The following is a 144,179-nucleotide window of genomic DNA, read 5'->3' on the forward strand; positions in this document are numbered from 1 at the left end:
ATGTTTACATTTTATGGAAACTCTTCAATTGTAGAAAAATGTCTGCAATGACTGCAGTGCCAAGTTGGAGTTACAAGGAAAAAGGCTCTCAGTGAAAGACTGATTCCTAAAGTCATTTCAGGTGTCATCTAAAAACATGCAGAATAAGAACTTCAGAAAACTTGAAAATGGGTTGCCTACTTCTAAGTATTATTCAAGACTCAGTTCAAGTATTATTTTTATTCAAGACTCAGAATGTTCATTTAAAAAAAAAAATAAATCTATTTATTATTTCCATTGCTAACATTATTTTAATGTTATTATCTTGATAGCAGAGCATCTGCCAGTTGCAGAAGTTATTCTTCCTTTCTGTAGCTGATGTCTTCCCAATGAGCACCTTTTCAACTGCAATTTTTAATAACGTCAGAAGTACATGTTCAAGGCAATGTTTTCGTTGACCAGTATCTCAGACATCTGAAAAGCAATATAATTCATATTCTCAATCAAAAAAACAAACAAACAAACAAACAAACAAACAAACAAACAAAAAACTTTCTACGTCCCAGGAAAGGGCATGCATCTACTTTTTTCATTGACAAAAACATTTCCGGTATCATAGTCATATTCTTCCTAAATCCAGAAAGCATGAGATAGGCTACATGAGTTTCATTCTCACTTGATTACCTTGAACTAAGGTTGAAGGATTACCTTGAACTAACTTTGGCTAAGACACAAATTAAAAATAAAAATAAATAAATAAATAAATAAAATGAAACGAAGTAACATTTTATTTCTCAGTTTTAAAAATTATGTTACAGAGTCCTTTAGAGACTATTATAAATATAATTTAATCTACATAATAACTTTAGTCCATATTAGTTAATCTAAGTATTAAAGTAAAATTATGTGATTTCCCTCATGTCTGCTCAGAAAACACATCATGTTCTTTGAGCATTCCTATTTATTTATTTATTTATTTATTTAATCTAAGGAATCCTTGAGTTAAGGACTTAATTAAAAATAAAATAATTTTAAATTTAAATAAAGGATAAACTAAATTCTCTACTACTTACTAGTGGGGAACACAGAGATAACTGGACCATAAGCATGAGATCCTTTAGGACCAGTGACCTTAACTCAAAATCTCAAAACCAAGAGTAGGACACTCTTGGCTCACAGCCACCTTCAATATGACACATAGCATATCCTCTAAAAAGAAAAGAAATTCTCATATGATCATCCAAATATTCCAAACATTTCAGCACATAGTAAGAGATCAGAAAGGTTTCTACAGTGTTTTCAAAATATATGCATTATTCTTCAAAATCAAATGTCCTCAAGTTCTGCATCACCGCACCCATACTGAGGCATCTGTCAAATGTAGGCACCAACATATAATCTATATTGGAACATAATGATTTTTTTTCATTAGAAGCTAACTCATAAATTAAGACCAGAATACAAACAGTATAATCATTGCTGCTTCAGTTTAGAGTGGGGTATTTTCAGTTTTGCTCACGTCCCTAATAAAAGGTTTCATCTGAGGAGGCAGAAGCCATTCTTGCACTATAGTGGCAACTATGCTGCAATTGCTATACTGATACAAATTTTAAAACCATCCCATGTAGGAAAAAAAACTAATTTGTACATAACTTTGCCTGTGTAATGGCTATTTTTTTGTGAAAAAAAAAAAAAATGCAGATAGAGACATGAAAAGACATTTGTGCATATGAATACCTCTGTACATTTAGTTAAAGAAGTATTTTAATATTATATGTCTTTGGAAATCACCAAAGAAGAACAATATGTTTTAATTTACAGATCATCTACAAACATGAACCATAAAATACTTCCAAAATGTGTGAGTGAAGAGCAGGTTTACAAATTCAAAGTGAAATATTAATCATACTTTTAACAAAATACTTAAGTCCAACAAACTACACCTGCTATTTAACAAAACTGCTTCGTTGAAAGATCTGTGTTTATTAGAAATTATTTTTAAATTTATATATTATTAAATGCTGGATTTAGTCAAAGCAGTGTTTATGGACTACAAAGAAGCCAAGTGGACACATCATAAAAAATGCTGGTACTAATACAGTCTAATTCTGCCACCTAGTGACAAACTTCCCTACATAAATTTTCTAAAGCCATTACTATACGTGTGGGAGTAAAACACCTTCGTGTCGAGCAAATGGAACAGTGTGCAGGCATGCAGCCATGCAACACCAAAAGCTTTGGTTCAGAAGCAAGCAGTCTCCAGGAGGTTCCAGCCAGGAAAGCCAGGCTGCAACCACCATGCTCCCACCTGCCCCTCCACCGGGCCAGCAAGAAGCTGCCCAGGTGCAGGTAAAGCACACAAAAATTAGAGAGCAAAAAGGGAAGGGAGAAGAGGAAATATTAAAGCACTGATATCTAAATCTCTCATCCTGAATCAGCGATTTTCTTTTTTGTCTTTACGACCGAATGAGCAAAATCTGAACTTTACTGACACTACCATTTCACAAGTTCACAAGGAAAGGAAACAGAAGCTGTTTTCTTCAAAATTAGCCTAAACATGAACAGCTATTTTTGTATACAATAATATATTATACCTATGTCTACTGCATTCTTGTTAAAGGTCATACACACCTTTACCTTTTCCATTTTGTGGTTTGCTCTCACTTCTCTAAGTGGAGAGAAAACACTTTGGCAATATCTAGCTAAATCTTCATCCACTGGATATGTTTCAGCAATAGCAAATACTGTCCTGTAACTAGTGCTAGATATAAGAAAATTTTAATACTAATCATGAAATAAAATTTACATGCCATTAATATTATATCTGTAAAGAATTAGAAGCATTCTTGCAATTTTGACCAAGGAAATCACATTTTCCATGGACAATGAAAGTCGTCCAAGAATTTTCTGTACTTTAAATTTACTGAATAATAATAAGTGCAGGAGGAAAAAGACAATTTTAATAGCTGTTACTCAGATAACTCTTCTCTTTCAAACCCTTATCCCCCATTCTGGGCATTCTCCTTCCCAGCCTGTGCAAGCACAATTGGATTTCAAATCCAGGTTGAGAGCCAAAGCAGGCTGGACACAGTGCCACAGCTCCAGATCCAGATATCCGAGTTCATACATTAGGGAGGTCTAAGGATGAGTGTGCAATTTTATCTCAAATTAGAACATAATCTGGTCACTGTTTTCCCCACCTAAGAAACCAAAGCCTACCTGGAAAAAAAAAAAAAAAAAAAGCCTACCCACATGCAAATGTCAATGAGATTGGTTTGGCTGCTTTAAGCATTATTTCTGAAAAGCTTTCCCCAGCACCACTTGACTTGAATTACATTTGTCTCGCTTTATTCTCATTTCATCAAACATGCATTGTTCCTCATTAAGTAGGAAAGTGTATACAACAAGGTGCTTTGTATTACGTACATTTTAAGTATAGGAGAAAGAAACCAAAAAAAGCTACATTATATTTTGCCAGCATGATTGTCTTCTCCTTTGCAAAGAATTTCTACATCAACAGTGAGGTAAACAACAGCAAATACCAAAGTCTATCTAAAAGAATTCTTACAAGTACTTTTATTTTATTTTATTTTATTTTATTTTATTTTATTTTATTTTATTTTATTTTATTTTATTTTATAGAAACTGTGGAAAGATTATGGTTTGCCCTTATCTTAGCGACCTGAGATGGCCTGCAGCATGATTCACTATGGGTGATCCCCCCACATCTGGACAGACTGCAACAGACCTTCATCATCCGTTATGTATCGCCAGGGTTAGGGCTGTTCTTAATGATTTATTCAGTAGAGGACATGACCGAAAGTAACTGAAAAGAAAGAGTGCAAAAATAGGTGAATCTGAATATTCAATAGTTTATTGAATGTGTGAAATTCTTAAAAATAAACAATAGTTTAGTCCATCCAATTATATTCTGATCTGTAAAACAAGATACTACATTTAGGCACCTACAACAGGCAGAGATATTATGTTCACGTCTCATTTCAGAGGTTCTAAAAAGTTTAATTAAAGTAATTATTATTATAATAGATACTGGATTTCATTACCACAGCCATATAGCACTTCCTAACACATTGCAGAGCAGTTCCAAGGGCTGCAATATGCTTTAGCACTATCAAAGGAAAGAGTCTAAGTCATCTTTCTGGAAACTTTAAAGGTGAAATAAAAGATGTGAAATTATCTCAGTAAGAGCAACACAGTTAATGAGAATGCAGGAAAAATAATAGAGCAGCTATTTCTCTTAATCAAGGTGTAAAATTATATTTGCTTTCTTCCACAGAGGTAAACAGAAATTCAAGATCAAGAGATCACTCATTATCTAGCATTTACTTTTCTGCTTGCCTCTGAAAACTGTAACCAGGTTTGACCCCACATAAAGGGTGATGCTACCTTCAGAAAATAAACCACATTTCCATAATTCTTTTAACCACAGATGTCTCACAGATATATTAGTAACATTTTCTGGAAGAAAATTTGGCTGGATTTATATCAATGGCAAAACTCCCATTAAATTTGAAGGCCAAACATTTAGTTCTGCATCTGTAATGAAGCAGACGTTTGCACTAAATATTATCTGTATATATAATAACAAGGACTTGATTTGGCATGCTATAGCCATGCCAATTCACATGGACTTCCCTAACATTTTGGCTTGGATAACAGCTGTGGGGTAAATGCCAAAGAATGTAGACTGACTCCATTTAAGTATATAACAAAACTCCTATTGACCTGATTAGGGTAAGGATTTCAAAACATCTTGGGCAAAATCAATGCAAAATGGAGGCCAAAGCACTGAAATGGGATTTTCAGGGTCTCAGTAGACAACCACAGCATCACAACAGCCCTGTAATGAAGCACAACCATGACAGTGGCCAAATGCAGCTGAGACAGAGCCATGTCACATGATGGCAGTCTCCTAAAGTCAAAACAAAACAAATTTTTCTTTTCGGAGCACATTGACCATTGCCAGCTCCCCGTGACAGTGACTGTCTGAGCAGAGTGAAACAGCTACATCAACTCTGGCCCAGTTCAAATGGCACTGGGAAAAAAAGCTCAGCCTCAGCATGTGAATTCCGTCCTTTCTAAAAGGCACGTTTTCATCACTCACTTCTTATTTGCTGCACTGTGTTTTGCAATAATGCTGCATATATTTACCAGAAAACATCTGTAACAAGCAACAATCATGTTTTCACACGTCATGCTTCATTAATAAGTTATTAAGTTATAAGCTTCTTAAAACTTTCTAAGTGTAAGCAAGTACAAATTAAAGAAAATTTATTCTAGAGTTCACATGAAACAAATCAATAAAATCTGTGCTTACAAAGAAGCCAATAAATGTTTTTTTTCTTTTCTTATTTAGAAGTAAACTAACTTCATATGTAATGAACTTTAACTTTATATGTACTTATATGTTACTTTATATGTAACTAACTTTAACTTTATATGTACTGTTTCCATTCTGCGTATTCTAAAATGTTAGTAATATAAAATATCGCAAATATGAAATATAAAAAATATTTTTTTTAAAGTGGCAAATATAAAAACTAGCCACTTCAATTACATCCTAAAGAGGATGCTGGAATATCTTTAGAATACAGAAAATTAATTCTAAAGAGACTTTATTGTCCACCACAGCAACAATGACCGCTCTAAAAGTTTCATGGCTGCTGCCAAAAGTTGTAAAGAAAACTGAAGCCATGAATCTGCAGAACAGCTGCTCAGCCACACTGCTGCCACAGCAGGTCTGCTGGTCCCTGCTGCACCCTCTTCTGCAGTTTGAAACAGCTCTTGGTTTGGGATTAGGTAACTTGAAGAATCTCTGTAACTCCTCCTCAGACTCTTTGGCTCCTCAGCAACAAAAGCCTGCTGCTAAACACCAAGGTCTGAAGTCTTTCTGTCTACTTGGTCCCTTCTGCTCTGCCTGTAAATCCCTCACTGCCACTATTTACCCCAGTTTGTAAATGCAGGCACTTCACCTAGTTCGTTTCACTGCACTGCACACCTTACCCTTTCACTGCTCTACATCCCCTCCATATGTTGCACTTTACCTCCCACAAATCCAGAAATTCATATTCCAGCCCATAAAAATATTTCAGCATTCTCATTCAAAGAAAAGATATAACCATGCCACTAATACTTTCACATAGTTCCCAACTTATTCCAAGATACTTTCCAGGGAATATTTTTCATTGGTTTACAAAGCAAAAGCACTCCCTGACAAACAGCCTAATGTTTCTCTCTCTTGCATTGCTGCAGCACCAGTTTTTGTCACCGCCCCATCAGACATCCTGGCCCCTACCCAAACATCTTGTCTGTAGTTCCTGTCATCTGGAAAAAAACTGTACTAACACTGTCTAGCTGACTCTTTATCTCATTTCAAAAGTTCAAAATACCCTTTATTCTCTTCGTGATGAATTATCTCTATTTCTTCCTCCTCCTCCTGCTGTTCCAGCTCTGGGAAGCATGAAGTCTACAGTACGCATGGATGTTACACTAACAGCTTGAAAAGAAAATGCTGGTCTAGCTTTTTCTAAACATCATAAAGTGAATAGAAAGCAGATGAAGATATCCCATTACATAGAAGAACACTGATAAATTAGAGTAAAATTCCATTTAGGCCTCCTATCATTTGTCTTCTTTAGAAGTCCTGGTGTTTAAGTAACACTTAAAGCCATTCTCTAAAACAGCTCAGGAAAAAAAAATACTCACAAATGATTAATATAGCTACTAGTTTACTTTTTATATCAACATTCAAATGAAGAGTAAACAAACAGATCTGATGCCTGGTTGACAGGTTTGGGGATAAAATCGTAACACAGCTATACTACAGAAAATGAGATATCCAATGGTTTTATTAAGCAAATGCTGGTGATAAATATGGTAATATGTAAGAAAACATGTTCTGAGCTTTCATTTCAATTATGCAAGTTAGAGGCATTTTGTCTGTGCCTCATGCCAAGCCAGTCCACCTTGTGGTCCTTCTCTGGAGGTGACCCAAGGACACAGGGTTCAAACCTCTTCACCACCTTCTTCTCTTCCTGCCTCCCAGTCATGGGAAGAAGCCTATTTAATTTAGTTTTTCTCTGTTTAAAAATAAAATTTACTTAAATTTCATCTCAAGATAACCTGTATTGAGTCCTGAACTCACTGCGACCCTTTGGTAGAAGTAATACTCAGGCAGTTTGCATTCATTGCCATTGCTGAACTGAGCAAAGTCATGGCCTGCTGGAATGATAAAACAACTTCTGACCAATACAGACTGCACTGCACATGAAAAGAGAATATTTTCATGATAAGAATCTAATTCAGATCAATAATTAGCTCATTTGAAGGTGAGTGGAGGAGGGAAATAATGAGTCACTTGTTGAAGGAGAGGGAAAGCAAGCAAAGGAAGAAAACACGGGCAGAATTAAATTACAACACATTTAAAAACTTGTAGGATTGTGCTAATCTGAAGCCATCCTCTCAAGGCACTAGCTATATGACCACACTTCCTTATCTTAATAAATCTGATTGGAATTTTTAAATATATTTTTGTTATTATTTACAATATTACTTAATATGTAAAACGACCATGCTCTGTATTTTCAATTTATAGTAATTCAACAATTCGATTTATTGAATTCCAATTTCAATCTACAATTAGCAAACAAGAGAAAAGAATAATAAGAAGTGTCTTTCAAAGTTTTACACTAATTTATGCACAAATTAATAATCTCAAAACCAAGCAAGTATATTGCTTACACAAGCAAATGGCAAAATTTCAGCTCAAAAAAACATAATGTTCTTATTCAGTGCTGGGCAATCAGTAAGTTAAAACTAGACTTTTTAGTCTAGTTTTTAGACTGCTTTCAGACTTGAAACTAGTTTTAGACTTGAAACACTTTGTTCTAAACCAATCTGTCAGTACTTTTAAGAGCAGTAATGCAAAACTAATAATATTTTACCAGCCAACAAAACCATAAGTGGAAATTAAAACACAACAGAAGTGTGACTCATCTGTACCACTACGGTCTATTGGATATGAAAGAAATTCTCTATTTCAGTTTTATGGTTTACTCAATAAACAGTCATATAGTTACAGTATAAGCAAGGTTAAATGTTGCTGCCAGGAGGCCAACGGGGAAGTTAACACACTCTTCAAAGAAGAAGGAAATTTTTTTCCACATTTGTTTGCTGTCTGTTGGCCAAGCACCAAGCTTTCATATTCATATGAGTATAAAAAGCAACAGAAAGAAATTCCTGCAGAGTATTAAAGTGTCATTTTTAGCAATAGGACTTCATAAATCAGGGAGATGTTCTCACTTCTAGGATCTAACAGTGCTTGGTGCCGCCTCCCCCTGCAATCAGGTCCAGAGGGCTTATGTATACACATTACTGGTTCCACTTTTATTATACACAAGGCTATCTATCCCATCCTGTCCCCTTCTCACAATGGAAAATCTCTGCAGTGGGAATTTAATACTGGCCAAAATCTAGTTATCACCTGACCCTCTAACTTAAAACATCTGCCTTGTCACCCCTTGGGAACTGCAGCACCAGTGCATCATGTATGGTGATCTGCAGGTCCAAGAGATGTCCTGAGCTTCTCCTTGTCCTGGATAAGTTCAAGGCCCTGGACCTAATTCAATCACAGGGAATAAACTAAGCTATCTGTGCAGGGAAAACAGAAAGATGCTTACTTCTGGAGGCCATCTGTCTTGTGAAGTACGCTGACTACATAACCCTCCTTTGGTCTCATTAGAAAAAATAAAAAGTAAAAAATAAATCAAAGAGATGACAAGTCCTGGTCCAAAGCACAGTGGAGCAAGTGGATATAATAGCAGGCACGTTAATAGAAATATGTTACTACCATACCTCTTTTTATGTTAAAAGAGAAAAATAGCAAGCCTTCAGGACAAATATAACTCAGGATTAGGAATATTTCCTTCACTTTTTACTGCAAAGATACAGTTCCACATCCCAGTGGTTGCACACCCAGGAGTGTTGGTGGGGATTGGCATCAAAAGATTTTGTTCTGGAAAATAGGATGAAAAGAGGATCTGTTCTCGATAGCATCTGCTGGTTCTCATTGAACAAGAATAAGTTAAAATTTTGCCTTTTAAAATGTGATTCACTTCACATTTGTATTTCATAGGCTTCATTTGCTTCACTGTAAAGAAAATTTTATTTGAAACTTTGTATTTAAAATGACATTCCTGAGAAAGAAGTGACACTCTTAAATGTCCATTGCTATTGCAAACTATTGCTGCCAAAACGGGGGAAGAAAAATGGAACAGAGAAGAAAGACCATTGTATTACCATTGATACTACAATTCCAAATTCTATATAATATATGCAGAGAAAATCCTCAAAGATTTAATAGCAAAACTCCAAACAGTACCTATAGATTAGCAAGGCTTTAGTAAAGATACAGAATATGTTATGGGGTAGTTACTGCTTTGCTACAACACATTATCATAAGCACTTAACACAACAACACATAATTTAAATCAATAGGAAAGCTCTCATTGATATCTTTGAAAGCAGCTTATGCCCTAATTTACCAAAAGCACTCATCTGCATTGGGTGTTACTGTTATTTATTAAAATTAATAAAATCCTACCGTATTATGCTAAAAAGTACATCTTGTAAATCCTTAAGGGCCTGCTATAATAGCAGCAATCAAGAAGAGATGATCAAGAAGCCTTATCAGAAAGGGTTTGCAACATTCTGGGGGGAAGAGCTCTCTCTAAACAGCAAAGCTGAAGCCAAGAACAAGTGTGGTGGGACCGAAGGAGACATTCAGTAGGCTGGCAAAAAGGAGGTACCATGGTGGAGTGACAGAGCAGGACAGACAGAACGACATCCAAAGGTCAAGGTCAAGGATTGGAGAGAAAAGATTAGAAGCCAATACTCTGGAAGAAAAGGGCAGAGTTGCAGCAATGGGGCATATTGAGCAGCAACAAGAATTGCTTGGATGTCTTAATTTGCAAAGGCAATACTCAATCATGCTCCTAGCCCAGCCCTTGGCTGCATTCATTAGTCTCCTCGTTTGCCAGGGAAGCTGGCTGCAGAGAGCTGTTGGGCTGGTGTGCCCAGGAGAGGCTCAAAGTGCTCCATTGGATACCTGGCTGCAGATCAGGACAAAACTTGTACATGGCCCATTTCTGCACAGATAAATAATTTAGAATGGTTAGAAACTTGTCCTGTTATAACATTCAATATCATGAAAGAAATGTTTGTTTCATATTACTTGGTTTTCAAATAGTAAAAGTTCTTCTTGATTTGGTAACTTGCTTAAATTTGTTTTTTTCTATCATAGGTACAAAAAAAGTAAGAACAAAAAAAAATGTTGAGCTATGATCAGAAATAGAGATTTGTTCAGTGAACCAGAAAATATTGCTTATGTTTTGAAGACAATAAGTCTATACTGTAGCTGAAGAAATTAGAGAGCATATACTACTGCTATTGCATATGAAAAACAAGCAAAATGCAGGAAAATAGCAATAGCAATCTTTACTTCATGTCATTTTATGCTGGCTTTTGAGGAAACACAACCTTTGTAGGATTGTGCTCTGTTAGTGCCCTCAGGCATTATTGACTTATTTCAACCACATTTGAGAGAGGTAGTGATAACAAGTTTGCAACAACTTTGTGAAATTAAACAAAGAAGGATGTAATAGAAAGCCAGATACATCATCAGGTAGCAAGGGATCCACTAAGGTCACAACAGGAAAAGTGGCTTCCAGCCTCAGCTGAACGTGACCTAATTCAGTGTCACTGAGCATGAAAACCAGATTCCTGTCACCTTCACAGACATCATGATCAATCAGGTGTGTCCCCACGGATGGTTTGTCCAAAGCCTGTTTTGTAGCACTGATCAATCACCTGGTCCTTCTGCTTTTCAGAGATGCTCCCGCAGATCACATTTGGTTTTGGCCCTCAAACTGGGCAGTCTTTGCTGCCAGGCACACTAAGTGCCAATAATCAGCCTGTTTTGTGAGCAGCATATAATTAAACTTATCTCGTTTGGATTGAGATATTCAGGCTGCTGAACAAAAGATTTTCTCCTACTTCTCTGTGTTGGTTTTCTATGCTGCTGTCGTCAAAGAATGCATTAGCGGCCTTGCAGCCCATATGGTCCAAGCTTATGAAACAAGAAAAATCTGTAAGAGGCAATAACTTTTATTATATTACTTAATACAGAAAAACCTTGACACAGAAAAAGCACATCAGCATTGTGCTCATGGTCTGTTTGTCAAGACATTATCAGTATCATTGTTCAACAAAAGACTTGCCTCTGGAACTGAAATAAAAAATGTTATTTAATATTTGTGTTACAGTACAGATCAGTCAAGATTAGGAGGCTCTATTTTGCTACTTATGAGCCCTAACAGTTGGAGTTACTTTACATCAGTGCTTCCCTCCTCTTTGAAGACCACTTCTGGTGCTCTTGAAGGATTAGAATTGGCATCGCTCTGCTTTTTTTTTAATGTATTGAGACTATTCTAGATTTTTAATTACAGCAAAGATTGATAAAGGACTTCCAAGAAGAGTTAATACACAGACTACATAAAAAGACATGTTACTACTCTCTAAAACTCTGCGTATAACATCAAACCGCTGGCTGCTCCTGGCAGATGCTTTCCAGCACCAGTTTCCATGCGTCAGCCCGCTCCCGGCCCCTGCGCCCAGGGGTGAGGCCCATTGTGCTGGGATTAGCTGCACACATGACTGTCCCACGGGGACAATAACCACCCCGCGGCTCCTATTCACAGCCACTGGGCACAGGCAGGAGCCACAGAGGTCAGGCTCAGCGCTCTCTGTCCCATTTATTCTCCAGTCCAGCCAAGCAGCAGCAGGCAGGAGCACCAGCAAACACGCTGGCTGTTACTTGTCGTCTGGCTTTTTTTTTTTTTAAGTGCAAAAACTGCTACTGCTAGACGTCTTTTGGTGCAGTCACCGGTATTTTGAAACTTGGACCAACTTTAAAATGTATTATCTTGAGGCTCATTTGGGTTATTAAGTGAGTTGGAGTGGGACGATCTGAGAACAAAGCAGGCAGCTGCACCCCACGACTGAACGTCAGCCCAACTTTTCAGCAGAAATACTAATCCTGAAGCAAGCAGGAATGGATTTCCTCAGGCTTACAGGGCCTGTGTGACCTACCGGTACAAAGGGCTCCCTCCATCATCCTTAATGTGCTTTTGCTGGATGTAGTATATGTAAGAAAAATGGAGTTTTTAACATTTTCTCCAGAGATCCACAGCTTTTCAGAACTGCTTGACTGCAGTGATGCTGATGAAGAGGAAATACTAGAGTTTGGAGATGATTTACAGCTTAATCCTTTTGATGGCTTGCCTTACTCTTCCCGTTATTATAAGCTTATGAAAGAAAGACAAGAACTTCCAGTATGGAAAGTGAAATATACTTTTATGGAAAGTTTGCTTCATAATCAAATTGTGATTGTGTCAGGAGATGCTAAGACTGGCAAGAGCTCACAGGTGAGTATTAGAAAATACTTTGTTGAGCTTTTCTTATTTTTAGAACACTTATTATTGTACACTTCTCAGAGATACTATTCATATGTTACTACTTGCACAAGTTTTTAAAATAGAAAAAAAAAAATGTTCACTTTACTGTTCACCTATACTAGATGCATCAATATCCAGATTTATGTTATCCTGGTGTCTGGTTTTGGTTAGTAGTGGGCTGTTGCTACACTGAGTGCTGTATGGCATTGTAATATAAAATAAAACAGCATCCAGTTTGGAAGAGTTCAGCTGCAGTGCAGGCACACAGCTGTGCTGGTGTCCAGCAATTCTGTGTGTAAAACAGATGTGCAGCCATCTATCATAATCTGAGGTGTTAAGGCCAGAGAGAGTAAAGTAAAAAAGGTGACAGAAAAATCAGGCAAATACAGATGTAAAATGTATATAAAAATACACATTTGAATAAGTTTCTGCAAATACTTAGAGGCAATTGACACTTACTTTATGTTTCTCCATAAAAGCCATTTTTACATAGTTGATGGTGTTTTTGAGGCTTCGGGGTAAGCTGTGCACTGAGTAATAGTAATTTTCAGCCTGTGATTGTCTACCACAGTGTCATAAAACAACTAGCAACAATCTCAAGCTACAACTTTTTACATTCTAAATACTAAATTTTAAAATTTCAAACCCTTTCTAAATACTGGCTGAGAAACATGTGCATTAACTACTGTATCTTAAAATTCAGAACCAAATATAGAGAGAGGGAGAAAAATGTTGTATAAAATATTCTTGTATCTATCAGTACATGTACTGCAAATTTTTGTTTTTTTCCTATATGATAACATCACATCTCAACTTGAAAACCTACCAACTATATACTTTAAAACCCGTTACAAAACATGTCAGACACAATCCTTCCATACTGATGTTACAGGTGCATTTCCACTGTCTTCAGAGAGTCCAAGGCAAAGTCTAAAATAGTCTAGGACTTATTTCAAGTTGCTTTAGTATTTTATCAGTAAATCATTCCTTTGGCATTTTGCTGGCTGCTATTTTGCTCAGCTGGAAAATTTTATCATCTCCTCCCTTGTATTGACTAAACTTGTCATTTTATCCTTTTTGTCCATCATCACATCGAACAGCAAGTGGAAATGGTAAACTCTGCAGTACCTCTGTTGGATTCAGCTCATATCCTTACTTGGAAAGCATGGTTTTGATCTGATTAATGTTATATCAGGAAAGAAATACAGTGGATTTGCAGGCAGGTCATAAAAGAAGGTGGAGAAGTTCTCAGGGAATGAAGGACTGAAATCAGTGGGGCTGTTTCTCAGGGAGAAGCCATAGTCTTTCTCTCACTCCAGCTAAGAGCAAATGGTTTTTCAAGAACACATGATTTACAGAATTAATGGGAAATGCATCACTGAAACCAAGATCTCAGTTGATTCCAAGCATATACATATCTAATAGGGCTATTAAATTCTACTGTTATAATAATGTATATAACAACCTAAGTCTGTTACTCCAATAAGCAGAGAATTGTCAAGCAGATATTATCAGCCACAGTATGAGTGTTTATGACTGGGAATTAGGAGGAAACTTTCCTGCATGTAAAGCTATAGGATAGCTTACTGTTACAGGGCTTCTCATACTTGTCAGAGACTGATGCTGGACACTGCTAGAGATCACATATGGAACTAGAAACATTATCCTTCAACTAAGAATTCCCATCTTTCCATAAAAAATGCAAACAGCACCTGGGGCCTGGAATATTTCTTGGAGTGGGAAGTCTTCACCCCCTGTAATTGACTGTGATTTATATAAAAGAAATTTTGTATAATAATAAACTACTTATTAACAACCTTCAGCTCTTTCAATTGTCCTAAAACAGGTTTAACAAGATGTAATACATTACTGGCTGTTTAACCATTTTTATAAACACAAATAACTATACAGAAATAAATTATATCTGGCTGATGTTGTCACACCTAGTTTACATATATTAAGTAAAGCAAGGGATTTGAGAACTAATATTTTCACTGAAATAATATTTACAATGGAATTGTACATTCTTATAGCAATAACACACTGATTTAGTATTTTCCAGTATTGATTTTCTACAGTAAATATATAAGCTAGAGAGCTACTGCATAACTTTCTGGAACAGTTCAGCTTCAGGTACCTTGTTTGCAGAGCAATTAATCTGCAGTTGTATTTATTTATTTATTCAGGCATTTATCAGTTTGAAATCCTCTTTCTCCTGGGACACATTCCTCACACCAAGCACCTGAATACAGCATTCAGTGGCTGGGTTGCTGCTAAGCCAGCTAGAAGCCCCTGCCAGCAGATGCTCACAGTGACACTGTCCATGCTACCTGCTCCCAGATGCAATATATTTTCTCCTCAGCAATATATTCAAACTATTCCAAGTCCAGTTGAGAAACTCCCAGATGGACCTTTCAGCCCATGTCACTCCAACTCTTGACCATTTAAGAGATTCAGGCTCTTGACATTTAACTGGTGGATATTTTCTGTGCTCATCTGCCCTTAGTTGGGCAGAGAGTAAGCACTGGGTGCTCAGGTCGATTCAGTTCTTCCACAGTCTTCTCAGAGTACTTCAGGCCTCACCTGGAGTACTGTGTCCAGTTCTGGGCTCCTCGGTACAAAAAAGACAGGGATCTCCTGAAAAGAGTCCAGTGGAGGGCCACAAACTTAATACAGGGCCTGGAGCAGCTTCCTTATGAGGAAAGGCTGAGAGACCTGGCTTTGTTCAGCCTTGAGAAGGAGGACTGAGAGGGGATCTCATCAATGTGTATAAATATCTGAAGTGTGGGAGACAGAGGGATTTGGCCAACCTCTTTTCAGTGGTTTGTGGGGACAGGACAAGGGGCAATGGCCACAAAATGGAGCCCAGGCAGTTCCGCACCAACATGCGAAAGAAATTCTTCACAGTGAGGGTGATGGAGCACTGGGACAGGCTGCCCAGAGAGGTTGTGGAGTCTCCTTCTCTGGAGATATTCAAGGCCTGTCTGGATGCCTACCTGGGCAACCTGTTCTAAGGAACCTGCTTTGGCAGGGGATAAGACTCGATGATCTCTGGAGGTCCCTTCCAACCCCTACAATTCTGTGATTCTCCTTTTGCATGACAGCCTCTGTTAAACATGTTAGGCACTGAAGATGCCCATTTTCTTGTTCGCTCACAGATCCCCCAGTGGTGTGCTGAGTACTGCCTGTCCGCCAGCTACCGGCATGGCGTGGTGGTGTGTACCCAGGTGCACAAGCAGACAGCCGTCTGGCTGGCCCTGCGTGCAGCTGATGAGATGGATGTCAGCCTCGGCCATGAAGTGGGGTACTTCATCCCATTTGAAAGCTGCTGTTCAACAGAAACCATCCTGAGGTTTGTGCATTTGGTGTTTTATCCCTTCAGGCTAGTGCGTGCCTTACAGTTCTTTGCGAGGATGCTGCAAAGGCTCGCAGAGGGCAGCAGCCCAGTCCTTAGCTCTTCACAGCCCCGTTGCACTAACACAACAGGATGGACAACCAACAACTGCATGTGAACAGTGATTTTGTGGCAAAAGGATTTTGTATCCAGCTTGGGGAAAATCAAAACAAAAAACACTGCTTTGTAAAGTTGCTTCTAGTATTTTAAAATGTAACTGCTGGAGATTTTGCGATTAGCCAGCAAACTGTAAAATGCCTGAAAGAGGTATTTTGTATTTAATTGCAGTAGGGATTTAAATGATGTAATGTTAGCATCTGCACAAAAATTCATTAACCATCTCAGTAAACTCCGTATCCTTCTACTGTTTCTTTCTCTGTGTTCCAGTACAGGAGTGTTTGTAGCCATAAAAGAAAGCAAAGCCAGAATTTAAAAGCAATCAAAATTCTCTCTAATTGAAAAGGAAAATTCAGTAATGAGAAAAGCACTGTGGAAGATTTTTAAGGGATAAGAAATGTACATAAAATGTCAGATACAGATAAATAACAGCAGCAACACAAGGATCCAGATTATGAGCCACTATGAAAGCTCAATTTGTTTTCTCAGGTTATTTAATATGGCATATTAATAAATGACTATAAACTTTGAGCCTTTTACCCAGCCACATGAGCTCCCCCTGATTTCCAATGCAGGCGAGGGTACTCACCACTTCTAAAAATCAAGTTCAACTGCTTTTCCTTTTGTGTGTCCTTTCTCTTTCATGAAGAGATGCTTACCCCTCACCCTGCAGTATGCTGTGTATCATCTGCACCTGATGTGAAAGGGAGATGAGTCCTATCCTTACACATATTGAAACCTGGTTCAAGAAAATTTAAAGTCCTACTGAGCAACACAGCACAAAATAATATGCTTTGTAAAAATTTTGAGTAGCAGGAATAATAGGAAAAAAGTGGGAAAGGCCTTACAATATGAATTAATCTCTCGTCTTGGTTCTAGCAGTGCCTCAAGTGTGTCTGTACGCCTTCATTTCCTTATCTGAAAACATTAGTTCATAGCTCAAGGATTAGTTATTGCATGCAATATGCTTAGATAGTTTGGAAGGTGAAAAGCAATATAAGTTATGATTTTAGGGCAGAATTATTTCTTCTTTTGCCTAGAGCATCTTTTCAACTGTAGTTTCATTTAGCATTATTGACTTTCATTGAGTTTTTAGCCACTTAGAAGGGATTTAAAGAGGAAGCTGAGACAGTGATACCATCTACAAAATAGGCAGTATTCATTCTTATCAAATCTTAGTAGAACAGAAAGAACAAAGCTGTCCCCAAGACCTTGAATTAATTTCTTAGAGTAAAACCTGAATATTCCAAGAAACTTTGTGCAGTTTTCTGTTTGCATGATGCAGATACTGTACAGATGATATGCTACAAAGGGAAATGATGTCTGCTCCTCTTCTGAACTCCTATGGAGTCATCATCCTGGATGACATGCATGAGAGAACTGTTCCAACTGATGTGTTACTTGGCATTCTCAAAGATGTCTTGATATCAAGACCAGAACTGAGGCTAGTAATACTCACTGCACCTCACATGTCCATCAAACTGCAGAATTACTGTGGCAGCGTCCCCTTCATAAGAGTGGAAAGCAAACACCACGCAGAGGTTGTATATTCCTGCAGCATTCAGGAAAACCATTTTCTGTCTGCACTGAGACTGCTCTTTGAGATACACCACTCAAAAGAGAAGGGTGACATTGTGATCTTCCTGGCATGTGAACAAGTAAGTTATTAATTCATTCTAGGATTTCTGATTTTAACTAAGAAAAAAATTACATCTGTGTTTTTATATGACCTATAAATATCTTGGTGCCAAAATTTAAGATGTTGGACATTGCCAACAGCTTCATTTCAGTTTTGTTGTTGTTGTTGTTGTTGTTGTTTTCTGCAAAGGTGTTTTTGTATATATAATGCTGCATTATCTGCCCAAGGAAGTGGTAGAGTCCCCATCCCTGGAGGTATTTAAGAGACATGTGGCCATGGTTTAGTGGTGGATTTGGTAGGATTAGGTAGTGGTTGGATGTGATCTTACGGGTCTTAACTCAAATGGCCCTATGGTTCCATTATTATGCATATAGTGCAAACTAAGAATCTATCAATTTTTTGTAGGTTTGAAGAAAAGCCATCCTGTGTGATGTAAAAAATAGCAAAGGTGGCATATAGGGACAGGAGTCACAGATGTAGGGAGTTAAGCCCTACATCTAGGTTACAATGCGTTATCACACTTTATTTTATCTCTTTTTGGCAGGAATGGACACGTCCAATTCGCATAAACATCCTCCTTCACATGAATGTTTTTACCATAAACGTGCCTACAAGGTCTTTCCATTTGCATTCTCTTTTACAGTTGCAAACTTCCCAACCATTTGTGTACACAGCAGCAGGAGGCAAATGTCACTCCAGAGGTGCTGCAGATAATTCAGGAATCCGTATGGATTTAGCTGTTCTAAACAGTGACATCTCTGAATCCCTGAAGTGATATTCTAAATTCATTGCTGTCAGGATTGCATAATTAGGTCCTTCTCAGAAAAAAAAAAAAAAAAAAAAAAAATCGTAAAACTTTATACCCATCAAACCAATGTGCCTATCAATGTGCCTGTATTCAAATAAATATTTTTAAACTTAATTATTAATTATGAATTTATTTTAAAATATTATTATTTTTAATTTCCTGATAGTGGTCTTCATCCTTCTACTTTGTACGATCAAATCTGCTTTAGAACAACAAATTAACTTTCATAGCTCCAGATTTGTGAAATAATGACTTTTCACAGGCAAAGATAAATCACTTTGAACTACCCAAGGGTTTTTGGTTTTCTATTTTTCTTTTGATTGTATTGTTATTCATTGTAAAAAAAAAGGGGGATGGATATGTAACATTTTTAATGGTGCTAATAATCTGTTATAAGCTTCTTAGACACAAATTTTGCAAACATTAATGAATTCCCTGTATCAGTTCCTATGATTACAATACATAATGTTAGAGAGAAAACACAGTCTTTCTGTTTGGAAGTTCTGGGAACAAAGTTTTATTTCTGTTAAAAACACTTCTGATAGGCAAGCCCCACACAATACTAAAATAATAATTCACTTATTGCTGAGAAGAGATGACTTAGTTTTCTCTCTCATGATGAACAAAATTCTTGTTATGAATCGCTACCCCACAATTCACATCCCATGTGTTCTTGCTTAACTGTGATTTAAAGTTTCAGCTTGCTAATGGCTCGCTGTTTGCTAGCACTCAACTATCTTTTCTACTGAACAAAAACATGAATGAACCAAGAGCATTAACATTTTTGATGTTGTCTTGGTGCCAGTCTTGCTATTAGATGTCATTGCCATACTTTTATAAGATTTTTTTTTTATGGGATATTGTAACTGTCACTGCTTCGAATGTAGTAGCACTCTCAAAGAGGAGCTCAATGTGTTTTTTCAATTTTGAAAAATATAATAAATTAATAATTTTTTTAATAAAAAAAAAAAAAAGCAAGCAACACTTCAAAACTGAGTGAGTCTATGCCTTTTAAAAGTCATGCACAAAGTAAACTCTATTTTTAGAAAAGACAAAACCAAAACCAAAAAAAAAAATTTAAATTTGTTTTTGACCTCTGAATTTGTGACTGTTTTTAAAGGTGGTGCTCCGTTAATGTACCTTAGGCGCATTTTATCGACTTTATTAGTCTTCACAAAATTTATTATTAACTAAGAAAACACAATAAAAACTTATATAAGTTTTATATAATAAACCTCACCAACAGCTCACCTGAGTATCTGTTACAGCATTCCCAGGCCTGCACACATGACAAATTTGCAGCAAAATAACCTTTTTTCAGAACTAAATCACAGATGTGGATGCATCCTACATGTTCTATATACATAAAGGTTAGAGGCCATTTCATAATTTCTCATTCTTGATGTTCCTGTACTATATTTATGCACATCTGTCTTCCCCTGGAGGTGGGTTTGGATAAGATTAAAGCTGGAGAGAACTGTTTAGGAAATTGCACAGGAGAAAAAGACATTTCAAAAAACAGCCCAGATTTTCCATGGTCTACATTTAGTGGAGACATTTGTTAAATTCTCATATATACTTCTATTCCATTTTGTTTTTGTCTCATAATGATCATTCAGTCAGTTTTAAATGTTGTTATAGTTTGATACATGGTTAAAGTTCATTTTAGATTAAAAATGTTTTAAATATTGATATTTGTTTTTCATATTGATGATAAGAAAATAATCTTTCTCCTGATTACAGGAAATTGAAAAAGCCTACCAAATTATCAGACAGGAACAGGCTAATTTAAATCCTGACCTTGGAGAACTCATCCCAGTTCCCTTATATCCCACAAAAAGAGACTTAATTCACAAACCAAATCAAGACAAGCAGAAATGCTACAAAAAATACAGAAGAAAAGTGTTGCTCACCACAAGCTTTGGAGAATCTTTGATTTGGATTAAAAATGTAACCTTTGTCATTGATGTTGGTGTTGAAAGAAGAAAGGTTAGTAAAGATAACCAAAATCAGGATGCCAAAAATGAAAAATGCATAGATATTTTTTTTTTTTTTTCAGAGTGCAGAAAAAGGAAAGGTATAATTGGTACAAATGGTTTCTAGATATATGTATATTTCAATTCTTTCATAAATCAGATTGTATAACATTTTTAACATTCCAATTACCAACATGTAAATAACTTTCAAAGACATTGATATGTCTTCAGTTTCTTAAAGACAGAGCAATATACAATTTGTTCTTGGCTACCTGCTGGCATTTTACCTGGTTTAGTAGATTAACCTCATTCCTTGTTTCCTTAATTCCTGTGTAAGCAGTGTAGTGCCACAAATCAGGTAACACAGAAGGGGTCTCAGACAGGAAACCACTTCTTTTTGGAGCTGCTTCTGCATATGTACTTCCATCCAAGTAGCTCAAAACATTGCAATTTATTTAATTAAGACCTTTTACAGTTCATTCTATGTCCTTGGTTCTTGTTTTGCATGCCATCCTTGGAAGAACTACTGCAGCTGCAAAACTAGATCTTATTTCGTTTATTAAATTTATTTAAAAAATGATGTGAAGTCCTAATGAATGAGTGACTGTAGGAACAAGTCACTGCATGAGCTGGAAAGCTGCACTACTACAGGTTTTATAGCTGCCCTATATGTTCTGCTAGACAAAATAGTCAAAAGGAACAATATCAGAGGTTCTGTACATAATCTGCTATTGAATCACCCAAATTGAAATTAAGTGTTCCTAAACTTTTCAAACAGAGATGACTAATGCTTATTAGCCTTATGGGTTAGTTCAGGCAAAAGGCTGAGAACTAACACTACCTCTCATTTTCATTACAATAAAAAGTGTCTAAAACTGGCATTTTTAAGGGTTCTCATTTGGGGGTTATAAAATAACTCAGCCTCAAGTCAAGGAAAAAAATGTTCATACTTTTGTGTGGGAGGAACAAAAGTCTAAATACAGTTTTCAATTAGACTATGCATAACCCAGTTATTTCTGAACTACAGTTGTTGTTTCAGGTGGATGACTGAAATGAATTTCACTTCCATTTTCAGTTGGATGGAGATGAATCTCAATTCCACTTTAATTTGAAGCCTAAAGTAGAAGTCAGTGCTTCCAGATTTCTGTGAATCTAAAATATGAAGTGATGGGAACAAATCAGTTTCAACGCAGTCCTGATGGCTGTCAAATCACCTTTATCAATTACACAGTTTCTACCCTTTAATTCAATTACTTTGTCATAACAGCTGAAGCTCAGTCCTCTAGTATTCATTCCTCAGCAAATCAAACTTACATTCAATCCATATGGCTGGAAGTCAGTTCAATGTAGGCAAAAGTTTGTGCAGAAGGAAATCCCACATAAGTCTTGCAGTTGGGATATATAATGAATTTACTCAGTGGAAAATAAATTTGTCTCTTGCACTGAAGCACATTTTATCTTTTGATTGAAATCTTGCTTAAAGTAGACAAGGTTGAATCAGATGACTTGACTAGAAAAATGCCTTACCCAGCTCTTGCTGTATTGTACAGAAACTTATGGACATCACCTGGTGGTTGGAAAAGTGAGTAAATCAGCTCCTTATTCTAACAAAATAAATGTAAAATTAAGGAAAAATAAATACAAGGGGACCTTGTAAATCCTCATTACAGTCCTTGTGTCCTGTGCTGAACTGACAGATTTCAGAATTAAGACAAAAATCTGGAGTTATGGAACAGAATTTTATCAGGCAGTGTTGGGATTCTGTCATTGAAAGAAATAAACTTTTTTCATGCTTTTATTAGTGATACCATAGTTGCATTTTTTTGTGCTTTAGTATGTTACATTTCTTCAGAAAAAGACATCCATCTTAGAGAATACTTACAGAGCTATTGCAAAACTTAAGCATCTGCCAATTTATCAAAGTGTTGACTGTTTTCATTCCCTAGCTGGTGAAATATACGGTATAAAAAGAAATGAAACTGTTAGTACACACTGGATTCGATAACCTAGACAAAAATGCAGTACAGAGCAATATTTTTGTAGTCTTCACTTACTTATCTGATGTTTAATATCTCTTTTATTTAAAGGTGTACAATCCTAGAATCAGAGCAGACTCTGTTATAACGCAGCCAATCAGCAAAAGCCAAGAAGAGATGCATAAACAAATTCTGGGCATGTCTTCATCAGGTAGAATTATTAGCTCAAAATGCAAACCCATCAGCTTAAATTATTAATAGGATCAATGTGACAATGCAAACAAAGTAATTTTCCTGAAAACTCTTCCAGGAAAACTCTTCTGCTTGTATCCTGAAGAATTTACACACAAAGAAATGAAACCAGATTTACCAGCCAAAATACAGGAATCAAATCTGACTAGCATGGTTCTCTTCCTGAAGAGGATGGATATAGCAGGCTTAGGACACTGCGACTTCTTAAGTAGGCCAGGTAATGATCATGCACCAATTTTCCATATAGTTTATATTACTTTTGTGGTTATTTAAAGATTAATTTTGCCCTGTTATTCACAGTACTCTTTTTACTGAAGTACTTGTAATCTCATTGCCACTGTTTTTAGCACTTACCTACTAGAACAACAGTTCATAGTGCAATAGTTGCACTTAGAAAAATGGTACCCGATATGAACCATTTGCTCTGAAAAAGACCATCAAGCATCTGAATGGAATTGGAATTAAAAAATAAAAAATAAAATAAAAAAATCAATATTTCAGATATCTTCTCATCTAGGTTTCATATTATTTTCCTGGAGCTCACAAAGAAAATTTGTGTCCCATTGTACAAGGCATCGTACAGATACCTAACAAAATATATTCCTTTAATCAAAAGTTTACAACCCAAATAAACTACTATTGTTACCTTGGAGATACATTTAGAGGAATTCAGCTCTCTTCTTATCCTCCAGCGTCTCCAACCTCAAATTTACCATAAGCTGTTGCTTAAGGACAATATTATTTATAAAATAAACCCAAATAAACTTTCAATATTAGGCAGGAAATACTCTGAATTTTGAGTTAAGAGAAAGTGGTTGTTTTATATTACTACTATTATTTTTTATTTTGCTGACTTCATATTTGGGGGCTTTTTCTACAAAAGAATATTCTCTTCTGTTCTGACCTACCTCAAAATGCTGTTGATTTGAAGCTAATTACAGTGAGGGAAATACCACGGATATAATTGTTTTGGAGATCATGTTGCTAGTTTCATTTATGATCATTTTCCAGTGCAAATAAGAAGACCTTTCATTATTGTCCTCCTTTTCCCTCTACACATGCATGGAATTAGAACAAACACTTGTCCTTCACATCCTGTGCACCGTAACAATCAGTGACAAAGTTTAATTCCCACTGTTGGGTGTTGTGCTACATTCCAAGTGGAATTTTAAGTGAAATTTATTCTGCTTTTCCCTTGTCTATCTGCTTTGCAAAAGCATACCTAACTGAAATGTTGAAAACAAACAACCAAACAAAAAACACCATTGCCCTCCTGAGCAGTAACTAGTTGAAGATTGATGAGAATCAGCAAGTATTTTGGCCTTGTGAGTGTCACCTCCTGTGCTGAATCCAGGAAACCTTCATGGAGAATGGTTATGGAACAGAGTTGGTTTCCACTAAAGTTTAGAAAGAATTTTACTAAAAATAAAATAGAAATAAAAATCTAAAATATATTAGTGCCTTTACTGCATATGAAGAAAGCTGTTCTTGAACTGTAGAATGAATTAGTAATGTTACACTAGAAAAAGCATTCAGCATTTTTGGATTTAAAAGCACAATGGAGATAGAGTTGGTATTCAGTAAGAACAAAATGCTAGAGGCATTTAAGGATTTCACAGATGTACGAATTCTAAGTTTTGTCTGTATTTTGAGATAATGCAGCTGAAGAAAGGGTCTTGCTGATGTGTACAAAATCGTAAAGGCATTTGATGAATGCATCAGCTTTATTTGGATGGGCATTAAATATGAAAAAGTTTTTGCTAACTAGATGAAAAGTGTGAGCTCAAGGTATTGAGAAATTTGAGGAATTACTGAAACAGCGTGAGGAATGTTAGATACATTGCTTGACCAAAGAAAAAATCCCACAAACACTGTAGGGAGTTAACTGAAATGGGATGAGAAAGTCTGCAGAAACTTCTGGTTTTCCTGTCTCATGGCCCCACAAAATTAAACATTTGAAAAACTGCTTTAATTGTGTAATAAAACTCTTCCCAGTTTATCCTAGGAAAGACCACACAATGACTTTATTTGCCTTGGGGCTTTCTGCTTCTTAGTGGGCAAACAACCGCTTTCCTACTAAAACTTGAGCTGTATTCCTACTGCAGCTCTCCAGAGATGGCTATAGAAGCCACCCTGCCAGAACACAGACAGCTTCAAATACCTGGTGCTAAATACGTTTGTCTGAAAGAAACAGGACTACTGATGTAAGGGTATTTGTAAGGGGATTTAGTTATTTCACTGCACCTGCCAACAAACGCAAAACATGTCAAGCTTTCAAGCACTGAAGACCTCCTTTTGGGCCCTGCACCCTCCCGAGAGCTTTGGGTCAACAATCCCCACCTGTGGAAGCCCGAGTTCCCTCACCTGAGCTCAGAACCCCTGACCTGCACACTCAGTGCCATGGTGGCTAAAGCAGCAGGACAGCACCCAGGTGAACCTGAGACTGATTAAAGCCACATCCTGGAATTAAACTGGTACCCAGTTAAACTGGTGCCCACTTCATTTACAGACCTGTAGCTTTTTCATCAGTAGTCATAAGGTCAAGTTAAACCTTTGTGGATTGCAAATTGCAGGGGAGTGTTGCAAAAGAGGTGAAGAGAAAGCTACCAGAGATGGAAAGCATCCTCTCCTGTGCAAGAGATCCCAGCTTCCCAAGAAAGCTTCGTTATCTTTGCAGCAGTTCAGTTTAGTTGCATAAGCCTTCTGTAACATGCAGTGATGAGGAAGGCTGAAGAAGACAAGGAGGGATCTCCAAGATGGTATACAAGCCTAGAGTGGAGATGATAAGCAACAAAGCTCTCAAAATGAAAGCCGTTTTGCCCATCCTCAGCCAAAGTTGGTACAAGACCAACTGGAAAACAAAACAAAAAGACACTGCAATATTTCAGTATGCTCTCATTTGACCTAGTCAAATCAGTTGCTGTTCAGAGGATATAGGTATTAAAACCAGAAATAGCCTATTTTTTCCTCTGCATAGTTTGTCCTGAACCTGACTACTTAATGGCTCTTTACCTCCTTGATTTCCCTTTGAGCAGAGGGAGCAAACATATTGCAGTTCCCCTGCACCGTTCACTCCCAGAAACAATGTGCTACAGGAGTACCCAGGCACCATTTCTGTTTAGCTAACATTCTTAAGTTTTCTTTACAATGGAAGGAGGAGGGTTGTGTTTGTTTATTTATTTATTTATTTATTTATTCAAAGGTGAATTTCTCCTAAACAAAATGACTTCACTGAAGTGTCAGAGAAATGTATGAGCATGATCTGGTGAACAGAAAATAAATTAAATGTACACAGAAATTCATTTATAGATGCATAATATGGAAAGAATTTCTTCTGATTGTGTAAAGTACTCTTTCACAGCCCATTCCCTGCACACAGATTAGTGAACATATAGTAGATAAGCAAAGAAACAGAAATTACATCAGTAAAATATTTTATTTCTGTTCAACAACATAATGCACAAGGTTTTTTTTTTTCTGCTGCTCTTCCAGAAAAAAATAAAAGCCTGGATTAACTCTGACTCATTACTGCATTATGAGAGCAACAAACATGTCAGGCTTACAGCTGCTGCATTTAATTCATGCTATAATCAAGATGAGCAAATGCAGCAGACTTGTTACCCTTTTTAGAATTCATGAGCCATATGAAAATGTATTTGGCACTGCAGTTCTGAAGTGCATTATTTGAATTCCTGTGCCACTATAATAGTGATGTCCTTACATGTTTATCAGTTAATCAGCTAGATCTTTATTGTGTTATATAACAGGAGAAAAGAACTCTTTCCACGTAGATTGCCGCAACATTATGCATCTCTGCAAATCACTGGAAAATCCTTATTTAAACTATGCAAATCAGTATAAAGACTAAGCCATGTAACATTTCCATAAGAAATCAAGGTGAAAGCGGTTTGCAGATTCTGCATTTGTACAGAATTATCATAAGCAATTTTCAGATTAAAATGTTTGTTGATGGCCATGGATCCCATGACATTTAAGAGCTATGCTATTGTAGCTCCACTGAGCAGGTATTTCTAGAATATCCATAGTAACAGGAGTTGTATAAATGTGTATCATTTCAAATCATTTCAGAGACAAAATTTGTTTGTGTGTTCTTTCATTAGAAACAGAGTGTGTCAAAGACAGAAGCCACATAAGGTCTGCTCAACGGAGCATTTCATGGCAGATTTGTTACTCTAAGCTCAGTTGTCGATATTTTTACGTTTTAATTTCTGAATTTGATTGATTAAATAGCATTGCATAGCACATAACGGAAAGCTTTCTGATAGTGTAGATATGGCCACACACTTTGCATTCTGTACTGCAGTCTGGGCACCCTACAATGGAGCACATAGCATGCTGCATGTAGCCAACTGCTTCCAACAGGGAGCTGCTATCACTGCCCCACAGAGGGTACCCCAAAATGGGGAGGGGTGTCCCAGTACTGTTAAAGCTAGACTAAGCTCATGTCATTCATTAAAAAGTAACAAAATAAAGCATATAAATTATTAAATATTATTTATATTAAATATTTTTTCACACCAATACAACGTTCTTTAAATTATACTCTGTGGATAACTGCATGTTGCACAGTCATCTACGTGCCTTGAGGATGACACAAAGCAGAGACAAACCTGACTGGCAGTCACTGCTACCCCTGCAGTGTGGTTATAACTCAGGGTGTTTATGTCAGGAAAACACAGGTCAGCCCCCGTATCCTGCTGTCCCCGCTGGCAGAACAGCACAGTAGGGTCCATTACCAGCCAGCTTGGAGGCGTGAAGCAGCAGCAGAAGCAGGAATAGAAAGGCTACAAAGTATGAGTTTGGCAAAGGAATTTTAATGATCAATTATAGCTATAATTTCAAAATAATAGCTATAGAATTGGTAGCATCAGAGCGTAACAGACTCATAAAAAATGCAGCCTCAGAAGTTACAGGGGAAAAGAAAAGAGATGCAAGATGAAATCTGCACACAGAAGCTTTTCCTAAGAAACAAATACCAAGAAAAAAAATAAATCTTTGCATAATTTAAAGAAAACCTGGCACTAGATTTCTCCATATCTTCAGTTTGTTATCCAAACAGTAATGTTAAAAACAAACAAACAAACATACAAAAATACAATAACAGAAAACTCCATTCCCCAGAGCTGGTCTCCCTGCAGTAATTATTTTGGCAGCTCTTCATGCTGTTAAGTCTAACAGAAACTGGAAAAAACTTGTGGTTTGCCAGGCAGTGAATCAGCTCCTTAAAGACAATGTCCCTTCACCTGACATCTGTTTCAGCTCCAACTTTCTAAGAGTTACCCTGACATCCACTTCAGCTCTAACTTTCCTGCAGTTATTTCTGTGGAAAGAGAAGATCTATCAAGAAATTGGTATTTTAGACACTCAAAATTTTCACTGAGTAGGAGACGAGAACACAGGACCTGTCAAGTTAGATCCTCCAGATAAGCATGATATGCCAGTTAAATGGACTATTAATAATCATGAAATGTACCTTTCATTCCTATCTCTAATACTCATTCTTTGTAGAACTTTGGGCAAATCACTAAATCATTTGCGTCCTTATGCAACAAGAGTAACACTTTCATATTTATTTTATCACCTGGTAAGGGCTTCAATTTCTGGCGTGTAGGATGTGATACAGAAAAGATTAAAGGTGCAGCTACCTTTAGAAACAGCTTACTCTGTTCATGTCAAAGCTGCAAAAAGCTGTGAAACTAAGAATATCATTTTAAGTTAGCTTGAAACCCTCAATAAACAATTTCAATGCTAACAATGACATTTAGCTACACATTTGCTTTACAAAGCCCACGTGTGATCATCACCAGTAGGATGTTTAATTAATAAAACTGGTCCAGCTTCCCTGAGACAAGTCTAGAGCAATCCAGCCTTAAGTAGCCAAAGAACACAGGCAAGGGAAAGAAAATATCGGATAAGGAAACAACTTTCAAACTTCCAGGGATGTGACAGCTTCTTGTTGAAAGTACAGGATATGTCTTGAGAGCTTCTCTTTGACTTTGCTCCTGTGAAAGCAGTAGCTGAGTCACCAAGCCTCACGGTTTGCCTCCATGGCAGCAGCGGCCCTAAAAATAATGATGCTAGCATCATTATAAGATGATGCAGGTGGTTCTTTAAAGAAAAGCTTTCCATATTTAAGCATTTATACTAATTTTACTTATCATGCATTACATTAAATGACTTTACTACATATAATTACATTCTATTAAAATAAGAATAAAATCTAAAAGAACCCTTAAATGAGCATTTGCTGCCTTTATGATGGCTTTATATTGATTGAGTTTGTGCCTCAAAATGAAGACTAATATATGAAAACCCTATTCCAATTTTCATTTTCTTACTGTTCCTTCACCTGCTTAATCAACTTTTACCATCTTTTCTAACACTACACAACTTTAGGAGTCAACTTTTTTTTTTTTAAAAAACTTTTTTTTTTTTTTTTTTATAACACTGATAGCAAAATTGGGAAGTAATTTGTGCTTATAAATCTCAAGGCAACTAACTCTAGTGCATAAAAATGCAAATTACTGATGCTATCAGGGAATTGAAATTGACTGCCACATAACCATATATTTTGTAACTTATGGCACAAACTACTTTGTTGATTTCTGGAAATTAGTTTTCCTTGATTTCCTAGTAATTACTATATGTCTGAATGACAACTCTAATTTCCCTGTATTTTCAGTCACTGATAACTCTTTCCTATCAGTGACTCTCATTCTTCATCAGATGTTACTTTTCATTTCCTTGAATGCCTTAAGTATTTTCTTTTCAAATGCTTCAGCTTTTGCAAGGGTTCACCTCTTACCCTGTTGAACTTTGTATGTCTGATAATAAATGTTCTCTCTAGGCAGAAACCCACCATGTTGTACAAGCATATCACAGATGTGCACTCTAATATTAAATTAAACAGGTTAAAACTGTAGAGTTTTGACAGAAATTTATAGACTCCTGAGAGAATTTCTCTGAAAATGAAGAGTAACAGTTTTAAGAATAAATCCTAACACTAACAGATTTACACTCTGGAGAAGTTCTGCAAAAGCAGAAAAAAAAATGTAAATGGAATTATTATTTTCCCTTCGTACATTATTAACTGAAAAAAAAAAAACAAAAAAAAAAAACAAAAAAAACCAAACAAACAAAAAAAAAAACAGGTGTTTGCTTGCTTCTCATTTCATGTTTCTTTAATTCATTATACCCAGTTAATTACAGAACAGACTGATGACATAGACAAACAGTTCATTACCAAAGAAGAAAAAACCCAAACCCAAGACTTTGCTGCGGGAAGGCCGGGCACCCGGGGGGTGGTGTCATGGCTAAAGGTCACCTACCAGTTCTCTACTGGCTTTCTTTGCTTTTAATCTTCATGATTCAGAAGCAAGCAAGAAATGATTTCTAGTCATCTATTAACAAATATACAAGAGAAAACACATGCCCTGCCTACACTTTTTTTTTAATATTTTTTTTTAATTTAGAGATTTGGGGGCAATTATATGCAAACTGGCAGCAGCCCACAGAAATTTGAAAAAATTTGACAGTGCAGTCATCAGTTTTCCAGTGCATTCTTGGCTGAGGAAGGGGCAAGTCCTGCTGTAATGCAATTTTTTGCCACAAACTTCAGAGGGACTGGGTTTTGTTATCTACAACACAGAGGGAAAATATCAAAGAGCTCTTAAACTGGAGTAAGGGGAAAGCAGTCAATAATAACAAGGCCAAGATATACAGATTCTGCCTTCCACAGCCTCAGATGCAGACAAATTAGTGGAAAAAAAGTAAAGGAGAAATTCAGCAGGGTACTTGATGAAAAAGGAGAACCTTTGTCAAACCCCTTTGCTATTTATTCCCATGCAGCTGAGAGGTTCAGAAGAGCTACTGCAAATACCATCTTTTTTCTCTTGAGACGTAACTGATGAAATGTAGATAACTGATGAGAAGGGGATATTTGTATCTATGCATACGAGCCATTTTCTGCATCTTCAAATCTTGTGGGTTGTTGTTTTCATTCACCCCCTTCTGTATGAGGAATGCACACCTATGACTTGTAGAAGTACTCTCATCCTCACAGAATAAGCTTAATAAGCCACTGATCAAAACTGGTTAAGTTGTGTCCATACTCCAGCAGTCTTCAGAAAAAGAGCACTTCAGCCTGAAAGCTCGGTGTTCAATGTATGCAGAAGCAACACCCTTTGCTGAACACTCCTGGCAGATCTCCACTTGCCTTCATCTGACATTGAAGATATGAAAACCATCACTTTGGTCCTTGTTCTCCTGCTGTCACTGTTCAGACTTCCACCTTAAATATTCAATTCTAGCTCATGATCTCCCTCATGTTAGACTCAAACAGAGGCAATCTCATACATGTGCTCCCTTCTCACCCTATGCGGCCCAAATTCACCCATTTATTTGCTACATTTTTCTCTTTTTCTCCCCCAAATAGTCTCTCAGCCTACCTAATTATTTTCCTATACTCATCATTTTTTTCTGCCTCACTGCTCTCGCTTCTCATACAGGTTATAAGCAAGTTATAACCTACAGTAAGGCAAAATTGAACATTTCATTTTGTGTGAACAGTGAGAAAGTACAGCCATTTGCTAGGGAGACATTTTCTTTTACTATATTCCCATTTTTCTTTCGATATCGTAAGAAACTCTGTAAAGAGAAAAAAAAAAAAAAAGAGAAAATACTCCAAATACCTGCAAGAATGGTAAGACATCTACAACTCCTGTAAATGCTTGTCTTCTCCCCTGACCCTGGTTTCATGGTTATCATCACCCTTCTTAGAGCTGTTGTTACTTAACCACCAGTCATTAAAGAGTATACACGCAAAAGAAATAAGTACTCTGAGTAATTTTTTAGCTTTTAATACTGTAGTCAGCAGTGTCTTGACTTTTAACAAAAACTGTTCTTATGGAATGTGGGTCTTATGGAATATGTGGTCAACACTTATTTTCAGCCTTGCAATTGTTACCCTTTATTTTCCTCCTTAAATTTCCTCCTGAATGTTCTCAGCCTTCAGATCATCTCATTTACTACTACTGCTTCTTACTTGTCGTCAAATAATGGAAGCTGACTTACATCATTTTCACATAGCAAAAAAAAACACAGAAATATTGCAATTAGAATTCAGACATTCATTTATATGCAGCCATTCTCAGGAATTTGAAGTATTTTTCCTTTTTGTTAGCTCCTGAAAGCCTGATGCAGGCTTTGGAAGACCTCGATTACCTAGCGGCCCTGGATAACGACGGAAACCTTTCTGAATTTGGAATCATTATGTCAGAATTTCCCCTGGATCCACAGCTGTCAAAGTCAATTCTGGCTTCCTGTGAATTCGACTGCGTTGATGAAATGCTCACCATTGCAGCCATGGTAACAGGTACTCCTAATTCGGGTCTTACTGCATGGCTTGGGCCACCTGCCAGAAACACATCAACTTTTTCAAAGTCTCTTCACAGGGACAATCCAAAGGCAAAACTTGTATTGTTCACATCCTGCTTTTCCAAGTAAATGAGTGTCTTTGGCTGCTTAAGTCCTGATTTTGAGCATGCAATGAAAGACAAGTACCAAATTTGTAAGTAGCACTCCAATTCCGTGCTTCAGATGCCCCGTTAGCTTCCAGCCTTTTGTCAGAGCATGCACAGAACATTCCTTCCAAATGCACCTTCTTATCTCGTTACGTTCATGCACATTTGTTACAGAGTGGAGAGAAGTAAATTAGGGGACATTTCTAATTATGAACAATATTGAACTGTTGACCTACAAATAATTACTTTGTGATCTTGTTTCTCCACTTCTAATGTAATAATTTATGAAATAAACATAACTTAAAGTGCTCATACCATCCTGTCCTGGTGGATCCCTCTGCTCCTACGCAGCATTATGGCACAAACCAGCTGGCCCCAAGCATTGGACATGTGAAATCTGTAGCCAGAACATTTAGATTATGGAAGGTTGTTAACAGTTGTTTTTTTTTTTTTTTTCATGGATGTGCCCTGTTTGTGCATGTACCTGAGCATCTTAATAACTACAAACTTGATTTATTTATTTATTTATTTTTTCCTAAGCTCCTAATTGCTTCTTACATGCGCCTCCTGGAACAGAAGAGATTGCTCTTACTTGCTGGCGAAAATTCTCACACCCTGCAGGAGACCACTTCACTCTTATCAATGTCTTCAATGCCTTCAGGGAAGCGGCTGCAGACTCCACAAGCCAATGTAAGTGCACCCGTGTCAGGCAAAATAAACCCAGTAACTTTTTTATTTTTTAAGGAAAAGTCATTGTTGGTATTAGGTTCATGAACCCTTTTTGAATTCTTCCTAGAATTGCTAATTTGCAGGGAGAGGAGAAACCTAAGATAGCAGCCTTTGCTAACAAACTTTTGTTCATTAAGTAATTAGAAGTGACCTAGGACAGCACAACTCACCCAACATTAGCACTTTTACAATTGTCATTTGAATTGACATTGTACAAAAACACACACACAAAAAAAGATGTTTCCTTCTATAAGAGGACACAACCCAGGTTTCAGACATGAAATGACATGAGGGACTTGATTCCCCAGCAGCCCAGCAATTGTTAAGGTTTACCAGGTGGTTGTCAGAGTAAAAGGAAGGTTTAAGGGAAGAAATTGAAAGTTGTAACTTTTATGCCGTTTACATGAAGCCAAATGAAAGCCAGGGGACTGTACAGCAGACAAAAGGACTTTGAGGGACTCTTCAGGTGAAAGAAGCTTCTCTGCTGACAGGAGGCATGCCAAAGCACCAGTTCCACTTCCTAATACAGCACAGCAGAATTGTTTCATGTTCAGTAATGTTGAATTTTGGAGAGGTCCAAGAGAAAATGTCCTTAAACAGCTTATGACAATCACCAGCTCTACAAACTTATGTCCCAGCCTGAATCTAGAAAGTCAGGAACTACAGTTGCCAGTCATTCTGTTTGAAGCTATTACCTTTTACATGCCAAGTAAGGGATTTCTAATATTTTGATTAAAAAATAGCTAAAATTTGATAAAATTATGTGAAGATATCAGGTATTGTCCACTCACTTTATGGACAAGATCCATGAGCCTAAGCTGTCCATGTGGCTCTTGATAGCAGAATTTTGGACAGCTCTGACACAGCTACTTGCTCTAAATTGTGTTTAATTTATTGTACCAGTCAAAGAGCATTTTACAGAGCAGTATCTCTGCGAATAGTACCTATCAGTAAGACTGTGCTTTAAGCCAAAATACTGTTTTTCCCTCCACAGACTACAGTAATGAAAAATGGTGTCGTGATTATTTTCTAAGCTGTTCTGCACTGAGGATGGCAGAAATTATCAGAGCCGAACTAGTAGAGATTATGAAGCGTATTGAACTTCCCATTTCAGAGCCGGACTTTGGATCACAAGAAAATGTACTAAACATTAAGAAAGCTCTCTTATCTGGTTACTTTATGCATGTAAGGAAAAATACCGTGGTTTTATCTTACTGTGTTGTTAGCTTACATAGAATTCTTTCAGAGAACTTCAGTTCCGTAATAAAATCTTTTGATCATCAGAAAGGGTAAAAGCCCCCCTTCCTACGCCGCATCAGAGAAACACTTTAGCTGATTCCAATCTTCTCTCTGGTGTTCAGCTATCACAGCGTGAAGTCCACATACTTCGCTGCAAGAAGAACGCTGTCAATATGCCTTTCACTCAGAAGAACTTTTTCACCTCAAAAAACTCTTAACTTGTAGTGTTCTCTCAAATATTATTTCCTTTTTGAAGATTTTTGTGTGGAAATACACTGAATACGCTTGTCTTGTCGAATGTTTAGGTATAAATAATACACAGCTTTCTTCATCTCAAGCAAATGAGGTATTCTAACTATAATTGTGCACATAAATAAGAAAGATTAACGGTTTATTTCTGCTTGAAAGCATGCTTTCCTGTACATCACTGTGCTCTACCTAAAAATACAAGAATGACTCCTGCAGATAAGTTATTACTTCAAGTGCCTCATACACATCGTTTTTTAAAGTCTTCTAATTTTTTAAGAATATCTCTGTTTATACACAGACCCTCCAAAGCCCACCACCCAGTTCATACATTTACTGTATAAGCCTGTCCATATTTGTTGCAGATGGTTTCTTTTTAAATACACAGGTAATACTCTCCTTAACAGTAAACCCCATTTCACAGTACCCAGTCCCTAGCTTTCCCACAGAAATTTGGGAGTAGGTTTATGTGCTCCCCATGCAAATATCTGAAAACAAGTTTAATGTCTGGATTGAATATAATAGGGAAACATGGGTCTTTGTGTTTTGTACATTCTATTAAGTAACAGATAACACTTTGGTTTTTTTTAGGTTGCTCGTGACGTAGATGGCTCAGGTAACTACTTAATGTTAGCACACAGACAAGTAGCCCAGCTTGATCCTTTCTCATCATATTATAACTCCAGAAGAATTCCTGAGTGGGTTTTGTTCCACGAGTTCAGTATATCGGAAGACAATTCCATCAGAGTCGTCTCTGAGATATCCCCCGATCTGTAAGTTAACAATGGTGACACCACTTCTTCACTCAGGTCTCTAGCACAAAAACAAAACTTAAGTCATAAACAGGGTAAGGATGCACGTGCATATTGAGAGCAATGCTTGCAGAACAAATCAGCTAGTGTCTTTTCCTTTTCTGATGTCATAAAAGTAGCTATCTTCTAGTTCAGCCGAGAAATCCTTTCTTGCATAACTGATTCAGGCACAGAGTGAGCCTCAATGTCTGCCACTGTAACCATTATCAGTTCATCCACTGAAAAAACACCTTACAAGATGCAAAAGCTTCTTACAAGGTAAAATATACGGGAAAAAAAAAAAAAAAAAGAAAAAAAAAAAAGGAAAAGTTAACACTGCTGTGTACTTACAGATTAATCTAGCTGGAAAATTCTTTGTTTCCAGAAAAGCTATTTTCCAGCAAATCTTTTTCTCAACATGTTTTATGTACCCAGCCAACTAAATCATTCCATACCAACTGTTTATGAATTCAAGAAAAGACTACAGCCTCTTCTCTGCAAAAAGCTCTTTGTACTGGAGAATAAGCGTTTCATTGTCCTCTCTTTTTTATTTCCAATGGTTATAAGAAAGCCTTCTCCTACTCTTATTGAACAAGAAATATGTTCAAATCCAGAGAAATTACTATTTAATGCAATCTGCAGTACTGGGAACTGAACCACAATGAACCAAAATTACCTGATGCACAGACAGAGTCCAGCAAGCCTACTGAAAGCACAAACCACTACTACATCTTTCAGACAGCTTTGTTTTTGAGTTTAAACACCAGTTTTGCGACTGTATGCATCAGCGTATTGATGTTCTCTTTTGTATAAGCCTGAAAATAGCTATCCAAACACTTCAAAATTCAATTAAAAAAATACTCCTGTTTTGTTTTACTTCCTCAACAGGTTCGTGAAGCTGACACCTCAGTACTATTTTAGCAATCTTCCTCCTAGTGAAAGTAAGGATATTCTGCAGGAAGCGATCAATCACTTGTCACCTGTTTCAGCCATGAAGGAGGAACAGAAAACTAACAGTGACAACACAGAAAATGAAAAATATCACCAACCTCCCACAGAACAAAGATGTATTATTCAATGATTTTAGACTATCATATATTAGATCAACATAAATAAAACCATATATGCACTATACATCCCCATCTCAACTCATGTTTGAACTTCATGTTGTTCATTTTGAACTTCTAACATAAACATGTTTACTAGAAGAAAACATATAGAAGCACTTTTGTTAACAAAAGGAGTTGCAGACATTGTTTTGTAACATTGTAATATATTACAGATCTGGTTAAAAACATTTTAAGCAGTTCTTCAGTTGTTTTTTTGTACCACTGGAATTTTATTGACCATTTAATGATACAGTCTTTTGAAATATTAATTTGATGGGTATTTTTAGTTGTACCAACTACTTGTCTTTTAAGCGTACAGAGGAAGCATTTCAGCAGTACAAAACCGTTAACTCCATAGTAGTCTTCTGAAAATATAAAGTTTTGTATTGCTGCTTTATAAAAAAACTTTATAGGAAAGTTCATGGAGAGAGATAGTCTTTGAGTTTATCCATAATTGCATTAATTCCATCGGCTGGAACTATCATAACAGTCCGCAAAGGTTTCATTGGTACATCATCGAAGGACCATCGGCCGCCCAAACAGGTGTCACTTTCCTCTTGCACAGAATAGTTGAACTTCAGAAGAGCTTTCTAAGCAACAGAAATAAATGCATTAGGATTAAGTGTGTTGATTAGCCTGAAGATAATACATCACCTAAACAAAGTAAAAATAATGATCCTATCATGCACATGCTTGCTAAGAAGAAAAAGTTATTTTCTTCCCTTTTCAAAGTCCACCAAAACAACCTACAACAGAATCCCCTATTAAGTGCATTAAACTATTTGCTTTTCACCTTTATTTTATAATTCATATTAAACTCTAAAATAACTGACATCATTACATTTTGGTAGCATCAGAATAAAAAACAAAAAGGAAAAACTAATGCCCCTTTTTATTTGCTTACGGTGACTCATTGTTCACGGTTTTAAAAAGACCATTGTTCATGGTTTTAAAAGAGCACCTTTAGTGGACCCTTAGAAGTCATAATAGTAAAATGTTATAGTAAATGCAACAGAAATGGTTAATAATTTTATCAATCGATAATACTAGACCTAGAGAATTAGCAGATCAGCCAAAACCCAGGGAAGAACAGTCAGAGACTGCAGGCAGATTGGAGCCTGCATGGAAGGGGATAGTTTGGTGCAGGCAACATGTGGAAGGCCTGATGGATAGGAAAAATTTACTTAACAAGCGTTTCTAGTAGTCACATGAGCCAGTTTATGAAGTATAAACTGAACTCCTAAGGAGAAAAACTAATCTAACATCTACCCTTTGCAGGGAAAGTTAAGTTCCAGTCTCCCTGTAGTTTGGCTATTTACTAACTGTACCTCAAGGCTGTAAATTGAATTTGGGAAGATTGGAAGAGCCATCAAATTAATTGAGTGGCTTTGCTAAAGAACAAACAATTTGAGCAATGGAGGCCCTAAACTTTTAATCAACTCCAAGTCTGTTTGTAATAGAGTTTTTCTTCTGCTCCCTCAATAACATTTTAAGGACCAGAATAAAGCACAGCCAAGGAACTGACAAGTGCAAGAAGGCATCTCTCTCTTTTATTCAGCTCTAAGTATCTGCCTCACTGCATTTAATACCATTTTATGGAAATCTAATTAAGATTGTGTGACTGAGGAGGATATACACTCCAACTCTAATTTATTTAGCACATATATATTCTTAAATTCAGAGACTAATCTAGAAGGATTAGAAAGGAATTCTAATATTAGGAGGACTCCAATATCCTTCAGAATGTGTTAAATTATTTTGTTAAAAATGCCAGAAAGACTTACAAAGAAAAGCATGTTCAGTTAGAGTCTACCCACTTGAGTTGGAAATTATTACAATTTAGACAAAAACGTACAATTAGTCTTTAAAACGCTTCTCAAAATAACATAAAAACAAACGTAAAACAGGTCTTCTAGAATGTAACACCTGTGGACGCATGAGCACCAAAGGCTTCTCCCCTTCATGTTTTTAATAACATGTTTACACAGAGTTCATTTTCGGTTGGTAAAACTGCTGTGACAAACACAAAAAGGAAACCCTAAACTTGTTGCTGCATAGAGGCTACAGTGGTACTCCCTATAATTATCCAAGAATGCGCCCAGCTACATTTTTCTTCTTCCCAAGGAATATAATCATAGCCGTATCATAGCCTCTACAGAGAGGGACGTCATGAATGATTACACACGGAACTTGTGCCATTAACCATGATGCATGTGCAAGGACTTTATCCTGTAGGCACTGCCAGAAATGAAGAAACAGTGGGCTCTTCACAAAACAATAACATTATAGAATAATATTTTTAAAGCTTTGGAAAAAGAAAAAAGAAAAAAAGAAGAAAAAAAAACAAACACAAAGTTTCTATGCGTTTCAAATTACGTTTTTAATTTAATGTCCTGCATCCTTGCCTTTCTTGATTTCGCTTGTGACCAGAATTGTGTAGGCAGCCTGCCTTGGGAAATTGGAAGCAATATTTTCATCTCAGTATTTTTACACTTAATATTAATATACTTGTTCTGAGTATAATAGAAATAGAAAAGGGAAGCGATTTCTACTTGTGTTGATCTTCAAAGGGCATACTCTGAGCAGTCTTTGGAAATAACAAGCATCCAAAAGGAAATCGACACATCAGCTTTGCACACAATACCAACAACACAACTGCAGAGCTTTGCATCTGTTAAGTTTCTTGGGAAGAATTCTGAGAGAAATACGTTTAATTGCATTACTAAATCTAAACAAAGCCTCAACAGCTGTTTTTCGGACATTGCTCTAACTGCATTAGAAGAAAAGGAAATGAGATCTGTGTTTTTAAGTATTGCCATGTACTGAAGGTTCTGATTGAAAGTCCAACAACAGATCCCTCTGCATCTTTTTTTGGAAACTTTATTCTTTTAAGTGTTTAAAGCTGTGACACATGATTAAGTTAGAGCACCCTGCAAGCTACTACCTGTTGTGTGAGCTGCTGCTCTCAAATGCCATTTGTTACGTAGATCATGCTAGCTTAAATCCCTCTGACAAAGCTAACCTGCTCAACCAGCAATTCACAAGCTCACAGCCAGTCTTCTTTAGTCAGCAGTTTAGCAAGTCTTCTGCATTTGCTATTATTCAGATTAAAGACAAGAACTCCACCATTCCCCAAACTAAAAATGAGTATCAAATTGTTGCAAGGGAACACTAATAAGTCCTGGGGCACGCAGTTAAATTCAATGCCCAGATTCATTACCATTTATTCATCCTCAAAATGTGGACATTTCATTTACGAAATTTCAACAAGTCTGACAATTATTACATTCAATTAAGGCTCTTCAACATCGCTACATAAGTAAATCGAGAGATGGAGTTAATTCTCTGAGGCCAGGACACACAGAAAATAACACTCGCTACTTCTCCTTAAGTCTCTGCCTGTTGCAGGCATCCTTCACATTTTTTCATCCTCCTCATAGCACTGGTATCAGTTGCAATGCTGCCACAGGCAGAGCCTAGGCAATACCATTCTTACCATCATGCTAATTGTGACCACATTGAGATCACATTAGTAAATTTATGCCAGTGCAGAGGGTTAATCAATAGTTTGGACTTATGGGTGCTTGTCAACAGCCAGCTGAACATGAGCCAGCAGACTGCCCAGGTAGCCAAGAAGGCCAACAGCAACCTGGCCTGCATCGGAAATACTGTGCCCAGGTATTTAATTAAAAGCTGTATTTAATTAAGAGATATGTAACCATATCGTTGTAAAAATACCTCTCAAAGTGGGTACACCTTTTTGTAGATGTTGTAAAGAAAAACATTTTGAACTAATCAAATCAACTACGTTACCTCATAAAAGAATTCTTCCTCTGCATTTGCAAACATCAATTCCTCCTTTTGCTGATTTTTCTTCCCTTCTCTCTTCTTAGAACTGCTCTTTGTGGCTTCTGTAAAGGTCTTGCTGATAAGAAGGTAATAGTGGCACTTTCCGCACGGTTTGTTTGTTCTCTGTGCTTCCATCAACTCTTTCCTAAAGATAAATGAATGTTTACAGGTACAATTTAAAAATAAATGTTTACACACACAATTTAAACCTTCAGCAGTGTAGAAGTAAAACTTGTGATGTATTAGTACAGAAAGCATATTTGTACTGCATTCTATTATTTTAGTGGTGCCTCAGAAAAAAATTTGTATACGCATTCCTAGTACTTAACACACTATTTGCACTTCAAATCAATAAAATAAGGATGTCTTTTCACCTCCCTCTGCCAACATCTCTTTTTTCCAGAATATTGTTCACAGCAAAGAAAGAATTTAAAAGGATTTGAAGTGCAGCTCTCCTTCAAATACATCACTTTATCGCTTCCATGAGGAGCTCTAACAGCCAGAAGATACTCTTGCCCACCCTTGTGTTACACATTATCACTGCAATGCTCCAAAACCACTAAAGACGAAGAGATGGAACTGAATTTGAGTTGTGGCAAGTGCAGTCCTAGTAGTAAACCTCAAGATCAAGTCCTTAAGTACCTCATTTTTTAATTTAAAAACTTTACTGACTAACCCTATCTATGTGTTTTTTTCCATACCAAAGTAGTAATTCCTTGAAGGTCTACATGTATGTTATTGTTTGAACGATCCATAACAGCAGCCAACCTAATCTGATTTCTCATCTCACTGAAAGGGGAAAAAAAAACAAATACACGCATCTTCATTCAATTACTAGAGTTCCTTAACCAACGTAATTTCCTGGTTCTCAATGTGGCATTAAAACAATATAACATCGTATCACAGCTGATTTATTTACTTGCTGTCACCCAATCTATGATGTAAATAGAATTCAGAAGAGAGCAACCATCACCTAACCTGCTTCACTCATTTATCCCAAACTAATCAAAATATTGCATATGGTTTTCATGAGCCAGAACTTATCCACCTGATAAGACTGTCCCTCAATCCAAAACTTCAGTTCCAGAGCCAGATGATAACAAACGATCAGAAATATCCAAGTTGATCAACATTAGCCAAGTTACAATTTTTAAATTTTCCTAGATCAATATGAAAATAATCTGCAATACAAAGAGAAACTATAATATACACATAGCTATTTCTTTAGAGGAAATCACTTAAAAAAATATGTGCTGTGATAGTATCTTAAATGTATTGAAAAGTTTGAAAAGCCTGAGGATAGAAAAAATATTACAAAAACACAGAGGAAATTTCATCTCATATGAGACAAAAATTGTTTTTTCAGTTCATGTCTTACTTATACCTATGGTATCAGTTCTCTTAACACAGTTCCATATAAATAAGAATTCTGAAGAGATATGAAGGAAAAGTACTGTTCAACATCACATTAAGGAAAAAAAAACACACAACTTACTGAAGCTGCTGGTGCATGGGCAAAGCAATCTGTGGTGGTACATTAATGAATCTTTCACTTAGTAGTAAACCCACAGGCTTAGTATCATCTTTTAGGAGCTTATCCAGTTGTTCAACTACATGCTGTTCACAATTTTTCTCACACCGACTTAGAATCAGCTCTTTGATTTGTTCAGCACATTGTGTACCCTAGAATCAAAGTGTACATTTTCTTTACATTCACACAAGAAAATCTTGATATTGAACTTCAAGAGAATATTCAACAGATCTATCAACTTCCTTAAGTGGTTCCTAAAGCACTGTACAATGTCCCTGAAATTATTTACCAACCCTGAAGCTGAGGGCAAGCAACAGTTCTTAACTGGTAAGAATGCAAGTAGGAGGTACAACATCAGTACATTCAGCAGCAAAATCTGAAATCTGCAAAAGATGAAAGTGAAGAAATACAAGAGGATGACAGTCCAGTTGCCCTGGAACTACTTCTAACACCTACTTTTAATTATCTACTCCAATATTAGCTTAATGTTTGACCTTCAGCAAGTTATGCTGGACTAGATCCAAAAGAAAAAAAAAAACAGAATACTGAACCAACTGTCTAGGCTTGTTATACAAGGCAGAAAAGCAGAACAAAGCCTCACTTACGACAGCCTAGAAGTTAATCAGGAATACCAACCTTCCTTTCAGTTAAGTTTAAGAAGCTTATAAAACCAAAGACTTCATCGTCGTCATCATCATCATCACTGCTGTCTTCTTGGACTTCTGCTTGCTGTTTAATAAAGAAAAAGCAACAATTCATATTGACATTCTATTTCCACTCCCAGCAGCAAAAAGTGTTCTTCTTTCTAGAAGATGCTCTGCAGCTGACAACCATGTAGGTAATCTGTACCAACACACAACCTACAAATTCTGGTTATGGTTATGAAAGTGCCACATCATGGAATGGCTCTGTGTATTTAGAGCCAGCTATTGAGAGCAAGGTCATGCATCTCCTACAGCAGGATCTTTTGAAAGGCACTAAAATTTGATAGCTCATATTTAATATGCAGCTTACTGGCATAAGGGATAGCACTACCTTAAGCAAAACATATTTTTTTTTGGTTTCTAATGCAGAGGAATAAACCTACAAAGCCTTAAAAAAAGAATGTAGAATAGAGATTTAATAAGAAAGGTAAGAAAAAGCTCAACAACACTCCACATTAAGAAACTTGGCCAAGGAATAGGGGATCATGCAGTTGTAACATAAGGATTATGTTAACCTTGGGCAGAAAAACTGGTGGCACGAGAAAAGGGAAAGAATAGCAATGACACAATGCAACCAGGTACCATGGCATAACTGTGCCCTGCAGCCACAGCTTGTCTGGGTTTGAAAGGAACAGCACCACGAGATCCTGAGCACTATACAGTACAGTACTGAACAGCTTCCTTGGCCAGCAATAACTCAAGAGTCTCTGCAGAGCGCTCTACTGCCATAGGAAAAGGAATTCAGGGTTTGCTTCAGGGTCCTTTCCTACACCCAAAGAATTCTGCAGACTACTGAGGAAACCACAAGAAGAAATTGCACAGGGGGTATTTTTTGTGTATACTTCTGTATATCCTGAGAACGCAGGAAAATTTTAAGATCCTATTTCTTACTGTAACAGAGATACTTGACCATTATGACTCTACCACACCAAAACTCATTAAGAAAACTGAAGAGACTTCTGTATGTGAGAAGAAAGCAATCAAAAGAGTAAATCAAATTCCTTGCTTGGTTGAAACTAGACACGGAAAATCTCACCTCCCATAGAACAATTACTCTCAAAGCAAGAAAGCAAGCAAATTGCAAACAACATTAAAGATGGGAGCCACTTCTGGAAATGTGTTATTTTATTTCAAAAGTAAAAGGTATTGTGCCTAATTTACAAAAGTGATTTCTATCTTACCTTGATAATACTTCCGATATGATTCTGTTGTATTAATATATCTGTTAACTCAGCAGTGTTAACAGGAGCTTTGAGAAACAACTGGAAAATAAGAAACAAGTATTAAGATGATTTAGACCTGGTATTATATCATGGGCCACTCAGCAGAAAATAAAGTCAGAAATTTCTCTAAGTTGTTATGCAATGGTGTGCACCTTCTTTTAATTTCCATTTAGCGGGGTTTGTTTATTCCTACAATGTGATACCATAAAGACCAAAAAGCAGCTTCTTAAAAGCGCTTGCTCCTTGACTCTTCACAAGCTGGCATTTTGTGTCTTCAGTATGGTACGATCTGAATAGTTGCTGAGCTTAAATTTAAGAACAAGAAGAGCCAACAGAAGACTGGATGCTGCCACACTGAACACACACATTTAGAGCCTGTAATTTATAAAAGGCACTCCAAAAAGATGATTAACACTGAGTGAGGTTTTCCAGGCGGCAACTAACATAATGAAGAAGATTGTACACACTGTGGCCTACGGTTCATTGGGTAAAGTTCTTGAAACTGTGGTTTACTACACATTTAGTAAAATGGGGGTGTATTTAATTTCACTAGCACGGTATAACTATGAACCCATACAAGTAATGTGAACCAACACCTCTGTGCAACTCTGCTATTGAAACCAAAGTACCTGTTGAAGTAACTTCTTTATCCCGCTGTAGTCATTGTCGGATATTGAATGCGCTTCAAATTCAATATTCACTTCCTACAAAGAAGCAAAATGCAGAAAATCAAACATACTTGGCAGGAACTCTACCAAAACAAAGCTAGATCATAGGAACTTGAAAAAACTTGAAGTAGTCAACATCAGAAATTGATCTTATTTCCATCTTTCGGTAACATCAACCATTTTACACTTTATCATTTTTTCTGTATTCTTCAGAGCGCACCTGTGAAAGAAACTTTTTAAAATTAACTTTAAACTGCATTGTAAACAAACCTGTAATGCTTTGTTCCTGCAATCCGGTTCCCATAATTATGCTTATTATAACCACGTAGACTCTTAGTGTCAAGAAGTTTGACCCAGTCATTTAACCTCTTAAAACTGCAGGATTGGAGTACAATGCCTTGGCTAAAGAGGAACTTTTCTGCAGACATTTAGACTATTACAACCAAAACTATGCTTCTGTTATTTCCTCTAATACCAATGGAATCGTTATCCGTCTCTGGAAGGCTGTTTAATAGGCACACAATGAGATTCAGTCAGGGCAAAACACGAACCCAAACTGTACCTTCTTCCAGAAGGAACGTGGTGCATCCACCAAACGTTCTCCTGGTATTCCATATTACTAGTACTACCCGTCAAATCTGTATTGCCTACTTGTATTTCTGTGAATCACTGTTCAAGATCATCCAAACTGACTTTGCTATTTAACTGTGGGGTTTCATTCCATTTTCTGAATGATTTAAACAACCAAGCCTTACTTTTTCACCCATTAAGACTCATAACTCTCTCTGATCCCAAATCAAGGTCATGGACTAGACTGCCTGCTGGGAGAACAACCTTAATAGCATACTTATAATGCAGAAAGCAGGTATAAAACTAATTTTGAAATGAAAATCAGGAGACTCACTGTCACATATATTCTGCTATGGTCTAGCACAGGTACATGACACTGAAAATATCCTCAAAGGCCCACTCAAACAGCACTCTGAGGCTCAAGACACTTCATCCACAAACACCACCGTATAAAACACTGTTCTATCAACATTTTGAAGGAAAGCTATGTAACACACTTAAAAAATATGTAAGGTCAAACTAAGCCAATACCCATTTTATGTGGCATGTGTCTCTAGCAAGTGGTAAATGTGTTTTTCTGTCCTATTAATATGACTAACAATAATTTTCTATTGTGATAGTTTAAAAAAAGTATTTTTTTATTTGGTAACAAGCCAACTTAGGCCTTATCTAACAAAACAAGCCAAAAAAAAGTTAATTAACTCAAAGTAAAATCCTAGTGCGTAAAATAAAGTTAATGAAATATTTGTTTTGAAATATACCAGGTTGAAAAAAAAAAAAAAAAAAAAAAGGATACTTCTACTCTTCTGATCCATTTAAACCCTATGAAAATGAGAAATTGCCTGATCACCCTAAGCCTGTAATAATGTTCAAAGCTGGGACCCAATCTCCCAGACAGGAGCCCCCTGCCCAGTGCTGCGTTCCCTGTTTGTGCAGGTACAAAACCAGAGAGCTCAGGGAAGAAATCAACATTGCTATTGGTGCCTGGTGCGGGTCTTTTTTCTCTAAACACACCGAAATTAACGCAAATCGGCGCACACGTGTGCTGAAGGCACTCCGTGTAAGCAGCGGGCAGGGGCTTCGTGGAGGAGCTCGTTTGGTGGCTGCACCATTCGCTGCAGCCCCAGTGAGCACAGGGGTGTCCTCAGCGGTATCCTACAGCCTCCTTCTATCGCGACAGACCCCCCCCTGCGACGACAATCGCCGACCTGGAAGCGCAAACCAAACACTCCCGGAGGGAGGCAAGGCTTACGCGCTAACCACGAACCGGGGGGCGGGCGAGGCGCTGCCCCCGTCCCCTCCCGAGGTACCCGGGCGCCACTCACCTCCTCCACCTGCTCCTCCTCCGACCCCGATCCCCCCGAGGACTCGGTCTCGGAGCCCGATTCGGATTCGGAGCCCGGCTCCGGGGCTGGCGGCTGGGCCCGGGCCCGGCGCTTGGGCGGCGTGGCCATGGCGGGGCGGCGCAGGCGCTGCGGGGCCGGAAGGCGGCGGGCGGTGCTCGGGATGGGGCTGGCTGAGGTGGGACGGGGACGGGGTGATGGTGGGGAGGGGGTGTGGGGGGAGATTAAGGGGGTTTGGCTCGGTTTGGGAGGGATTTGGGGCTCCTCCGCGTGCTATTGGGGCGGTGTGAGCACAGGGGAGCACTCAGGAAGCCCTGGGGTGTGTTTAGGAGGAGCCCGAGCTCTGCTGAGGCGCCTAAAATTGTCCTGTAAATGTGTCCTTGTCACCCCTCTGCTCCAGCCACCTCCATGCTAGCCTGCTCCTGGCAAGTGCAGGGGGTGTGGGAAGGGGTCTGGGGCCAGAAAGCAGGCCTTGGTACTTGTAGTAAAGAAATTTCAAAAGAAATTTAATGCCTGAACGCAGAATTGGAGGAAGCAAGTGCTTCCTGCTTGCGTAAAGAGGTTAATTCCTGGGCTAGCTAGGGGTAATGCTGGGCAAACGAACAGCAAAGGTAATAAATTGAGGTGTGAACACCATGGAAATACGGTCTTCCTAAACAAAAATTGAAAATGCAGTGAAATCCTTAGCACTAAAAGTATAAAAGTAGCTGTTAATGTTTGAACCACTTTAATGCAGCTGATGTTCTGCCGTAGGACTTTGGGTCTAGTTGATGGAAGTGGATGAAGCCGTCTGAAGAGGACGGGGCTGCTGCTGACCAGAAGCACAAGGCCTGAGGTACAATTGTGGCTTTGTATGCACAATCCGGGCAGGTCAGAATTTGTGTGACCCTTTGAGGTGTCTGTGGTGGGCACTTCTGGTTGTTTGGTTGTTGTTTTGATGTGGTGGGGGTGTTGAGAGCTGTATTTGCTCTGGAGCGCTGTCAAAATATAAATGATGATCCATAGGGAGAGAATTCAGTGTGGGGAAAGACATTGACAAAACCCTCTACTGCTGCAGTACCCCAGCCTCGGTGGGGCTACATGCAATATATACCTGCATACAGTTCTCTGTTGTATGTTTGAAACTGTATCAGTCAAGAATTACACCAATTATCACCACTGCTCCTGGTAAAAATCCATGATGTAGTGGGAAGTCTGAGTTTTTTGCAGCTCCCCTGGACTGGCATGTCAGGGAACCAGTTTTGTGGGTGGGTTTTGTGATATAGACACCTATATAGCAGAAATTATTCTTTTTTTGTTTGCATTTAATGATATGTGTATATTACCTTAACTAGGACTTAGTAGATTTTGGAAACATGATTCATAGTAGCCTCACAAGTAATCCTTTTTCCTTCTCTGATTATTAAACCCAGCTAACTTCTGTAGAAGAATATTGGTAATAAATATGTAGTATCAAAAATCCTAACTCAAGGTTTTTCAGAGTTTGGTTTTTTGTTTTTTTTTTTTTTAACATGTCAAGGGTGTCTCCAAATTCATCTCCATTTAAGCTTATGATGGAACAGACAATTCCTTCTACACTTGGCAATCAAGCCTTATTGTGTGGCCCATACAGTTTCTTACAATCAAAGCAGGGTTAGAGAGTTCAAGATACTTTGCAGCACTGGGTGTCACCCAGAAGCAGAAACAAAAGGACCCATTTATTTCTTTTTACAGGCTGTCCTCTGTCCTAAAGCTAGTTCAGTTAATTTGGGGAGAGCTTTTCAAGTGAAAATAACCTGCAGAGTTCTACTCTGTAGCATGGCTTTACATTTTAAGAAATGGCAAAACTGTTCTAATAGGACAGAATACTTTTCTAAGGGAGCAGGGACCTGGAGATACACAGCTAATAATCAGCTCTGTATTTTAACTGAAGGCACAGTGATGTTGAATTTCTGTTCAATGCTGTGAATGGGAAGCATTTCAATGATGTCTGTAAGCATTAATAGTGCTCTGAATGCACAATGTGACCCAAAAGTACCCTTCTAAATTAAGTAATGTGGACTAAGAGAAATAGCACCAAACTACTTTGAGCCTTCAGTCACAAAGAAATGCCTCAGAAGTTCTGATCACTCTTCTGGTTTCTTATCAGAGCTAACTGAGTGGTTCCCTAACTTCAGACTGGCCAATACAAGTGTTTTTTGTCTTTTGTGTGTGTATTTGCTCAAGACAGAAAATCTGTTGTCCTTTTATTAGCTGTTTGCAAGCCTAATGGGTTTTAAATGGTATTTTCTTAACATTTGAAAAGCAATCATTGCAGGGTTGTTATTGGCACACAAGCAAACACTGTGCTTGTTTCCTGAGCCAAAAGTGGGAGGCCAGCATCATCCTATAACCTTGGCAGTGTAAAACTTACTAAGGTTATTCATACACATTCTCATTTCCAGATGTAAACTGGGCACCCTTTGACTCTGCAAAGTCCATGCTTTGCTCTAAGTAGAAACTTTTTATGGTTGTTTAGAAGTTTATGCATTCCTCTCAATATACCCATTTCATTTCATATATTATTATATTTCTTCAAAATAGAATATCTCTAAAATATATTTTCAGCAATTCATAAAAACCTGCATGTAATTTTTTCCTCATAAAATCATCCAGCTTGTGATGCTCCCTAGAGCAGTTTTAACCTCACCCTAGAAATGTATATTGACGTATTTTGGTTTGGAACTGACCAGGTGCGTTTGTCCCTCTTAGATATCTGTTCAGCCTTCTTTCCTGCCTGCCTGTTAAGACATCACTTTACCTGGATTCACAGCGATGTGAGCAGTGTTGGGACACAGCTGGTAAGAAAATGGGTGTGGGTGGGTTGTGGCTCTAGTGCTGGGTGTGCCAGCCCTGCTTTTTGGGGATGGGTGTGTTCCACTGTTTTCTGCGTGGTCGCACCTGCTACCAAATGTGTGTAACCTGTCTGAACTGCTTGGGCAAGAAGAACAGAATGGCCTGAGAGGCTTATGGCTGCTGAAAAGGACACTGATTTTTCAGCAGTAATACCAGAAGCTCTCAGGGGGTACTTGCTGATCAAAACAAATGTTATTCATGACTGTACAAACTTATAAATTCCCTAGTTCTGATTCAGTTTTCTATTGGGCACTTGCAGCCCCTTTTTGGTGTCAATAAACAAGCTGCCTTCTGGCAGAATTGAAAATAAGCCAGTGGCTTCTAGCAGCCTTCTTGTGGTTGTGCAGTCTTGCTCCTTTTATAAATAAGCCAGATGGCTGAGTCTAAAAGGCAGTTGTATGGTTTCTTTGTAGAGCAGACAGCTAGGTAATTGCACCTTGCAGCAGTAGTTCATGATATTTTGTAATTATTCTTTGGTTTCAGTATATGTTTTCTATCTGGGGTCTAAGTGAAATAATTCATTTGATTATTGTAACTCACCTTGTTAAGCATGGATGTTTACTGTGGTAAGTAATGAATAATAAGAAATGGGTAATAAGGCATAGATGGGAAGTTAATTCATTTCTAACTAACTAAAGGAATAATCAGAGCTCTGCTTTCCCCAGGTGTACCTGAATAGACTCTCATGTCATCTGGGGTTTTTATTATAATATCTTCGGAAATCATTCTTTCCAAAAAGACTTACTATCTTATCCTTCCAAAGTGCACAATATTTTTATTTTTTTCTGTACACCTACATTTTGATGACTTCATAACATTGCTAAACACTAAATATTTAGCAATGTATACTTTGGAAATAGGAAGGTTGGGCTGGAGTAAAAACTTTGAATGTAGAAACAGAATTCCATGGTGCTGTTAGACTTTAATAGTACTTGTAGGTGTATGGTGCTTAGAGCCTAAGCACTGCAGCTGGAGTTGTAGTGAAGATTGTTAGTAACTTCAGTATCACAACAATCAGGGCTACAAAAAACTGCCTGCAAACTCTGTTTACAAGCATGTTGGATTTTTTTTTTTTTTAAATACAGGCTATTACAATCTTAGTGACTGAGGAAAAGTCACTTAGGGCTACTTAGTTAGGCTTAGTAGCAACTGGATACTCAGAAGTATTTGGGAATCTAAATCTTGAAAGCCATGGGATCTATTTTAGCATTTGCTATAGGTTGAAATCGGTGAGAATTGTACTTTTTAAGAATATGACACCCCCCCGAGTCCTTGTTTCTTTTTCTGTGTGTATTTCTAATTGCTGCCACTGACTTCACTGGGTATTTCAGAACTGCAGAGCTCAAATGGTTCCCATCATGCCAGTTTTGAGTACTGGAAGTCTTATAGAAGTGGGCACTTCCATGTCATTTCATAATTGAAGAGTTTAATTCCATGCACCTTATTATTAGACATTAACCTAGGTTTAAAAAAAAAAAAAGTTAAAATCCACAACATGACCATACTGTGACAGTCAGGTACTGAGTTGCTGGAGGTGGTTTGCTTTAGATGCCCTTTCACAACCTGCATTTTGCAGTGCTTCTGGCTGTAGAGGGATGTGTGATGCCAGGCTTGTTACTTGTACCCAATCTGTCTTAAGCTGCCTTTTCAGAGAAAAGTGTTTAAATATTCTTTCAGAGACAAAAATTTGTCGAAACAGGTCTTCTTGGTCTTCGAAGTCCTGAGGATTTCAATGCATCTCATGCACATGAACCAAATTTAAGACGTTCTTTACGTCTGAATACTTGTACTTGCTCTTCTTAAAGAGAATTAGCAGCAACATAACGTAAGTAATTAAGGTAAATGTGCAATTAGAGAATAGATTTGTTTGTTTCTATTAGTCTATTTGTTTACTTAGATGCTTGTTGGATTTGCCTAAGGGTTGTAAACCATCACTGAATTCAGCACCAGAGTCAAATTTTAAACTGAGAACCTTCTTGCATTTTTCCTATCGTCCATTTTAATGGTAGAACATATTTTTTTTTAGTCTTGCTTTGTTTACTACAGATGTATCAAAAAAGGCATATGAATAATATGTGCATTATATTCAGATATGTAAATGTGTATATATATGCCTGTTTGCATTAAAAAAATTGAAATGCTGTCCTGCACATGCTTGCCCCTATGAAAAGGGTGAGAGACCAAGTCATCCAGTTATATCACTTGAACATGCAAACTCCCTACAAGGAGCATAGGGTTGAAACTGGCACAGAAAAGGATAAAATAGAACAGAATATAATAGGATAATGTTGTTACAGATAGGAGCATATTATATTGCTGAATGTGACTGTATTGTAAGGATTGTTTCTTCCTTTACAAAATATTTTCTTTCAAAATTGATTTTCCTTGATGACTTTCATTGTAGTTTCTCCCTTAAGCGGTGTTATCTAAAGCCAGCATGTTATTTTCTGGTCTTATCAGGGTGGATATTCATTCCCAGAGAATGTACATTAACTGCTTACTCATTGTATAGACAGCAGTGCAAGTGTTAGCAGCCCAGTTTCTTCTGAAGCTGAGCTATTAAAGTTGCTCTAGATCTAATTTAGATTTTTTTTTTTATTGTATTTCAGCGTTCTTTTGCAATAATTTGGTAAACAATGAAGGTTCTGTTACTGAAGGACCCCAAAGACAAAGATTCAGGACCAGATCCGTATGTTAAAGTGAGTAAGCTTAATAAAAGTAAACAGTTGTGTCACTTCACTATTGTATAGTACTATTTTATATATATATATATATATATAAATAAATATATATACTAGTTAGTTAAGATGAACGAATCTAATTGTTTCAAGTGAAAAAGCTGCTTAAGGAAAACAAGGAGTGCATGTCTGTAATTACAGTATATTCTAAGAAAAAACATGCTAGAAAATTGGCTGTTAGGGGAAAAAAAACTACTTCAGTTATGGGAAACTGGTACTGAATTCAGCAATAAAATTCACAGCACAATACTGATATTAAGACAACTTTATTTAAATTAATATTGGTTACGTTGATGTGATAGTTCTATGATATAAAAAAAATAAAAAGGTGAACTTAACCAGAAATGTAATGGGCAATGGAGGCTATGTGTTGCTGTGGCACTTTCTGCTGTAGACTTCATTGATGGAGTCGTTTTTGCTTGTGAAAGCAGTTCTGTTGACTTCAAGGAATTATGGAGATGTTCAAGAATATTGGCAGGGTTAGCTGATTATTCCTCACTTAGGGAGTTCAGGGCTATGTGCTGATTCCTACTGTAACTACACAGTAGGAGACCTCAGTTTCACAGCTGTTTGTTCAGAATCATGCTCTAATACTAAATCTACCAATGTAGATTCACTAATAAAAACAAATCAGATGCCATTGTATTTTATTTAGGAAAAAATACTTGTGCTGACCTAATCAATTTTTTGAAAAATTATTTTAAATGTAGAAACTTCAAGAACTGTACATCCTTTTTCCATAGGAATTAGGATTATATGGACTTGAAGCAACTTTGATTCCAGTTCTGTCATTTGAATTTGTATCTCTTGAAAGCTTATTTGAAAAGGTAAGTTTTGAGTTATTTGGGTTGTCTTATTTTCGACAGTTTAGGGCATAATTGCCAAGGTGCAGTATTTTACTTGATTTAATACTACTGCTGCCTGTTTTAGCACTGCTTTATTTTTCTACAAAATACTGTACCCAATAACAAGTATGTTGCTGATATTTGATAAAGAAATAAGTTAGATAGAATAGCAAGGGATAGATTTTCACAGGTGGTGTAGCATTTTGTCACAATGAAAAAGTAGACTTGTGACAACTGCTGGCTGGGCAGTACCGCAGTATTACTGCTTGGGAAAGTAGCTGACTCTTCCTGTGTAAATTTGGAACACTTCCCATGTCATTCACCTATCCCTAAGCTCATTTCAGTGACAGGGAGCCTTATCTGTTCCTACTGACTTTTCAGTGTTAATATCACACAGGAAATACTCAATGTTTGTATACATTTATCTTGTAAATGTCCTGCTACTGGTAGTAATCAAATATTTGCCTATTTCAGTTTCAGATATTTATTGAAGCTGCTGTGTTGTTCACAAGATTATAAAGAATTGATCAACTTATATTTTTAAAATGTATTTATTCATTTTTACTTCTTGTATCTGCTGTTTATAAATAGCTCTCTCATCCAGAATCTTATGGGGGCCTAGTTTTCACTAGTCCAAGAGCATTAGAAGCCATCAAGATATGTTTGAGAGAAAATAGTAAAAGTGAAGGTAAGTGCTTATTTATATTCCTTGTTCTTTCTGTTTCAGTATTTTGTGAAGTTTGTCATTTTATTTCACCCATCAGAAACTGTTTGGAGTACTCCTTTAAAGAAAAAAAACGTCTTATAGCTCTTTTGACATCATAAAGGCCTCATACTAAATAGAGCTTTTAAGGGATTGAATGTTGGGTTTTCTGCACTTACACTGCTGTTAGAAATGAAAGGATAAAGCTTTTGGTGTAAATTACTAATTAGCGTGGCTTTTTCCTCAATCTGTTGTGGTTATCTTTGTTGAAGCTACAAAGAGTTATAAACAAACTCATGGATGAGCAGTATTTTGCTGCAGTGCCTGGTTTTGCTTACTAAACACTGTCCTTCCTTTAAGGGAGGTGCTTGTTAAGAAACTGACCACTACTGCTACTCGTGTAATTCATTTGAAATCTTACAGAAAAAGCTATTTCTGTGTTGCATATAAAATTTCTAAATCAATTTAAACATCAGCTAAAAAGTAGTAAAGAAACGGTAGTATGTAGAAACCAACATATCAGTTGTGAGGAAGAATCCTGCAGAGTGCTAAATACAAATTGGCATACCAATGAGAATACATTAAAAGTTCATTTTGTACATCCCCAGATTTGCTGGAACATGTAGTGATGTATTAGTATTCTGCTGTACTTGTATTTGGGCTTCTGTTTAAATCTATACATTACACATGTGCTTAAACTTTGTTTTACAGCCTGGTCAAAATCTCTTAAACAAAGATGGAATACCAAACCAGCATATGTGGTAGGAAAAGCTACAGCTTCTCTAGGTAAGCTGGGGGTTGAATTAAGAAGTCAAATCTGTTTTGTAAGTGCAATTTTTGGAGTATTGGCAGCTATTCAAGGGTGTTCAGAAAAATATAGGTAAGTTTTACAAATTGATAGTTTGAAAAACAGATAATGTGTCTACAAGTATCTGAAGTAAGCATGTACAGATCACCATCTGGTCTCCCAGTACCTTTCTTGTAATTTGATGGTAACTACTCCAAAAATTTGGTCAAAAAAACTGTTCTTAATTCCCAGATTATTTTTATTATTTTCAGAAACAAAATTGGGTGACAGGAATTACAGCATAATTGTCTGAGATAGTAGGAAATTTTTGATACCTATCTTTACTTCTGTTTCATTTGCCAAACAGAAGTCACCAGTATGCAATCCACTGACTTCAGTGGGCTGGCTGCTTTATTTGCCTTCACGCTGGTTTTAATCTGATGCAATATAAACACAAATAAAAATTCAGTGTAGGTCTTAGTTTGTGTGAGACTTTCTTGTTGTAAAATTGCATTGAAGCTGTACCTTCCTGCTGAGCCACACAGGAAACATCACAAAAAACTATCATTTGAGAATTTTAAGTCTTTGTTTTTCTGCCTCTAGCCCAAAAATAATTTGGGTAAGTACAGGCTACTTTCATAAGAAGAGTTCTTGCAGGCAGGATGCTGACAACACTGGATCGTACAATGGTGACTCCTAGCAACCACTGCGAATCAATTGAGTCTAACCCATATCAGTTAACTTGTCAGGGATTCATATCATGCCTATTAACTTGCTTAAATAACAGCAGTGTTAAACTCTGTAGCAAAGGCAGAAATCCCACCGGAAAATCTCAAAAAACAGCAATAGCCTCACTGGGAAGCAAGCTGCAACCAAACCATGTCAGGAACTGAAGTCCATTCAGCATGGGCAGGCAGTGCTTTTTTTTTTTTTTTTTTTTTTTTTTTTTTTTTTTTTTTTTTTACCACTTCAGGTATGAGTGTTAAACTTTCCAAAACAGCCTTGCTATCCCCAGAATTCTTCTGTATTCTTCACATATGTGTCTCTAGAGATAAAATTGAATCTTTCATAGCACATTACTTGTTCAAATGCTCAGATTTTTTGTTTTCAAAGTATTTGTGTGCTTAGATCAAATTGTGTCTCCCTTTCCAACCCGCATGTTTCTGTGACTGTGAGTCTGAATTACTCTTATTGAATTGTGTTGCTGTTGTTTTTGCTGCTTTTGGTTATAGTGGAAGAAATTGGTCTTTCCCCACAAGGAGAAAAGACTGGAAATGCTGAGAAATTAGCTGAATATATTTGCTCAAGTAAGTATCTAAAATGTTCTACTTAAATTAAGCTCACATGTATAGTTTATTACATATAAAGTCAGGTGTACCTTAAAGCAGAGACATATATACTAATGTAATTCATCATATGTAGAGTCCTTGAATTCAGCTTCTGAGGAATACTAGTGTTAACTCTAAAAGATAATAAACAATATTTTGAAATCCCTATTAAATATACTAATTTACATGAAATCTTGGACTCTGTAATTGAATACTATAAGACCCAGTAGACAAAGTGCTTTTTTTAAACTAATGGTCAGAGCTGTAATGATTTGAAGGTGCTGTTTAATCATGATTTAAATGATTCTGACTGTAGCTGTGCTGATTCTCTGAACTTTGAATGACCTGACTTTCTTTGCTTCAAACCAGCTGATGCTGGGCATTTTTCACCAAGCCATAATTCAAAGTAGACAAGGGGAACTCCTTTCCTCAGAATGAACATGCAGGTTCAGAGACAGCTATTTTTTAGCACCAAAGGAGAGGGGTTCTGGAGTGGTTTTTGAAGAAGCAGCAGCTTTTGATAGCTGCTAGTGGGAAAGCAAATTATATGGTTTACAGCCTTTCACATAGAATATCTTGAGCAGAGGACAGTTTCTTACAAGAACACTGGCAAACTATAGAAATTAACATGCTGCTTTAGCATTTTCATTATCCTTACAAAAATGCCTTAAAAAAAATCCTTAAATCTTATACTATAAATCCTTAAAAATCCTAGAATACTGCAACATTTAATTAAACTGTGTTAGAGTTGAGTGTCTTCACTCAACCACTTTTCTCATGTAGAAATGTCATCTTACTAGGCTATTTTATTTCATCTGAATTTTCCCTAGATTCAAAATGTTCTTTGTTGGCTTGCAGAGCCCTAATATTCATTTTTGTTAGATAAAATGTAGTACTGAAAAACTTTCCAAAATAATTAACTCATGTGAGAGCCCTAAAATCACCAAATTACTGAGAATCTCATATAGTGGTGCTATTTCATTCTTCCCAAGCCTGGTGTTGCCATTCCCCATTGTGTTTTCCCTTTCCTGTGAGTGCACTCAGGGTGTACAGATTTAGGATGGCTGCAGGAATAGAGGTGTAACCCAAGAGACGCATGTGAATAGCATTATCTGGTAGGATGTTTTTTGAGCAGAATTTTTCTCCTCTTCTAACTTACTAGAAACATAGAAGTCCTATGAAAACTGCATCCCAGGTGTCATACTCTACAAGACAGAAGTTATAAACAGGACCAGAAAAGTCCTCCTTCCAAAATAACCAGGGGGATTTCATGTGTAGGCAGTGCAACAATAATTAAATCTGTTCTAATCTTAAGAAGTAAAGGATAAGAGGACATGAGGATACCCACTTCCACTCTAGCATTGGAAGTAGAACCATTCTTCCTTGGGGAAGTAAGAAAATACTTTCAGATAGACTGAAACTTTCCAGCAAAGTATTTCTGTCCTCTTCTTTGACTGCCTGAATATTCTTTTTATAGAGAGAGTGCTGTCATGTACAAAGTGGGACTGAAGTTTTAAGTATAAGAATTGGGGAAGATTGCTTCTCTGAGGGAAAAGAGATAAATTGTGCAGTACTTGTTTTTCTTTGTAGAATTTCAAGGGGAATAGAAATGTACTTTATCTTTAAGATCTTTTTAGTCAATGTATTCATATTATAGTTATGGAATATTTTTTAATTTACATGCTAAGTAGCTCTGTCCTCTGAATTGTGGATGCAGTTGCACTGCAAATGTTTTCAGCTATTTTAGGGCTGTGTCTGGTGAAACATACAGCATTTGCAGCAGTGTTCAATATTTGATACCTTTTAAAATGTATTAAATCTATCATGTTTGTCCTCTATTAAAAATGTTAGTTAACTGTTTTTGTTCCTATATTTATAGGAGAGAAGGGTAATTCATCATGCCTGCTTTTTCCTTGCGGAGCCCTGAAAAGAGAAGTACTTCCTACAGCACTTAAAGAAAAAGGTTTAACACCCATTAAAGGCTCATTAAATTAGTCAGTTACAAGAGAATTTGTATATAGAGATTTTGAACCAAATTTGAATAAGTAAAAACTAAGTTTTCTGTTATGTTGTATAGAGGATGGGAGTAAAACCTGAGGTTGGAGTGCTGTCCACAGTGCTGGGACTGAGCTGTAGTATGGCTTGAGCAAGGTTCTTTGCCTTAGTTCACCTTCCTTCTGTGAGAAGGAAAAAGACTTATTCACAGAAATGTTGCAGGACTTGCCACTTTTTCCTAACATGCATCAAGGTCCTCAGGTTACTAAAGTTTTGTGTCTGCTATAATTGATAGCAGAAATAATTAGGAATCCTTCACACAATTTTTTCTGTACCTTTTTAATCTTTTTAGCCTGAAATTTAAGTGCAATTAGCATATTAAAGTCTTTTACTGAAATAATAGAAATTAATGAAATACTACTTAGTTATGCACATCTATTCTGATTGCAGGCATACCTCTGGAAAGCCTTACTGTATATCAAACAACGGAACACACCAATCTCCAGGAATCATTGAGCAGTTATTTCTCACAACAGGTATTGGATGCTGATGTATCCTTTCACATATTGTCTAACTTCCAGAAGATGAGTAAACTTCAGAATCACTGAGAAATAATGGCATAAAAAATTATGTATCCACTTTCATCCTTTGAGCTGGATGACTGCTTTTTAGATAATAAAATGTCAGAAATTACATTTAGTGAAGTTGCTTTTTGAACAGGATTTTTAAATTATTATTGTTACCCTGATATTTCTGGACAGCTTTGTAACTTTGTAGGGTAGAAAACTACTGTTGGTTTTTGGTTCATAAGATAAAGCTCTGTTCCTTCTCTGATTATCCAGTTTATTAACATGGATCTAATTGAAGTGTTAGAATTCCAAGCTGTTGACAAACATTGAGTTATATTTGCTAGAATTCTCATTATTTTTCTCCTTTGAAAACTGTCAAATGTCACTAAGCAAGGATCATTACATAGTAAAAGATTTGAAGCTAGTAATAATTGGCTTTATTTTGCCAGATTGGCTTTCTGAATTTTCTATTTGTAAGAGTCTACGTTATATTTAGGATTAATTTTATTCAAAATGCAGCCTTTCCTTCTTGGAGAAACTTGGCCTGCCTGAGCATGTTGCACCTCTTTTTAAAATCTATGCATTAATGTCTTGTTAAATTACATATTGATTTTAAAGTCCTTTTTCAAGAGGTCCTAAGAGGCCATGGCATGGGCTGTCTAGCTGATACATTGCAATATCCTGCTATTCCTAGGTGGATATTACACTTCTAATCCCCATGGAACTTAGTTTATACCAGTTATAAAGTGAGTCAGTAGCAAATACATATTCTGTAGCTTCCTGAATTCTTCTTATGGAACTCCTTACTTGCTGCAATTAGTATGTTAGTTTCAGTGTGAAGCTATTAAAATGTGTTTCTCATGAGCTTTTTGGTTGTCGTTAACTGACGACATTGTTAATATTGTGGTTATATAGTGCCTGGATAGCTGATACAATATGACAAGTATTTAGCACTTTGACACAATGAACAGGGCTGTGTTGAACTATCATTCTCTTCTCTATGAGCTAAGGCGAGCTTCCAAGTCATGCACCGTAAAATAACAGCAGATGTAGAGCTAGCATATCCTTCTAGCCAAACAGAAAATCATGATAAAGAAGGTGTCTGCTTCGGGTCTGCAGGTTGGGAGCTTCCAACCTTCACGCCAGACAGAATTTTGCAGAATTTTCTCTTGGCTACAGAATGTTTCTGCTATCTTAAGGCAGCCTTGTTCTGGGAGAGAAAGCCCTCCCAGTGCTGTGCAGTCCTAAGCCAGCACCTCATCTTTGTCACAGCATCTCTGGGTGGGCAGAATTTAGGATAAACAACATGAGCTGGGAAACAGGGAAAATATGCAGAAGTGAGACTGTGAATGGATTTAGGGAAATAAATTGTCAAGCTTATTTTTCTAAACAGGAAAATGAGTATGGCTGCAGAAAAAAATCAGTACTTTTATCACCAGTTTGTGTGACAAAGTATTTAATTAAAGATGCACCTGGATTTCAGCTGACTATCTGCACCACAGGAAACCCTCTTTGTTGGTTTAACATCTGTTTCTCATCAACAACAAAAATTCATCTCTGTATAGAGACAGAGCCTTTTGTGGAAGTATACTGATATTATGCTGGAAATGTGAGAAATCTGTGCTAACCTGTGGTTAATTTTACTCAGGGAATCCCAGCAAGTATTGTGTTCTTCAGTCCATCTGGTGTTAAGTTTTGCCTCCAGCACATTCAGAAGCTGTCTGGGGATTTTATCAACCATGTGAAGGTACTTTTTATTTTCAAATGGTGGTGAAATACAGTAGGGTATAAGCTTAGGTTGGGAGACTGAAGGAGAGGGAAGCTGTTACACCCTTTACAAACCTCTGTTATCTACCAAGAGTGCCTTGGACCAAAAAAAAGAGAAAAACACAAAGTCTGGAATGGGTAGGACTGTAAGTGTAGTCTCTAGCAATCTATGCAAGCTAAATAGAGGTTAAGAGTGCAAATTGTCTGTAGAGAAGCAGCAGTTTACCTAGGTGAAGATTGCAGAACACAAAATTTGGGAATTGTTTGAAAACTGTTTTGAGTTGAGAGTGCAGAGGACAATGCTCTGTGTTTGTTCACAATACAAAACCAGCCATCATAAAATAAGCACATGGAATATATGAATGCATTATTTCTTGAAAGTGATCAGGTATCTGTGTTAAATGTGAAGTAACGATCTGAAAACTCACAGAATAATTCACTTCAAAAAAAAAAAAAAAAAAATTGTCAGTTAAGCCTAACAGAGCAATACCCTGAGAAATTGAAATATGAATTTCTAGCTTATGTTTTTAAGACAATAAGTCTGTGCATGTTCTGTCACAGTATTACATAAAATGAGAGAAAGCTACTGCTTTTGTTAGTTAAGAGTCAGAAGAAGCATGTATTCTTGAATTAGGAACTGCTTTAGGCTCCAAGGAGAAGAGTTTGCATCAATATTACTTGACACATCTTAGTGATCCTACGAATTAGTACAGAAATTCTAGGAAAGAAGGAAGCAAATCATTCTGTAATAGGCTTTCTTAATAGCAATTAGAGATGGAAAATAAATAATTCAAGTTGTAATGTCCTTTAGAGTTATGAATATATAACCATGTGTCTCATTGCAACATAAAGAGGAAGAAAAACATCTTATTGTACAGGATTTTTGAACTTTCTATTTACATAAAGCGTAATCCCCTTGGGATAGCAGATAAGAAGAATGCTCGTTTGTAACTTGTGCCACTGAATTCCAATAAACTCACTAAGCTGGTACTGGCACCTACAAATCACGTACCTTACATGTTTGTTGGTAGATTTCGGTGTGGGGGAAGTAAGGCCAATGGCTGTATCTCAAGGAAGCACACAATACTTCTGTCTTCAGCAGCACAAGGTAGCTTGTACTGTGATTGTCCTTGTTTGTGTGTTCAGCCTAACTGCAGACAGGCTATCACCTGCACCCATCGAGCTGTTCACACAGTATTCCTTGTAACTTCTACTTGTTCTGCTTTCTTATTGGCACACTATCTTATCATGAGAACTCTTTTTAAAAAAAAAAAAAAAAGTTATTTTTTCACCTAGATTTATTTTTACCCAATAAGTTGCCCAGTCTCCACTGGGTAAAGGCTTTGTCTTCTCCTAGTGAAGGTGTGATTAGTTTTTGCTTGAGTCAGCAACTACAGGCTTACACATATTAAAATTCCTCTCACATTTCCTGTTTCTTTTTTTTTTTTTGAAGTAACAACTTTAAATGTTTGTAATGGTGGAAGAAATAATATTTCCTAAGTAATTTCCAAGTAGCTCAACTTGTAGGTAGTTTTTTGTACTGAGAATCTTCAACCAGATGGGTTAGTACAGTTCAGTAAGCTCAGGCATGCAAGCTGATATACTGACAAGGTCAGCAAATAAAGCAGGATGTGTACCTAAGTCACTGTTAAGAGCTTGTATCGTACCTGCCTACACTAATTGTAACTGCAACCAATGTCATTTCAGTTTGCAGCTATCGGTCCAACAACTGCTGAAGCCATGGAAGCAGCAGGAATCCCAGTAAGCTGTACTGCAGAGAGTCCAACTCCCCAAGACCTTGCTGCTGGGATCCAAAAAGCACTTCGCCTACAAAACTGTGTTTGTTCTAAGAACACAGCACATATTTCAAGCTGAGTGTGGTTCCCTAGAAGGCTCTTGATTTTGTAGACCTGTTATCCTACAAGAAATTGTTTGGGAATATGCAATGCTGTCCTTGTCAGCAGCTTGTGAGAGCAGCTCACATCTAAATATCTAAGAAATCTAGAATTTGTTCAGCATGTTTTAAAGCCTCTGGCTATTCCCCGTCATCGTATGTGTGCAGTGTAAATATTTTGTGTGGGCATTCCTGGAAAACTAGCTGCAAGAGGCTAATCTGCATCAGTGTTATGTTGGCATTTCAGGTTGAGTGCGTTACCTCAGGTATCTTCCCCGAGTACACAGGTTCTCATTCCTGTGCATAGTCAGTTTTACATGACTATGTAAATAGTTTTACACCTATTTCTTTTGTAAAAGAAAATCATGCTTACAATGAAGTATTTTCTGTTTTAAAGCTTACTTGTTTGTTGTGCTTTCAAATATTTATATTAAAATGATTGCAGATCCTCACTGGAATAGGACAATTCCTGGAGTAAAGTTGCACTGTGTGGAGCTGATAGCGGGTCAGTTATTGACACTTAATATCCCTACAGTACAGCGTCTTAAAAATTAGGTTTTGATTTCTGTTTCTGTAAAGAAGGAGGATTTATTAACAGAGAAATAAACTGGCTTGTCATTGTTAATAATGGTGTTAGAGTTGTCTGATTTGGTTGCAGCTTATGCTTTAATTGTTTATCTGTGAAAGGAGAAAAAGTAATCCTATTTAGCATAGATGCTACCTTCAGCCAATGCTATGAAATTCATAGAAGATTTAAATCATAATGCATTCAATTATAATCCTCATGAAAGTCACTTTTGTTGTTAGTGTAGTGCTAAGGTTCATAAAATAACAGAAATCCTTATTTGCTCTAAGTTTTTATTAGCTTAATTCTGAGTATATGACCTGAATTTCCAATTAGGTAAGAAGCTTTGTACCTAGGATAAGAGTTAATCTGAACCTATTATGTTAATATAAACAGAAATAATTTCAAATTGTATTTGTGGGTTCATCAGTCAGACCGGGCACAATAACACAACCATTTTGAAGCTTTATGAAGCAGTTTGGTTTTTTGAGATGAAATAGGATCTCAGAAGTATAGTAATTGCTGGAAGATAATGTTGAGCAGTGGGAGGAATATTTCATCATTAAAGAACATCCTGTAGGATCTGGGGATCACTATGGTAACTGGATGGAGCTACAGGACTCTGTGCAGACATGCCCCCAAGGAGAGAAGGAAGAGAATGAACAAGAAGAAATTGACTTTCTCTGCCACTTCTTTAAGGACAATTGAAGTTAAGCTGTTTAACATTCAGATGCAGCTGGGTAGTGTCATTACAGCATGGAGTGTGCAGAGCTGTTCATCTCTGCATTCAAAAATAAATCTGCAGCAGACTGGGGAGTTGGAAGTCAGTTCAAGTCCCCTGCAGTACTGCTCACATCTGTGGTGTTGAAACAGAAGACAGCTGGAAAAGACTTGTGTGAGCTAGTGCTTAGGGGCAGAAGAAGGAGAGGTAGGGTCAGTCAGAGAAGAGCGAGAACTGGAAACAGAAGGTGTTCACTTGGGCTTGTGCTTCCTTGTATTATATGGTGAATATGTCTGGTATCTAAGTCATATCTAATTATTTGCCTTGTTCATCAGCTCAGGCCCTTTCTACAGGTCTCTCCAAGAGACACGATCTGTTCTCATCATTTCCAAGTAAGACATACTTACCACATTTAATATAACACCATAAAAGAACAGCAAAGGCCTCTGACAGGAAAGGGGGTTGCCTTACATCTGCCTTGACCTACAGTGGCAAACAAGATAACTTGGAAGACTTGATCTGAACTAGAGGAGGTTGATCTAAGGGGGGAGGCAGAGCTGGCATTTGCTGTGACTCAGCTGACATTGCTTTGCTACCCTCAGCTCTGATTGTCATGAACATGCTGCTCCTACCCCTCCCCACTGCCAGGCTGCCTGAGGATACCAATTTCAAGCACAGTGCTTTTAGACATCTTGCCTCAGAAACCTGTTTACATGTAAACTATACATTTAAGTGACAAATACATTTCTACCATCCAAAATGAGCTCTACTTCTCATTTGCAAGAGAAAAAGATTAAGTAAACGCACCCATAGAAAACCAAGAAGCAAGCCCCCCTTCCTTGTTTCAAAGTAGCAGCTGCCCTCCCTGCACTGGACCTTCCTCCCTCACCAAGTCTTACCTGGAACTGACCCTCTGTCGAACAGTTTGCTTCTGACAAAAGCAAGAAGGTCACAAGCAATGAAAACAAGGCACAAGGTTGCATAAATTTATTTAATAAATAAGAATTTATTTAAAAATAAGCTTTTATTTATTCACAGTTTCAAGTCTGAAAAACATAATACTATTCTCCATCAAATCAAAACACAGCTAAAACCATTCATTCCTGTTGTAAATGAAATACCAGTGATGGCTAATATTTGCAAGGACCTTGCAAAGGTAGAAAGGCACCCATTTTTGTGCAGGACAGTCACTGCAATAAGAGAAACATGTCCACATATTCAACAGGAATCTCCTGGTACAACTTCAGCTCATGTTACTGGTTAAAGTGTTCCAATAAAGCTTTGCTCACAAAGTATATTTCATTAAATATCAAACCAGAGCAACTGTGAGATTACATTTTTATGCAAAATATTTGCCTCACTGCAAAGCCCATTACCTTTAAGAGAAAAATGTGCATTTCTCCAAGATAAGAAATTAAATTTAAAGTTACCCAGAACTCCAACTTTGCATTTCAAACAACGAAATGCTAGTAACCAAACCATTGTGGAACTACCACAGGATAATAAGGATCTCCTGTTCTTTCCCAGGTGTACTGTGTAACAACATAAGCAATATTCTTATCACCTTTGATAAATCCAAATCCCACATGGGAAAAATTACCACTGATCCCACGTAGATGCAAGGCACTATTTCTGCTCATTTGCAGCACTTCAGTCACTGAACTCCTCCAGCAGCAGCTTCACTACTTTGTGTCAGCTGCTCCAGTAGATTTAGGATTACCTCTATCCGCTCCAGCAGAGTCATGCTTTTGTTAGCAGTTGCACGCAACAGAAGAGAGTAAACTTGCTTGTTTGTTTTAAGAGTTATTTCTTCTTCACTAATGGCCCTGAAAAGGAAACAGATAAAAAGCTATTAATCTGACCACAATATTTAATTCTACAAATTAGCAAGGCAATTATTACACAATAACCTTGATGATCATCTCTTTGAAACCCCATGGTTGGTGCTTGGGTTTGGGGCTCCTATTTCCTTAGTTCTTCCTTCCTGCCATTTCACAGCATTGCAGGCAGAACCTCTGCTTACACTGCAGGAGGGATAAGGAGTTCCAGTTTTTCTTCAGCTCCAGTCTGGCCATTTTATTAAGTTACAATCCCAAAGCATGTTGTAAACCCTCCAGTCAATGTCTCTGTGCCAAACCTCTGTATTTTGTCAGAGTTTGGCTAATCTGATCAGGCCAAATGCAAAGAGACACCTGAGCATTCAGATGCTATTTGCTCCTGTGCAGTTGCCTCCCATTTGCTCAGCCCTACAAACCACTACGGACATCAGCTTCCTGTTGAAGTCTGAAGCCCGTGATCTGGCCTGATTCTCTCAAGTTCCATACACCTAAATTACTTCCATGCGACAGAGACTTTTCCATGGCCAAAACCTTTACACAGAAGAGCTTTTCCCCTTTTCCCAGTCTGCAGTCAGAGCTCCCATTAATGTTTGTCAAAAGGAGAAAACTGATCTAAGTCACTTATCACACAAGTGCCAGCTTCTGCTTCAGCAGCGTCACCCCACGTTTAACATCCAAGACTAATAACAACCCAAACAAGAAAAAAATGCTACTACTGGTATTGCAATTAAATCAAGAGTGCATGCATGCAAGTAGCAGTCAGTTTAATTATAAATGCTTCCGGAATTAAAAATTTAATTTGCTTTATCTTTTTTGTAACACTTGGCAGAAATCAGATTCATTTATTAAACAGAACAGGTAGTCAAAAACAATAAAAGCCACTGAAATGCAAAGTATTTCCAGGATAAGCTACAAGAATTCCCAGAACAAAGTATTAATTTCAATTACTTCTTTCCTCCAATTTACACAGCCAAGTTCAGTTATGCTTATGCATTTAACTTCTAGAAGGTAAGACTGATTTCATTCAGTTTTATTGCTAGTCTGCAAGTTTCACTATCAAACAGCTTTACCACATGTTCTGCTCTCTGCCAGAATGCATCCAAGACTCTGCAATAGCATTCGTGAGCTCTAATTTCCTCCCTTTTCAGCTTGCCCATTATTAAAACCCAAGACAGACATCATTTTCTCCTTCTGTAAAGCTGAACTAAGGAAGCATATGGAAAGCCTATACAAGGCACTAGAAAGGTTAAATAAAAAGGTAGTTTTAAGCTGAGCCTCAATCCACTGCTGTTCCAAGAAGTTTAAGACATTACACCAACATCCCATTTCATGATGCTCGAGTTCAAACTGCAACCTGCTCCCTAGGTGAAACCTTCAGTACAAAGCCTCATTCAAGAGAGATTCAGTGGTAAGAAGTAAATGGAGATGAGTTTACACAACACTTGGCCAGGTCGTGAAACCACAGAAGCAAACAGTTTATTCAGTTACCTGGGACATCTACTTGGTTACGTGCAGGTTATACTTCAATCCTCTGCTTTTCACATATTCAGATTGCCACCTTGTGGAAACTTTTCTCTGAGTGAATGCACCTCAGCCATCACTAAAAGAGCATGCAGGCTTTCTTCTAGTCTGGGGTTTTTCTATTTGTCTCCTATCAGCAAACAACTTACTGTGCAAGATGAATTCATCTCACAATTTACTGCATCAGAGTAACACTTAACATCAGCAGCATTTCAACGTGATGAATGATTAACAACTTCAAACTTCATCTAGTAGAAGAAATAACAACTGCAGATTGCAGAAGCTACAGCAACATAACACATTTGCTGCTGAGGGGATGAAAGGTGTTCTCAGGATCCCCAAAGCAGAAACACACACATTCAAACCTAACCAACTGAAGCAATAATGATACAACAAATTACACTGCCACACCTGATCACAGCAACACTTCAAGGTCAACACAAAGAAGATAAGCCACATGTGGCCGTGTGTGCTCTGAACTCCAGCAGCCAGACTGAAGATTGTTTCTTCTTGCACTCCATTAGGCATTAGAAAGATAACGACGAGCATTTTCCCCACGTACATCCTTCTGCTTACAGCACTACTGATGCACCTACGTTTATTCTGAAGCGTTCAGAATGTTCAGCATGTGCCCAGCAATGTTGTCACTGGTACATTTTATTATCAAAATCTACCTAAAGGTAAGTAGTACACAGCAGCTTCTCCCCTCACTACCCTTGAGGTATCCTGCCACAGATGAACACCATATCAGTAAGACAAAGGACCCATTATAGATGTACCCAATGCACTGAGCAAACACTTCTATTTACAATAAATAGAGTCAAGACAGTGAGAAGTATGCCAGCAGCTTACAGCAGTACAAGTTAAACTGCTTTTTTTCTCCATTTACACCTATGAACAGCAAGAGATTTATATCCTATGAAGGATAAGCTAGGTGCTTTATGCTCTCTGATACCTGCGATTTGTAACTGTATTGAGCTTTTTTATACAAAGAAAAAAATTACAACTTATTTTCTTGAATAGAGGCCATTCAGGCTAATGTTTTTTTTAATCTGCTCTCAGTCCTGGACTCCTATCAGGAAAGGAGGGAAAACTGCTGAGCCTAGGCACACACAGTGAAGGTGTTTCTTGGTCATACCCTCAGTTACACACAAACAAGAAACGTTCAAGCTTTAGGTGATCAATGAACACACCAAGTCTCCCCCAGAAAAGAATCACATCCTTTTGCATACCTAGGAATGTGCAGTTTGTACACATTTATGTGCCCAAAGCACATCTACACAACACATATCAAGGTTCAACTTACCCACTCTTCTTTTTGGTTGAAGTTAACAGCTTAATGGATTGCAGGAGAAGGAATGACATTCTAGACTCAAAAATACTAAGTAGCTTCAATACTTCTTCCTTGTTAAGGCCAGTGGAGGAATCGTTAGTGGAGGTATTTTCAGTATTGCTCTCATCTTTACTTATCTACAGAAAGAGAAAAGCAAAAAACTTTGTATCATTTAAGCAGCTAAGTCAACCGAGAAGTAGACAAGCAACACCTTAATCACCAATTGACTGATTTTATGTGAATGCACCACACACAGAAGTAGACAATCAGATAACTTGTCTTCTGTTTACCTGTTCACTCTCTGCTGCAAGCTCTTTTCTGATGAGCTGGAATGCACACTTCGTCTTAACCATAATATCGAGAGCCCCAAACAAAGTCTTTAGTTTTCCAGCACTGCTGTTCTGACCTGAAAATCAAGAATACTATTAATGGCTTATATTCTGGTTTGTGCTTTTTCTTGCATCCAAAAAGACTGAGAGTTCTCATTAAAAAAGCACATACCATTTTAGTTGAACGAGAAACAGTAAAATAAAAGCCTCTCCTCTTCCAAAGAGGACTATTCTGAGAAGCAGATTACTCCTGCTTTCATGTACAGTTATTTAGAAGTGAAATAAGTCAACAGGATTTTAGAGGACTACTGCAGAAAGACAGTTAGACTTACTTGCCATCTGGAATTCTGCAAACGCCACTCTTTCCAGCTGCACACGAAGAAACTCACAGGGTGCATCCTTCAAGAGTTGAAAGAGTCTCACTGCTTTACTGTAATGGAGATCAGCAAGTACACGATGTTGTTTCCTCAAATGCTCATCACCAACCTGCACTCCGAATAGGGTACATAGTAAACGTCAGACAATTTGTATGTTCATGAAGCATCCATTAGAAAAAAAGTGTTATGGAAAACATGAGGTACCAACCATTCCTCACCTCAGTTCAAAACTGTTCAAAGTATCTGCACGCTTCTAGAATACATCACTACCCACCACCACTGAAGTTAGTGTATTTTCACAATTAACACTAACAAATCCACATCAAGTAGAACCAAGTTAATCATATAAAAAAAAAAGCTAAAACACCACATGGCAATGTAGACTGGCATATCGCTTCCTAGGGCTTCGATAAGTCATTAGCAGACAGCCTTCTACTGGATCGTTAGCAGACAGATCACAAGAGTGACTTGGAAGCAAAACCAAACGTAAGATAACTCATCAGCAGCAGCCTCTATTATTCTAGATAGCTTTGCACATTCAGGCTGAAACAAAACTCAAACACTCTATAAAGGACAGGATGGCCAAGGGGCAAGCTCACTTCTTGCTGCTTCCTGTAGAGGGGAAATAAAGAGGGAGGTAACAGTCTCTCCTCCCTGGTAACCAATGACAGAACGCATGGGAACAGCACAAAGCTGCACAAGGGGAGGTTCAAACAAGACATTAGGAAGAAATTGTTAATCTTGAGGGTGGACAAACACTGGAACAGGCTTCCTAGCAGGGTGGTTGATGCCCCACACTAGCCAGTATTCAAGAGACATTTGGATAACGCCCTTAATAACGTTTTCACTAGCTCTGGTCAGGCAATTGGACTCAGTGATCTTTATAGGTCCCCTCCAACTGAACTATTCTATCCTAGTCAAAATTAGCAGCTTATTTGCAGACCAGTGTGAAATACATCTTTCTGGTTAAATCATTTAAATGAAGATATTCTAGCTGCAGGTAGACAGATAAATATCGATCTTCACAAACATTACACATTAAGCATGGAACCTGTACAGAAGAAAAGTGAACAGTTTGTACTAATACCTGATTTCTCAGGCAACTGTGGTACATGGAAGCAAGCCTGTGGTGGATGGTTGCAGCCCGATACTGGCAGAGAGGCTGCCGTGGGGACACCGTATCGACATCACAGTATTTCAAGGACTTCATCATGGCTTCACTAACTTCCTTCTCTATCTACAAGAAAAAACAAAGCCACTTTCATGTTCTAGTTTCAAAGTAATCACACTATGTAGAAGTGTAAGGGTTAAATCTATTAAACAAAACCTATAAACTTTATGACTGAAGCTTTATGGTTTGCAAGAACTACTTCATACAAGATTTTAATCTAATAAACGTTTACAAGTTGTTCCAGTATCAGTTGTCTGCTGTTCAGTTTGTCAAGAAAATAGCTTATCGACACCGTATCGACATCACAGTATTTCAAGGACTTCATCATGGCTTCACTAACTTCCTTCTCTATCTACAAGAAAAAACAAAGCCACTTTCATGTTCTAGTTTCAAAGTAATCACACTATGTAGAAGTGTAAGGGTTAAATCTATTAAACAAAACCTATAAACTTTATGACTGAAGCTTTATGGTTTGCAAGAACTACTTCATACAAGATTTTAATCTAATAAACGTTTACAAGTTGTTCCAGTATCAGTTGTCTGCTGTTCAGTTTGTCAAGAAAATAGCTTATTTTATCAGATTTTGTTTCAAATCTTCTTCATTACCTGTTCCTGAGCCTTCCTAGATAAGGGAGCATAATCCTGCTGTAGAGTTGCCATAGTGAAGTACGTCGTAGACAGCTCCCAGTTCACAGAATCCCAAACAGCTGGATGCACGTCTCTCTTGCCGAGTGATCTTAATGCTCTCAGATAGTAGTCAATAGCCTACAGATTGTAAAATAAATGCATTTATAGTTACTGCTAGTAATGGTTATAAATAAAAGCTCATTTCCCTTTACCCATTCTCAAGGAATGATTTCAAAATATGCCTGAGCCTTCTTTAGTATTTTCCTTATGCCCATTTTGGTCATAGTTTCAATCCTGACCAGTGCATTCCTTTCTCCTTTGCATGTACTATTGCCATCTGTTAAATATCAAGATCTGAATGTCACGACACTTCATGTATCAGAGCAATGGAATCAAACCTAAACACTGCCAAACCAATCTATTTCATTTTAAAAACCATTTCTCAGGATAAATACCAAAACATCAGAAGTGCCAGTTACGTTACAGAAAGGGCCAACTTTCAGATCTGTTATTGCAACTGTCCCTCCCAGGTACACTAATTACTTTTTGCACTCTCCTCAGTAATAAGCTATCAAGGGCTATTTAAAATTATTCAAACAGTATTTGAAACAAATCTGTGTCTAAGGAGTTATCTGGTTCCTTCAAGCATAATACAAGTTTAAATGAACCAAAGAGAAATTATGTGGTTTTGTATCCTAGACACATTGTAATAGGGAAGAACGACTAGCCATTAAAAACATGCCACAGGGGACATCCTAGAAAAACAAACTCAGCCTCCTCTAACCAACACTGCAACATAAGAGAGGCAGCTTTAAGGAAAAACACACCCCTACACACCAAACAGCACAAGAAACAAGAAGAGATCAAGCTATTATGTTAAGGCCCATCATAATAAAACAAAGGCACTTCTAAAACATGCCTTTGGTAACTTCCACGTATAATACATTATTCACTACAGCTATTCACTTCATTTTACATATTAAACATGTTGAGGAGACCCCATTATTTTGGGGCAGAAACTCAGTGCTAGCCATTTTGCTCCTTATTTTTACACTTCCAAAGGGAAACATTCAGGAATGCAATTCCCCTCTACATTTAACTAACATGTCAGAAATAACACGTTACCTTATTATAATAAAGGGCCTCTTCTGGGGAAAACTCTCTTTTGAAGTCACCTTCAGTCGCACAGTGTGCTTGAGCACAAATTCGCATGAGTCTTCCCGTGTTGCACAGCAGGAGAGCAGCATTGGTTGCATCATCAATCGACTCAAAATTCTGAATTCCTTTTTCAAAGCAAGAGAAGCTTTTCTTCCAGAGTTGCTGCTCTGTCGTTGATACGTTCTTACTCACTGAGGTTAAAAATACATGGCGTATCAGCAGTTTAAATTCTCAAAAAATACTGAACAAACATTTCTATTGTTTTCTAACAGGTTTATAAAGATGGTCTTCTAGAACTTAAATGTCATAAAAATATTCTGAAAACCCAATTTCATGGAAAAACAGTCAATACCAGAAGTGCACTACACATAGTATATGTTAGAAAAAATTATGTTAACAACAAAAATTGTAAATTAGCGGAATAAAACATATTATAAATGCTTTTTCCCCCACTACAGTAATATTCAGGATATAACAGTTGCTCCTACGATCTTGCTGTATGAAATAAGCAAGAAGTGATTTTTACAGACAAGTGAAATTCAGTATTAAGGTTTTTACTTCACCTAAATAGCAGTTCTGCAAAAACATGGTGGTGATTAAAAAAATCACCATAATCTGCTTCAAATATTACAGATCACAGAACACAGCCAGTATTTAGGAGTATTTACACGGAACCACCAGTGTCTAGTTCATTCCAGTTTAAATAACTAGTACTTCTAGACTTTTTTAATTAAAAAAAGCCAGCCACCAAACAAAAAAAAACAAAACAAAAATTTCTGGAGGGCATTCAACCTATTCTGTAAGAGTCTCTCCAAGGCATCCCATTATTCAGTTTAAGTTCAATTAATAAAGTATACAAGCCACATTGATCTCTGGATCATATAACGGACATTAAATTATGATGTCCATTATAAATTATAACGGATGTTAAATCAATAGCATCATTTTTAGAAAAATACTTACTACAAAGCTCTTTAAATGTCATCTTTATAATCAGGAATGCTCACCATTTCCCACATTACTACTGCACATAATCATTGTTCTAGTTCAGTGAAACAGTGTGCAGTAAGAAGTAGAAAAAGAATGCTTACCCACTCTTTCAGTCTGCACTGCAGCAGCCTGGTTCATGTAAAATACTCCAATTTCATTCCTGATGTTACCCATCCTCTTCAGCACCTGTACGTGCTGCTCAGGATTTTGCTTTTTTAAATTACTGAAGAGTAAAATTTCATAAGCTGCTTCGTAACATTTACAGCTGACTGAAAGTTGGCATTCCAGGTCCGTAGACAAGTCAGTAGCCCAGGCAAACACTAGAAGACAGAAAACAAAGCCTGCCTGTCAAACCGTAATTCCAAATAAATGCAGGTTTATGATAGTCTAGATGAAGATGACCAAAGTATAAAACTGTCAGGATGACTACATGATTTCCACACCCAAGCAGAATCTATCCAATAGATAAACAATTTACATCTTCAGTTGGTTTACAGCTCAGGCATGCCATGCAGGATCTTGATAACCCCTGTCCTTCTGACAGGCATAAGCTTTCTCTGAATAAAGCAATGAAACATAATGAACAGTGAAATTACTTTGTCTGCCATACAGCTGGATCATGACAGCTCTCTTATATTGGTAGCATACCTTGGCAGCTGGATTCTCTGTGAAGACTGTGTAGTATTTCCTGATCTTCCTTTGTCTGGTAGTTATATTCTTCAAGATACGCTGCTCTGTTGTTTGCGTTTTGAGCAAGCATTAACTGGATATCTCCACAAAGTGTTAAACACTGACAAAGAAATACTAATACTTCAGGAAGCATGCTGGCACAGAGACAACAGTAGGTATCTATTAGAAAAAACACACGGGTGAGGGAGGGGGAAAGAGAAGAGAATCACACTTCAGAAGTTTTGACAGTCTGACAGCTCAATTGGTTTTATGTTACTTGTCACGTTTATTCTCCGTATCCAGACAACACATGTCCTCCTAAGAACTAACCTATTTCAAAATCTTGTTCTACACAGCTGACAGCTTCAGAAGAGTGACTGTTTTGTTAAAGATGAGCAGACTGACAATTACAAATACTAATTTCAGATTTCAATCTAAAACCATGGAAAACCAAATTTCTACAGACCAACTCAAGTCAGATACAGCCTGAAAAATTGTTTTTCAAATGGCACAGCTTAAATTTGAGTCTTTGGAAGACTGAAAAGCTGAAGAATGTTTTGAGTTATAAGCATATCGATGCTCTAAGTAAAGATCGTGTTCTTGTTTGCTATGTGTTCTTTCATATACACGCCCACCACCCTACAAATATGGAAGCAAAACAGCAGTACTGCAAGCAGTAAGTTGATGACATTTTCTGATTACTTAATGTCCTGAACAGCCTGATTTCCCCTTTTCCATTTTCCTTGGTAATACATCAGGATGTCATTCGTTTTAGAGGAGCATCCGATTCACAGGTGAACGAGTTTGGTATTTTTGAAAAATCTGGTAAACATTTAGATGAAATGGGAACCAGCAGGCATTGCCAGAGAGTAACCTGCTTGCAGTGGCAGCACTAAGAACACAGAATGCTACCTCTGTCTTGAACCAGGGCTGAATGCTCCCATCTTCAGTGCTCTGAAGTTTAAGATTGGTGCCTTAAGTTTATCACTGCATCAAAATAAGAGTATTTTTCCTCCAAACAGAGATGGATGAGTTATTCTTACTACAGCCTTCTCTCCAGAGCACTGAGCTAGACACTTAAACAGGCGTCAGACTTGTCACTGCATGCCACTAGGCTAAATCACGCCGAGGAGTATTTGATATTGTGAAAGGTATGTACAGTCAGCAGCACTGATGACAAACTAACTTACCGTGGCACTGTAAAGCCAGCTTGATGTATCGTAACGCTCTCCCATACTTCTGTAGAATCATAGCAGCATCAGACAGGACATAATAAGCCTTCGATGATTTCAGAATGAGCTGGAGCTTCATTTTATACTGCCATGATCCGGGAATCATTCCTGACTGACTGGAATGCTTACCCTTCTGAAAGGAGCCCACTGTAACACAAACGGAACCTGATCAGTAAGTCTCATGGCCGTAACAGAAGCCACAGGTGTGGCCCAACTTCACCAGTACACAGGCTGGATGTAAAGTGCCATCATACAGCTCTACACAAGGATACCACCTTGCCTGCTGCTGCATTTTTCTTCTGCAAAACGGGCTCAACACATGGAACTTTTCCATTTATTTCACCTAACAGGATGCTAAAATACAGTGAGTAGAGTGCCAGTGCAGCTAACCTCCCATGTTCTGAACAGCTTTTGAAACACTGGTGCAACAACCAGGACTCTTCCATACTACCATACTAATTCTCTTCTACTGCTACTGTAAGTCACAGGCATAATTTGCTGTGTTTTCTGCCAAATCCCTTTGATATGTTCTGTTTTTTTTTTTTTTTTATTAACATCTTAAACTAAGGAAGTCTCCAACATCAAGGGAGCTGATAACCTAGTCATTCCTACAAGCAAGGCCAATGCCCTTCTCACACTAGCTCCAAGACATCCTCAGCATAAGACGAAGAACATTCCTTCTTTGGTGCTGCAGTAATTATGGAACCAGAAAGAACAAGCCACTGACTTTAAGCACATTAGAGGTCCTGATGCCAAGGGACTGAACTTTGCTGTCCTGACAAGCAAGTCTGAAGCAGAATAAGAGGCTAAGTAAAATTCTGAGAATCTGTGCAATATTTACATCCCACATTACTCAGGAAACACTTGTTTTTAAATAAAAAAGTTATCATGTGGGCACTCTCCTTTCCAGCTGGCAAGCAGCTGCAATGTGTCATCAGCTCCAAACAGCAGAGACAGAAGATAGAGCCTGGCTGCAGCTGAGCTGAAATCAGCACACTGTTCTTACTGAGCTGACCCCAGTCAAATTTTTCCAGTAGATCTTGGTAAAAACTAATCATATATTCCACATTAGCAGTACTGTGCAGAATTCACGCAAGCTCAATGCATCTGAACAACTCTATCAGAAACTTGCATTCTGTGGTCAAATATCTGATATAAACTAAGAAAGCATTAGTACATCTCCAGGTCATTAACATTCATGAAAAAAAATTTGGAATAGAAATAAACAAAGAAGAGAGACTACTGAAACTAAAGCAACACACCACCACCCCCCAAAAAAAATAACACGCACCCTCCAGACAACTTACAGTGCTCCCCACACCAAATCTACTGAGGCCCAAACTACTAAGTCCTTACGGAAATCATCTGGAAGCCACAACTAAAGATCCAACAACATCATGTGTTTAAACAATAAAAGATGCTTTGATATGCAAAGTCTCCTAAATGCACTATTCTCTTTGTATTTAAAGAGAATAGACCACGTCCTCTAATTTTGTTTTTATGCAGTATGTATTTTTTTGCTTATACAACAGTGTAATTAGCAACCTACAAGTCTGTTTTGACAAACAAAATAGAGCAGCAGCAGTTTGTGTTGGTACTTGAAAGGTCTTATTTGCACAACAATACAACTTACTTTTGTCTAAAAATAAGGCCATCTGTTTTTCCAGACACTCAGGACCACCACTGGTGGATTCATCTTCATATTTCAAAGGGATTGGCGTGCTGGGGTCAGCTGCAGGAAGGTCACTCTCTTTTTTAACACTGCTGTCAACAGACTTCAAACCCTACAAGAAGAAATGCTTTAATTCACCTTGAAAGCAATACTGCACAAATACTGAAGACACCAAGAATTGTGTACCAGGTGAAATACCAATAGAAATATGACAGTAAGCTTACCTCCAGGACATAGCTAAGCACCAGCCGGCAGCGTTCCTCAGTGCCATGGCAGACAGGAAATGTACAGCTAGGCTTGATGGAGGGGGGCAACAGGGGAGAAACAGGAAAAGAACAGAAGTTCAAAATACAAAATATCAAAGTTAGCAGCCAGAAAAAACAATTAACAGATTGCAGTAATAGGTTTCTATTACTAAAACTAACAGGTAACTGAATTTTGATAACAAAGCTTGCTGCATCACAGCTTTCAAGAAACCCCTTAAAAATCTACAATTTCACTTACACGTATTCGATGAACAGACTTGTATTTTTCTGGTACTGATAACTCTCCAACAGATTTGATTATAGCCACTGCTTTATTGTCATCTGGTGGATCAGAACTGTTACTGTAAGAACCGTTTTCATCACTGTCTGGCATTTCTTCTTCTTCTTCACTATAACTTTCATCAGAGTTTCCATTTATAGGGAAGTCTGTACTGTCTTCTTTTTTAGGTTCATCCAACTGAAAAAGCTCTGATAACATGTAGTTTGCTGAAGCAATTATCTTTTTAAATAAGGAAAGAAAAATCAGTGATTTGTTTTCAAGTTAAGTTTTTCTGTTGATGGGCAACATCAATATAATTTGTCTTAGGCTGTATTTACAGGTAATCAACCACCTAACTGTACTGTTTGCTCCTTAGAATGTATGTTCTCATGGTGTTTGACCATGTTTCAGTGCTAAATTTTTAAGCAACACTTATGCTGTCTTCACTGATTTATGTCGTCAACAATTTGTATGTGCACACAGACCCTGCAGTCAAGCTTGCCCACATTCGTTTTCACCCACCTTACATATGAAAATGAAAGATGAAATCCCCCAACTTCTAGAGAGCAATAATATTCCTTACAAGAAGTTCTAAGCTGTTTTCTTTCTACCTCAAGTTTACTCACAGCCTAAATTCTTGCTCAGATAGCTCTCACATTCCTATGACAAGAGGAATTTTTGACACTCAGAGATGAGTCACACTGCATCAAGTCTGCTAGAAAATTTGGGTCAGATCTGGTTAAAAAAATACACCACACATACTGCCTTAAAGTGATCACATTTTAGGCACCTGGACCTCAAATTGGCCTGAAAAGTTTAAGTGCCTAGGCTCCACCTCAACTTAAGGACTCCTGCATACCTCAAGGATTATCCAAACATTAAGCAATAGATTTCAGGCTTCAAGTTTTGGATTTAGGCATCCTAACAGGGAGGGATTCGACTGCCAAAAGAGACTTTTCCATTGTATTTACACAAAGATACATGAACACATTGTTCTTACTTGAGGATGTCTGCCGTTGTCCAGTAACTTAAGACAATTAAGAAGCAGTGTTCTGATAGTGCCATAGTGCTTTTTGTTTTGGTTTTTCTTCAGCATCATATTGCAAGCAACTCTAAAAGAAAAAGTTGAACAAATTAGTGATCCCAGGATAATTTCTTTGTGTTAGAAGGAAACAAAATATTTGAAGCAAGTTTAAATCTTTAAAGTTATTTAAAAACTCACTTGTACAGAAGAATTGCCACTGGCATTGTAAAAGGATTTTGGTATTTGTCTTCTGTTTCTTCACAAAGGGTGGTTAGGTCATAGAGCTTTACTATATCACTCCCACTTGCTGAAAGGCAAGACATTTCATTGATCAGCATGACATTAACATATATATATTTTTTTTATTTTAAGTTTATCTAAATTTACTTACCCTTAAATAACCAGTAAGTATGTCCTTCTTTGGTGCAATTTGATTTCAGAAAAGATAAGATATTTTGAGCAATATCTTTTATCACTTTGGTAGAGAAATTAGAGTTTTCTAAATTGGGAATATCTTCAGTCTTGATCATTTCGTATTTCTGCAAGGAACACATTTTAAAAACACGATAAGGAGGCTTTTCTGCTACTACCACACCCAAATCTACAGGTCATTGTCTCTATTAACTGCTTAAAGAAACAGTCTACTATTATGATACAGCGTCAAAGTAATTTTTATGACTTCAGCTTTTATTGAGCAGTGCTATCAAGATATGCTTGCTTTTAAGGAGAGCTCACTGCTATAATAAACTTATGACTACATAGAGACCAAAAGGTGAGAAAGAAGCTGTGCAGTTACAACATCTACCCACTACTTCAGTGAAACTTAGTCAGCAGCTACATGCTACCAGGTGCAACAAATGAACCCTGCTGGTATCTGTAGGCTATCGTAAAACAGTAAATATAATCAAAACTTAAAAAGCATGCAAGTGAAAAATCACAGGTTCTAAGATGCAAGAAAATGGTTTATTTCTGCAGCTAATTTTTTTGATCTTCAAACATCTGTGCAAGTAAGAATCTTACATGCATGGAAGAGAGGAAAAAAGAATAAAATGCAGAATGAGAAGCATTCACACAAAGTTTTTTAATCTTTGTCAGAACAGTGAGATTAGAAAGAAACCTATTACAACTGCAACAATCTCAGAAACTGAAGCAGGCATAAAGCCAAGAGCCAGGCTTACCTGAACAATTCCATTAACATGAAAGCACATCACAAGCTCTGGTACATTGCATATTAAGTTGTCCAACCAATAGTCAATTCCTGTTAACACATTTATTGGCTTGTTGTTATCCCTAGAAGCAAGTATTTCCAGTGTTATTTAAATCCCTGTTTACGCTCCAGAAAACAAGGTATGTTTACTAATGGGATTTAAGTCACCTTAGTGGAAGAATATTAAATCAATTATTTGTGAATTGTTGTAAGATGACAAACAAGGAGTTGCATCAAATAAAACAAATGTAGTGATCTCTCCAATAGAATACATTCACATTCCCTCAGCAGTTTTGAGTTTTTGCCTACACTTAGATTGAAGCTTTAACAAGCTTCACATGTCACACTATTACCAAAATAGTAAGTACTTCTAAAGGAATGGCAGCATTAGCAGCATCTAATTATAGTGCAAGCCTTCTTCCAGACCTTCCAAAATTCCTTTCAAAGCAAGATTGTTAATTTCTAGATGTGTCTTAAAAAGATGACAAATACACCAAGTATGTTTCAAGTTCTTGCTCATTCTCTGCCTATGCACGAGCAGAAACAGAAAGACCAATAACCAAGTAATCATCATACAGCATTTTTGAACAGAAAACAGTCAAAACACACAAGTACTATTGTCACAAGTTTTGAGTACTTATGAAGTGCCTAACTAGCAGTTATTGAAATTCAGAATTCCAGTAAATGGTACTGTCATCTCTTATAAAAACAGCAATAGAAGAAGTTATGGACATAGCGTTTTAACATTCAAATGCACACTAATGTGAGGAAAGATTGCGAACAGCCACTACTTTCAAATAAAGATTTAGACCTAGAAAAAAAGCAGCAGAATATCTCACGTCCCAGTGCAGTAGCACAGCTATGAGACATCCTGTTTACCAGCACTTCATAATGCCATTGCCATTTAAGTCTAAAGCATGAATTTTCTTTAAACTGCGTGTAAGAGTTAAGAAACACAAGACCAGCAGACAGTTAAAGAGGAAAGCAAAGCAAAACTCAGTCAAGGCTGGCACATACAAACTTGTTAACTTCAAAATTCACCTGAGACGCAAGCTCACAGCAGGGTATCTCCCACCTCCAAATATAGGCATGTTTGATCCTACTAACATGTGGATGTCTTCGAAGGTCCACAAGATGTTACGGACAAAGTCATTTTTAAGTCCCTTCATTAAGAGAAAAAACGGTCTATAAATCACTGGTATAAACACACGTTCTCTGTGACAATCTGCAGAATTACAAGAAAGCAAGATGCAAAAGCAGCAAATAAAAGACAGCACAAAATGAACTATGCTATGCAGTCACGTTAACTTAAAAGACTGAGATCACAGATGCCACAAAAGCTACTTCTACAGGGGACTTAGCTTTTCTCTTGGCTCCAATTTAGACCAAATTTTTTGAAGTGTTGAATTAAATTGGGACGGTTGTGTTTGAGCTCAAATTTCACATATAGCATACCTGACTGTTTTCCCCGTCATTGAACAAAGTAGTCAGGTTTTGTTCTTTGGGGGCTGAGGCCACATGCCCCACTATATATGAGGGTTCAAGAGGCACACTTCCCTGTGAAGAGCACAAGGATAAGGAGTGATTCTGCTGCTGACGTAAAGCTAGGCCATAGAAAAAGATTATATATTCTGAACAACAAAAGCACAGGAAGCAGAAACCTTCACCTCCACCGTCTTTAAATAACACATTCAACTATAAAAAGCCTTTAGTCAGTGACTAGAACACTTCTTTAGCTATGGCTAGTACCAAAACTTTTTTTTTTTGTATTCTGATAGGCCTTAGAAAGTTTTTATAGAAATGCTATTACCCCAGAATCTGCACTATATTATCAACCTTGAGAATGTAAATCCTCTAGGCTGACATCTTGTAAAGAAGTCTAAAAAGAGTCACTGCACAAATGCACACAGCTTTTTTACAACAGAGTCTGCTTTGTCAATTAATTCCTAAAGAAGGTGAGAAAGAAAAGTAGCCCTTTTGGTAGGAGCATCGAAGTACTGAACTATTTCTCCACTTTAAAATATTATTATATCAGAACACATACAGTTATAATTTTATGACTAACGCAGGTTAGAGCCTTCATTAACTTAACTACCCAAATCACTTGGCATACCTTGTGGTAATACTGTTTACCATAGTAATTGTAATCTAGGTATGCTTAATACAACAGATATTTTGGCCTCTCAAAAATGTAATTCCTATAGTGCATTATTCAAAGAAGAGAGAAATTTCCTATATTCCTAAATAAGCTTAGCCACAGATAAACCCTGGATTAAAGCCCAGCTTGTTGTATAAACACATAACACAAATGGAAGGGAGCTGTATCATCTCACAGCAAGTATTGTATACATTAACTGTTTTGCAAATATTTTCACAGATCCATATTTTGCCCATCAACAATAAATTCAGGGACAGAGAATTTATTTTAATGGCAAACTAAAAAACCCAAAAGCTCAGAGCCTTAAGCTTCTCTACACACCACCTAGCTATCAAGTTTTCCTACTTCCATGTGAAATCATTGATAACTACTCTTATCTATATGTAGTCCTTCAGAAATAGGTATATATGTGTATATGTAAAATGTGTATAAATATAGATTGAGTACTACAACGACAGAAAAAAGTTACTTCTGAAATTTGGAGCGCTGAAACACTGGCATGAGCTAAAATGCATGTACTGACAAGATCTAATGCCTTAGTCCTGCCTCTCAGACAAAAGTTAGTAGCACCTCTGAAAACCTGTAATAATCAGTATTCTATAGGGAATACAAATACTCTCTATGAAAGCTTGTGTGTCCTTTAAAATGCTATTATGCTAACCTGGTTAGAGGCACCTGGATCTTCAGATAACGAAGAAGGCATTTCAAATGGAGCTGGCCAGGAGGCCCGTCCTGCTTCATCACCCTCACCTGGAACAGGACCCTCCTGGTGCTGTTTTGAACTGGAAGGAACAGGCTGAGCAGCTCCATCACCATTAATGCTGACAAAACATTAAGAAGTGAACAATACACAATGAGAATGTGCTACACAATTTAAGTTTGATGCAGTAGTCTCAGACAGCTTTGGTAATGTGCTTAAAGATTGGTATATTGACCAGATTTACAGCATAGTGGCAGCTGTCACTATACCTAGCATGTTTCTTTCAAATCAATTTAAGTTTTCAGAAGGAGTATTGAGATAGGACATTAAGTCACATTGCTTATTTTATACTGTAGTATTCTAAAATACTGCAATGCCTATTAAAAACATTTACATGTTATTTCATGATCTCATTCCGCAGTTTCCTGCGTATAAAGCAGTAAATAAGACAGACCAATTCTAACATTTACTTCAAGAGAGGAACTGAGGCAGAAGTTGGTGCAGAATTCAGCACTCATGCAGACGTAAAGTTACCTGTAATACAAAAATTTGGAAAGTATAGCCTTCTGGTACCAGTGTTCTTTACTCTTCTTTTTTCGTTGCCACTTCTGATCAATCAGCCTTTGATAAAACTCTTTCAGCCACGTCCAGTCCCCTGTCTAGTCAATATCATAAATATAGAATTAATATCAAGAAAGATCTGCAAATTAAACTAAGTACCTTATTGCAACTGAAAATTACTCCAAGGCTAAATTTTTGAATTGCTCATTTATTGAAAATGTATCTTCTGGAAAAGTTATGTTCCAAAGAAGTCAACGTTTAAGGAAGTCAGATACAAGGCAAAAAGACTACATAGTAACAAACGATTAGTGATAAAATTAGTGAAATAGCACAGCAATATAGAGGCAATGATAAGGAAGACTGACATGGAATTTTAATTTTACAATACTGTAAATAGAAAGACGTCAGATTCTCCACTGCAGTTACTGGTTAAACCAATTGCTGCAGAATAGCAGCATATGCTTCAAGTAGATCTTCAGTACTAGCATATGGTTCTCAGAAGTTTTGCTACAGATATGCTTTCTTGCTGGCTACACTATTCCCAAAATAATGCATTTTGACCATATGGCATACTTAAAACAACACAAATGTTAACCTGAGATGATCTCATGAAGAGTTCTTGAATATCTAGCTCATCCAACAAGAGCGTCCGCCCAATGCGATGCACTGCCATGCTCACGTGTGACTTGCTGTATGGTATCTTCAGAAGCTTTTTAATATTCTTGCAGAAGAAAAGAGAACAAAGATTACATTCCATATAATTATACTTCATCATAAAATCACAATTCTCGGGGAACTGGAAGCAAAGAACACACTCCTAACATTGGAGTTTGGACAAAGATCTGAGTAACAAGCTGTCCAAAATAAACACAGATAAGTGAGTGTGTATCTCTTTTTCTTCCTCTGAATCATCTAAGTTCTGCAAAGTGTTTCAGCAGACCTATACTTTTCCTCACAGAAAAACTTTCCTACAAAGATGACAGAAGCCATGACAGTACTTTACGATAAGGTCATAAAACACAGAACTTTGAATGACATAACTTCCAACTATACATACCTCTGAATCAGACACAACGTCCACATCATTGCCAATGGAGTCAATGAAGTCATACGCCATCCCAAAGCTACAGAGAGCAATACAGGTTAATTTAAATGCAATGTCACATTAAACACAGACCTCCTTGTTCTCCAAAGGAGGTCAACCCTCTGAAAACTTTTTCCTTAATAAAAAGTAGAGGCTAGCTAAACATTACCAGGATCGGTGAGATCTAAAGTTAGTTAGCAAAACCATTTTGACATCCCACAAGTTCCCCAAATACATCATTGGAAGTGCTTAAATCCGAGTTCAAAATATCCTAAAAAGCTGTTTTGTTGAAATCAAGACAATCTGAAACATTAAACAAGTTGTGTACCACTTAAAATTTAAACCGCAAACTGCTAAATTTCACTAGCTAATTGACTGAGCATGAATTTGCTTGATCAGCACCCATTTAGGAATTATTTCTGAACTCCATGAACTCACCTCGTTCAACTAATTAGCAAACACAGGGGATCGGAATAAATGATCTTTCAATGCCCCTTCCAAACCTTAACGTTCTGTGAAACACCCGTACAGAAGGGTGACACTGCTTTTTTGAGCTCGCCCTTTATATTACCATAGGGGTTCACTGACAAGAGTATGAAGCTTTTTTTCTTTTTTGCTTATTAGCTTATTTCTTAGATTAAAAATATAAGCTGAAGAAGCTTAAAATATAAATTAGCTTATTTCTAAAGCTCCAGAACAGCCGTAAGTGGGCTCCTTGGCTACCCAGGGGTACTGGATTTGTCCCATTTCCATCCCTGACAGAAAGCAGAGCAGCTAGCTGAATCAGGCTCCTTTCCAATCAACTGACAGCAGCCAACCAGAGAAGCACTTGAAGCTGGTGTCACTTTAAGATAAATCTTTAAAAAAGTTAAGATCTATCAGTAAAATTGGTGTTATTAATCGTTTAGAAAGGAAGCAAGGTTACAGCATAGAGAGCGGGTAATGAAGAAGTAGGAGAAGTGTCCAGAAAAAGCAGTATGCAGTTGTTTATATGGAGTCTTTACTTAGAATTCTGCAGGGTCTGAGCTCGCTGTTAGATTTATCATTAAAGACAGACCAAAAAAAGCCAATTCTGGCGCACCCACCTCGAGAAAGGCGTACTCTTCTTGCTGCTGCCCAGGATGGCCGTGCCCGCCGGCCCCAGCCGGGCGCTCTCCCTCAGCCAGTTGGCGGGGGGCAGCTTCAGGTCGGTTTTCTCCTGCAGGCGGGCAAAGGCGGCCTGCGGCGGGGCGGACGAGTACTTCACCACGGCGCTGCTCTTCACCGCCAGCGAGCCCTGCGCCCCGGAGAGAGGCTCCGTTTAGAATTACCGGCAATTACCGCCCGCACCCGTCATTAAGAGCCTGCCCTGCCGCTGCCCGGCCCCGTTAGGTACCTGCTTGGGCTCCTCCGCCTCACCTCCCCGCGGGGCCGCGGCCGGCCCGGGGCGGCGGGGCTCCGCCATCTTGTGCCCGCCGCGGGGCTCCCTCCGGCGGCGGGGGCACGGCCCCGGGGTGACGTCACGGCTCCACGTCACGGCGCCGCCGCCGCCTCTCGCGCGCTTCCCCGTGAAGTCCCAAGAGGCGGCGGAGGGCGGGAGGCGGCCCCTAGGGGGCGGGGGCGGGGCGGAGAGAGGGGGGGGATCGCGACATGTCGGCGCTGTGCCGAGCTGAATTAGGGTCGTTAGGGGTGAAAAAGACCCCCCAAAGTCACCTGGTCCTAGCACCAGTGTCCCCACTGAGCTGTGTACCCAAGCACCACGTCCAACCCCTCCTGGAGCACCCCCAGGGACGGTGCCGCCACCACCTCCCTGGGCAACCCGTCCCAACGCCTGGCTGCTCGTCCTGAGGAGAAATGGCTCCTCATTGCCAGTCCAAACCTCCCCTGGAACAACTCAGGCCATTCCCTCTGCTCCTATCACTGGTTACCTGTGAGCAGAAGCCGACCCAGCTCCCCACACCTCCCTATCAAGCAGTAGCAGCGAGCAATGAGGTCTCCCCTCAGCCTCCTCCAGCCCAAACACCCCCAGTGCCCTCAGCCTCTCCCCACAGGACTTGTGTCCCAGGCCCTTCACCAGCTTCACAGCTCTTCTCTGGACACATTGCAGGGCCTTGATGTTGTAGTGAGAGGCCCAGGACTGAACACACTGAAAGGACAGGCCGTCTGGGCATGCAGTGGGGCTTTTGGGCATGCTGAGAGGGTGCAGCGTTAGGGAAACCATCTGGAAACCTACAGGCACCCTAGGTACGGGGTAACAAGCTGTGGCATGCTGGCCTCAGCTTGCACTCCAAATTTGGCAGAGGCTTAGCTGTGAAGTGTTAAGCGAATTACGCCATGAATAGCACCCACAGGCTTTTCCACACTCATCATTCATTGTATTTCTATTACGTGGTATTGAGCCTTCCCTATGCCAAAGCCACAGGTTTTTCATGTGACACCTGCATGCCACAAGAGAGTACAGTTGGTGACTGGTCCAGAAGTCAGTTGCACAAATTCTGGCTGGCTGGCATCATCCCCCAAACAATACACATAGAGCCAGTGGGCAGGGTCTGCCTTTCTTTAGTGGGGTACTTCTCTGTCCTGCCACCGATCCTCATTGAGCTTAGGTGGCCTTAAATGTCCTTGAATTTATTCCATTCTCTCAAAATTCATTGAACATGACCTGAAGATTTGAAAATTATTAGGCAACTTGACAGACTGCAGTTGCATAAGTCTCGTTTCCCTTGTAAACCAAGCTAAACCAGTCTAATGTTGCATATTTTTACTAGCGCAAAGTGTATGTCTTGGCAATCATGCCATAAATAACATCAATATGTTTTTGTATAAAAACATATGTATACAATTTATTGAATTTATAACATTTCTTTAAAGTACTATTTCAAAGCAGTTTCAGTCAAACCTTTATTGAATTGGACTTACGCCTACTGCCATTGCAGACAGGAAGAACACATAATTATTTATTCCTTAGTTTCTTTGGAGTCCGTTTATAGTGTCTAAGTTTCATCTTTAAATTTATATTTTTTACCTTTATTCATATCTTAGTGGAAATCAGCTGTAAATATGTAAGTATTGCAGTCCTTCAGGGAAAAAAAAAATGGAAAAAAGGGGAAAAACTAAAGAGCTACCACTGGGTATTTAAAGCTAAAGTGCTGTTTGTTTGAGTTTGCAATAATGGGCCTCAAGTTATTGAATCTGAAAATAACTAGAACAGAATGAAAACAAACTGTAGGCTCAATCCCTGTCTTTCACATTCTTCATTATCCTTCTCTGGTTGTTCTGTCACTGACTTCTTTGGTCTTAAAAATAGCATGAGCTATCTGCATAGCCTTGTGATCTGATCCTGGCACACATCAGTACAGTTCATTACACTCAAGGCTGAGAAGACAATGCAATCACCTAAGACTTTCAACACATGTTGATCTTACAGTGTGTTTACAGTTGTTTTTTTTTTTTTTTTTTTTTTCTTGACCTCAATTGCATTATCTGGAACAGCTTATTTTTCATACACCACGTTTACATTAGCATCAACTAGATTAGCACCACAGAAGTCATTTTATGTTGTAATTAAAAGTAACTTACAGCATGGCATCATTAATAATAACATTCAAATTATTGTTCGTATCTATTACCAAAACTTCAGCAGATACCTAGAGACAAAGTAGGTCATTTAAAAGAAAGCCTTGAGAAATGTCAGGATGGCAGCTAGCATTCCCAAATATCATTACCTGTGTCTGATAGTAAGATTGAAAATTTGACTTTGCTGAAGGAACTTTGTAATTTTCTCTAAAACAAATGTCTATGACTGTCTGAATCATTCATACTTAAGTAATACAAGTACCATATTTTCTGTCATTTAATTTGCTGGCTATAGCATCCGAGTCCCACTGAAATTAGCCTTGAATATCAAAGCTATGCTGGAAAACAGGCCAGTGCCACTTGCCATTCAAGTGTTACCTTCTTGACAGTCTGTCAAGGCCTGGGGGACAAAGTCTTGGTTTGTGCTTGATTTAGTCAGGAGGTTTGCCTTGGCTATTGCCCATGAGCAGGCTTGTGTAGAGATAAGCAAGGGCTTTGTCTCTGCTCCAGTTTTTCTTCTTGTGGAAGAAGCCTTACATTTCAGTCCATTCTCTACTTCCATAAAAACATTACAAATTGTTATGTGTACAAAAAAAACATCTTCTACACCCATCTAAGGGTCAGTAACAGGAATGAACACACCAGGACTCCTGCAGCCAGCAGACAAGTGGCACAGTACAGATCACCCCAAAGCCACCCTTCCACGACATTCAAGCTCCTTTGCAGACTCGTCCCTGCCGTTTTCCCTGACCTACACCCAGAGCTCCTGAGCAGTGCTCAAGGGCCGGGTGTGCTGGCAATTACACCGTACAGGTGGTTGCAAGTTAGTCCTCAGACCTCAAGGCAAAAAAAAAAAAAAATCCCTCAGGTGCTGTCAGGTTTTTTAAACAAATATGTTTTGTGGATGATTAAGATGCATATGTGTGTAAAGCAATTTTGAAAAGTGCCTGAAATTGCATCTTAGAAGTAATGTACCTAGCGTCCTTGTTTTTTTTCTGCCCAAATGACTCTTCAGCTACTACCATTCAGATTGCAAAGTGTCACTGAAGTGCTGGAAGAATTAAGAAATCATTTTAAAACTGAACTCCATTTCTCTCACATTTGAAGACAGCATTCACTACTTGTGCCACATTTTTTCCTACTGCAGCGAACCAGTAAGAGCAGCGGTTTTGCTCATCTGTTGATCAGCTCTTACTGAAATGCCAGCATCACTTGGCAACCCGGTCTCACAAAACACAAAGGCACAACACTAAAAATATGACTTTAATGAGCTTTGCCAACATCTGTTGGCTGGGGCTCCTGTACATAAACTACAAATCCTGCAAACTTTCCCCACGCCTGAAGGGTTCATGGCATGGAGACGTGACCCCTGCCCACTTTATGGTGGGGCCTCTCCCCAAAACCCTGCACGGGTCAGGGCTGGAGGGGACGGGGTGGGGGGGCTCAGAAGACACCCTGCTTTCTCCCCACACTGTCACCATGGAGCTTTGGGGGTGCTTCTCCTCTGTGAGGGGAACAAGAGCCCACCATGGCAACCGTGGTGTGCCGGGGGCTACCGGCCAGAGTGGCAAGGGCCAGCGGCATGCACGGAGCCATGCCCAAGGACAGGTGGCCCAGCCCCAGCGCAGAGCGCCCCGGTGCCTGGGTAAGGGGCGGTGGGAGGGTTTTTCTTAAAAGACGAAGCTGCACAGGACTTTTTTTTAAAACCTTGAAGTGGATGAAAAGCGATGTGCTGAGGGTGACGTCCCTCAGGGAGGAGAGCCCCCAGGCTGCCCTCCTGAGTCACAAGTGTTTTCGGGGGAAGCGGTGCTCTGCACTCCCAGCATTTATGAGGAAAAAGTGTCCTATATATTCACAAAAACCATACTAACGCAGTCTCAAACTGAGGTTTTTATTTATTTATTTTTTCCTTCAGTTTTCCAGCAATGCTTGAGGTCTTTTACATTTATCCCTAATTGATGGTCTCCTGGGAGATGCCAGCCGGCATTTCCTCCAGCTCCCGCCGTCAGCGGCCTCTCGGCAGTGATGGCGCAGCACTTTTTTCACTCCCTTAAGTCCTCGAGCCTAGAATTTCTGAGTCATTCCCCAAAAGTTTTGTGCTTTCAAGCCTCCTGTCATACAAGTGCAGGAGTAGCGTGGGGAAAAGAAGGAAAAAGAGACAAAGACGTTAAATGGTTTTACGAGGCAGAATATCATTATAAAAACAATTTCCGGAAAGTTCCTGCAAAAATAATGTTCTTGTCCATTTTACCGATCCATATCATAAGTTTTTGGTAGTGCTTGCACTGTGTGGGGGAGGCTCCCGATGCTCCTAAGGGCCACTAGGTGCTGCTCCAACACCAATAATACAAAAACAACTGAGAAAACACAATTTCGCCCACATTTCTGATCTGATTTTTTTCTTTTTAATTGATCGTAATGTTCACTATTTCCTAGTTTGCTCATGTTGGAGGATGCCAGAGTCAACCTGAGTCAACCACCAGCTCTGCCCTGAAGCAGGCCCAGGACGCGCAGGCGGCCCAGCACATGGAGGGCAGGCTGCCGCTCACATACAGGGCTCGGGAGCAGGTGAGTTACCAGCTCTGCAAAATTCAGCCCATTACAGACACTTTCTGCACGGTACCGCTTGATAAAGTTTAAGAATAGCACTTAGATTTGAGGTAGTTAGCAGGGCAGTTGCAGCTTTGTGCCTCAAGGAGTGAAATTGTCGGCAGTGCAAAGGGAGAGATGTATTTCACTGTTGCTTGGCTACAGTTTGGGGTACTCAAAGTCCTGCTGGTCTCCAGTGCCAGTTACTTTTCCCTTTTATTAGTTATTATAGCTGTCTGAGACACACTTATGTGCCAGGATATATTATGATCGATCTCAGTCCAAAATCTGTGTGTAATGTAGCCCTATAAAAGCATTTAATTGAAATTTGACAACCCATTTTGAATTGTCAGAAATTGTGAATATTCAAACGAAGAATTATTTTTGCTTATTAAAAGGTTAGAAACTTCCTATCTGAAACATCGTTGAGATTTCCTTCATTATGAGAATTGAGATAATTTTGGAAACAATCAGCAGCAATTTTAAATCCTATTTAAAATCTTACATTTTCATAAGCACATCTTTATGTCCTGTTTTTATCATCATGCTGAGTTTTGCTTTACACACCCACTTTGCACACAGAATATTTTCTCTTTTCATTTTCTGTAAGCATAGCAATTATACTGAGTTCATTTCACAAATTTTGCTATAATGAAGGGCAGAAATGGGCAAGCAAGGAATATTTAAAAGGGTAGCTTGTAGCTAGTGAAAAGGAGACAATTATAACTATACATGATGCTGATTTTCTATCTTTCTGAGGAGCATCCGGCCGTAAACACTGTTCGGAAAGAACCAGGTTAGATAGATGTTTATCAACACTAGTATGACTGTTTACCTGATGTTATGCCTTGTGTTGAGCAACCCTTCACTGTTGAAAAGCATTAGTGGAATTCCTCTCTCTCATTAATCAAGAATTAAAATGAGGTTAGTACTAAGAGTACAAACAAGCATCGAAGGCTAAAATTTGATGTCTTGTGAACAATCTGAGGAGGAAGATGACATATGTGACATTTTACAAAGAATGCTGATGAGTGTTGGAAGCTCACTGCATGCGAAGCTGGATATTTCTAATCTCTTTGTATGAGGGAACTCGCTCACTGTGAGGTTAATTAATTATCTAAGAAATATAGTACTTTTTAAGCTTATATTATATCTCATTTATTACTTTGTGGTAGGCATGCAATTATTCTGTAAACGATTTTTGTAAACATTACTTAATATGGGGAATCCTTCCAAGAAATTATATTTAACATGTAGCATCTTGATTTTCAATTTTCCTGTAGCATATAGGCACTAGTAATAAACACTACTCCTAAAATGTTCAGATTGATGTGTAATTGCACTAGGAAATTTTAGTAAGTCTAATATTTTACTGTCTTTGAAGTTGTTTATTTTTAAGCACATCCAGAAGAATTTATCTGTTGAACTTACCAGGCTACGGTCTGCTTGAATCTATACGAGAGAACAAGTGAACGTGTGGTATCTCCCCTCAAATATAGAGAATATGTCTAGTATATCATATAGGCTAAGATATGATCATGCAACTGGACTGCAATGCAATCAGGCAAATTCTGTATTTGATCAGTCTTCTTCCTCAGGCAGGCCTTCAGTTATATTTAGAACTAATTCAGGTTTTATCTCATAAAATCCACTTATTCTTGAAACACATTTAAAAATATATATTTTACTATTTTACATTAGAATTTCCTCTTCTGTTTGGAGGTGAATATCATAGTTGGAAGATGAAAAATGTATTCCACATTGGTAAAATTAAAAAACACTAGAGCATTTACAGAGAAAATAAAAACCCCAACATTAAACAGGAAAATAATGTTTGGGGAAGAACAGAGGCCATCTAATAGTCCAGAAGAGCTTTCAGTGTTTATTTTTTTGCTATTTTAAAAATATGCTAATGATATATAATAAACAAACTTTAAAAAATAAATACGTTAAATTACCTCTTTTTTTACAGTTGTCCTTTTTTCTTCTAAAATTCTTGTTTCATTTTAGAGTCTGGATGAACATTATGTTAAAAAATGGAATTATAAATTAGTTATGTGATTAATACCTCCTCCGCTTCCCCTGCAACAAGCAGTGTACATGACATTCAGTACATAAATCATAGATTAATTCAGTTTTGAGGTCCCTTTTGTAGTTCATTTTAATTAGCTTTGGGCTTGCTAGTGAACAAAACAAGGCAATCCTGACATATATCTCGTATTTTGTTGCTTGTATGTAACATTTCTTATTTGAAAATTCATGCTTTTATATTAATCATGTATATGTTCAACAAGTCAAGGGAACACAAATCCTCCTGATTATTTTGTAAAAAATAAAAGGAAAAGAAAAAAAAGAGTCCATTTTGTCCCAATAAAATTATGTGTAAATGAAGATTTAACATATGAAAGTGACTTCTGTGTTAGAATGGAGAGCTGTAATTTCAGCATCTGCCAGAATGTAAGAACTAAGACTAGTAGACTCCAAACAAAGTATGTGAAAATTCATATTTTTTTTCAAATATTTTTTTTTTCAGAGAGCAGTGAAAAACAACTTCCCATTTTCTTCTCATGACAACAGACACTGCCTACAGAATGTGGGAGAATATTTTGATTTTGTAAGTACCCAACACTGAGAAAAATCAGCGAGATTGTTATCTTTTCTCTCCCTTGCAAAAATTATCAATGCTTTAAATTGTGAGAAAAATGTAAATAGCAAAGAAAAAACACACTTTTTATTAGCATAGGGATGTGACTTCTCTGGGACTGGCACATGTATACAGCAGCACAGATGGTCATTGAGAATTCAAGAGGAACATAAAACTCTGTGATCTGTGTCTCTGACAGGCATTTTCTAGTGGTTCTGCTAGGTATGGCTTAACATGATTTTGTACCCAGTTACATGTCCTATTACTCAGCTAAAAGTGATTGCCTTTGGTTTTGGGGGAGTCGTAGCCACTTCACAGCCCCACAATTCACAGTCCCACATATTTGTTTCAGACTCATCTTCATCATAAGTTTAAGCAAAATCCATGGGACACCCACAATATATCTTCATACCTTATTTCCTTATTACCTTATTTCCTTTCCTATTACCTTATTACCTTACTTCCTTCATGCCTTATTTTCCGTTTCATCTCTCTTTAAACAAAAGACTGGACTAAATGTGTTTCAATGTATGCTGCAGAAGCCACAATTTTGAGATTTTAAATTATTCTGGCTTTACTGTATGTGACACAGGTTCGTGTTTTTCAGCTTTTTACATCTTTCCAGGCAGTGAAAGAAACTGAGTAGTTTACAAGGTAATGAATAAAGGAGGAAGAAGCAAACTGTGATATTGAAAGCCTCCCTGACTTTGGGCTGTGTTAGACCTAGCTTTTGGGTTTTCATAATTCATTAATACCGAGTAACCTCCATTTCTGTGCACTTCATGCAGTGTCTCACAGTTTTAGAGATACTAATCAAACATAATTTCAAATAAATGTCCTGCAAGCTACAGACTGTGAAATCAGGCTCTGTTTCTCTGTGGGGATAGTTTTGAAGACTCAGATTTCACAATCTGTCTCAGTTTCTTTGCTGCAGTCCAAACATAAAATTATTAACCTAATTCTCTGGGTTACTCTGAAGATTAGCCAAGTATAGCTAAATATCTTCAAGTATATAGTATGCTAGAGAAATACAGAGTGTAAGTGGTTTATTAGCAGTAGTAATGGATGGAAAGTCAACATATTTCCTATTATATATGCAACCAGAAATGTTCGTACAGGCAAGTCTGGCAATATTATTTTTAACTTGCTAAAGATCAACCATGAGTTCTTGAAATCGCTGTGGTAACAGCTTTGTTAACTTCCTGGTGGGGTAGTGACTGTTACAAGCTTCATCTGTGAAGCTGTGATTGTAAGTCATATGTTTACATGAATTTTTCTTTCATTCTTTTTTTCTAGGGTATGGGCCGGAGAAAGGTAGAACCAGAGAGAAGGCAGCAGAACTCACAGAACTTCTTCCTGTGGGCTCACGAATCAGTTCCTAGCAGTGAGGATGGCTTAACCATTTATCAGACATCATTTGTGAAGGATCAGAATACTGAGAGCCCATTCTGTAGGCGATACCCAAAACACCACACCAAAGAATCTCACACTGACAAATCTGCTCCTGAGAATGAAAAAAACGTGCAACCAAACAAGTCATCATAATTATAAAAACACCTCTGTAGCGCTGCCTTACATAATCAGAGCCTTTTCTGGAGATCTGAACTAGTTGTCACTCAAATGAATGATGAAATAAACGTGTAAAGTGAATAAAGTGGTAGTGTAGCTGTGAGTTCTTTGAAGTCAGCAATCCTGTGTTACTCTGAAAACATGCATTACTGTAAAAAAAAATAAAAAATGAAGAAAAGCATTATGAGGAAAAGCATGATTGTACATACTTCTAGAAATACCTGTATTAGGAGAACAGAGGTAGTGACTATACTTGTGTTATTTGATACTGGTTGATCCTCATCTTCACACAAAAGCTCCTTCAGCTTCAGAATCAATGGCACGGCTATACCTCAAGCAGCTGACAGCATCTGTGTTGACAGAAGTATATAATGGAACTGGATCCTTGAGGGTTCACCACAGCAGGGAGCCAAAACTGCATGTTCAGATAGGAGATAAACTTTACTGAAAGGTTTTATGGAGATGAAGGCATGTTGCTAGCCGTTAGGGAAACTAGATAACAAAGAAGCTGAGCATTAGATTGCTGTGCAAAATAACTGTGATGCTTTGTTGTAACACAGCAGTTGTGTAAGTAAACAATGAAAGGATGTGGCAGGCAATGTTTGTGTGCCTGTGTGGTAATTCTAGAAAATGGGATTGTATGTACATACGTGTCATTCATGGCAGTAAGGCAAAAAACAGCTCAAGCTGAAAGTGCAAGGCTGCATAAAAGTTAGTTTCAAGTAGACTGGCTCTGAACAGAACTGATGGTTTTATAGTTACATGTCCCCGAGGAGGTGAATTCAGAACCAATCCTCCAAGCACTCTGCTCCCAGGATACTTACTGACTTTAGTTATGGGAGGCATTACAGTCAGACCTCCAAATAATGTGTTTTCCTCTTCTGGATCATTTCCATTAATATCAATAAAATAAAAGACAAAACTATGTATCTTAAAACATACTATAAATAAGCTTGTTGCTATGCAAAATATTTTTTTTCTTTGTTTACAAGATAAATGGAAAAAATAAACTCTAATCCCTTAGAATTTCTTGCACTGTAACAGATGCCAGAAAATGAACTATGTTAAGAAATGATTTCTTCCTTTCAGTAAACAGATCCATCTTCTTGTATCGGCTTGCAACGGGTGATCTTTCTGTGTGCCATCAGCACAGATTATATTAGAACATTTCCCCAAACATGTAGCAATTTTATGAGCACATGCTGAAATAATAAACTTTTTATATATGAAGTCTCCCTTACTAAAGTTCTTGGAGTATACACACAATATGCAGAAATGCAAAACATCATAGAACAATGTAAAAACAGATAAAAAGCCAAGCAACATAGTGTGATTAAAAAGAATAATTTTTTTTCAAAGACTGTCTGCCTGACAAGTCTCAAGTCAGAATTTCCAGAGCTTTAGCCAACAATTTCATCTCCAAACCGATTCAAAACTAATGTGTGTGCCAATCACATGGTAAATGAAGTACCCCATGCTGTTTGGCATACTCAAGAGGGCAATCTTGGACCTCCATCAGAAGGAAAAAACACATTCTTGCTACATTGGTAATGTTTATCTATGGTCTAACATTACAACATTACAACTGGATATAGTGAACTAAATTGCTGTAGTTTGTTATGCCTTAAAACACCAGTAGGAAATTCCAGATTTTTTTTTTTCACTTTTTTTTTTTTTTTCTTTTCTCAGATTTTGACTCAAATATAGATTTATTTTAGTAGTAACCGGATTCGTCTCGTTACATGTTCTCAGCATTATGATAGAGATTTTGGAGGAGAAACTGTAGAGCTCATGCAACCTCTGTACAAATTGAAACACACTGTGCTGGGCTGAACAAAACTGGTGATTCCCACATACCACATGCTCTGACTGTGTTTCTTTAGTAAATAACATGAGATGCAATACGCTGAATTTTGAACTGAATGATAAAAGCCCCAGACAAATTCCCCAGAAAGTCATATCCTTGTATAGTTTGGATAAAATCATTGATTTTATTTCATCCTTTCACAATAATGTCTCTGAGAAGAAGTCCCAATTGCGTTAAAATACATTTCGATATTTTTATTTTCCTTCTTCTTCTTGGGGGATGGGAGAAAGCGGAGGAGGTCTGGTAACTCCCATAAAGGTTTCCTAGTCAGTGCAGGAAAGCGCTGCCGGCTGGTAGTTAATTAGGATCAGATGGGTGGAGGTAGGCTCAGCACAATGAGCACACTATGGGTTAACTCAGCCAAATACTGCTCTGGAGAGGCAGAGGGTTTAGGGGGTATGCTCTACCTCATGCTCAGAGTGTTTTGCTTTTTTTTTTTTGCAAAGTTTCCTTGAACAGGATCTTCAACAACTTGTGCACAGCCAGAACCTCTGTACAGAAACAGACTTTGTCCTTTTGAACAAGCAGCAGTTGTAACACTCTGTTTTTTCTCCTGAGCCTACATCAATTTGGGGACTGTCTGTACAGCTTTCTTAAGCAGTCTCTTTCACTTTAGTTTAAAAGTTATTTCAGTATGTTAGCTAAATTCACAGAATTCAAGCAAAATTGATCAACGGAGTTTAAACCAAGGGAATAGACACAAGGCTATAAGTTCCTTTGGTTAAATGAGTTGATACTCCTCCACTGAACCTGGCAACTGGCTAAGATTGTTTAATTAATATGTTTTGAGCTGAAGAACAGCAGCTTTGTCACTTACCTTTCCATGCCCTCCGTCAAGAGAGCCCATTTCTCAAGTTGTATCAGGTCACCTGCATTGGAATATGGTTTTATGTTTGTATTTGGATGGTTATGTACACATTTAAAGAATTTTTTTTTCTTTTTTTCTACCCTATGCACTGATAACTAGATCTGATAAAATGGTCTCACTCCAAGCTGCGTTTACGTGGAGCACGTAGCCTTCTGGTAAGGTAGATGTCAGCCTTCCTTCTGCAGTTGTTCCACTTATAAAATGCCATGACCTATGAAATACAGTCATTTTCACCCTGATAGGCAAACTGCTGACGTGGTGCGATAGCAGATGAGTTTGGTTTTCATACAATAGGGGGCAATATATAAATTTTTCCTTTTGTTTACTTGCTCTCTAAAGCAGCTTAAGGAAGGAGGATGCTTGATGCCCGAATTGCCTGCCCCGTGGGTTGGGTTGGGCAGGAGGTGGAGTGCTGCTGCTCTAGGGGCTGGTAATTCAGTGGGGATGCAGCAGCTTGACTTCCAAGTCATCTGCTGCTAATCGAATCACTGTGCTCATAATCAAATCCCTGCGTGTAGCTCAAATGTGGTTTCTTAGCGTGTGCTCTCAAGGTTAGTCAGAGTGAAGTAACTCGATATAAATGGTGCACTGAAGATGAGTATTTTTTCCCTCCCCAAGCTAGCAATTCTGTTGCAGATCTGTCTAAACCCACAACTGGTGCTGTTTTATTCACAGCGATGTATTTCAAGAAGTACAATCTTTTTAGTGTAGATAATATTAATCTTTATGAAATGTTCTTATACTGGGTAAGCTTTTCCCTAGCCAAGTGAAATACTAGAATAATTATAATAGTGCTATTGTTGAACCACAAGTATAGATCTCTGTCTAATAGAAAAGTGATTGTGCTGGTCGACAAGAAATACTCCTGAAGCACGTAGGAACTTTGGATTAGGCATCTCTCTGTTTAAATCAGCTTTTAACTTCCCTCTGTCACTGCTGCATCATCTGATGACACAGATCACTAGGGGAAAAAACAGAGACTCATTCCACTCGGGGATGAGAAAGGACTATGTACAGATATATATATATATATATATATATCAAACATCTTGCTTTATGCATGCCTCCCTGACAAAGTATGAAAAGAATAAGCTGTTAAAACATTATCTCTGGAATATCAAATTAAAGGGAAGCCTATTCAGCAGGGAAGGAATCCTAACTGACCTTAATTTGGATGTATGGCAATAGTGGGTGTGAACGAACCATTAGAGCCCCCGATTTATGATTCAGTCAGGCAGCTGTGCAGCATTTATGAAAAGCACATTGTCAGGTTGCTGTCCTGTCAGATCCCGGTTTATTGTACTTCCATATAGTCACCTGAAAGTGAAGCATCTCAGGTCATCCTCTCTGAAATGTTGCATACAGAAAGGAACCAAGCTTGAAATAGGCAATTTTCAGACCAACAGAATCAAAGAAGACCCAGGAGACGTGTAGTCCTACTTCCCACTCAGACTGGTGGCAGCACGGGATCGGCTCAGTTGTGGCTTTCTCAACCTGATCCTGCCTTCAGTACCGAGGGGATAACAACATCTCTCAGCCTGCTAATGGGAGGTGCTTCTCAAAGCCTTCATCTCTCCTGAAGCCTGGAAATTGAAATCATCTTTGAAAAGCCTGTAAAACAGGTGGGGCAAAAAAAGTGAACTTGCATTTTCTTGTTCTCCTTCTTTCTATAGATAATGTGCAGCTAATTTTGTATGCACCAGAAGTGGAAACTGTCCTTTCCAAGATGATTCATTTAAACCCCTATTAATCTACCATTGGATGCAAGAGACACCATTAAGGCTCCCACAGGTACCTAAAATGCTGTTTCTGGAGAAGTCCAATGTGCCTTAGTCTTGATAGCACCAAGCACACACCTCTATAGGGAAAAGGTCCACAAATTAATGATTCTTCTGTCACCACTGTGCTTTAAATCAGGAGGAATGCTCAAACATTTCAAGTTCTTCAGAGGTTATGAAAAGAGCAGCAATTATCACATCTTTGTGTAAAACCTTAATTATTGCAACACCCATTGGGAGGAGGTTATTCTATGTCCCTATGCTTGGAGGAAAAAGGCTGTGGGTTTTTACACGGTGGTGCAAGTTTTCTTGGTTTTCCTTTTACTGAAACTGTCTCACATGCATGTAATATTTAGATGTTCATCGGATCAGCAAGGGGATGCTCACATATGTACATGGACGAGCACAATGATCCAGCCTAAGGTTTAGGACACCCCCAGGAGAGGGGCTTGCCTGGATCCGGGTCCTTGTATGGATTTTAAATTTGAAATAAAGATGAAGTGAAGCAAGGACTGGCACTCAGGTCTGCCTCCTCGCAGGTGAGCGACCCAGAGAAAGTCTGTGCTTTCTTTCAAGCCCGATCAATATTTAACCATTTCATACAAAATGCAGCAGCTTTGGCAGAAGGGATATAGGATGGTCTCTTCTCCAGACTACCCCAAACAGTTCAGAAATGCAGAAGAATTTTAGGAATATTTTCTTTCACCTTGCTGCAGAACGTGTGGGAGTAGTCAAATGACAATCATAAAGCACTCCACTAATTGTAATGAGTTAATCCTTACGGTAGAGTAGCACCACGAAGTACTTAAGTAGCAGTACTCATTTTACAGATGACTTAATTGTGGCACGCTGCACTGGCTGATTACTTGAAGTCCCCAAGTCAGCAGCAAAGCCGTGGCTATAAAATGGAGCCAGGGCTCGACTGGTAGCCTCTTGCTGTAGGCAGGGCCTCTTTCCCTGTGCACAGATTTCCTGAAGAGCTTCATTAGAGACCTCGTGGTCTGTCTGTGTATTTTTTAAGAAACTGATGGCTGTGTATATGCTTTTATGATCTCTTTCAATATTCTATGCAATGAGACAAATCTCATCACTTGAAGGATGCTATTTCCAAAATAGGAGTGTATTTTAAATGTAAATGAACACTCAATTTCCTTCTCTCATTCTGTCACCCCTCCCTCCCCAAATAAAAGTCATATTTAGGTTGTCCAGCGTATTCTAATGCCTACAAACAGCAGTGCCTACATGTGAACAGACCAATGGAAGTAGCACATGCAGTGTTCAGAAGTAAATTCTTGTGGGATCAGGGTCTATAATACTAACCAGACATTCAGGCCTCAAATGGCATTTTAGGCATGCATTAATGACCCTAAGCGACAGACCTTCTCATCTTATTGCTTAATTAATCAATGGCCCAGTGGCACATTGGCAGTACTCTTTTTCAAGCTGTGCCTCCCCTCAGATGATAATCAGATGGTATATGGCTGTATCTACTTATGGGAAAGTCAAAACCCAATAAATAAAGTTTAATTTCCTGATTCCCCTGGGATATAGTGATTCTTTTTAACAATGCTTCTTCAGTTGAGTTGAAATTAAAAAACAGCATGATCAACATATTGCATAATATTTCATGGATGGAGTTAAGTACCAGGTTCAAAGATTTGATTTTTAAAAAAAAGAAAAGAAAAGAAAAAATAAGGCCAGAGGAGAGAGTTGATACAGAGAAGACTGTTGATACAGAAGCAAAACATTTTCCATCAAAATGCTTAGTCCTGGCTTTGTTATTGATGTTAAACTCTACACTGGCAACTTTAAAGCATTACTGTAAAGGCCTTCTATGCACGTTAGAAATTAATTTTCATTTTAAATTAAGCATTGCTATCATTTGGAATAGAATTAACATTTAGTCTTAAAAATATTTTTGTAATGTGCAATACAGTTAGGTACCATAGGAGGGCAGATGTGTTGAATGGCTTTATTTTGATACATCATTTTTACTTCAGTATGGAATCTACTGTAGTGAGTTGAATTACAGGATTTCTACCCGTCTCTGAGCTCTGAATCATCTCAGAGAAATGCAACGATGTGATTCAGACGCAGAGTTAATGAAGTAGCATGTCTTCATGGACTTAAACATTCTTTTCCAGTCATTCATTTTTGATGCTTACGAAGTTCAAAGATTATTTAATCTATAGTTATTTTGTTTTGCCTTTGAGAGTTTATAATCTGACTGCAGTAACTTACTTTAATCAGAATGACAATATCCAGCAAATCAACAAAATTTGTTCTTTAATTTACTTACTTAGGTTTAATTCAACTTTTTATGATGATTTTAGCTCCGAGCTTTCAATATATGTTAATTTATACTACAGCTTTCTTTATGCTTGAAGTTAAATTCAGTCTTAAATACAAACGAGCTTCATCCTCTGAGTTAACTAATTCCATAGGAAATCTGAAATTTGAAATTCCATTCAATCCATGTTTGCCTCGTCAAGAGAGGGGAAAAGTGAATGAAACTTATTTATTTATTTATAATATATATATTATATTATATTTATTATAATATATGTATAAATAATATATATTATAATTATATATATTATATTTATTTATTTGTATTTATTTTATAAAGTTATTTATTTTAGTTAGAGGGAGAAGTGTGTGTGTACTTTCATGGCATAAATAATCCCTCTTTGGGATTGGAAGGGATCCTGCTGTGAGGGTTCCCCAGGTGCTGAGCTCGTGCTGAGGTCCCCACCAACAGGCTGTTGGATCCCAAAGCACCGTCTTGGAAAGCTGGTGTGATCTCCCTAGTCTGTCTGGTTAGCCTTGGCATCCCCCACAGCCATTATAGAAAAGTCAGGTCCCTAAGTCCCTACTGTTGTTAAACAGACTGTCCTACTCTCTTCTTGTACCGTGTGATGGGTGTAGAATGACGGCTGTCCATGGGTAATGCAACTTCTTCTGAAAATGGAGAAAAACACCTACCATATCACACTCAAAAAGTAAGATGAGCAATTTGTCTGTCTTCTATAATGAAGTCCCTGAAGTAGAAGCAGGCTTATTAAGAAGTGAAGACATTAAGAGGCACAATTTCCAAGACAAATCCAGCCTTTCAGATGCAGGAATAACTGCCTGGCACCCTGACCTTTCTTGCTGCTCGGCTAACCCCATCTCTTCCCCTTGGGACTGGCCAAGTCTCCCTGCAAATACACCGTAACGCCTGCAGGTAGGATGCAGCCCAATTCATGGCAGCATCAAGCATCTCTAAAGGAAATATGCTTAGGTCGTGGGACAGAGACGTGGCACAGTGCTACTCCGTTGTCCACAACCCCACCAACACACAGGAGGTAAACCCCGCTGAGGTCCATTTCCCTCTGCTAACATTTTTTGGGAAGCCCATGCTTACAGTTGTTCCTTCTATTCCAGTGCTGCTTCAGACTATCAGCATCTCCCGAAACTACGTTTTGTGAATGTACATCAAGGGGAAAGATCCTCCTCACCTTCATTCTCCTCTGTTCTCTGGTTGCTGTTGTCTTATTATCTAGGTTCTGATCTTATTGCCAAAATAGAAACTAAAAGTCAGTATGCAAGCTGTTACACAGGCACAGATGCTGCTGAAATCTGTAAGTAAAATTCCTAGGTCAGAACACTGCCCATCTGATAATTTCACTTATCCTGATATGCAGGTGTCTCTCTTTTTAGATAAATTCAAAATAATCTTAGCCCAGTCTCCAGTGTGCTCTTAATGTTGGTATCTAATGTGAATAAAATCTGTCACAACTGTTGGTCTGCTTACTGCACTACGTATAGGAAGCCTGTCTTCAGATTCCCTTTGCACTGTAATAAAGAGTATTTAAAGCTTTGTATTTAAAGCTTTTTTTTTTCTTTCTTTTTTTTTTTAATATATATATATATAATGGAAACCTCTCTCCCATTTTTCTGAATGGCATTACTGTGTGCTAACATGTCAGCAAAGATGGAAAAACTATTATAGGTATTATAGGCAGCTATGTTTTGCTATTTCTTCCCTACTTCTCCCCACTCCCCTTTAACTCCCCCCAGTAGGATTTTTGCAATACGTTCTAGAAATACGCTATGCACTCTGACACAAAACAATATCTCCAGCAGTAATAATAAATTAGACGCTGTGGGAATTTAAGCTTGTTCTTTTGTCCAAGGTGATATAATGGAAGTCATTCATAATGAAGAAAAAAGTAATTGTTATGCAGCATTTTTGTATTAAGCATGCCTCCCCAAATTATCCTGAGTATAAAAGAGAATGTTTTTCGAGCTTTGTTACAACCATGGTTGAGCAAATGCATGTGAATGTCCTCTTATTTGCATAGCTGGGATTTCTTAAAATACAAACCATTCATATGTTGTTAAGCTCCCTCAAGCCTTGCTACCTCACAAGGCATGTCGTAGTTTTGTCATTAATCAAAACAAAGCCAAAATCAATAAACATGCATAATCAAGACTCTCTGATTCCCATATGCAAATACACTACATATTGATGAAATGTTTCTGAATCTAAAATAGTTTTGCTCTTTTTTTCCTCTCAGGAGTCCCTGAGCCCTTTAATTTTAATATTTTATGCATTGCTATGCAAACAGTGTAAGAATGAGTTCATGTATCAGAGATAACAAGTTAAAAGATAAATGCTGGATGAATCTCCTAATACTTTTTGTTCACTTTGTTGACTTTAAAGGCGGTTTAGGCATCTGAAAGGTTGATAATTACTCGACCTTTCAAGGCTCAATCTGGCACTTGGCAAAAGCCATTGCTCTGCTGTGCGCCTTCTTGCTGGCACCAGAGCTCAGGCAAACAGTTTCACTTCATGAAAATCAGTTATTTATTATGTGCAGGGCAATGGAAATTTTAAATAATGAGGGGACAGAAGTGGTGTTCAGTCGGGACAGGTTTGTGTCCTTGGTGTGTGGCTGAGATTTTTCCAGCCCTGCCCAGGTGAGATGCAGACCTCCAGTGCTCAAACTGGTTGAGGCTCAGATCTTCTCTAACAGATCATGCACACAATTATTGCTCTATACTGAGTGCTGCCCTATGCAGTTTTGAATTCCTTATTGAACATATGTCTGTTGTGATACAAGGAACATTACTGTCTGAAGATGCATCCAAAAATGAATGCTTGACAGAAGACTCGCTAACTTCATAGGTTTTGGGGGTGTTGCCCCACTATAGCTAGGAACTTGTTTCAATGCATGGCTCAAATTAATGCTGCAAGTTTCTTTAATCTGAATCACAAACCTCGAATGAGTGAGCTGTAATGGGGTAAATCGTGTCAGTAACTCTGCTTACCTAGTTCTGAAGCTGCCCATATCCACAGCCAGTGCAAAGCACAGACCCAGGAAACAAGAGCACCAGTAATGAAAGGATAAAAATAAAACAAAATTCTGTGAAGGCCAAAGCTAAAGGAAAAGAAGGACAAAAAAGATCAGTGGTAGAAAAGCCAGCCTGCAATTAAGTTGAAAAAGTTCCTTGTTTGCTAGTCAAATAATAAGCCGTGTCAGAGCTGTAGAATTTTCTATTCGAGCATAATTGCATCTCTTGTGTATCTGTGGGACTCTGCTAACCGCAGGCACGATCCTCTCGTGAGTCATCCCCTCTGAGCTGATTTATTAACAATGTGAAAAGTTTAAAGGTGTGAAGTTTATTTTATATCATAATAAAATAAATGTGGCAGCGATCATAGATTAGGAAGCGTGGTTTCAAACTGCGAGAGTCTTTTAGGCTTATTAATTTGCTGCGGATGGGTTGCACAATGGGTCCGTCTGTTTGCCAAGCCATGCTTATTTATATTTGCTCACGGCTTGTTTTCACAACTGGGGTGTACGATAATTCCCTATGCCTTTGATAGAAATGGGTGCTCATGTGAAACAAATAGGTAGATCCTACCTGTAGCTGCTCTCCTCATGGGTGGAAGCAGACCAGAGAAGGCAACGGGGTGTTATGGATAAGCCAGGTAAAGTCGAGGGGTGCAGGGAGCTCCTCAGGTCGGGTGCTTGCTGACTTCAGTTTGTTACGAGAATGGTTTAAGGGAAATTTTTGTGGGTATTATTATTTTTTTTGTCGATTCTTTAGTGACCTGATCCAAAACTTTTCCTTTTGTAATAGGATAGAGTTTGAATTGTTATGGCAATTGCCTGTGCTACAGAGCATATTTGGCAAAGGGAAGAATAAAGGTAACTGCAGCAATGGGATGATGACCAAGGGGATCAAATGCTTCAGGCCAGAACCCCTTCTGATGTCGAGAAGCTTGCTTTCTTCACTTAAATTGCTTTGCTGCTGCTGCACAGTGCTCGATATGGGTTTGCCTACCTGCCTGTGCTTTCACCTGCCAGGATCGCTGCGTGCGCTACCAGCGCTCCAAATAGCACAGCAAGGCAGTCCTCAGCATCTGCCTTCCTACTCAATTTCCTGAGACAGAGAAAGGAGTGGGAGCTGTTGCTGTTTCTTTTGCCTTTTGCTTATACAGGCTGAGGTGGGACTTAACCCCTGACCTTTTCCTTCCTCATCTTGGTGACTGTAGTGCAGAGCTGCTGGTCCCCAAGACTTTTAGTGCCATGTCTGCTTCGTCCTGTGTTGCTCCTTACATTATGTGCATGAGATAAGCTGTGTAGTCCTCTACACCTTTGTTGTTTATTTTAATTGCAATTCGTTATTTTGATAGGTCCAAGGCTAATGAGGAATTGTTATGACCTGATGCACTTTGCACTTCTATGCTACATCTTTTTGCACTCAGTTATTTTCAAAAGTTAAAAATTCATCAGCCAAAACAGGAAAAACAAGCTACAAAGCCTATCTGGTTTTGGCAAGGATGGCAAAGGAAAATAAAACCAAAGCCATTTTTTTATTGCTTGTGGAAGGTATTCAAATAAATAAGAAATTAGACATAATGAGAGTTGCGATTCAAGTGATTCATATGTTTAAAGCTCTGGGGTTTCTTTGGCTCAAACTTTCTGAAAAAGGGTGGTGTATTTACCATTAATCACAAGCAGGGATCTTCAGTCTCCGGGACTGTCAGCCAAGCACCTCTTCTCATTGTTGAACTTGAAAAGGAGAGAATTCAAAAAAAAATAAAAATAAAAATCCTAGTGATCCTGAGACAAAGCTGTAGGGTAACAGAAAACATGATCTTCTCATCCAGGTATGAGAGCTGTAAGCCTGAACATCAGTGTGTACTGCAGCTCAGAGGACTGATATTCAGGGGGTTATTAATCTCTAGCTACATGGAATGCCATTTATATTTAGACAAACACAGCGTTTTGTGTTTTGAAAATATTTTTCATGTGAGACTTCTGAAGTGCATTGTAGAGAATAAATGGACCTCTCCTCACCCTGGAGAGGTATAATTAACCACTTGGCAGGGATAGGATTGGAACCAAGGAATCCCCCTTGCCTTTATATCCTCACCCCACTCTAAGCATCTTTGTGACCTTTTTTGGAAAAGTTTTGCAAAAGTAATATCTTTTTTTTTTTTTCTTTTTTCACGTCCTCTGTTTTGTTGCGCAGTGTGGTCTGTTTTAAATAAGCTCTACAGTGCAGTCATTTAAGGAAATGAAGATATTTCATAGCACGCCTTGCATTTGCATTTGAATATAGGCCACCCTGCTGTTTGATTAAACTGGAGTTTAAGAAAACTATAAGAATCGAGGTTCATATGCAGTGCAGTACTTTACACTCAGATTGCAAAGGTTGTTGAAGGAAAAAAAAATGATAATATCCTTGGAAGTACATGACTAATGAGAATATATATAGCACTTCTGAGACAGCTCAAATATATAATTATTGTGAGGATTTCACAGACACATAAATATAATGATCTTCAGCTAAGTAAATTGCTACCTACCAATGAAATAAATATGGTCCCTTCAGAATTTGAAATAATTCAGTACTGTAGGTGGTGGGAAATGATTCACCTTAGCTGTTATCTCTGGAACAGTAATATAGAAATATATCTGCCAGTACTGTTACATTTACATTGTTCTTCATATCCTGTGGAGTTTGTCAGAAGATCTGTGGTCCCCGCTGATTTCCACCCCCTTATTTTGATAAGGCTCTGCACAGCATGGCTCAACAATGGGTTGGAGCAGCTAATATTGTTTACCACAGTAGGCATCTCAGCCATAATATTTTTCCAAGAAACACTGATGTGTTTAAAGGTCAGGTTGATACTGATTTGACTGCTTAACATGAATTCATTTTTCTAGGAGTAGAAGGGTGTACATGCCTTGGGATAAAGGTTAAACTGTTGTTTATGCACTCGATAGGTGGAAAACACAAGGCTTTAATACACAAACCATAATAGCCTATTCCGGTCAGTCAGGGAAATGTGGTGCTTTACATTTAAATGGGAGCTTTGAACGCACAGGTGCTTTCTGACTATCTCTACAGAAGAAAACTTACTGAAAAGTTCGGTGCTTGCCTGGGAGATGACGACTTTGCAACCAGTTTCATTTCTTTGTGGGCACTGTGGTCCAGGCTACCTCTCCGCTGGATGAAGAGGGTTGTGCATCCCAAAGCTGACACGGAGTCCCTACAACATGAGCACAAATAAAGGGCAGAGATACGCACGCACAGCCATGTAGGTGTCCATCTCATCGTTCCCATGTTCAGGTACTTGTTCTTATCAAAGTATAATTTCCTCCATCCTCTGAGAACTCTCCAGAAGAGACTTTATTCAAAGCCTAGTCCTGTTTTTGTGGGAAGTGAATTTTGCTTCAAAGAAATGGAGTTCTTTGCCAGATGTCTCCTTTCTTTCTAGTACCATACCCATCTCAGCCACCCCCGCCTTTACCCTCCCTCTCCTTTTCCCTTCTTGCATCCTCTCAAGGTGCGGGTCACCTCGCTGACCCATGCTGTCCATAGCTCTCCTTCCAGCTTTCTTGTCTTTTCTGTAATGAGAAAATCTTTGATGTTAGAAAGAGCTAACTGCAGCCATGTGGAAAACTAACATACTTCTCAAAGAAAACACCAGCACTTTCTGATCACAGCACTTATTTTATTAACCACGCTTTTTGTTTTTGGTGTAGAGCTTTTGGGGCTTCTTAGGTGAGTAAGAGGGACAGAGTCACAGACGTTGTACTGTTTTCCATGCAGTGCTCAGCACCTATTCACTGAGGCAATTGGATGCCGCTGCAGTAGGTCAACACCATCTCTAAAAGATGTGCTTTAACAACTCAGGTTTGCTAATCAGCACTGATAAGCACACGATTTCTGCTTTCGACTTTGCCTTGTAAAAGGATTAGTTCATTTCACTGTTTGTTTTTCCTTTTATTGATTCATATGGGCTGCAAACTCTGCTTGAAAGCCTCAAAGTCCACCCAGAATCTTTCCTATTGAAGTATCTTATAAATGTTTTCTAGATCAGCTGTTCTTTTTAATTTCTCCAGATTCTGTGTCTGCAAAGGCTCTGGTCCTGGCAAGGCAACTCAGGTCACTTCTTTGATCCCGTGTTCAGCGGGAAGTTCTGACACCTTGACCATCTTGGCATTTGCTTTGAGAACAGATGGAGAAAGCAGTCTGTAATACGCCTGTTGGCCTAAAAGCAGAGAATCTAGTAGTGCTGTGAGTGGCTTGCTGGCCGACATCAATAGCACAGGATGTTGTACTTCATTAGCTTTGCTTTCACAAGAAAGACCCACTGTATTGTTTTGAAGAATGTGTTCAGTTGTTTTAGCAAACTTCAAAATCCCCCATGGCTATATAAATAGAACATTCAAGCAAAGTGGCTGCAATGGCAGAGATAAAAAACCTTGAAAAATGCTCTGTCTGCAGATCACGTTGAATCCTGAAGCTGTATCAGCTCAGAAAAACTTCTGGATTTCTTCCTTTTTTTCCTTCTTCTGAAGACAGATGTATCTGGAAACCCCACAGGAAGATTTCTGACTTAGCAAACAGAGCTTGACTGCATTTTGGTTTGGTATTTCAGCTCAGTGCTACAAGTACTTGTGTCAAAGATCTTGGCTTGAATCCTGGAATTATTTCAGATGCAACGGTGTGATAAAAACAACAAAAAAAAAATCCTCTCCAGGATTTCCTGCCTGCCTCTTACTTCTGCCAGGTTGCTGTTACCAAAGAGAGAAAGTTGCAAATCTAACACTGTTCCTGCTTCTTACGGGAAGATAATTTCCATGGATGCTGTGTAAAGAAGCCTCTCTACTGTTTTAGAGAGGAACGCAAGGCGTGCGCCCACGCACACAAAAGGGTCATGTTAGGAAAAACAGCACAAGCTCGGCACTGAGTCCTTCCATTTTCTTCTCTCTGCAGCATGTTTTTCTTCGCCCAGCCCCGCTCCCCACACCAAGGCAAAGTCCCATGGCCCTTTTCCTGTCCTCAGAATTAATCATTCCTCTGCACTGAGAGCTTCTCACTGCTTTCCTAGAAAGCCATCTGACTTCCCGATAAGTGGGGCCTTATCACTTAAAAGTTGAGCAGTTGTGACAACCACTGGTTAGATTAATTCCAGATATGTATTTCACAAGGGTAGAGCCAAGTTTCTTAAATTTTAATAAGTATTTAAAAATGCTGTCAAAACCAGATATTGTGTCTAATATTTGCTGTTGTTGGTCTGCCTTCAAAGAATTCAAGTGAATGTTTACATGTGGTTATTATTTTTGAAGTGTTATCCTACAGCTTTTTCTGGAAATCAGAAGATTGGAAAATACAGGATAAATATCATTCCATGTTAAGGTTATTAACATACCTATTAACATAGGAATACGAGGGAGTTGGGAGGGGAGGGGGGAACCTTAGTCTGTTAGAGAGGTTCTAGATCTTCTTTTCCTGTTCAGTAGAGTAACAGATATTCACCACAAAGTGTTAGTTTAAAATATTAATTGAACAAAGTAGAGGATACAAACTGACTTTCTGTTTATTGGTAATTTTTCTAACATCCTTATTACCACAGCGAGTGCTTTTGAGTCATACCTTAAGCGAGATAGCTGACACCTGTCAGAGTTTTCTTATCTCTTCCTATGGACTTCACACTTTGAATTGGCACAGTCTTGGTTACAAAGCCTTATTTATTTATATTTATTTATTTATTTATTTATTTATTTATTTATTTATGTATTCTTTTTACCTGAAATATACTCACCAAGCAAATGAACCACATAGCGTGTACTGAAAGTAGACTGTGAAGTATATGGTGAATTTGGGGATCTGGAATTAATGATCAGAACAGTAAGCCAAGAGATGCCTTGAGTCCACATACCTCCCAGCTTTGCATCTGTTTCTAAGCAGTGCATTATCATTGTGAGATAAGCTCTCTTTAATGGAAACTTAGCAAGCATAATGGGTAAGGAGGATATAGCAATACAATATAATGCCCAGTTATATAGGTTGAGACATAATATTGGTCAGCCACATTGAAACAGCCTCACAATGAACTAGAAAACCCCATGCTCTCTCAGTAATAGCACAGGACAAGTCTTTAACTGTGAGATGTTGCCAGGGCAAATTGAAGGCCTATTTAATAGTGAAAGCAAAACAAACATCTGAGATTAAAAGTAAGTGAAAAGAATGTGGTTCTTGTTAATAGAGTAAGGCAAGGGTTGCAGACACCTTTGTATTAAAAAAGGCAATTAATATTTATTTCATATCAAAGCAGAGTACTAATTAGGGCTGTGCTCTTCCCATCCCCCAGGGAAATAATCAGATGAGTGAATCTCATCTGGAAAGTTCACATATGGCAATGAGAAGCTCATCATGAAGATAAAACCAGGAAAGAACCTGGGCGACCTGATGAGATGTTCAGACTATCTCATAGACTTTGCTCTCTAATGGGGTTTAAAAGACCTAGTATTAGTGAATTTATTTTCCTGGATTTCTGGTGACACTTTCTAAAAGGCCATGATTATATATAGCTCAGTCACTTGTCAGTGTCCTTTCATTAACATGCCTAAAGAATCTTAATTGCTCAATCAGAATAGCAGATTTTTCCTCTACTGGTGAAGTTTAAGAGGTTATTCAAGCCAAATAGAGAAAATGGAAATCCTGTCCAAATGGACCCAATAGAAGGAACAAACTATTACAGGAAAAAGTCAAGGAGGCCTAGGAAGGAAATTGAAGAGCAAATAACTGAAGACAGAAAGATAAACAAGAATGATTTCAAATACACCAAAAGTAAGAGTAGCAGGGAGTAAGATACAAAGGCAGTGCTGGATACTGATGTCAAAAACATGTCAGAGCTGAAATAAACCACAAAAATGAAAAACAAGTAAGCTGAACTAGATGGACTTCAACATTTAAATGTTTGAACTGTTAAATAAAATATACAGAGTTTCCTACCTGCTGGTTATCTTGCTGTGTGATGAGAGTTCAATAAAAATTGTGCGTACCTTTAAGTGAAATACCCAAGTGATTAAGTAAGCCTATTTTTGTACATGGATAACACTTGAAATGATAAGTAGGAATGATAAAATATTTTTTGCTAACAAAAAATTGCTTTCCACTGCTTTTCACCTTCAGCTGCCCCCTCCATTTTTATTTTTATTTTTTATTTTTTGACTAAGTCTTATCTGTATGTGTGCCAAGGCAGTTTGTATTCCATTGGAAAATTTTAACTCTTGCCAGCCTTTCCAATAGCCCCATCAAGGTCCTCTCCTTGGAAAATTTAGTGTTGGGGTTTGGGATGAAAAATTCACATCTCAGCCTTAAAAAATTGTTGGGGAAAATTCCTGTTTCCAACCAGAAATAATCCTAACTGCACCAGAAAATGTTTGGGAATCTTATTTGGAAATCATTCTTTTCTAGTTTAGTAGAATTTTTCTTCTTATGGTTACCTACTTAAAACAATGCACTTAGACTTTAAAATGTCCATGATAAGCTGCTAGAACAACTAAATTATCAGGGAGAGAGCATTTTTTTTTTTTCTTTCTCCCCAGTTCCACAACTACTTTCTAATCTGGAGAAAAAAATATTCACAGCAACAGTCTACTTCTAAAGTGTCTATTAAAAAAAAAAGTAAGAAAGTAAGAGGCAGAGGGAGATCCCAGAGATTCATATTACATCTCATTCAATCTCTTAACATTCAGGATAAGGTATGAATAGAAAACTTACAGATGAAACAAATTGCCCAATTCCTAAAGGCTGAAGAGTTTGATGAAACTTTGGGGAAAACAACGTATATCAGTGTTGAACATCGTAAAAGAAATTGAATTAGGTTGTGCATTAAAGCACATTTTAACCAACATTAGAACTAACCACACAGTTTTTAAACTCTCTGGAGAAAGACAGAGAAGTCCCTGCAGTAAGAATAACAGATAACCATTCAGAAGCATAACTCAGCAGATAAATATAAGGCTCTTTGAAGAAAAAAGTAAAAGTAAAGTTTTGCATAAAAGTAAAGCTGAACTGTTATAATACCTTCTACGCACAGCATAACTGAATTGCTTTGCTAGCTTCTGGTCAACCTGTATCAGAAAAGATTTTGTGGAAATAGAAGATCTAACATACACTATTAAAGCTGTGGGAAAACTTCCCCAAAGAATTTCACTAGTACATAAACTCAAGTAAGCAAAAAGCTTTCAAAATAATTCAAATGAAACCTGTTAAATTTAGTAAAACAACCATGCAATTTTCATGACATTTTCCTGTGTGGGTGTACACATATTTAAACTTCTTCAAATTGATTCTTTGATGTTTTGTGGATTTTATTATGTGCTTTGAGGTATTTGTGTAAGGAAAGGTGAATAGCTATAGGTTTTTTTCTTTTCTTTCTTTAAATGCCCCGTTTGCTATTTCAGATTTAACTGAAAGATAGAGTTTGTCTCCTACATGCTTATGTTATTAAATCAGCAGCAAGATGTCTGACACGGTTTGCCATTGTTCTTAAGAAATAATTAGGCTGGGTAGTGGAGTCAACCCCAGCAGAATACAGGTATATCTGCTTTATAACCTTTAAGACCTGAGTCTTAATTACACAATGGCAATAGTCACTTCATCACTTCAGTCCATTTTGCTGGATGTTGACATTACTAAATTATCTCATATTCTAAATGCAAAGTAGCTGATTTTTCCTAAATGTATTTCTTGGCAACCAAAAGGCAAATTGGTCTGGTTCCATTTTTAAGGAGGGCTTTGTCCTTTAATGGTCCTTAAATTAATCCCAGTAATTCCACCTGAGAGGATGACACTTTCAGAAAGCACAGAACAAAATTAGGCATTGTATTGCTTACAAGCATTTACAAATATTCTGTAGTCTGCTCCTACTTACACAAAAAAGATTTCTGCAGTTATTTAAGAACAGAGATATAAATAGATTAATGCCATTAAAGAGCAGCCTTCCTGCCTTGGAATTTAATGGTAGAGATTTAGAGGAAGTGGAGGATTGTTCATCCTAGAAGATGCAAGTTCATTTCCAGTAGAACTCAATCCCTTAAATTAGGTAATAGTGATACATTTCTAGGTATACAACTTAAGAACTTTTAGTATATCTCTACTCTATCTCCAATCCACATTCCTTAATCTATCTTAATTATTTGACTGATCCTTTGGATCAAGAGTCTATTGTTTCATTGACTCGTTTTATCTAGTAAAGCTGTGAGGTTTCAGTATTTGGGGATCTACATCCTGATATACTTGCTCCTTTATGTAAGACAAGTTTTTAGGCACAGAATTTCAGTGACTGCTCAGAGCTCAAAAAATGTGTGTTCACAATGAGCTGGATGTTCCTACATCTCCTGATGCAGCCACGCTTCCTCCTCTCCTGCCACAAACACACAGATACCACATCAGCCTACATCAGCTTGTAGTTAAAGCAAGGATTCTCTCTCCCACCCTGCTTGCAGTGAAAGGAGACTGTGTTGATTGTCTTTCCCTTTCTACTAACCTGAAAAACCAAGAGAGAATGCAATGGTGTGCAGTAGCCTAAGAAGAGAGGAGCTCCCTGTGTAGCACTGACTTCGTGAAATCTGCTCTCAGCGCTACTTAAAACAGTTGACAACGTCTACCACTTGAAACTGTTGTCACAACTTTTCCATTCTTTCCTTTTTGTTTTGATATGCACAATAAATCTAGTGTAGTACAAAGTTTAACAAGTTTTCCAGTAGATGGTGCTGCTGTAAACTTTTGTTTAACTCATCCCTCAGTAGGTACAAAGAGGGCGGTTTGTGCATGTGCACACAGCCGTAGGATGTGAGTGTTTATCACGACTTTCCCAAGGAGGGCTTTCAAGCTGAAAAGACTCCAGGAAAAAAAAAAAAAATCCAGAAAAAAAATATCTGCCTTTACTTAGCATAGCATAACGTGTTTTGAGCACTGTAATTATAGCTACCCATGCCAATTAATAGGTAAAGCAGTGCAAAAGTTACTCAGCAATATACCAGCTCCATCGTTTTAAGATCAGAAAGACATATATCTTGGTGCTTTCAAATAAACACTTCCTTTGCTGGAAGGAAGGAAGGACGGAAGGAAGTTCCATAAAAAAGAACTAAATCAATATAAACAAACTATTCATAAATCTGTAGTAGTTCATCAGGGAAAAAAAAATAATACTGTAAGCTTCCTTTCACTTAGTTATGGGATCAGATTACCTTTATAGTATGGTGTACAAAAAAAAAAAATAAAATAATAATAATAATAAAAGAGGGATTGAAGAGCATCTGTACTTGCAATCCTCATGCCTGATTCTATAAAGGTAATTATTTACAGTTCTTCTGTGATGAATCTCATGTCTTTCTCTTAGGCTGTGATTCCAGGCTTCCAGGCTAAGACAAAAATGTGAGGTTCATGATATTAGACCAAGCTCTCATCCTGAATTCTTTTTCTCTGGAACTTTACTTGGAAATTAAGAAGTTTATCTTGGCCACACAAGAAGGAAGGGGTTCTAAAGTCCTGATTCAAGAGTTAAACTTTCAGTTCAGTATCTAAATCTTTCTCTTAAAATCCAGGACAGTCAAGGGAGATATTAGCACTGCCCTCAACCACCAGGAGCACATAATCCAGTTCCTCCTAAGGGCTTTGAAGCACGATGGGTTTGGAACAACAAAGTATATAAAAATAGATATTAAAGTGTCAGCTACATCAGATTTTAAAAATTATTGTAGATAAAGTTTGCACGATATTCTGATTTTAAATGAAAACTGCTAAGGTCCTGTTGTACCTCACCTTGAACAAGCCTCCTATCAGAAACCGAATTGGACTTTTACCTCCCTGCTATTGCTATAAATGCCTATTGCAACAAGGGCAATGAAGCAAAAAGCAAGAGCCGTGATACAATTTTCACCTCCTTCTTCCTGATACAGGGTTCTACATTCTTTCCATGGGGAGTGGGAGATTTTGTGCTAAATGCCACCAAGACCTGGGAGGAGAGGCCTGCCCGCATCAAGTAACCCACAGAGACAGGCAGAGCCAACACACTGAAGGGAGACTTCTGTACGTGTCTTCTGGTTATCTTTGATGGGATCAGGGCAATATTACAGTAGTAGTTAATGTATTTTGTGGCTGGATTAAAATGGTTTGCAGGCCTGTGGTCCTGGCCTGCCTAGCACTGGCAGCAGTGCTTGAGGAATCACAGTCACTGATCAGCAAGCTGCTGCGGCTGTGAACACTCATGTGAGAAGGGAGAAGGAAAGGTTTCTTGCATGGACCACTGAAGCTGAAACTAAAGAAACACTGGAGATGCACACTCAGGACTGAAGGAAGGTCGGGATCACCCCTTTCACAGCTAATGTGTTCTTAAGGGTGCTTCTGCGGGCTACCACACCATACCCACAAGCATCTAAAAATTATTCACAAATAAAATTTATTGACTAACTCCAACATGGACTTAGTGAAAGAAACTTCTGGCTATACTGACTTGAAGATGCCCAGATCTTTAAATGCTTGTTGCTCATCTTTGTTTGCTAACTGCCTGAGAAGCCTCCTTGATCTGAGTATCAGCTTTGGCAAGACCGAGTAAAAAGCCCCAAACATAACTCAAACGTGATCCCTTAAAAAAATTTAGAGCTATAGCTGAGGAAGGATGGAGAGACAGCAGAAGGAGGAAAGTGACCCAAACACCTCAATGTTTTGCAAATGGCTGTGATCAGAGTGCTTTTACAATAAATAAATAAATAAATAATAGAATAAAATAGAATAAAATAAACCAAAATAAAATAAAATAAAATAAAATAAAATAAAACAAAACAAAATAAAAATGGTACTTGTATAAATAATTTTAATGTGTTACATAAATAGCGAGTGATGTATATTCCATTTCCTCCTTTGGATAGGGAAATTCAGATCTCTCTAGTGAATTATTTGAGTTGTAGAGGGATAGGCCAGGAGCACCACTCATCTTTCCTTTTCAAGAATCTTTAGTCCAGTGAACACTAAAAGGAGTCCAACTTTGTATGTAGGGCACTTGGTTGGAAAGGCCTGAATGGGATCTGTCTTAAATCCAGTGACTGTTTGGCTCAATATACAGCAGAGAGATGATCTAAAGGCAGTCTAAAACTTATTATATATTGAGTTGCTCTATCTCTGGATAGATATCAAATCCTATTAATCCCTACATCAGATCTTAAAATATTTATTGAGGGATCACAACTTGTGCGTTTATCTGAGTTTCATACTATTTTCAATCTAGAGCTCTGTCTTCTTATGATCCTTGGCAGTGATACGACCAGACCAGGAATACAGCAAGCCCTTGGACAGAATGAATGCTGTCGGTTAACTTCCTGCTGCTGTGTGTGTGTGTTTGCACTGCAGCTGAATTAGCCACCTACCAGGACAGTAGACGGCTGGAAATCTCAGGTTTCAGGCACTCCCATGTGAGAAGTGCATGTACAAAAATGGGGTTGCTTGTTTCTGCAGCAAGAGGGTTTGGTTCAATCTGAACAGGGACTTTTAAAGACCAAATGTGCTTTGAAAGCATTGCTTGAAGGGAGGAGGTTAGAGAGTTTTGTTGCTATTTATCTGAGGTGGGGATAGCGGAGATTTAGAAGGGATAACAATACATGCATAATGATATTGATTTTCGTACAAGCTGAACTCTGCATTTACTTCTGGAAGATGATAAAAAATGGGACTCTTTCCCCATAGTTGTGGTTAAATACCTGCCCTGTGGCTGCATTTCTGGTGTCAAAAATAACTAAATATATTGTACATTGCTTTTATTGAAACTGGCAAGTGAGCAAGTCGCTAATAGTAACAGAGCTGTTGTGTAATCAAAGCTAATCCTTACCCATGGTAAGAATCAGAGTCAAAAGCCTATAATCCTACTGTAGGCTACATTCCTCTGTAGGTTTCCTCTTAATATCTCTTGTTTTTTGCTCCTTGTGAACTGTTTTCTGTATTTTTAGATTAAGTTCTTGACCTAAAATTTGTATTGTTGTTTTTTGAGATTTTTTTTTCCCACAGGGAATGTGTTCTTTGAGTTTGCCTCAGTGCCCTCTTCATTGCATAGCAGCCTGCCTTTATGTCTTCAAAGACAATCACGCTACTGGCAGTGCTAACACTTCTCATTGCAAGCCTCGCTCTATTTACTGCATTGCTCACATTCCAGGTTTTTAAATTCCTGCTTTATTTCTGAGAGTCTCAGCTTCTATTTAATAAAGTAAGAGGAAATAAGGTCTTTGCAGCTATGGAGAAAAGTCTACTACGAAGGTCTATAAAACAGAGGAGGAAAAAAAAGAACTTCGGATTCAATCGTGTATTTGTGCAGAGCTGTTTCAGAAGTTTTGAATACATACAGCTAAGTATATGGACATTCAGTTTATGGCAGGTAATGGTTAAAAGGGACATTGCACATGTGTAGGAGCACACACAGTCTCTTGCAAAGGCTTTTCCTCTTTCACCATCTTTGAGCAAGTATATACAGGTCCTCTGCCCTAAACAGCCCCTTGGTTAGTGGTTCTGGTAACAGTTGCTGGAGATTAATTATAACTCCTTAGTGCATGTATATGCTGATTTCCTGATGTACTGAGTTTATCAAATCAGTAATTAATATGTAACAGCTGTTCTGTGGCTTCTTCACAGAGTTATTTTTAGGAATAACTGACATCGGCTGTGATCCCCGACTGCAGTGTATGGTGTAGTCACTGTAGGTCTTCAGTGGCTACGATGGAAGGGACTGGAGATCCCTCCAGTTTGCAAACCAGTCCCTGGCAGGGGCTACCATTCAACATCTGAAATTGAGAGCAAGCAGACCGCAGTGCTCAGACTGTTCACCAGCACTGCTCATGTATCACTGTGTGGGAAAATTCCTCTGTGAGACCTGCAGGCGATCACCTTACGGCCTGGAGCATGAGACTCAACCTTCTCATTATCTGGCTTTGAATAGACACAAGCGTCACAAAAGGTGGAGAAGTTCCCCAGCCTCCCTCGCTGGTGACCTGTGGCAAGAGGGCCCTCTGCAGAGGCGGTCTGCCTGCTTGGATAAGCAGGTCTCCTTGTGCTCCGATATCAGACAGGGACTGCTGTATCGTCGACTGCAGCGATAAAAAGGAGAGTTAGCCAGCTAAAGCATTGCTTAAACTCCAGCGGAACATTTTCCATGCAATTTTTTCTTCTTCCTTTCTGCTCTCTGCACATCTTTGATGGACTGATCCAGTTTGTACTAGAATCCCAGTCCTGAGGTGGTGGCAATTTAAGCCCCAGAGGTGTCACACAGCAGCCAAGGTGGCAGGTTGCTCCTGTGCCCATGTGTGCATGGTATGGTTCAGCCGTTCAACCTCTTCTCCCCTGCCCCTAAAGGCATCTTCCAGAGGTTGGGCTCCAAAGCTGGGTGTGCACTCCATGCCCAGAGCTCCTGGGGCTCACCCTAGGGAAAGCAGCTGTGTGCAGGGTTAGGTTCTGCCAGTGGGCTGCCGTTGTGGTTACACCAGTGTGTTGGGGTACAGTGTAATTTTCTCCTGTGTGCAAGAAGTGGAGAGGCAGGGCCACTTGGCATAACAGGTTTGAGTAAGGGGCAGCCCAGATGAAGTCTGAGCATGGTAAGGACAGATGACTATAGCTGTAGATGGCATTTAAAACCCTAAATCAGGCCTTCTAAAATTCCCTAGAGTCAATTTATTGTTTTTCTCTTCTTTCTTCCATTCTCCCACTTCTGTTACTTCCCACTTCTGTTACTTCCCATACACTTTATGGAGTTGCTCATTTTGGGGTATTTTTCCTTTCTGAAACGTCATATAATTCTTGCAAATATTATCTTGTGAGTGGAATCACAAATCCCTGCCTAGGCAAAGAGTAGCCAGCATGTGAAACAGAACTGCTCTAAAACCTTTGTTCTGCCTGAAATATAAAATAGGTAAAGCCGAAGGAAGAATACAGTGTTGGTCAATGATGAATTGAATGAGTAACTTTGTAGATGGGCACTCATCGGTGATTAATTTGATCAGAAAACAAGATTAATGACCAGTCTTCAATTTACTCATACTGATTTAAACTGAAGAAAATGACTAAAACTGGTTTAAAATGATTTAATTATGTATTAAAGTTATTCAATGCTGATGGAACTGAGATCAGTATCTGTTTCAATCTTGTTTCTCTTTGAGTTGCTTTAAGTGGAAAAGAAGTACAGGAAAAAAATAAATCTATGACTTTTTGTGCGTGTTAGAGCTTCAGGTACAAAACTCTCCATTGGATACAGTGCCACGCTCATTCTTTCACCTGCAACAATCCACACTTTATAATCATTTGCCTTATAATCTGGAAATTTAATTACTACCATTAATTGCTACCACTTCCTTCTCTAACACAACACAGGTAGTAAACTCCATGTTCAGTGTAGAAATTAAGTAGGAAACTTCCTATGGAGTTCCAGACAGGGATTTTGGATTTGCCTGTTCATGAAGAACATCCTGAAATACTATATATTTTTATATGCAGGTTCTTCTATTTCCAAATAAGCTATGATAGCAAAGTATGAAACCAAAAACACTTGATACAGTGTGTCTTGAAGTCACAGGGAATTAAAATAAAAATCAGTACTGTCTAGCAAAGAATGCTCGTTACTTTACATTAGTAACAATAGATTCTCGCTTTTAGAGTTTTGATAATCTCTTCCACTAGACAACCATGACTGAAGAGTTTCTTCACAGACCAAAGCATTTTCTTTTTTTTTTTTTTTCTTTTTTTTTTTTTTTAATTAGTGGGAGTTTTGTCTATTTTGGAATGCATAGTTTCACATGAAGCTTCACTATAAATCATTTTAAATATAAAGGACTTTATAAAGGACTCAAGGCATTGGAATTGATTTTATGAAGAGGTTGTGGTGTATCCATCCGTGGAACTGGTTGGCTTCAGAAATTATTAGGTATCATGATTCTGTCTGCAGTTTGGGATGAACTAAATGACCCTGAAGGGTCCCTCAGAATTCTGTTATTTTGTGATTAAGCAGTAACTCATCAAAGTCTGATCTCATGCATATCTTGTATAAACTCAAGCTCATTCCTCTCAAATAAGATAAGGGTTTGTACCAGGATGTTTCATCATCCTGAGTAGGCTCAGCAGCAATATTTAATTACAACTGATCTTATAGAAACACTAAATTAGAGAGAAGTGAACTTCTCTTGAAAGCAAAAGAGGTGTGCACCAGGCAGCTTCCTTGTGGGCAGATGAAGTAACATAGGTGAGGCAAGGAGGTATTGCAAGCAGTTACAGGAACCGGTTAGGAAGTCCTTGCAAATTCACATAAGACATGTAGATTGTGCTGTGTTTTGGAATTATGCCTCTCAAGGAATGAGGGGCTGTTTAGACAAGTAGTGAAAAGAATTGAAAAGCAAACTAGGAAGGCCTAGAAAAATCTAATTGCAGTTGTCTCTTCCATGCCCGTGTTTGATTTTTGACTCCTCAGTCTTAAGAGACTATGAAAAAAATAGAAGACATGGAACTATGAATATAAAAATACCAGAGCAAAGACAACATGGATGAGTATAATGAATGGCAAAAGAATGGGAATAAAATGTCAGCATATATTGTACATAGAGACAAATAGCTTTTTAAAATTAATAGTTTATTTTGCTGAACTTTGTTCACCGCTGGCATGTAAGTTAAAGGATCAGAAAGAGTTAGGATGCACTTCATCTCTGTTAGCATACAATAATAAAGATTGAATTGGTGAATATTATGGTGTGTTTCCATCAACGCAATTAGTTACCTCTTCTTTCACATGCATGCATTTTCTAAACCACAGCAATTAACACTTGTGGTTCAGAACAGCCCCCTTAATGTGAATAAGGTTGTGGGTTTTTTTAATCTTAAACTGAGTTACACATAATACATCTCTTGCCAATGGAGGTGCTTTGATAGCAATAAACATCCTCTTCCTGCTATCAAGAGTTTGGCCCTGTGATCTGTCTTCAGCTTGTAGCTGTCTTACTCTCGTGTAGCTTGTGATGGGAATTGGTATTTACTAACTCCGCAGACAAGGTGAAACACAGAGATCCAACAGAAAATGACAAAAGCTCCACAGCAGACATTGAAGCATTTTGTACACATTTATGGTGCAGAATGGTGTTTTACTCTATTCCAGCTTTCAAGTACTGACTGAAGAGTAATTTTGTATTTAAACTAAGTAGACATTTTAAACTGGCTAAACCACTTTATCTGTCAACATTTGTGCCTCCTGTCAAATGGCTAAACCTTGCCCTCCAATGTATTTGCAATTTCCTTTTAACTATCAGGCGTTTGTGGAAAGTAGATGGCCCATATGCTACTTCCGGCAAAGCTGTTGCTTCATTTAAGCCAGAAAGGGTCATTAGACCCTGCTAGTTTAGTCTTGCATGCAACAAACACTGCAGGATTTCACCTGGCTATCTTATTTTTGAGTGCATGAATTTTTCTTTTTCATTTAGGGGGAAGAAACCGAGTTCTATTTATTAAAACAGCCCTTGTTCTCATGTAGGAGGAGGATATATGGTCACAGATAATCTTTATCTCTCATTCTCTTGATATTACAGAAGAGCAGCTATCATGAAGACTTGCTTTCAACTAGAATGAAAAAAAAAAAAAAAAAAAAAAAAAGAAAGAAAAAAGTGTTATTTTCTTCATGTAATCTAACTTCTAATTTTCAGCTAATTAGAAAATACAGACAAAAATTAATTGGAGGAGGTCATGCACTTATAACCACTGAAAATAATCTTTAAATGTATTACAGGTAGCTTTTGTATTATCAAAATGTACAAAATGCCTCAATTGGCAAATATATTTAGCTAGAGTGCATGATAAAGAGAACAAGTCAACAAAGCAAACAAAAAATAAGAGATTACTCCTTTTGCATGAGATGCACACAAATTGCAACTGTTGATAGAGGCACTTGGTCATTGGAACCAGCAGATTAATCTGCACCTAACGAGGACTATGCTCAATGCAGGAGGAAAAGTTTCAGTAACAACAATGGCAGTATTGTTGGGAAAAATGCAGAAAACCCATCTGCTGAGGACGTGTGGCTGAGTCATACACAAAAATCCAAAAGAGAACTGTGCATCCTGTAGAGCAATCTGGTATTCAGCTGAGAGAAGATCTGAGCTAGTGACAGGCTGGACCTGCCTCTTGAACACCTTTCTAATGGAAAAAATAAATAAAATAAAAAAATTTCAAATAAAATGTTCCCACTTGTTCAGCTGATGGAGTGACCTTTCCAGAAACTTTTACAAATTTCCAACTTCTGAGTCTTAGGTTTGAAATATGAATTTAAAAAGGGGGGGAAGGTAGAATGGGAGTGTGTCATTTCTTTTGGTATTTTGTTTCCAGCTCTATCCTTTGATCTCTGCAGCAGTGTAGTTCAGACAATCTGTAGGAATATTGCTAAACCAAGTTACTTTGTTATATTTTATTTCAGCCATTTGTCAGCATATGCCATAAAAATTTTAGTTTTCTCTCTTGATCTTTATCAGAGATTGCTGTTTCTCTTTGATGTCTCCCTCCTTATTTGACATTTGGGTCTGGTTTCCCATTTAATTATCTAACTCGCCATTGCTATTTTAGTTTAAAAGTTCACTGCAATATTTTACTCCTCCTGTTTCTTGGTGCATTCCTCTGTGCTTCATCTGAGGCACAAGCAAAGGAGGGAGGCAGTCGACGTGTCAGGGAGCGCTGGGCCTGAACCTTCCTGGGAACAGGGGGCAGCCAGTCCTGCTCAGTGAGCCTGGGCTGCAAAGGTAAGCACCAATTCTGGGTCTCCTAAATCAAGACTTGTAGGAGCCATTCTTTATCTGAATGAAAAACTTAGTAGGTTTTAGTAGTTTTATGTAGGTTTGAAAGTCTGACATGTAAACAGCAAGGCAGTGAAAGTATCTGTAAAATATGTCATTTCATACAGCCACAGTTTCTACAAACCACCTTACAAAAATACCATCCTCATTGGATTGCTCTATCAGAAAACAGAAGGAATTCCTTGTCTTCTGTAGCTCTATAGCCTTGCTCTAAAATATTTCTCATCTAGATTGCAGTTTAAGGGGCACTCCAGATGAGTAGATCTTGGGTAGTACAAGAAATTTGATCCCAAAAAATTTGCCCTCAACAAAGGCAAGCTGGAGCAGGGAGGGCATTTCACCTCCCTCTGCATTTCTGGGAGCAGACTGAAGCAGTGAGGAGCCACCTCAAGAGCCGCAGCTTGGCAGGCATTAGGTGCCTGCTGTGTGCACGTATTCTAGAAAGATGTCTCCTAAAGCTTGGGAGTGGGTTCAGGACACCTGGCTCTTGGGATGGCTTTGCAAGCCATAGGCCATTGACCTAGGTGGGAATGACTGAAGAAAGAATGACAACTTATCTGTGCAGTTTATTGCTACGTGGTGTGGCTATGTGAACATGAAATTTAAGGGTTAGTCAGGCTGTGCTCCTTGCAACCTGTCCTTGTGGGGTCAGTAAGAGTGGAATAGACACATTTCAGCTTCATGCAGAGCACGGCCTGTGAGAGGACAGAGGATGTCTGCAACAGTTTCGTGCTCTGGGGTAAGGGACAAATTAGAAGAACCTCCCTATGGGTGCCCCAAAATAAAAGACAAAAATGTTTCCATTGATTATGATGAAGAGCAGAACTGGGGCTGTGCACAGCTACGGGGTCAGCCCTGGCATATGGCCTGAGGGTCTTCAGCACAGGGTGTGGAGCTCCATCTGGCAGGCCCAAAGACGCTTATCCCCCTGGGAGCTGCAGCACAGCTCTGCAGAGTGAACATATTGTGCTTCTGCCTGGGTGACCTCCTCCCCGCCCCCAGTTTGGCAGCCAGACTAAAACGGTGGAGGGGAATAAAAGGTTTGATCAGCCCCCTTCTGCCCCTTTTTTTCTTTGGCGGGTTTTTTTTTTCCCCCTTTTCAAATGAAATCTTTGAAAGCAAAGAATCTGGGGAAGTGATGGTTCCAGCCTGCTTACTGAGGTTTCTCATGAAATGCTTGTAGAGAAAGCAGCACAGCCAGTTTCAACACCCTTCTCTGCTTGAGAAAAAGGAGTTTGCAATTCCCACCATTAAAGAAACTACCCCAACTACTGTAGTAGTAATTCTATGTCCCTCTTGTACCAGGGAGCCCAGAACTGGACACAATACTCCATACTCAATACTCAGCACAATACTCAATACTCAGCCTGACCTACTGAGTCCTCCGCTAAGCCAGGTCCCTAAGGACCATGTCCACCCATCTCCTAGACACCTCCAGGGATGGGGACTCCACTCAAGTGAGATGTTTGGTAACACTAAGTAAAATAAGCATACGGTCCCACTCTATAATTAACAGGGAGCTGTGTCCTAGCTCTAAAGCCTTTGTCATCTAGATTGCAGTTTAGGGGGCATTTCAGATGAGTAGATCTTGGGTAGTACAAGGAATTTGATCCCTAGCCATTGGGAGTAAAGGAGTGACCCCTTACCCTCCTATCAGGTTTTAGTCTAGCTGAAGGTTTTGAGGATTCCTTGTGGAGGTCCTAGGGTATTCTTGAGTTCAGTAATCAGGAGTTGGGGACAGAGTTGACTACATTAATTAAGAAGAGGTCATGTTTTTATTTATTTATTTTTAAAGTACAAGAAATGATTTGAATGTTGGGCAACGTTTTCTAGCAGTGTTGAGCAATAAACTGGAGCAGCCTTCTAAGGGAAAGGGAAAGAAGCTTCACTGACAGCAAACCGCTTAACATCAGACTGGACAAAGCTGCATAAAATATCCCTCAGGGAGCAGATTTTCAGTAATATTTTTGTTTCCTTGGTGTAATTCTATTGGAGTTGTAACTTTCTGCATGTATGAAAGGCCTCATTTCTAATGGGCAGCGACAATAATGCACCAATGGTGTGGACAAACACCTTTTTTGCCTTAGCACCTCAAAAGGCAGGAAATTTAAGCCTCAAGGATCTCAAAGTATTGAGCCATCTGTTTTCCCACATAAGGTCAAGTTCAATCTCATCCCCCCAAAATCCAGAAGTAAGCCCTTTACTTCTCAAGTCCCTTGCAGATGAAGCCTTCATGAGTGGATATTACCGTCAGGACCCACAGGGCAGTGGGAGAAGTACCTCATGACATGCAGTTGGCCACCCCGTCTCCACAACTCATCAGGTCACCCATGGGTGTCCTGGATGGTGACAATAGACAGGTCCTGGCTCCTTATTTTGGCAGGGCTCTCAGCTTGCTCTGTCCACAGGCTTTGCATCTTTGCACAGAAAAGATGGCTCAGGTGGCAGCAGAGTGTTCCTTATTTCCTTCCCCAGCACCTCGTGGGTCCTTTCAAAGGAAGGAGTTTGCATCTGATTTGTAGCTGTGCATTTTTTTTTTAAAGACCACTGCTGATATCTTCCTAAGTTTCCTTTCAAAGTTATCATGGGGGAAAAAAAATAGAGAGCTAAGGCGTTAAGGACTTTACATGCTCAAAAGGAGAGCGGCAGAAAAACAAAGAAACTTAATCTGGGATAGACAAAGAAGAAGTGCTGGGGGGAGGCATGATATAGCTGTAATGAGAAACAGCAAGATTGACATGTAAAAGATGGGACAGGCAGCAGAGTATAAATAGTAGCTGCAGTTTATTTGTAACTTTCATTTTTAGGTGGGGATGATTGACACATGGATGGGCTGGATGAAGGTAACCTCCCTGATCTTTAACTTGCAGGTCACATGGAGAAAACTTTGAGAAAATACTCCAACATGTAGATGTCAAATTGACTGACAGCCGCGTGTGAGGTGAATTGCATTTACTGGCTTTTTTACATGCATCACTTCACAGAAATGATGGCTGCCATTTGAACAAAAAGACATCCTTCCCGACCGGGGTCAACAAACTGACAGTGCCCACCCATTAATAGAAAACACTGTCATTTAAAATAAAACGCCATGGAGAAAACTTCAAAAATCTATTAGCCAACACAGCAGATAGTACCAGTTTATGCCCATGAATTACTGTATACCATTCCAGTGTTAATGTACAGCGCAGTGTGTGGTACAATTTTCATCTGTAACAATATATATAGAATGCCATATGGCTGACAGCATGTACTACACATGTCAGCTTCTTCTGTTTTCTAGCTCTGTACATCTTATTTGCTTCTGTCTAATTATCTTGTTATGTTGAGGGGAGGGAGAGAAAATAATAAAAGCCAATGAGAATTCAACAATCAAGGGCAGTAAATAGTGCCAGTTACTTAATTCCAGCACTAATGTGTTTCTGCAATATTTCTTAAAAGATGTAAAAAGACATCCGTTGCGTGAGGGGGAGTGCGGTGTTGGAATAAAGGCTCTGTCTATGGTGTTTCAGAAAGAAAAAGAAAAAAAAAAAAAAAAAAGTAAAAAGCCAATGAGAAAGAACAGCCCATACTTTAAGTTGTCTGCTTATATTATTTAATTTTAGGTATAATTTTTCCAGCTGCTAAAATGTGCCCATATTGCTGCCTATTCTTAATTCTCTGTCTAAAAGAAATACCTTGATTTTTATTTTTTTTTCCCAGCAGAAGCAAAATAATGCTGACAAAAAATGATGTAAAATTGTACCCCAAGACTAGAAATGGTCTAAGGAGCTCCTTAGAAGTTAAAGACCTGAATTACAGTTTTTCAGAGGGTTTTTATATTGTTTAAAGGTCAAAGCACCAAGATTTGTCTTCAGAGGCTTAGTCCTGGCTTGTCTGTCAGTCATTCTCAGTCTCTTAAAGGCCAGAGGCAATTGCCAGAGCCTCCTTCTTGCCGTGCTCATTTTTAGTGAGCAGTTGCTCTACTGAGACACACGGCGTGAAAGAGTGGCAGGAGGAAGCCCGCATCTCTTCTGGAAGGGGAGCAGGGGACAGGGAAGGCACAGTGGGGATACCACTTACCTACAGAGATCCCAAATGGGGCTTTTTCTGCTCTCCCCACTCCTTTCCTCCTGAGTCCAGGGCTTGCAGGGATGGCAGGGTGGCTGCAGGGCTTCTAGGAGGAGGTGGAAGGGTCTTCTTCGGCTTTCACCCAGTTATGAAGAATGTATGCATTTACCTCCAAGTGTCAGGCTGCAAAAATCTGTTGGATTTTGTTTACTGATTCTGGGTAAATTTCTTGCAATAGCCGTTGAAGAAGGGCAGGCGTTAGCGGGGAGGGCAAAGGGCTTGCATTTCAAATGTGAGGGGCGATTTATCAATAACTGAGTTCTTCCAGCTTCTGCTGCCCAAGTACTTGGCGGTGACAGAGATGGAAATGTTGGGACGTGCTGCTGCAGTAGTTTCTTGCTGGACTGTAAAGTAAAACCCTTGACTTCATGGTTAGAAATGATCAGTTGGTGCAACGCAAACTTAAAATAGTAACGTGCTTGGATCATTAACTTTTACTAGCTTCAGCTTTTGAAATGAAGCTCAGTGTCATGCTGGGAAGTCAGTATAGTTAGAAATGAATTATGAAATTGGTTGGGAAAAGCAAATGACCCAAGCAAGTGGCTTCGTGCACTGATGTTAGGGTGGCAGATGCTAAATAATACTAGTTAACATTAGTCTATGTGTATAATACGTTCATAAGTTAGGGACATAAAGTGAACTCCAATTTTAACGCACACAGAATTGTCTTCCAAGCAGGTAAAAAAATGCATGATCCATGAAAGTGGTGTCCAGAGCTGCCTCGATGATGTGCCCACAGTCTGTGCAGTAGAGATGCCCCAAAAGGGGTCATTCTTTGATCAGTAAGGCAATTTTTCCTTAACATTTTCGATAGCAAAATGGTTTTTATTGTAGATATCTCATTGAAAATTCAGGAAGCAGCCGAAGTTAACAGCACTCTGCTCTGTTTTGTGAGGATCCCTTGCCATATTTTCTCTTAAACCTAATTAAACATGACTATCCATTTAGGAAAAGAACCCTTAGTATCATTTTCCAAAAGTTTACTTAATTCAATATATTATCACTTTATGCGATGACATTTTGCTCAGTGGTAGTGCCATTTCTGCTAAACTTACAGCATGATTGCAGCTGGAATTTCTTACTCCCAGTAATGTTTGTGCTTCCTTTGAGTTGTCTTGAAATTTGTATCATTTCCAAGTACGTGATATTTCATTAACACACATTTCTTCTCGTTCGTATTTTTGTTGATCGTGTCAGATTCCTTCTGTACAAATTTCATGGTAATTATGAGGAAGAAGCATGCTCCACGCTCCCATTTTGGTGTGAAACCTGTTTCAGCAAATGGCATATAATTCCTCTTTCCTAACTTTAAAGTGGAGATTTAATTTTCGCACCGGAGGTGTTTGAAAATCCAAAATAAGGGTGTAGTGCAGCAAGGCAGAAATAGAAAACTTTTAACATAGAAAATATGAATATTTAATACAATGAAAAGCAAATCTGAAACTCTTTAGAAAACACTCCAAAGAGTGTCTGGTTTCTCCACTGAACATAGCTTCATTGAGATCTGAGGCTGCGCAAGCACTTTAGGGACAGCCTCCTTGTTTCAATGGCTGATGCAGAGGCCGTGGCAGAGTTGACTCTTCATCCTGCTAACTGCAGATATCCTGGGATCTGGAAGAGGCAAGGCACAAAAAGGATGGTTTCTTAGGGGTGGAAGGAGTCGTAGTTCTAGTTTTTGTATTCCAGAAAATCGGTGTTGCAAAGCTGAGGAAGAAATTGCGACAGCATTGAAATGCTTAATCTGGGGGAAGAAGTCCTGGGGCAGAAAAATGAGAGCAGGGTGGCCCTGGAGCCACAGGATGGAGGAGCTGTGTGCCCCCACATGTGTGCTCACTCCAGGGCACAAACAAGTTGGTCTTTGCTCTATTTTTCTGTTTTTCTCCCTAAAACAATGACAATTAGAAGAATCAAAATATCAACACGTTTGAGTCTGAGCATCTTACTGAATAAGCACACTGTTACATACATTTTTGCAAATGTTATATACTGTGAGTTAAACTCATCTCCTTCACCCTCAGCCATGGAAACTCAGCCCTCCCAAAATGGGCAGTTGACAAAGATGAAGTATGAATGGAAAAAATAGTTAACTTATCCATGACAAATTACAGGATCAAGTTCTACTCTGTTTCATTAGTGCAATCCAGAGTGCTTCAGTTATTTGAGCATCATTTCTCTGGCTTTCTACCAGGGCAACTTAAGCAGTGGAGTATACCATGCTCTAATGCCTGTCAGACTGATCAGACCGAGTAGTATTTTGGTGTTGAATAAATTATTTTTATGACGTCTCGAAAGTATGCTTGATCCAGGCTCCCCACTCGGCTCAGGCCGCCAGGCACCTGGGCTGGCTGGGCTGCCTACACTGTGGCCATAGATGCCATTTTGTGGCAGTAATACATGTATCTCAATAAACTCACCTGCCAAAAGGAATATCTCAAATGTCTCTCCTGAAGCTGATGTCTGTACTTCTTGTGGCTAAAACTGGGTGTTGCCCGCCTAAATGTTCCCTGCTTGGATGGTCTCACTGGTCTCCTTCCCTCTTTTCTGCTGCTCTGGGCAGGTATTAGAGGATATCTGTTTCTGTACGAGAAAAGGACTGTATGCGTTGCAGTTTGGTCTAGGGATGACTTCTGGGTAATATTAATCATTAATTCTAATGCTGTTAGTGGTTTGGGTGCCATTTCTGAGTTGCAGGTTTGCAAACACTTATATTAGCCTGAAAGGTTCAGAATAAATGCGAGGTATCATCTGTAATGGGTATGAATGGCTCACTTATTGAAAATGGTGTGAGTGATTAGCTTTGGCACTCTGGTCATTAATTTTGGTCACAGACACTTACAAGAAAGCAGAAAGCCTGCAGGGAAATCATGCCAGGCCTTTGCATCTTCCCTTTCCACCAGGAAAGACATTCCTGCTTCCTCTGCCCTGGGGCTATGACAGCTCTGGTTTTCCTCACTCCCCGTACTTGCAGCAAGCTTCCTTGTGGATAGGTTCTAGTTAAATGACCATTTGTGCCTGCTATTTGTCTATTTATATACATGTATAAAGCACGTATGGATCTCAGCTTCTTCCTCTACTGCTTCCCTGGGAGAAGCAGCTTCTTAGCCCTTCAGAAGTATTGCAACCAGGTCAAGCAATTCCCTGTAAAACCCATGCAGCTATGACCAGGGAGAGGCTGCTGCAGAGGGGGAAATCTCATCTGTCATACTGCAGGAGGATCTGCTAGGTGTGGGACCCTCATGAGATGAGTGGGCTGGGGCCCAAAGTGGGTCTGCAGGGGAAAAGGTTGGGTCCATTTGGTTTGAAGCCTGTGGTCTTTCTTTTCCCACTGCTTTTCCCCACTTTCTTTGAGTGAGAGCTCACCTCTTCCTATTTCACCCCTTCAAGGGCACATGCCTCTTCTAGGACAGACTTTTTGCTTCCAGTTCTCCTTACCCAAATGCTACCATCTTTGTATTCCTCCCCTTAGCTTTGAATCTGCTATTGGAGCTGCCGACATGACGGTCGTATTTCCAGCTTTGTGTATCTGGCTACGCAGTGGGAAAGACAGTTCCCAGAGCAACTGCTGCAATAAATGCTTTTTGGCATCCAGATGTGCGCTCGTTCCTCTCCCTTGCTGTTCATGAGCCGTCTCACAGCCATGCATCAAGGCGTGCAGGCAGGCAGAGAGGCAGATGGTGATGCTGGCTGGGTGCTGGCACTGAACAGGGGCTTTCCAGCGAGAGGGAACCCAGCTCAGCTCCTCCTGCAGCGTTACAGAGAAGACCTCTGTAAGGTCAGCGGCAATGCTGTTCCTTGCTTCAGCATCGCCGGGCTTGCAGATGGGCAATTTGCTATCCATTTCAGCCACAGGTATGGCTGAAAGCATCCTGCCAAGAGCCTGTGTGCAGGCATTGTGCTGTTGGATAAGCAAATGGTTCCCAGACAGGTATGCCGGGATAGGAAGCCAACCTCGACATGGCAAACCCAAGTTTACATCAGTGTGCTGTCAGTACCCCTGCTCCGTGCTGGATTGCTCTTCCCAAGTGGCCTGGGGTTACTGGGAAGGTCTGAGATTCTCAGCCGTGCTTTATGCCACATTCCTAAAACTGAAAAAACATTTAATCCATTTTATTTGAGTGAAATAAAATTTAGATACACAATTAAGAAAAACGCCCCCCATGGGATTTCTTGCAGCCCTTATAGATGAATTTCTTTCCTGCTATACTTTACCGGTGGGATGCTGAAATTCTAGGAAGGATCTACAGATTCAGAAGGTTTAAGGGGGGACTTTTAGCACTTTGAATTACTTTATCATCCTTCCTCTATCTGTGCCATATGCTAAATAATGCTGTTAAATTTGGCTTTGATCTTATTATTTTACAGTCTTGTAAAATTCATAATCTTGGCTAATCCAAAGAGTGTTTGTTTGGGAGTTTTATTCATTATTTAGGCCAAAATATTAAAAAAGGTGTCTGTCAGTTTGGGGACTTTGCTTTTTGTGAGTTTCACTTGGGGGTCCTGGACTTGTTTTCTGCAGCAGTGCAGAGCACTTTACTTCCACTGCAGACAGCAGAAGCTTCGGAGAAGTGTTCCTGTCTTGTAAAGCAGAGAGTGTACCAGGCTGCATGATGGGTCTCTTTTGTAGGAGGCATGAAGTGACCTCTTATGATTGGTAGAGACACTGGGCTGCACTGCAGTGAGAAAATAGTTTTAATCAAAAGTTAGTTTCATTGGCCTGGCCAAACTCTGCCCTAAGAAATTCAGCAAAACCTCCTTCCGAGACTGTTGCCTTCTAGTTGTCAGCTCTTGAAAAAACTACTCTCCTCCATCCCTCAACAGCTACTTTTCAGCATTGAGTAAAGCTGTTGAAGCCCTATTTTTTCCCCGTGTTTATTTTATTCACGTGTTTCCTGGCGATGCCTGTGGCTTGGCCCTTGCACAAACACTGAGCGGCAGCCAGCTCCCGAGGCAGAGCTTACGCCACGAGCGGAGGGCAAAGGGAATGAAGGAACACAGGAGCAGGACAGCAGTGGGGGTCAGGCCAGCTCTGTGGGGTCCCCCTGCCCCTTGCCTCCATGCACAGCCATCAGGGCTTCCATCCACACCCAGCACCATGAGCCAACAAGCCCGAACAGTGCTCATCTCCGATAACTACAGCAACTTGGCCAACCAAACAGCCAACTGCAGGCAGTGATCTACATTTTCTTCCCACCAGGAGCTCGAGCATCCTGGATGATAAATGCACAGTTAGATATCACACACACTTGTAGGTAAAGAACCTCTGCTGCAGAACCCGTTGTACATAGCCAAGCCTTCCCGTGCCAGTGATGAATATTCACGCCGTGACTGTAGACTAGAAGGTGGCATCTTCCTGGATGAACTGGGGGATAGATGCTCTGGCTGTGTTATTTGGACCACTTTATTATAAGGGGTTACAATTTTTATTGCCTGTTGCAAAGCAGCTAGATTCAGTAGATCTTCCCAGAGATCAAAGTGTGTCTCTAGGGCAGCCAGCAAATTAGTGGAGATTATAAATGAGTGCATAGTCATTGATGTCTTGAGAGCTCGGCTCAAGAGATCAGAGAGCATTCTTTCCCCCTTTCTGTTCATAAGTCTCTTTCTAGAATAGATTACTTTTTTTACACTTAAAAGCAATATTCATGGACTTCATAAGAACAAGTATTTCAGTAGGACATGCTCTGATCACATCACTCCCTGTTGTATATGGTCTTATTATGGACTGATGCTTCCCTTTAATACAGAGTCATGGAGACTGATGTCAGTGATGTGTGCTTGGGGAATCGTATCGCTTAACTAATTTCATCATATTTTATAGCAAGTACAGCCTCCGTAGGAACTTTCTCAGAAGAATGGGAGCTCTTTGAAGCTCTGTTATGAGGTGCAATGAGTGTATGAAGCAGAATAAAAGCAAATTAGAGAGCGCTTTACTATCCCGAAAAAGGAGATTATAGCTATGGTGGGGAAAAGTAAATATAAAACAAATCACACTATGCCAAAAATTGCAAATAAAGAAAACAGGAATAAACATCCATTTCATGAAGGGATTTGAAGTTAACTTTTAATATCCAAGCTGGGAGATAAGTCAGAATTGTGTCTTTGTGCAGCAGATGAAACAGAGCTCTCATTTACTGTAACAAATCTAGTCTGTATCTTGTAAGAATAACCTCAGTCTGAAACATTTTACAACTTTTAAAAAAGTTTCTGAATATTGCATGAAATAGGAAACAAACAAGCAAACAAACAAACAAAAATTTTTCTGAACCATTCCACTTCAGGGAACTATTTTGTGTGGAAACGCCTCCTGTAGAACTAACTGAGTGGGGTTATCCAGTGGTGTCAATGGAGAGAGCAGATTTTCAGAGGTGGCTTTGATACTTTGATCCCAGTGTGCTATTAGATGGAGTTGTTGCTGCTGCTGCCTGGGTGGATGCTCTGGTCTGCCTGATCAGAGAATTATAACCCAGGTGATTGATTCCTGGTGGAAGGACAGACTTGTACTGCAACATGAAATGCCATGAGCAGGCCAGCTGGTTGCACTTTCCACCTGTCTGTCTGCCCCTGAAGTAAGCCAAATGTGTCCTACAAGATTGCTCTTGTTCATTTCACTGCCCTTGGGCAACTGAGGTAGTTATTAGGAATATGCTACTTTTCCTTCGGGGCTGCTCTGAACCTTGGACCAAATTCCCCAGAGTTTAATAGAAATAACTTATTTTTCCTCTGCAGTAACAAAATGGTCAGCTTTATTGGTCTTATTTCTCATTTAAATGAGGATTGGTCGTCATGAAAACACTCCACAGGTTGTCAGGTAGGGCTAACCCAATTTTGGTAAGATGGGCAATCCAAGAAGTACGAGCAGGCTGTTGAGTGGGCAGCTCATGTTATGGGATCTTGTCGTCCTGACTGTTCCTGGTGGGGCCCAGCCCTGTGCATGGCTTGCAGGTAGGCGTGGGCACAATGGAACAATGTCTTGTACCACGCAGCATTTTACGCCTATCCGCTGAAGCCTGTTGGCATGCAGCATAAGGTGTCACCAGACCACAGCTCCATTTCCAAGTGAGTTGAAGGTTCTTTTCTCTAGCTTAATCCACGTGAAAGACTCAAAAGAAGCCAAGGATGTCACAAAGATGCCATGAAGCCCAATTTGACTGAAAAGTACTAGCTGAAATGCCATGCCTGAAAAAACTCCTTGCCAAGGAACAGGGTTGCCAATATGGGATGCATCATGTGGTACACTGCTTGGATGCTCCGCTCCTCATGGAAGGGACTTTTGGTGTGCCTTTGCCTTTTGTCACCTCTTGCTATAGCTGATATCACTAACCAGGACTGGCAGTTTATACCAGCCAGGCAGTGGGTTTTGTTCTGTAGACCAACAGGTTTCGGTTTGACATCAAGTCACAAATGCCTTTAACTGAAACAACATGACAAGTTTTAGACATCTGCTGGCTATCCTAGCTGACACAGGAAAATTTGACATGAAAGTTGACAAAACAATGGTCTGTCACTGAAGACATTAACATTTTGAAAATCCACTTTGTAAGAACCCCTTAATGATGCCTATTGCTATGGTAAATTGCATAAAATAAATCACTAGCAGTAAATGAAAGTGTATAGGCTTTGTTTGCCATGTTTGCACTATTACCCAACTTAAATGAGTGACATATCACAAAGTGACATGCACCATGCTGTCTGCAGTGCATCACTTGTGCAACATTTTCCTAAGGGCTTAGCACTGAAAGCTTCATTTTGGTGAGCAAGCTGTAACAGCTGCCGAGAACTGTAGCAAAAAGTGATGTTATTAGTTTGTACAGAAAGAAATTCCTACCACCCCTGTGAATTCCTTCGGAATTTATTTTCCCTCTCTGGATGCAGAGGATTGAATGAGTGATAAAATATCACATCAAGAACAGGTCTGACTATTGATGCTTTTTCATAAGGAGAGGAGTGGGCTATTTGGGGATTTTTTTCTTGCTTGAAATATGGATTCTATTTGCAAAGCCAATTCCTGGATTTGTCATTATAGTGTTGTGCTTTTCCACCTACCCTTACAAAATGTTTAGGCTGTTTTTTGAAATCTAATGTGATAGTTTCTTAACTGTCAGGTGGTGCCAACTTGGATGACATCTTTTGCTGCTTTCTGTGCTGCTTACACTCTGAACACTTTAATTTCCTCTCTGTCTTTGTTCAGGGGTCTTGATTACGCACTCTGGTCATTACACAGTGTAACTGTTTGCTTTATTGTTAAGACCCATCTGAGGACAAGCTGGGGTGAATAGCTGATGCAGTGTAAACACGTGTGACTAATCCGTCTGATATGGTACTGGCTTGTCTTTAATATTCTGGGCTGAAAGATAACGTCTGAGTGTGCCTGGCAGAAAAAGGGTGGGGAAGGGGGCAGGAAGCAGTTTCCTTTGGGCATGAAGACTGATGCTGAAAGACTATCAGATGATAAGCTTTAATGTGAGCCACACATTAAAATATGTTTAACTTTGGTTTTGGGGCAGTGACTGTCTCAGTCAACCTTGCATTAAGGTTTGAGTGCTCTGAGTATATGTAAGCAGCCAAAATGCTCATTTTGTGATTCTGAGCAGGAGAAAAAATACACTTAAATATTTTAGCTTTCAGAATACAGAAAAAAATAAAATAAAAAATAAAAATGCACCCTCTCTGCTCTTGTATAACCATGAGGGAATCCTACCTGAGTTATGTGGAATGGCATGGTTCTCTGTCACCAGATTGCCAGTCTGGTTTTCAGTTCTTTGGGCAGGAAAATATGTGCATGGAAGGCAGATTGCACGAATGTTTGCCATGGGGAAGCAAGTGCATTGACTCAGTAAAAAAGTGTTTGGCCTCAGAAATGTAGATGCTAAATGTTGCTGCAGTATTATAATAATGGGCTGTGAAAAGTGGTGGGAAATTCAGAGATGATTGAGTCAACCCTTTTTCTTTAGGGAATGTGATTTTGAGTAAGTTTCTTCTGGCACCTGAGGGAAGTGATCAAGTTCAGAGAGGGAATCAGAAACACTAGGTTTGCAAAACAAAAAGGTATCAGAACAAAAACCAGGGCCTGTATCTCGGTGCAGAGTTCTGCTGCTTGAATGGGTCACGCGTGGAGGTGCAGCCCAGTGGGTGACACACCTGGAGCTGCAACCCAGTGGGTTACACAAATGTGGAACATCAACAAAACGGGTCACACACACGTGGAGCCACAACCCAACAGGACACATGCACACACATGTAGAGCCACGGGGCCACGGGGCAGGGCCTGGTGCGTGCCTGTGACCACCCCTCCAGGCCATGGCCTGCGAGAGGATTCACATTGCCCACTCGCATTGCCATGGCAGCCCTGAGCCCCCAGACCCTGTCCCCACACTTTGGGAACCTCATTAAGTCAGGCTGCAGGACGGCAGCTGCAGGCTCAATGTGTTACACTGACAGCCGCGGATGCATTTTTATGGCGCTCAGGTGATTTTTGGCCCTCTCTAGGCCAAACTGTTGAAACTGCAGGAAGAGCGGGACAGATGGCAGCATAAATAAATATTGCCGACGTGTTTAATGCACACACATCTTCTGAAAGGTGCAAGCCAGCCGTGCTCAGCTTTATCAACGCCAGTAATTTAAACAAAGCATAAATAAAGGATAAAAGAGCACAGCTGAGATGATGAGGGTATTTTTAAAAATTTATTTAAGTAGCTGATTTTAAGAGCAAATAGATTGAACTTGAGGCTTATAGTAGACCTCATAAAAGGTTGCACAGGTATAAGTAATTAAAGTTCCCTTATCTGGATGTACAGTCATTAACATTCAGCAAAGCAGGGCCCAGGTGGGTGACTTTTACTCCAGCTCCCAGGCTCTAATGAAGGTAAGGGTGATGGAATAAGGCCCATTATTGCTTGGGCAGAGGAGTTTCCCAAACACCATAGGCATGAAATACTGCAGCCACCCCCCATTTGGGGCTTTCACCTCACTCTCTAGTGCACTTGTCTGAAGTGGGGTTTTGTTTTATTAGTGTAAATGGGACTTCATACCATGGGTGTAAGCTAAAGACAACCTCAGCCCCCAAACTCTCTAAAATAATATACAATGCATTTTATGTGATAATGATTGGAATTATTTCACATTCTTCAGAGTTAACCTGTTTTGACTTAGGTTGTTAGAATGTGGTAAAGTCAGAATGTAATTAGATGCTTTTTGTGCTAGTACTTTGAATAAGTTCAAGTTGGTTTTGTCATTTTCATTATTGCACAAGTAAAGTAGAAAAATGGTAGTGTGTAGTTCTCAGTCTCCTTCTTGAGATATACAAAATCAGTTGCATCCCTGGCAAACAATTCCCCCTGGTGACAGGGGACGGCCTAGAGAATATTCATGGTTCTGATCATTTCAAAAGGACAAAGAAAAGGAAAACTCTGAACTATATAGAATAAGCATGTTACAGACCCTGAGAGCTCAAAACTGGTGTGTTTCAACAAGAGCTGAAAAATAGCAATGCTGTCATCCAGGTGCTTTAATTTCACTGTGAAAGGAAATGACAGATGCCTCAGACCCTAAATTATAATTTGTAGATACTAAACAAAGAACCTCAATTAACCACTAGTAAAGCAATTATTAGTATTGGCTAGAATCCATTCTGCCCAGGGTCTCAGACAGCAATCCAGTCCAGTCAGCTTCCCAGAACTGTCTGACCTGGTAGACACCTAAATTCATTCGATAATTCCCTACATTATTTCAAATTGCTCTGGGCCCTTAACCTGATAGCCAGGACCGGATTCTTTGTTTTGCATTTGGACATTTTTGTAGCCATTGATGGTGCCATATGCAATGAGCACGTATCGTAGAACATGTAGACCAAAATTCAAGGGTTTTTGCCTGCCCAGCTGGCACAGAGCATTGGGTAGGAGTGAGATTTTGTCTGAGCTCCTCTGGCTGCCTCGTGAGCCATGTACGCCCACCTGCAGTGTTAGAAGAAAGACAGAGCGCTCTCAATCTGATTATCTCCTGGAGGGAGTATTTTCTGGAGAGGTCAATTCAATTGCACTCAATGCCTAGAAGATAGGGTCACCTACTTTTTCTTGCGCCCTTTTGTTCTGAGACTAGCATGCAAAAGCAGAGCCCCACTGCTGCTGGTCTGTTTGATGAGCACACACAGAGGTGAGAAGACCTTGAAGGCTCAGATCCATGGTGGGGAATGGCACCTGATTTTTCCTATTGCTTCCCTACAACCTCAGCCAAATAGGCAAACATGCATCTTCTCACAGAAAGAAAACCCACTGAGGAATTAGTAAATACAAAAAACACCTCTTCCTCAAATAAATCTTTCATTTGTAAATAGTTAGGGAATAGGAATACTGGTTTGGCTACTCTAGCAGAGAGGACACTGCCCACGATGGACCTGTGGTCTTGTCTCAGGCATGGCCATTCCAATGTTAAAATTCAGCAGACTGGATTGCTGTCTAGAGGCACTTAAATTTTGTATATAGCCATTGGGAAGAAGGAAATGGAAGCATTAAATGGATTGGATTGCTCTCTGTGATTCTTCAGGTTTTCCATTAACTGCGTTAAAGATTAAGCAGTTACATGAGATGAACCTCTCTGCCCTGCTCACTGCCCCTCGGTGCAGGGATCTAAAATCTCCGTCAGACAGTGATTAAGATGGGTACGTCAGAGAGACTGTCAGGATATCCCCTTTAGAATAATAATTTCAGAGCACTCCAGCCATTTTAGGAATGTGATCTGTGCTATGCATGGCAAATTGGACCTTTTTTTTTTTTTTGGTAGGTTTATTTTCTCATTCACCATCTTATTTCTTTTGTGTATTTAGAATTCAAAATAAATGCATTGCTTTATATAGTTCATGACTGAGGGCACTTGATATGCAGCTAATTTTATTTCATCCATTGAAAAGTAAAGTGAAATAAATACCTTTTTTTGACTGTGTGAATAAGATGAGCGAAAAGAATCTAAATTTAATGGCCAAATCTGGGTTGCTTTTCTGCTGTAGTAAACTCAAGGGAATCTGCTTAAGTAACTAGTGTGCACAGAATCAGGCTTTAAATGTGGCTGTTTTACCTGAGAGAGCCAAAGGACTTACTTAATGGCACTCGCCATGAATCCTGCACAAGAGAGAGATAATGCCGCTACATATGCAGATAATACGTGATCATAAACTGCAAGTAACTATGTGATAAAAATGACTTTTGGTTGCCAGCACTACCCAGTGCTCCAGGAAAGCTACTGGGGCATTTCTGTAGCCAAAGCGCTGCATACCATCACCGATAAACTGTCTCTCTTGGGCCAAGTTTTGTTTTTTCCAAGTAGAGCACAAAATGTTTCTGACACATGCCTGTCAGGACTGCTCACCTCTGCTGCACGGGTAATTTGTAACTGTGTAGGTGGTGACCACAAAAAATGCATAGGAGTCTTGACAGACTCCTGTGTCTGGCAGAATTATGCTCTGAGTCACAGATACAGTATTTTAATTGTTAATCTATACAACAGATATCTGAGATAACATCTTAAAACAAAAGGAGAAATCTTATTTATAATCACCTCTTTTTAGTCATTGATACAATTAGAATAGTGACAGAAGCTGTCCATTCCTTAAGTAACTTGTAGTGATGTTTAATAACCGATAATACCATCATTCATTTCCTATATTCATATTATGGGTCCTTGCTTAATATATAAATATTTGTATTGTGTAATTAAAATGAATTAATGGATTCCCAAAAACCATGTATTAATTTAAAATGACTCTTAGTAAAACCAATTAAACAACAAGTAATTGTTTTACTTTGTATCAGTAATTTTAAATTGGCTTTTTAAATTGAGAAGCAAAATATAGCACAGAGAACGCACCTGTGTTTCTAATTAAGCAGTCCACACTGAAAAGAGCAAACAAACAAGAACACTCTAAAATGATAATGAGTGAATTCCAGTTCAGTGTACATTTTAGTATTTGTTGTGCCCAAAGATAACGAGTAAATCTCATCGACTTCAACGAGACTTCAGCAAAGGTACAAAATGTCAGTGCGTAATCCAGGACCGTGCTGAAGCATGGACTTAAATTAAGGTCCATGACAGAGTAGTCCTATGGGAGTGAGCAGAGTTATAGTAGCATAGGAGAAAAGAAGCTGTCCTAGTAATCTGTAATTTCCTTTCTCAAATCCAGAAAGAAATTCCATTTCATGATGTCTTGTTAAAGCAGGTAATTGGACAGATGTGACTGCCAGTCTTCAGTCTCCGTGTTTCACTGGGGTCAGCTGGGGACTCGGCAGACTCCATGGCCCATTCATTCAAGAACAATGGCCTGGGATTTCTTGGTCCTTTGGTTCTCAGAGATATCCAGTTTACATTGTAGAGGAAACCCTGCATCAGATAACAGGCATACAGGTGGGAAAAAAAGCATCTTCTCAAGTCCTTCTCGAAGCACATGAATTTCTGCATGCTAAAACCAAGAACATTACTTGCTCTCAAGTAGGAACAACAGTTTTTCTGGGAACAAATTATTTATTCACTAAAAAAAAAGTCACTTTATAATTTTCTACAAAGCCAACCCAAGCTTTATGTAAACATTGCTATTCACTCTGTGTTTACATAAAAACAGTGGTCCATTTTTCTCCTCTCACACTAACTCAATAATGATAGTAATCAGTCATAGGAGAAACCAGGCTCGTGTCCATTTTGATTAATTCAGACACTCAGAATACCCCAGCAGCTACCTGGGGATATTTTAAGGTGACACTCCTTTGGGAAACAGCAGTGGCTAGAGGCTGGAGAAGGACCATGCTGTGGAGGAGGTCTCCAGCAGCTAACATGCTGGTTTGAGCATCTGCCCACTGTGCTCCTTGTTGTGCTGCGGTGACTTTATCTTGGAGATACTGCACACAAGAGCTCATCCCCTTGTGTAGAAAGGGGTTAAAATCAGATTCAGGTTGAACGTACTCTTTGCAGAACTTGTGCAACTGTTTGTTTGTCTCTCTATTGGCCCAAGGCTAGCCTTGATCCGCTTGCACATCTCATGGGAAAGGTGTCAGCATCTTGGCCAAGTAGTCCCTTGGTGAGCCAGTAGACTATCAATGAGACAATGACTATCAAAACCTCGTTAGTATCATCACTTGGAGTTATCTGTATATAAATACTAGTGAGTTAGGAGGTAAATGTATTCCTCAGCAACTGCATAATATTACAGATTCATTTTCAAGCAGTAACATACTTTAAAAATTAATCTCTTTTAAATGAAATGTTCATTTAAAAATGATGTTTAATGAGCTCTAATGCATCCTGAGATGCTGGCAGGAGAAGGTTTGTTCTGCAGCTGATCCTGACAAAGGAGGGCGGGGAGGTAATTAACAAAGACAATCAAACTTTCATTAGTATTAATAAAGCCTGCAAGTGAAAATGTTTTGATGCAAACAACTGCTATTTATGCTCCAAAACACCATTATTTTCTATCAGTACATCTTTTAAAGATGCTTTATTGTGTGGGTTTCTAGTTGACACCACATGTAATAGATTTCTTGGAAATAGAGTTTAACCATTAAACATGAGGATGTATGTCATTATTTTCTTCAGCTAAATGCCTGAAGGTGAAGCTGAGTGAATTTAATGCATTAAGAAAGGTAATTATCAGATAATCTTGATTGCCAAGATTCTTCCTGCTCCAACTAAAACGGATGGTGGCATAATCTGTGTACGCGAACATCTCATTTTTCCTTTATGACTTTGATTTAGGTTTGACAGCAGCATATAGCTATGTTGTTTTTGTATTTTCCTTCTAATATTTCTGCTGGGTTTCTCATCTCTCTCCTTGTTCATCCCCATAAATTACAGTTCTTTTACCAACTCTTTTTCTTTAAGTAATAATTTTATGGTCAAATGGATTGCTGTGCATTAAGGACTAGAGGGAAAAAAATTGGCAAATTTTCCAGTAACAGATTTTTTTTCTTCTTTTCTGAAAGCTGAGGTGTAAGTTTGTCACAGCTTTCACAAATCTTCTTTCTCAGCAGTCATGCATCAAAGGCTTAGAACTGCAAATGAATTATTTTGATTACTGCTGCCCTGGGAAGATCTCCAGGGATGGGAGGTGGCAGGCTTAGCTACTGTCCATTCCTGCCGGGCCAAATCCTGCTCCCAGGGAAGTAAGGCATTGGGAACTTTGCCACTGGCTTCAGTGGGGCTGGGATTTAGCATGCAGCACAGACATTTTTAATTTAAGAAAAAAAAAAAAAAAGAAAAAAGAAAGAACAAAAAAGTCAGGCACCCATGTGCTCAAAGTTGTTGACTCCACAAATTTTGTGGAATTTAACATTTTTCTTCCCTGCAGTAAGCCAATGTTGAGGTAAGTGAGGGATGATAAGACAAAATGAAGAATACCTGAGGAGACAATAAGAAATAGAAGAGAAATAATTATTTCCTGACATATTTACATAATCAGAGACACCTTTTCCTTCTCCCTTTGTTTTTGTCTCATAGATCCTGACATGACTGACTCTGCCACCTCTTTATGGCAAAGCCTTAGAGATGATGGCAGGGATAAGACTAATGAGGACCTACAGAAAACAGTCGAAACCAAACTGACTCATGATTTTTTGTACTTTATTTAATCAGTTCAAAACACATTCATGCTAGGCAGCTTATTTTTTTTTTAAAAACACAATTTTTCCACAGCACTTCTCAGCTGGAAGGGGAGCAGGCTGGGCAGGTGGAGTTCCTGGGCTGGAAGCATCTCCCCACACATTTCTCTCTTTCATCTTCAGTCCAGCAGAGGTTGCCTTTCTTGGTCTTGGTGTTCAGAGGTAGGCTCAGCCTTACAGTCTTCTCCCTTGGGAACCAAGTGACAGCCTGCTTCTCATTTTTAGTCACTTTGAGCTCATCTACCTGAGAAAATCACAACAAACCTGGATTTCCAGTGGAATAACTCTTTTTGCTGACTCCCTTCATGGATATTCTTATTGCCTGCTGAACCTGCACCTGGAAACCCTTACGCTCAACTACGCGCAGGTGCCTTGAGAGCAGAATAAGCAAGTCCACAAGGGGAGTGAGGGCACAGCAGCTATTCCTCAACAGCTATGCCAGACTACTCCATTAGTAAAGCCCTGGGTAAGCCTGCACCAGCTGTGCGTGTTCCTCCTTCCCCCTCTGTCAAAGCAATTTTTTAACAAATCAGTGTCTTTTGATCTCAGGGCTATCCATTTTGGCAAATAACCTTGTCATCAGTGCCTGGTGCTTTGGAGCTGATCCTTGTGCCTCTATTATGTGGCATGCCTCTTTCAGAGGATGCTCCTGCAGACCACTCTTACCTTTCCTGCTGCAGTCGTCATCAATCCCTTTTGATCTAACCCTGCAGCAATAAGTCCTCAGAAACAAAAGCATGCTCTTACAAAATGATGTTCCAATTTTTCAGTTTGTCATGTCCCTCAGTTATCTTAACTGAGGCCAGAATAAGTGAACTATTGGCTTGTTGTTCCTTGAATTTATGCAGGAACTCTTTAAAATGTTTTTGTTTCTGGTAGATAGAAAAGAGAAACAAATACATCAAGTATCCCTGGCTGCAACAATGGCATGCATATTCTTCTTAAGCATGTGTAACTTTTCCCAACATGGTTTGGTTTAAGGCTCTTCCTTCTGATCCCCCCTTGAGGTCCTGTGTTTGCCTTGAGGCAGTTTGGAGCCTCTATTCTCCCCTCTTCTCCCACCCCCTTTCCCTCACCACCCACCCCTCAGAGCAAGGATCTTTTCCCCAACACAAGCACACGGTCCTTTGGAAAATTACAGGTTGCATTGTATCCCTGAAAGTAAAGGAAAAGGTAGAACAAATTATATAAATCACATCATTGCAAAGGGCAGACAAGCAGATGGAGGTGGAATCTATTAAAAAAAAAAAAAAAAAAAAAAAAAAAAAAAGTTCTTTGAAGAAAGCTTAAGGGTTACTTAATTAACCAAAGCAGAGGGTCTGCCTCAGGGTGCATGTTTTCTGGCACTATGCTGCTGCAGAGTGGCCAGCTTCCAGAGCAGAGCACTTGGCTTTAATTTTCTTCACTCCCATGTAGCCTTCCCACAGCTTCACTTTCCCCGTGTTGTTCCTGGTTTGAAATCCCTCCATCTCCTCCATTTTGGTGCTGGGGGAATGGACTGGTCTCTGGATGTCCATGAATGCTTATCGTTAGGGCAATTTCCCTGCAGACCCAGTCTGACAGTAATATAAACCCTTGCTTGGATGCAGAGGGTTTTCCTCAGCCATGCCATTTCTCTCTGCCATTTCTGAACAAAGTGGATGTTCCCTCTCTGTGTTAGCTTTTCTTTCTCAGTCTGTGTGCCTCTACCTCCCTTAACACTCAAGGAGCTGTGCTTTACCCAGGCTCATGGCTGGAGCCATCACTCGTACATCACTGAGCCAGCCCAGCCCTGCTAGGCTGCCTGTGTCTTTTGGTACGGCCTGGGGAGGCTCGGGCAAGTTCCAGGAGCTGGGAATCCCCAGGGGAGATGGCATCTTAATTCACAACACATCAGTGGAAAATATCAAATGACCAGTAAGTGTTGCTGTGTTTATGCAGCAGCAACAGCGAACTTGCCAGATAGCATGACGGCAAAGTTCTTGCCAAAAAGGCCATATAAAATGGGTCTCTTATTTTAATTAGAGCAATTATTCATGGGACTCCAGATGTTTTTAAAAAAGAAAGAAAGAAAAAAAAAACCCGTTGCCTGACAATGAATAGCAACATAAATTGTCTGAGTTCTCTGTGTCGGAAGGGCAGAATAGATCCACTGATCAATATATCTCTCTAGTTTCATAAAATAATGTTAATAGCTATTGCCATCAATACTCCTATGGAAAATAATTTAATAGAATATTATTGTCATTCTAT

At 38.7% G+C, this 144,179-nt stretch overlaps 4 protein-coding genes across 10 annotated transcripts; 2 read left to right on the forward strand and 2 right to left on the reverse strand.

Annotated features, from left to right (window-relative positions):
* Nucleotides 1-12,212: 12,212 nt before the first annotated feature.
* On the forward strand, nt 12,213-36,306 carry DHX32 (DEAH-box helicase 32 (putative); the record flags this gene model as incomplete). The annotated part of the gene is made up of 11 exons (XM_082764324.1): nt 12,213-12,482; nt 15,671-15,864; nt 17,309-17,681; nt 20,214-20,459; nt 22,534-22,633; nt 22,733-22,891; nt 31,877-32,068; nt 32,757-32,906; nt 33,940-34,130; nt 35,022-35,203; nt 36,110-36,306. The coding sequence occupies 11 exons, from the start codon at nt 12,213-12,215 to the stop codon at nt 36,300-36,302; spliced, it is 2,250 nt and encodes a 749-aa protein (XP_082620450.1). The 3' UTR covers nt 36,303-36,306.
* A 246-nt stretch (nt 36,307-36,552) lies between these two features.
* BCCIP (BRCA2 and CDKN1A interacting protein) lies at nt 36,553-46,360 on the reverse strand. The gene is made up of 7 exons (XM_082764325.1): nt 46,201-46,360; nt 44,267-44,341; nt 43,596-43,676; nt 42,347-42,439; nt 41,675-41,862; nt 40,144-40,324; nt 36,553-36,920 (listed from the first exon to the last, which is right to left on the reverse strand). The coding sequence occupies exons 1-7, from the start codon at nt 46,327-46,329 to the stop codon at nt 36,750-36,752; spliced, it is 918 nt and encodes a 305-aa protein (XP_082620451.1). The 5' UTR covers nt 46,330-46,360; the 3' UTR covers nt 36,553-36,749.
* A 24-nt stretch (nt 46,361-46,384) lies between these two features.
* UROS (uroporphyrinogen III synthase) lies at nt 46,385-62,494 on the forward strand. Of its 5 annotated transcripts, none has more exons than XM_082764329.1 (13): nt 46,385-46,396; nt 46,972-47,053; nt 48,949-49,037; nt 50,792-50,917; nt 51,702-51,791; nt 52,574-52,657; nt 53,267-53,363; nt 54,090-54,164; nt 55,398-55,472; nt 57,373-57,456; nt 57,939-58,024; nt 59,706-59,804; nt 61,532-62,494. In XM_082764329.1, the coding sequence occupies exons 5-13, from the start codon at nt 51,729-51,731 to the stop codon at nt 61,697-61,699; spliced, it is 831 nt and encodes a 276-aa protein (XP_082620455.1). In that variant the 5' UTR covers nt 46,385-46,396; nt 46,972-47,053; nt 48,949-49,037; nt 50,792-50,917; nt 51,702-51,728; the 3' UTR covers nt 61,700-62,494. The 5 variants fall into 5 exon arrangements, with proteins under 5 accessions (XP_082620455.1, XP_082620453.1, XP_082620454.1 ...); XM_082764327.1 differs by lacking the exon at nt 46,385-46,396 and adding an exon at nt 46,397-46,418; XM_082764328.1 differs by lacking the exon at nt 46,385-46,396 and having other exon boundaries at nt 46,506-47,053; nt 50,770-50,917.
* A 1,520-nt stretch (nt 62,495-64,014) lies between these two features.
* On the reverse strand, nt 64,015-84,647 carry EDRF1 (erythroid differentiation regulatory factor 1). 3 transcript variants are annotated; one of them, XM_082765131.1, is made up of 25 exons: nt 84,556-84,647; nt 84,266-84,456; nt 83,154-83,220; nt 82,692-82,817; nt 82,070-82,194; nt 81,497-81,656; nt 80,133-80,234; nt 79,719-79,840; nt 78,649-78,760; nt 77,862-78,009; nt 77,669-77,777; nt 77,447-77,558; nt 76,426-76,686; nt 76,146-76,217; nt 75,883-76,033; nt 74,208-74,396; nt 72,997-73,197; nt 72,450-72,668; nt 71,326-71,549; nt 70,180-70,338; nt 69,490-69,639; nt 68,358-68,511; nt 67,987-68,102; nt 67,670-67,833; nt 64,015-64,830 (listed from the first exon to the last, which is right to left on the reverse strand). In XM_082765131.1, the coding sequence occupies exons 1-25, from the start codon at nt 84,622-84,624 to the stop codon at nt 64,659-64,661; spliced, it is 3,675 nt and encodes a 1,224-aa protein (XP_082621257.1). In that variant the 5' UTR covers nt 84,625-84,647; the 3' UTR covers nt 64,015-64,658. The 3 variants fall into 3 exon arrangements, with proteins under 3 accessions (XP_082621257.1, XP_082621258.1, XP_082621259.1); XM_082765132.1 differs by lacking the exon at nt 80,133-80,234; XM_082765133.1 differs by lacking the exons at nt 64,015-64,830; nt 67,670-67,833; nt 67,987-68,102; nt 68,358-68,511; nt 69,490-69,639 and adding an exon at nt 69,746-69,925.
* Between the last annotated feature and the right edge of the window lie 59,532 nt (nt 84,648-144,179).

The sequence above is a fragment of the Aythya marila genome (assembly GCF_965140915.1).
Source record: "Aythya marila genome assembly, chromosome: 7".
NCBI lineage: Eukaryota > Metazoa > Chordata > Aves > Anseriformes > Anatidae > Aythya > Aythya marila.

What these genes read in the sequence shown, in the direction of transcription:
- EDRF1 (XM_082765131.1), bottom strand. Translation starts at nt 84,624, where the DNA reads ATGGCGGAGCCCCGCCGCCCCGGGCCGGCCGCGGCCCCGCGGGGAGGT. An exon ending in CAGAGAATCCAGCTGCCAAG is followed by an intron (nt 72,669 to 72,996) that starts GTATGCTACCAA and finishes TCTGTCTTCTAG; the next exon opens with TGTTTGCCTGGGCTACTGAC. An exon ending in AGTGCAGACTGAAAGAGTGG is followed by an intron (nt 71,550 to 72,449) that starts GTAAGCATTCTT and finishes TTTTAACCTCAG; the next exon opens with TGAGTAAGAACGTATCAACG.
- UROS (XM_082764329.1), top strand. Translation starts at nt 51,729, where the DNA reads ATGAAGGTTCTGTTACTGAAGGACCCCAAAGACAAAGATTCAGGACCA. An exon ending in GACCAGATCCGTATGTTAAA is followed by an intron (nt 51,792 to 52,573) that starts GTGAGTAAGCTT and finishes CTTTTTCCATAG; the next exon opens with GAATTAGGATTATATGGACT. An exon ending in AGAAAATAGTAAAAGTGAAG is followed by an intron (nt 53,364 to 54,089) that starts GTAAGTGCTTAT and finishes TTTGTTTTACAG; the next exon opens with CCTGGTCAAAATCTCTTAAA.
- BCCIP (XM_082764325.1), bottom strand. Translation starts at nt 46,329, where the DNA reads ATGGCCACGCCGCCCAAGCGCCGGGCCCGGGCCCAGCCGCCAGCCCCG. An exon ending in TAAAGAAGTTACTTCAACAG is followed by an intron (nt 43,677 to 44,266) that starts GTACTTTGGTTT and finishes CTTATTTTCCAG; the next exon opens with TTGTTTCTCAAAGCTCCTGT. An exon ending in TAAACTTAACTGAAAGGAAG is followed by an intron (nt 41,863 to 42,346) that starts GTTGGTATTCCT and finishes CTTTGATTCTAG; the next exon opens with GGTACACAATGTGCTGAACA.